Below are 135,125 nucleotides of genomic sequence, written 5' to 3' on the forward strand. Positions count from 1 at the left end.
ATGTCATGAATTGAAAAACTGTGATTATGTCTGAAGATAATGTGCCAATTATATATATATATATATATATAAACATATTCTGATAAATCTTTTAGTTTTTACTTTGAAATAATAAAACAAAGAAACAAAAAGACACAAGACCTATAATCTGTGATCTATTGGTAGTTGCTTTTTAATGCCTATCTGCTAGACTATATCTATGGGGACAAACTATCTATATGTTTCAAATTTATTATAGCTTTAGTTTTACTGTGAAATTAAAAAAATGTTTTCAAAACATGTAAAGCTTCCACTGCAATTTAATTATTGCCTGCTTTTGGTCAATTTATTTGGTCATCTTACCATGTAAGAAGAACATGTATAGTAAAACACCGCTTTATATCAATATACATACTTACACCAGCAGCTACCATCTTTTCATTCTGGAGTCAAGGGCCTTTTGGAATAACATATTTTACAATGATACTAGTGAGTAGATTTACAAAACTTCGTTAATGAGCTCCGTTTTACAAACACCTGTGATACAAGTAGTCAGCCAAAATAAACTATCAATAGACCAATTAAAAGATTACTCGAGTTGTAAATATGTGCTAAATTGGATAGTCTATGAAAAGGTATATACTATGAAATTAAGAGCTCGGGGCAAGCCCCTCGCTCTAAATTTCATAGTATATACCTTTTTATAGACTAACCTAGACTTGCTGTGGTAATGAAAAAGTTAATAAGTGGAAAAATCAAAAAAGTAATGACTATAAGAATAATATAGATAGAGATAAAGTTGATGATATATGTAATAGATTGTCTGCATATGTAAATGATGTAAATAATGTTACTAAATATGATGTGAATAACATTGTTACTGATATTTGTGATACTTTAACCGAGTCTGCTAAGGCAACATTCGGAACTTCAACATTTAATAAAACTATGTTTAAGTGCTCAAAGAACCAGTTTAATAAAGAATGGTATAATAAGGACTGTAAAAAAGCCCAACGAGAATTTAGAAAATCTCAGAGGTTATACAAACATTATGGGTCGAACATTTTTAAAGTAAGACTCAGACAGAGTGAATTACACTATAAAAAAGTTATGGATGTAAATATAAAAAAATATAATACTGAAATGAGTAAAAAGATGAAGGAATTAAAAACAAAGAATCCAAAAGAATTTTGGAAATTGTTCAATAGAGGTAGAACAAGAGAGAAAAGCAATATTTCACTGCAAAATTTATTTGATTTTTTCAAGGACTTAAACAAAAATAAGTTCGAAAATGAGTTTTTGATAGAGAACGATATAAATTCTGACACGGTGAATGAAAATTTGAATTGCCCAATTACACGGGAGGAAATTATGAAAGCCGTGAAAAAGGCTAAAAATAATAAATCACCGGGTGAAGACCAAGTGATTAATGAATATATTTCTTCTTCTCTTGATTGTATGGTTGATATTTATGTACATTTGTTTAATATTGTATTTGATACGGGAATCTTGCCTGAGGCTTGGCTTATTGGAAACGTAATACCTATTTTCAAAAACAAGGGGAGCAAATTGGACGCCAAAAATTATAGGCCTATTACACTTTTGTCTTGTCTAGGGAAAGTTTTCACGTCTATTCTTAACGATAGACTTGGTGATTTTATTGAAAATTATAATATCCTAAATGAAAACCAAGCAGGTTTCCGGCAAGGTTATTCCACAACGGATCATATTTTTTCATTATATGCTTTATTTGAATTACTACGGATGAAAAAGAAAAAACTCTTTTGTGTATTTGTCGATTTTGAAAAAGCTTTTGATTTTATACATCGAAATTCATTATTTTCTAAACTGATATTGAACCATGTAAACGGAAAATTTCTAAGAATTATTAAAAACATGTATGATGATGTCAAATCTAGAATTGTTCATAATTCAGAAGTCTCTGATATCTTTGCCTGTGAAACAGGCGTTAGACAAGGAGAAAATCTTTCTCCTCTGCTTTTTTAACTATATCTAAATGATCTACAAGAATTTTTAGAAAATTCTAATATTGATGGAATTCAGTCTGTTACACTTGATATTGAGAACGAACTTTTTGTATATTTTAAAATTTTTCTATTATTGTATGCAGATGATACAATACTACTTGCGGAATCTAGCCATGACTTACAATGTATGTTGGATAAATTTTCAGAGTATTGTAAAGAGTGGAAACTAAAAATTAACATCAATAAAACGAAACTTATGGTATTTTCAAGAGGTAGAATACCTCGAAACTTGATATTTAATATAGATGGAAATGAAATTGAGATAGTCAGTAGCTATAAATATCTTGGTATCATATTTTCTAGAAGTGGCTCATTTCTTTCCACCAGAAAGTATCTACGTGACCAGGCGATTAAAGCAATGTATGCTGTAATAAAAAAATCCAGACTTAATAATTTGTCGATCGAGTGCCAACTAGATATGTTTGATAAGGCTATTGTTCCTATATTAACATATGGGTGCGAAATATGGGGATTCGAAAATTTAGATATTCTTGAGAGAGTTCATTTGCGTTTTTGCAAGCATATATTACGTCTAAAAAATTCAACCCCAAATTTTATGGTGTATGGTGAGCTGGGAAGATACCCTATTTCAGTTACCGTCAAGTCACGCATGATTAGTTTCTGGTGTCGCTTACAAGAAGGAAAAGAGCGCAAAATATCATGTTTATTATATAATCTGTTATATGTTAATCTCAATAATTATGGTTATGAAAATAAATGGTTATCTTATATAAAGAACATTTTTAATGACTGTGGAATGTCTAATGTATGGCAAAGTCATTATGTATTTCAGAAACGCTGGGTTGTATTAAGTGTTCATCAAAGATTAAGAGACCAGTTCACTCAAGAATGGTCATCAGAAATGAACAATTCGCCAAAGGGTTTATGTTATAGATTGTATAAAAATGTTTTTAAATTTGAACACTATTTGTCAGTGCTACCATTCAATTTATTAATAACCTTATGTAAATTTAGATGTGGAAATCACCGTTTGCCAATTGAGACGGGAAGGTGGCACAACACACCAAGATCTGATAGATTGTGTCACCTTTGCGACTCAGTTGACATCGGTGACGAATACCATTATATTATGTCTTGTAATTTTTTCAAAGACGATAGAAACAAATATTTACCGCAATACTGTAATTCTAATGTAAATGTTATAAAATTTAAACAAGAGTCAAGTATACTCAAATCGAAACTGTGTTGAACTTGAGAAACTCTGTAGATTTATTAAATGTATTTCTGTGAAAGTCTATCCTCCTGGTTAAAACAACTATTGTATATTAATTTATCTTTTGTCCAAATATATATTTATAATATTAATTAACAATATTCTGTATTTCACACATGCTATATTCAATATTTGTTATTATTGTAATATTTCTTCTCTGTAACTATGTATTTGGTTTATGAGAATAAAGATCATTCATTCATTCAATAAAAATGTTAAGAACAGGGGCGGGTCATGAATTTCTAAAAGGCGAAAATGTGAAACTAATTAGTGCTTATCGGAGCGAGTCGAACATTTTTTGGGACGATTTTATTCTAAAGAAAATCATATATTTTCCATTTAAACGGGGTACGCCCCATCTGAATCCGCCATTGAAGAATTCCCCTAAATCTTCTGTATCGTTGATCGACATAATCAGGAAAACGTGAGCGTTCCAACAGATCAATCGGGACACCGAGGTGAGGTACGAAAGTCACGCAAGGTGTTCCGATATATATTTTTATGTTACAAGAGTTCAGGTGACCAAGATATTAATCTGTTGAATTATTCATGTCATGAATATTCATTAGTTATGTGTATATAGTTTCAGTGTATATTTTTGAAATCTCAGTGTGTATTTTTGAAATCTTATTGTGTATTTTTTAAATCTCAGTGTGTAATTTCAATTCTCAGTGTGTGTTTTCAGATTATTTTATCTCAGTTTGTATTTTTTAATTCACACTGTGTATGTTTTAAATCTCAGAGTGTAATTTTCACTTCAAGTGTGTGTTTTTGAGATTTTTAATCTCAGTGTTTTTTTTTTTAATATCAGCGTGTAAATTTTTCGAAAAATGGTTTAAACATAGTTTTGACGCGAAAACGGCTTGCCATAGATAGTGGGGGCTGGCTTTAGTCAGACGGAGAACAAATTAATAATATTATAATATACAGCTTCTGCAAGGTAGGTCGACGGGAGGAAGGGCGAAACATTTGGACTGCCACTGGAAAATGGCAGTATGTTGCCGCATTCCATCTATACGGATTCATTAGAGATTTGTTGTAAGGTAAGAGTGCTAAGAATAATCTATTCGGGTTAGCCATAATCCATAATATTAATCGTTTCCTAAAATGTACCCCAATTCATCTCATCTAACCCTGCGCACAATATTCAGTATGCTTATTTGTCACATACCTGACGGTTACCGGACTATCGAAAACTATAATACATAACCGTAGATGACAAGTCCGACGTGAATCGAAAAAAACTTATTTGAGTAAACTTTGAAAAGTGTTAGATCTTAATCATATAACATTCAAACTTGGAATAACTAGTCAATATATTGCATGTATGTCACAGATTCAAAACCCTCGTATGCGTAATAGAAAATTCTTCGTGATAAATATAGCCACTTTTACGATATCAACCAATCAGAATCTTTGTATGCTATCGCCTATTTCCGTCGAATCCATCCTGTCTATGTTTATATTTGTAAATTGTTAATAGCCAGTGTTAGGGTTCATGTGCATTGCATGTTAAAAATTGATGCCTATATATATGCAGTGCCAATGTTAAAAAATAAACAAACATGATGAATCAGCAAACTCTGATCCGTGAAAGTTTAAAAATGTTTGGCAAGCACTTACAAGTACTTGTCGTGCTAGTGTTCAACTGATTACAAAGCTCTAGTGAGATTTTTCAGAGAAAATCATCCCTGGAATGCTAGAAAGAAGAGACCCGTACCCAAGCTGAGAGAAATACTTCAATGACAAAATTTTACCTGCAAAAACAAGCTATCGTGAATTATATATTTTATTACAATCTAATTTATTAATGAACAATAACCATTCTTTTGCTTTTCCACAAACCTGCAAATATAAAATATATATAGTTGTTAAAACTGTCAAAAGTCCGAGATTTTTTTTATAAATTTGATTTGAACTGGATTTCAGAAAAAAAAGTCTTTAACTGGAATATAAGACGACCCTGTCAACTGTGAAAAAAATACCGACGTATCATGCGAAAATTACGGTAATCACTTACACTGCAAAAAAACCCAAAAATGAATAAATGAATAAGGCATTCCCTCAACATTCTAAGGCTGCTCATGAAATACATTCAGTGGTTGTCTTTGGTTACTGTCTACCATATATATTTTTGTTAATTGTTTTAATATAAATCAGGCAGTTGGTATTCTCGTTTGAATTGCTTCCCATTTTGTCATGCCCTTCCCTTTATAGCTAACTATACGGTTTAGGTTTTGCTCATTGTTGAAGGCAGTAAGGTGATCTATACTTGTAAACATCTTTGACATTTGGTTTCTGGTGGATAGTTATCTCATTAGTAATCATACCCTATCTATGTAGTTCAATTGATAAACAAAAAAAGCGTGCTTGCTTGAACATCACATGCAGTTTAAATCAGAAAACAATCTAAAGAATTTATATGCGGCTCTATGTATTTTTTTTTAAGTGAAGATTTTAGGTAAAAAAAATCGATACTTTATTTCTTTCAAAATTATTTCCCAGATAACACAAACAAACAATGAAAAAAGAGAATAATAAACTACTAGTACTCAAGCACAAACTGATTCATTCAGTCTAGGTGTTAGAGAAGCACAAAACAGGTCTCCGCATTTATAGTTATAGATTATAAGGAATCTTGTCAAATGAATATTTGTCATAAATGTGTGACAGAGTCTTCGTAAATATAGGGTCTTCATAATTTTAAATTGTAGAGCTTATTGGTTATTTCAGGATAAGAATTCGGGTCATTTTAGTACTCTTGCCATTCAGTCTCAGAGAATGTCATTGTCTTTTGTCGATGTTCTGGCAAGGCATGTATAGCTTCAAACTAAAATATAGATGTTCCCAGGCCATAAGCTAACTATTTACGTATTTTTTTTAATTGTTAACGATTTCAGTTTCTTTGACATTTATAATTTCTAACTTATGTTTACCCCGTTTAAAAGAGTTCTATTTAAGAATATTTTCTTAACTTCTCAGAGTGGCACTTGTATTTCAATATCATAAGATACGATAAAGTATCTAACTGCACAGGAAATATATATAAACCCTAAAATTCCATTTCCCCTATCATATCAACTTAAAAACGATAATTCAAACCTGGATAAAGCAAGATACGATTTTTGTCGAGCCTTCGACTTTAGTCGAAAAAGCGAGACATAGCGATCCTACATTCCGTCGGCGTCGGCGTCGTCGTCGTCGTCGTCGTCGTCGGCGGCGTCCACAAATATTCACTCTGTGGTTAAAGTTTTTGAAATTTTAATAACTTTCTTAAACTATCCTGGATTTCTACCAAACTTGGATAGAAGCTTGTTTATAATCATAAGATAGTATCCAGAAGTAAATTTTGTAAAAATAAAATTCCATTTTTTCCGTATTTTACTAATAAATGGACTTAGTTTTTCTGCCAGTAAATATTACATTCACTCTGTGGTTAAAGTTTTTAAAATTTAAATAACTTTCTTAAACTATCCTGGGTTTGTACCAAACTTGGACAGAAGCTTGTTTATGATCAAAAGCTAGTATCTAGAAGGAAATTTTGTAAAAAAATAAATCCATTTTTTCCGTATTTTACTTTTAAATGGACTTAGATTTTCTGCCAGGAAACAACATATTCACTCTGTGGTTAAAGTTTTTAAAATTTTAATAACTTTCTTATACTATTTTGGATTTGTACCAAACTTGGACAGAAGCTTGTTTATGATCAAATGCTAGTATCTAGAAGGAAATTTTGTTTTCTTCCAGTTAACATTACATTCAGTCTGCAGTTAAAAGTTTTTAAACATTTATTAGATTCATAAACTATCCTGGAATTTTACCAAACTTGGACAGAAGCTTCTTACAATCAAAAGATAGTATCAAGAGGAATATTTTTATTGATTTACTTCCTCATTTTTGTTGAGCCTGCGATTAACAGAAAAAGTAGGCGAGACACTGGGTTATGCGGAACCCTTACGAATTTTTATGTTTCAGGAAATATAAATTCGAATGAATATCCAGATTCAGTAGTTGTGTCTATTCTGACGAAAAGTGAGTATAAAAATTAGAAGTGATTCAGAAATTTAAATAAAAATGATTTTAAAAGAAAGGTATCTTAAAAATAAACAGCATGGTAAAATTGCCAATGAATTCATGGTGCCATTTTAGAAGCATGGAATAAGTTAATATTGATTTGCAAATAACTGAGACAGAAGTAATGAACAAAAAGAAAGTTTATAGACTATAGCAAGGTGATCCTGCTTAATATAAATGGACGACCAGACGGCGCGTATAAAAATATACATTTGGTTGTTTTTTCATTGATACATACCCTCATCCCCTTTTATTCATACATACCAATGCATTCTTTTGATATTTTTTTGTGTATTTGATTACCTAAGGTTATTTTTTCAACCAGGAATTCCACTCAATACTACTGCCAAAGACCCCATACCAAATCCCTGTTCCAGATTGAATCTGCAATCAGAACAGTTCTACACTAATGTGACTATTTGGAAAGGGCTCGAAGCAAGCAAGTAAACTAATGATTTAAAATGATTACTAATTGGGCATATACCGGACAGGAAGAAGAACTTTTATACAGAATCTAACGGGTATCTGGATCTAAAGGTCAAATTAGTTTAATCTACTGCATACTAAGCATTAAGTTTTAGAAATAAAATTCACCTTGGACGCCCAATGACAAAAGTTTGAGAGGCCAACACTTGTGAAAATTTCAAAAGCGAGAAACAAACAAACATTCAGAAGCGGACACAAAATATAGACAAAACCTACTTCTATTCACTTTGCTTAAAGAATTTAATCTATGATTTGGTATATAAAAACAACATTAAAAAATCAATTTTCTTTGTTGCATGTAATTTGCTTGCTACACGTGAAAATCGAATTTTACCAGGAGCAAAGCAAATTTATTTACAATACTAGCTCATTTTATATAGAACATATGGGCCGGATAAACATCGCTGTGACCGCAACCCATCGTCACAATTTCAACAAAAGTAACCACACAAACTTAATCGTCATTAGTTTAGATAAGTTATGAATGGTTTCATTAGAGACAAACAGAGATCCGACATCAGCTCTTGTATATGTATAAACTATTTATTTTCATTGTTAGAATATGTTTGTACCTGTGATTGTAAAGATACGTCAGCAACTGTGAACAAAAGCATCAGTAAGTTTACCAAAAATCTAAATGTATTCAGAATCACTGTACAAGAAAAATATTTGTCTACAAAGCTGCGATAATCGGCTGCATTCAAAACATAAAAAATGATGCAGAGCAAATAATATGCATTTAATTCTGACATAACATTGCAAAATCAGGTCTTTAAAAAACCGGCTCTAGAAATCGGCATTCATGACCAAAAAACTAATTTTCAAAATGTTCTTAACTTGCTGTTCGGTGTGAGCCAAGGCTCCGTATTGAAGGCCGTACTTTGACCTATAATTGTTTACTTTTTACATATTGTGACTTGGATGGAGAGTTGTCTCATTGGCACTCATACCACATCTTCTTATTTATAATTATCATCAAAGAAAAGAGATTTGTGAAAGTATAACAATAGAGTCTCTTTTTATCTTACATGTACACCGTACACCGTACAGGAAAACTAAGTACAAAAAAATAATTACAACTTACAAACAACTGTATCAAATGATTGTGTAAATGCATTGTACAGCGAATTCAACCAAATAGCAAGTCTAATTATGCAGTCACTAAAGATCGACAAAAGTGCGTCAAACTGTTAGAATGATGAAAGATAAATTGAGGCCATAGAATAAATCACATGCATGATAAGCCCTTTCCTCAAGAACTATAACTCTTCAATAAATATGAAAATAAACTTTATAAATTTCGTGCGTCCGAAGCGTTTCTTGGTTTGCCATCATCAGGAACTCTAAAACCTAAAAGTTTGATATCCAAAGATGTATAAGTATATGAACACATGAAGAGCTATATGACCAAAAGATGATCTATAAAGAATAGCCAAATCCATCTATGATCAACTTTGCCTGAAGGAGTTGGAACCCTAGTTTATTAATAATTTATAAATTTATTAACGAAGAATTTAGAAGATGTTACAAATGATGTCCGGACAGAAGCACTGAACACTGAGTTGATGATACCCTCGAATAGTCAAATTGTTTCTTTGAGAAAAGCATTGAACCTCGACAAAATCGAAATGGTGGTTACTGAACTTATCTGAAGATTGCAACAACAAACAGTAAACATAATGAAAAAAAGCTACGATATTCCATTAAAAAAATTTTGGGTGTTCATGCGACACGTGCGACATACCAATGCTACGTACGTCGTTGAATGCCAAAACAAATAGTTTGTAACATCTAGTTGCCTGTCGTAAACTTGTCCTGTAATTATATATATGTATATGTATATGTATATGTATAAAAGTCTAAATTGAAAACAACGTTCAAACCTATGATTTCGTTGGATAAAAACCGCAATTTTTATACGTGTGCATGTAAAACAAATTTCTTGGTAGAGGGGTCTAAATACAGCACAACAATTTCCAAAAAGACCAAAAAAGTGAAAAAGTCTATTTTAACAAAACGCATTTGACTAACAGGTCGAACAACTGATGTTCTTAAACCCTGCTGAATCCTAAATTGATCACCAGATCTTACGAAATGGATCTTAATATTAATTAAATACCAAACAGAAAACAATAAATTTGTAGAAAAGATGGTATACCACAAACATGAGGTGCAAAAATTTGTACACCATATCCGGATTTCGACAATTAATGTCTCTTCAGTGATGTTAGGGATCGAAACGGTATTTGGAAGGCCATATAATTTACCTCAATTTAGGATAGACTCTTGAATTTTAAAGAGTCGAAATAGGATGAACGGATCATGTAAACCCGACGGAAAATATAATACAAGCCCAAACGAAAAAATATATAACAGTCTAAATTGAAAACAACGTTCAAACCTATGATTGCGTTGGATAAAAACCGGAATTTTTATACGTGTGCATGTAAAACAAATTTCTTGGTAGAGGGGTCTAAATACAGAACAAACAACAATTTCCAAAAGACCAAAAAAAGTGAAAAAGTCTATTTTAACAATATGACATGTATATTATTAAATTGTATATATATTATTAAATTGAATTACATACCTAGATGTATTTTCATGTGTCATTTAGCACTATTAAACATTTCTAAAGTAGATACTATAGACTGTAACATAAAGTTTTTGCTATATATTCCAGATGAATCTCAGTTAAGGTTACCCTGTGACTGTATGTGCGACGTATATTCCGTTGTATTCCCAGCCATTGGTTCGTCAGACCTGAATAAGATTATTTTTGATTTAAAAAAATCATTATCTATTCCAAAACCTTCTTTAACAGGTAGGTATTAAAATTTACACTTAAAAGAACCACAAAGAACAAAATGACTATACAGAACAGCCAAAAACCGTCTAAGATCAACTTTGTCGAAGATAACTTGCAACCTTAGTTTATCACATTATTTATAAATTGAAATCTGATAGTCAAAATGTAGTAAATTCGTGCAAGTTCAGATCACTGCATAAATGGCCAATTGTTCTAATTCCCTGTATTTGTTTCACGCACATGATCAAAATCTAAAAGTTGTCAAATCCTGATGGAAATTGAATACTAAAGGGTCTAAATTATATACTTAAATAGTGTTTCACATATTTCCATAAAATCAAAAAGCTCTTCGGCGCTACATGTTGCTGTTAAAGGCATTTTGAATTAAAATTGCAAATTTTACATGTATTTGTCAAATTTTGCATCGAAAGACATCGCTATCCACAATAAATTAATTTGTCTCCGAAAGACAATACATAGCTTTACTTCTAACAGTATTTTGGTTCCTTCCTGTAAAAACACTGAAAAATTGCAAAATTTGCGGTTTGGGAATTCTAATGGTATTTATTATTTGATAACATGTTTAGAAATAAGCCAAGGTATTGTTAACACCTTAAAGTACACATATTTGGCTATGAAAATACGAATTAATATATAAAAGAAAGCATACTAGTAATTCTACAATTTTCAAAATAACAAAAAATTGAGTTGTACTAAAAAAAGTAAAATAACAAATGTATGCAAAAATTATAAATACGATTTTCCTTACGCACAACCTTTGCAAAAAATGGAGAAAAAAAATTATCGAATCAATAATTTAAATTTTTTCCGAATTATTTATTTTAATTTTGTTTTATTTAACGATCAGAAAACGACAGAAAATGCAATAATTATAAAACATTACACATTTGTTTCTTGATATTGTATTCTGTCTATTGACTAGCTTACCGTCGAAGTAAGAAGAGCATCTCTGATCAAAGACCAGAAACTGTAGTGATGGGATCGTTTGCTGTCATGATACTGATCCTCTGTGCGTTATTAATATTTCTCCTAGATATTGGCAATTGGAGAAATGTCAAGCGTCGGATGAAAAGAAAGACAAAGAAAGCTTTAAGAAGGGCTTAATAGATGTGATAGAAAATTATAAGTACAGTACATAAACAATAACACCATCGATTCATATGCGCCTGTATCGCGTACCTACCCAAGTGTAAATAAGAGTTATCTAGTTATTCTGACATCTTGATTTCATCTCGATTCCTGCATTAATAAATCAACATTTTCATACTTGTTTCTTAAAATTTAAGTGATTTACAATTCTCTAAACCATTGCTATTCAATAAAATCCTATCTTAATCCAAGGATTTACAAATCCTTGCTTAATCATTGTGAACAGTTTTCTTATATGAGTTCCTGAAATACGCTCGTGTTACATACAATTATTAATGTGGACATTTTGGGAATAGTATATCAAAGTCGGATAGGAATTCGCAATACCAAGCTTGTCTTTGGGCACTCACTATTTGAGAACAAAAATGCAACCAAAACCCCATTAAAAAAAAAGAACAAAGAAAAAGATTCTTTATACCATGAATAATGTTGGCATGTGTAAAAAAAAAGTCGCATTTACTCCAGGGATTTTGAATTACGTCATTTAAAAGGGTCTGGGTGGGGTTTACAGAATAGAGAATAATGGACAAAAAGTGCAGAATAAATGGCTAAAAATTAAAGATGAGAAAAATAGAAGAAATAATACCTAATTAAAGGACTCCCAATCCAGACCATCATTTAAAGACGCACAATGTATGGTATCTTCTATTAGATTGATAAAATTCAAATAAAGACGACCGTATATTACTTTGGAAAAGCAATAATTATAACATTAAATTTTACTGGAATAGTTGAAAGAGCCAATAATTTTCATCGAAATACCAAAATTAGGTTAGTCCAAACAACTTCTTAAACAGACCTTTTATGATGAAGTATTTCCAATTTCACATATTAATTGCTATTCCAAAAATGCATCAATTGTACTTCTAATGCCATATTCATAAGTTGTTTTTAAAAATCCTTTGTATAAAATTTTTTGCATCAATACCAGATTGCTGTTTCATTTTGTTTTTATCAATTTTCTTTCGCACTAAAATGACCTAAAATCAATTTTTTTTAATGAGCATTTTTTTTTTTAAAACTTGACCAAAAGTTTTATAAAAATCATTTTATTCAAAACAGCGAGAAAATCCCGCACACGGAGGCGGGCTTCAGCTGGCCCCTAAACAAAAATGTGTACTAGTTCAGCGGAAATGGACGTCATACTAATCTCCGAAATATATAATGAACCAAAATCAAAAAAACATACAAGACTAACAATGGCAAGAGGCTCCTGACTTGGGACAGGCGCAAAAATGCGGCAGGGGTTAAACATGTTTTGTGAGATCTTAACCCTCCCCATATAACTCTAGCCAATGTAGAATAAACAAACACACACCTATACACACAGTAAAACTCAGTTTAAAAGAAGTCCGAGTCCGATGTTAGAATAGGTAAAAGAAGAAACTAAGCAAAATAATAATGATACATAAATTAACAAAGGACTACTAGCAGTTACTGACATGCCAGCTCCAGACCTCAATTAAACTGATTATGCCTTCATCATATGAAAATCAAGCACAATCCCTCCCGTTAGGGTTTTACTGTTTCTGTCGTCAGTCTGCATACGTTACAAAATCATTAATGAACATTATCAGTCCACTTTATGGAAAAATCTATCCAAACTTCAAACAAGATATCAAATTACCGACTTGCTGTTGATGTGATATATTTAATATTTCACCAGTTATTCATTTGTTAATACTTTAACAGGGTTATCGAAAACCAAAATTGCCAAACTAGAATTCACATTGTGCACTAACTATTTGGTCCATAACTGTATTATGTTATCATTTTTACAGAGGATGACCTTCAGGTCATTCCGATGTATTGCTATCGCCTAAATTTCCATTATGCAAATTAGTTTTGGGATTTCAACCGATCTATAAAAATTATAGATCCGCGGTCATTACAAGGGAAAAAAGTGCATTTTTATACCTGCGATTCCGTTTTCCGTTCGTACGATATTTCATCAAAAAATGGAATCATTTCAGTTGTTGATTTAGTACTGAAAATTTGACTGAATTATCTCCTTTTAAATACGGTTTTATATGTTTAATTGGTGTTTAAGAAAGAGGGCAGGTTCTCATGTTCATTCATAAAATTATCGTTCATTCATTCATGAATTTATCGTAAAATCAAAATCACTACACAGGTCACACAGGTTGTATACGTAATGTCAAATGATTACCTGTAATCTAAAAATAAACAAACTTAACTGACTCCCCTTACTATAGTGTGTGATAACATTTTGTGAGGAAATTCGATGTTTGCTATACCACTGTTCATTTCAACGCACTTTATGACGATACCACTTGATCAATATGAATGAAATTTTTTGCAGTGTTTTAAGAAATAATTTTACTTTAAAATCGCGTATCATTTGTGAACTATTAAATGTTTTACAAGGACGAATTTTCTGTATAAAGTCAATAATTGTGTGAACTTTTGAAGCCCAAACTTTTTATAGCCTTAAATACGCTAATGAAAGATCCGAAAACTATACCCATACAGAACGACATGTTTTTGAAATTGTAGCAAAACTTTTGGTTGACAAATTTTAATTCGTTATTGCATAAATATTAACTTGAAATATCTGTCATTTTCTCCCTACTAAGTTTACCCCTATTACTCATTATGATGTGGACTGGACATTGTTATTGAATCTTATGCAATTTGATTGGATTAAGTTATTACTAGATTCATGCTTTTTTCGTACGAGTATATCGATTAAATCAGAGCGTGCATGAATGTGTAAAGTAAATTAAATGACCTGCAAACTGGACACTGGACCAGTCCATATTACGTTTTATCAATGAATAGATTTTTTTTTTTGTATTTTCCAAATTACAGGGCCCATAAAGGGCATAAAATCAGATACAATTGATTTACATAATTGGTAACAACAACAATAATAGCGGCATATGAATAGGTATGAAAGGTAACAATTGCCACTTTTTATCTTTTCACATAATTTTCCACATACACATTAGATAAATTATTTTTGATAGCCTATTGCGGAGAAAAAAGAGAAAGTTTACTGTATTAACGTTCTATTCCATTAAATACGCCATTTTTCGCAGAAAAACATTTTATGCACGGCTACGCCAGGTAAAATTGTTGTTTATCCTAACAAAAAAATACAATTTTCAGTTTCATTAGAATATTATAATAATAATAAATCCCAAATTTATGTAGTCATTAGATAAAGTCCTTATATGTCCGATCTGCCTATTTTTGGACATCAAAAGACAATACGATCGTTTTAAGGTCAATTTCGTCTACCTCACACAATCTTGTTAGGCACTATAATGAAATGGACCTGAAATTTATTTCACATGTTTCCTGAAAATTGATAAATATCAAAGCAACATAGAGCTATTTGTTCTAGTTCGTATAATGACAATTTAATGTCATGTTTGTTTGTGATGACCCCCCTTTTCGGGATTGCATCAGAATTATAGTTATCTCGTATCGCATGAGGATGACACATATCAACTGAGCAATTATGTTTGGGACTTAGTTTTAAGAAATGATGTCAAAGTAACATTATGAAAATATTTTTAGTAAGCTGAAATATATTTTTATTTTTTACATATTTATGTCTTGTAAGATATTTTATTTCTTGCCCGTTTTTCAACATTTGCGTCTGGAAAGTTGAAATGTTTTAACTGAATGGTTAATTTAAATTAATTATGAAAATTGTTAAAATTAAATCAATAAAGGAAATTATTGCCCAGTTAAAAACACTACCAGGGGACAATCCATATTGATTTTTTTTAGTTATATGTTTCAGCACATGTATAATTAACCCCAACTTTAGCCTGGTAAACTTGTTGTCTCCTTGTGAAATATAAAACATATTTAAAATGATTTCCTGCTAAAGTCTTTTATTGATATAAAGTTAAAACCGTCTTGCTTCTCACTAGTCAACACTCCTGTCCTGTCAGGTTTAATTCTTATATATATGGATGAAAAATAAAAGTCCACAAAGCATTAACATGGCAGCAATTGCTTTTACAGCCTTTAAGGCTTTGATTTTTTTTACAGAAGAGTGTCCACCATGCACTTGCACTGCACTATAATAATAGTAGAATAGAATGATATACAAATAGATGAAAATTATATATATACATGCAACCGTAATATTAATATAATATATAACAACAAACCAGTGTATTCTCTGGAACTATTATTATATTAGTATAATAGTCTAAGGTATACTGATTTGTATCACTACAATATAATAGTTATTACGGTGAGGTTGAATTTCCTGTCATTTATTCATCATCCAAGCAGGAACTTGTATCAGAAAAAAAAATCTCTGTAAATTAACCTCAGTTTCAGGTATAGAGATGTGATCTGTTTCTGTGACATGTGCTTTTGACCATACACAAGAACCTGTGGTCATCCGATGTTCAGTACTTCAGTACTTTGATTTACTATGCCAGAGCACCTGAGATTACCTCTAGTTTTTGGCGGGGTTCTTGATGCCCAGTCTTTTGTTTTTTATGTAGTATTTTGTAGACGATTTGATCTTTCGTTTTTTTTGTCATGGCGTTGTCAGACTTACGAGTTTTAAATGACCCCTTAGTGTCTTAATTCCGCCTCTTTTTAATTGACAGGATAGGAAAGGGCAATTATACTGTCGGAGAAAATGTGTTCATTGACACAATGACGGTTGAATCTTATAGTATTGACTTAGTACATGTACAAGTGGTTGGGTGAATTTGGTTTAAACGGTGTGCCAATCTCTAAGCATGGTAGTCACTTTGATGTCCAATTTTGTATGACCGACGCGTGTTTCATCCAAATAAGACTGATCAGTGACACTCGAATCAAAATATTTGGAAGGCCATTTACAAAGTTGAAGAGCATGACAAACTGAAAATTCTTAAAAGTTCTGTCAAATAAGTTAAGGTAAGAGTAAAAGTGAAAGCTTTTCTTCTTGCCAGGGTGTCTCATTTATAATTGGGAAATGTCAGGTGTGCATATGACAAAAGGTGTCCTCTCGCTTATCCAAACTTTTAAATTTTCCTATTCTGTCTATTCCAACATGGAAAGAACAATTATATATGTGACTATTGCAAATATGTTGTGTACTTGTTTGAAGTAGCGATGCTACAATGTTAGTGTTCAAGGATCTTTGGACACACAACTCTGGATCTTTGAACACACACCACTGGATCTTTAATTTCATATAGATAGGAATATCATAAGTTTAAATAATTAAATGCAGTAACCCGGATTTAAAGACACATAGCGAAATTTCAATTGCTTCCTCTCAAATAATTAGCAATACGACATTAAATACTTAAGTATTAAGTAAAGGAGGCGTCATAAATAAATATAAGCATAGCTAAAACAAACATAATCGAAATATAAAAATATAAGGTTACATTTGTAAACCTAACTAGTATAGCATCGTCGTGAGGTAAAGCGAACGGCTACCGCTCTGTAGTCGATCTACTGACTGGCAGCGATAATATCAACTTTCACACTTCTGAAAGGTAAGAGCCAGAACTGAATTGCTTCAAGAAAAACTATTGTTATGCTGATAACTAGCGCTGGGACTGCTGAGTGGCATTTTTTTTTTTTTTTAAATCTGCTACATCTGCTACATCCTACAATCCAACTTTTACATGCCTTGTCAATTCCCATCCAGTAGAATCTGACATGTAAAAGAGAGTGTTCTGTTCTTTCCAAGTTGTCCCATATATTAGTAATTGGTTTACCGTTATCCACGTGTGCATACTGCAAATTCAGCCTTGGTTTTCAGTCATGTTCGATCATTAAAGCTAGGTATGGTACACAATTCTTAAAATACGAAACTGACCTACTAATTTACCAGTAATACATAGATTAATTACGTTCATTGAAGTCCATAACGTCACTACAGAAACGGGCATAGCGAACGAGTTGTGATATATAAACACTGTAAGATGGAACCAAATGAATATCACCGTCCAAAAAAAAAGAAAAATTAACAATTAGGAACGAAAAATCGTCCCTTTTGTTGTAAATTTTTGTGTAGAGTTTCGCGTGTAAAACTGAAATGTCTAAATCTAGGAAAGGACAGTTATTGCTGTTTATATTGGATTTATTTAAAGGAAGTTCCTTTGGGTATATTTCGGCAGTATATTTAGAAAATTCCTGATTATTCAACAAAAAAAATATCATCAAGATAACGGTAAAAAATGAAAACACGTTACATAATTTCATGCGTCCGAAGCGCTTTTCTGAATTTACCTTCATCAGGAACGCTCAAAGCCGAATATATGAAAGCCGAGAATGTATAAGTACCGAAACAATTTCAAGAGCTATCACAAAAAAATATACCTAAAAAATAGCCAAATCCATCTAAGGTCAACTTTGCCTGAGGGAGTTGAAACCATAGTGTCTTTATAATTTCAAAATTTATAAACGGACAAATTATGAAAGGTTCGTTATAAGTCATGTCAGTACCGAAGTACTGACTACTGAGCTGATGATACCCTCGGGGACTGATAGTCCACCAGCAGAGGTATCGACCCAGTGCTGTAAAATTGTTGAATTTATCCATTAAATGGAATTAAGATGGGTCTTTACTGAGTTTGCCCATAAACTGCGATTCATAACAAAACATTTTTTTCCGTATCAGCGAGTATTATCTAATTAAAGGTTATTTAAATTTGCGGTATCTAGGTAACTTCGTGAAATCCGGATAATCTTCTGCAGAGCTTGAAAATATACAAGTATCAGGAAGTATTGTTCGTTTATTAAAGAATTGATTGAAAAAAAATCGAAATTTCATGTGAAATAAATTAAACGTTCAAGATTTAATCTGAAAACTAATTTTATTTATATACACGATACATAACATGCCTAGTACCGTAAAAATTTGCAATAAGATAATTAATATAATGTATTAAGACCATTGATTTTGATACATGTTCTGCTTTGAAACATAAGAATTATATGTTGCATGACTTCAATTGGCATATAGTCTTCGAAATTTGGTTCAGTAAATATGTGCTGTTTATCTTGATTCAGGTTAAGAAAAATGATTTTGTTTTAAAATAAAAGGATATGTGCTTCAAAGAGTAAGAATATAAAGCAGACATGCAATTTTATCAAGCTGATTTGATTTGCATCGGTTTTTATTGAATTGATACAAATTGGTTTTAATATAAATAAGATGTGGTATGAGTGCCAATGAGACAACTCTCCATCCAAGTCATAATGTATAAAAAGTAAACATTTATAGGTCAAAGTACGGCCTTCAACACGGAGCCTTGGCTCACACCGAACAGCAAGCAATAAAAGGCCCCAAAATGACTAGTGTAAAACAATTTAAAGGGGCACTAGCTACGAGATATAAAAAAATTATAAAATAAGATTTTTTTTGTTCAATCATTAATGAAAGTGGAATAGTGAAATAATAATTCGCTTTTAGAAGCAAGTATTGTCTAATTTTGTCAAAATAAGCAAATAAATATTGATGATGAATTATTCACTTGCAAGTGAATAATTCGACCTCATTGAATCCGTATTCATGTGAACTTCAATTTAACCCCTTAGATAGAGTTGGATAACGCATGAATTGTGTGCATGTTTGATTATTTAAAGGAAAAGAATGTCAACATTGAAAGTAAACAAAGGTAATTCATTTAATTGACTGATTCGATCCTCAAAAAATCATTCTTATACAGGTAACAATGATGATTAACATATATTTTTAATCTATAAATGAAATTAAATAGACCTAGAAGAATCCAATTGCACGAGTTGCGCTATCTATTTATATCTTTATTTATGTTTATATCACTTATATGGGCATCGGCGGTTTTCGTGAGGTCAACTCGACAGTTAATTAGATGGCGTCTAGACTAAAATACACACAAAACGAAGCTACATATTATCGACCCTATGCCCTGTAAATTGTTTATTTTAGATTATTGATAATTTGGATAAATGTTTTACATTGTTATATGACAAATATGAGAATTTGAGTCAAATCGGTGAACATGAATTTGATAGCTAGTGCCCCTTTAAACAGGAAAACCAACGGTCTAATCTATATACAAAAAAGATAAACGAGAAATACTTATGAACCACACCAACAAACGACAACCACAGAACAACAGGCTCCCGACTTAGGACAGGTGCATAAAAATGCAGCGGGTTTAAACGTTTTAACAGGTACCAACCTTCACCCTAACCTGATACAGTAGCTTACATTACAACATAAAAAGACACTGTAAAATATCAATTGAAATGGCTTAACTCTATCAAAAAGACATTTAAAGCCTTTCACACAAAGTGGGAGTTTTAAAATCCATATCAAATTGTAAAATCCGCCTTTCTCGAGTCAATTGCATTTAACATGCTCCTTGGTGTAGCTTTTAAAATGCTCCTTTGTGTACTACTACACAGTGAGCTGAGCTTTCGGGTTTTCATTTTTATCGGTTTTATTATGGTAAATTTGATATCTACATTTATTCAAATCACATAGACTAAATGAACAAATTACACTGTTGAATGAATTTTAGTCTGAAACAGTCACATTGATCTTAACAGGATCTGAAAAGTCTGACAAATATATTATTTAGTCATGTTCAGCTTTTCGGTTTATGTTCAGATTTATCAACTGTGGTAAATTCAGTACTGTTCAGACAGTTTGCTTGCAGTCAATTCAGTACTTTTCAGTAGCATTTCAGATACTTTACTATGATGTTGTTGTGTACAAGTAGATAACAGCTACTGAACAGTCTGACCATAGACTGGACAGATCTTAATTGACTGCAAACAAAATGACTGGACAGTACTGAATTTACCGCAGTAAAAATGAAGTAATAATTCATTGATCGGTCTTTTAAGAGCTGTTCAGATCAAAATGACCGTTTCAGATCAAAATTGGTTTATTAGTGTTAGATTTTAAGTAAAATGTTTACAAAAATACTTGTACAAGCGGTCAGATTTATAAACTACAAGTATTTTATCCACCTATTGGACAATAATAGTTTCATTTGTCTTAACAAGACCCTTATTCGTTGAATGAATATCTATAATACTCAACTCTTATATTTTCAACAATTTCAGTATAACTATTGACAATTTGTAGTTATTTTGATATACATGTATGCATTCGTTTGCGCTTAGTTTTCCAAATGAGGAAGGCAGGAACCTCGTGAGCTCATTTCTTAATCTTCAATCTTCATATTTTTGTATTATAATGTTTTCCCAGGTTCATTATACATCATCAGCAAGTCACTTCAGTTGGGATATATGCCATACACTGCACTTCTATCCACTATTGAAAACTCTATAGATATAGGTAAGTCAATCTGATTTTAATAAGATCGTAAGCACATATTTAAAATTATGCAAAATAAAGCTTAAGGGGAAATTATTTCCAATTAAATTAATTGTTCTTCAATTTTCTCTTTCGAGTGATTGTTTTAAACATCTCTTTAATCGGATACTAGATGATGACATTAGGCAGAAAATTAACTAAATATTGACTGACCTACTCGACTCCTATATTCTTCAATATACTTGTAATTCCGTTTTACCTGGCCCATGTGAGATACTGTATTAATTGCCGGGTATTTGTCGCCATCCGTACACTCTTCACATTTCCATCCTCTTCTCTGTAATACTAGACTTTAAGAATATTTATCGAAGATCTTTTACATTCGACCGACATTTGGTTCCGATGGGATGATAAACAGGTCAATCTTTCGCCGAATTGGTAAATTTTCAAAAACTTTACCCCAAAATTACCGTAGTTGATCGTAGAGATTAAATGTTTTGAACAATATGGGAATTATTGAAAAACAAAGCCATCAAATGCTAAATTGTACAGAAGGTATCAATTAAGATATAAGTTTGCCAGCTAATCGATCCTTTAATTTCTGTAAAAACTCTTGAAACTAATATTTTTAGACGGGTTGGACGAAGTCTAGAACTGGCTTATAGTATGGTGATGTGGGGCCGGCGGAGAAAAGTGGGTACCTAATTTATGTTATAAACTCCCCATACAGATTTCAACAGGAAGGTTGCATGTATTGTTTGAGGAATTTGTTCTTTTTTTTCCAGACTTTGGAACTTAGTAATTTTTCAGCAAAATTTATGAAAGAGGGTACAAGTATTCGACTTCTCCTACAGTTTTCAACCAAGATCCCTTAGACTTCACAGAAAGATTGTGCACATGTTGAAGTTGTGCACCTGCTATTATGGAATTGTTTGAAGATTTTTTTAAAACTTTTTTCCGGACTTGGAACTTAGCGATTTTCAAGCAAAATTTACAAACTTCATGTAATTGTTCCATTGTAGAAATTTTACATTGAAAAGTCACAAATATTGCAACCCGGCCATTTGAGACGTTGGTCCAATTTGACTGTTTAAAGGCATATTTTCTTATTTCAGGCTACAGATTGCATGCAGCTGTCTTACTAACATAAAATTTTACAATACCGTATATGGTGAGTTGTTTAATCGTAATATACTGATACCGTCTTCCGGGCAGAGGAAAATCTTCAACTTCAACATTAGACAAGTGTGTATACAATGAAAGCAAATCACTGGGAGCAGAACATCTCTACACTTCTCTGACATAAGCCCATAAGCAAGCCCCCCCCCCCCCCCTCAAAGATCATCAGGAAGTTTAAATTTATTGATTATTTTAACAAAGTACAAATACTCTGTCAGATATATTTCCGCCGTAACATAAACTTGTATATATACATATACAATTTTGAATTTGAGATATGCGTATACAAGCGGATACCCAGTTGGAATTAAACAGAAGAAATGGAACTCTTTGGTAAAAAAGGTAAAAAAGCTAAATCGGTATATTTGAATTGTTTACATCCGTTTCTATGGGCTTTAAAAGTTGAATAAAGGTGCATAATTTAGGATTTTATGCATCTTATATACGTGTTTTTACTTAAATCATAGTATGGACCTTCGAGATATTTGTAAACTTTTAAATAGACAAATTTCCATAAAACAGTCGATTGTGGTAGGTGCAAATACAAGTGGATCTTTTTTTGTGCAAAGGCATAAATTCCGCCGAAAAAAATTCCACAGAAAGTTAATAGATTGATCTTTATAAGCATTAATGATCAGGCTTTTTAAAGCATTAATTTGCATCTCGCTTCAGATTCTATTATTTTTTATATATTTAGGCTACAGGTTGATTTGATAACATTCAAAATTCACAATACTAAAAAATTAATTATGGGTCAAGTGAAATACGAGTCATAACAACAGAGTAGGTGTGTTCGAATAACAAATTTTTACTAAAAGTACTTGACGACAGACTTTACAAGTGGATCTAAAAATGAATAACTTCAAAAAAACTTCATTTTGTGTGTGTGTTTGTTATCTAGGGTTATTAGTCTCCAACCTCTGAAATTTTTTTAGTCTGCTCCTCCACGAAATATTTATTTAGATTTTTTTTTAAATGTTTTTGAACTTTCGAAAATTCCACCTGACCGATCAGACAATAGTTTTAAATTGACTGAATGCAGAAAAGTACATTAAATGATGCTCAATAGCTAGTATATACATTTGCCTTTTTCAATACAACTGGCATATAAGGATCGTAATGGTGGTATGTGGATAAATTTATCGGTTTTGGTTTTCAAGAGCTAAATTGGCAGCGCGTCATCCCTACAATGGCTTCCATTTTTACGATTGTAAAAATTAGCCGACGTAATTGGAAGATAATTTTGAAGATGTAGAATCTGACTGTATATGAATAGAATTTAAGAAATAGTTACAACTCTAAAAGTAAGACTTTGCAAAAACGGAGGAAGATACTTGTGGGCAATTAAAAACCATAAGTTGAAGGAATTAAGGCGACAGTAGTTTACCGATTTTCGATGAAAGCCATGACGACAAACAATAGCCCACACAACAGTGTACAGAAAATCTGTATTGGGAACACAAACTATACCGAGACCGGTTGTGAATGTTTCATTTTGATCAACTAAACACATATTGATCAATGCTTGTTAGACATGCTTAGCAACTCGTCTTATTATTTTTTTCCAAGTAGCATGATAAGCATATTTTAATAAAAAAAAAAGCCTAAATATGAGGGGTCAAATATTGAATGAGTTGATTTATAGTATATTGGCAGTGTTTTTTTTTTATATAATTACTATGCAGATATGAAGTTCCAGTGTCACTGCAAATGTATTAATATACCAAGACTAAAAATAAATACACCACGGTCTAATGAAAGATTGTTGGAATTAAAGAACAATCTGACTATACCAAAGCTTATGATCGCCACGTCCTTTCCACAGTTGCGGTTTAAAATATACAATTACGTTTATAATATTCTTTTGGTCAAATAATAAAAATACAGCCAAAAACTGAAGTCTCAAAACCAGAGCCTAAAAGATATTGTTTGTCTCTGACAAAACTACAGACCATTCAGCATTAAGAGACGAATGAAGCATTAAACCGTGCATGATAATTAACTCTTACCTGAAAGGATTCTGCAACGAAAACGATAATATGGGAGATTAAATAACTGGAAAAGCCATGATTTCTTTTTAACTACATTTATAGTCGTTGTAGTAATACATAGTTTATAGGTATTTCTGTGAGCACCAAGTGCACCCCTTTACTAACACACTTTTAGTGTATTGCTATGAGTAACAGTTCAAGGTCAAAATTACAACACTTTCCCTTATCTTGATGAAGTTTTTGCTTTAAATAATCATGAATTATCCATATTGCAGAAATTGTTCTTTTCGTCATTTTCAATTTAAGTTATCAGTCCTTTTAATAAACGTACTCATGAAGGATATCAATTTAAAAATTATTTGGATGTTGTTATCTATACCAGAGACCCTCATATTTTTTTAAAATTGATTTGTATGTTCTAAATGGATTTATGAGATTTTAAAATTGGTAAAGTACTGTTGTCTCTGATTTAACTCTGCCACATACCTGATGTGCCTGTCCAAACGTGTATGATCATGCTTATGAAGTTTACAGAAAGTAGTCATGCAGTTGAGTGGATTAGCATCTTGGTAAAAAGGTCATTTTGACCTCATCATGCTCTGGGTTGCACCAAACTATATTTATAATCAGATGTTTGAAAAACTATTTTCAAAAGATAATTTGATCACCGAATTGTAAACAATCATTTGGATATTGCACAATAAAACAACAAATGGCAAAAGGGTCATATGTGGGGCAATACTAATAAATTGTTTACCGTCCCATGAGAACAACAGCCTTGCTTTTTTTTAATTGCATTCTTGTTAGCTTTGGTCGGGTTGTTTTCTCTTTGACACATTCCCAAATTTCCATTCTCAATTTTATCATTTATATTTTAATGGTTATTGTCCTTTCGGGAATTTAGTGTCGATAGCACTGAGATCTTTGATAGTCTTTCTTTACAAAAAAAAACCCATAACAAACATTTATCACTGATTTCCTGTAAGCATGACAACTTGTCCAGACTAGGTTTGTTTTAGAGATAATAATCCGATTTATCATATGACTAAAGATTTTCTGTTTTCTCATTGGCTAAAAGCCACAGGCACTTGTCTCTGAATTTTTGTTACCTATATACAAAGTAATTGTAAGATGGGGGAATAGGAGGTTCACCTGTATAGCACTCCCAATGTTTTTATAGTTTTAATTGTTTTAGAGCACAAAAGGTTTTACAAAAAACTGTACAGTTTCACCACACACACACACACGCTTTGTAGTGCATTTTAGAGTTTTAATTTCCTGCCACAAATGACATTTTATGGTTTTACAATCCGTCATGGTTGAAGAATTCTTACCGGTGCTTGTATATCCCAGCTTGTAGATATTTCTGCGTTTTGCAGTTTTTAGTGTATATATTTAACATTTACCGTTTTAAAAACTTTTATTGACGAGCACTCCATAAATAGAGCACTAGTATATATTGACAACTAACTTTTTAAATATAAACCGGAAGTGACAAATTTTCAAATATGGCGTCTCCGATTACTGTGCGGAAGACAAACAGAACAATTGTACGCAAAGAGATATTCACACCCAGTAGAAATGAAACATCGATGAAATATAAACTTAATGAAAGAACAGCATTACTTAAAAAAATAGATGCTGCCAAAAGAGATTTTGATGTTGAAATTGAACTAAAAAGAGGTACTTTAGTGATGTCTTTTACTCCAGCAGCATATGAAGTATATAAAAAGGCTATAATTAAATATTATGATGAACATCAGAATAAAACATACCTTAAAACCGCCAAATCTAGTAAAACTAGCAATAAGACAATTGGAAAAGCAATAGTTGAGGAATCATTTTCAATTAGACCAAAAGAAAATATGAATATTAAATGTAGACAATGGTATAGAATCAACATGTTCAATACTACTAGTAGAATGGATATCAATGGGCGTCAATACCAGCAATTTATATGTGAAGACCTCCCAACAATCATACAAACTATATATATGGCAAATGTGAAACAAATCAATGAAAAGATAATAGAAATATGTGAACTTGTACTTTCAAATCAGGCGGTGACTGAATATAGTAGTAAGAACCATAATACAGAAGATAATGGATTCAAAAGTGAAAATACAAACAAGTTACAAATAGAAGGTAGAAAAAAGCACATTCATATGCCTGGAAGTGAAACAAATAAAACAGAGAGGCTTAACAATAGTGAACAAGAAAACATTGACCAACAAGTTAATTATATCAAATGTCCAGCATGTTTTTATGAAGTCAACAATGAAGACTCTGTTGAATGTACAAAATGTAGTATGTGGCTACATAAAGAATGTAGCAATCTTACTGATGAAGAATTTGAAAAACAATCTGAAGACAACAACCTGACATATATTTGTCCATTGTGTGAAAACTTAGAAGATATATTTATAAATGACAGTATTATACAGTTTGAACTAGAGAACGATCGAGAGGGAACGAACACACCTCTAAATGTAACATTTAGTATTAAAGAAGAAGAAGAAGAATGTGTACACATAGTTACGAACAATAGCAATCAAGAACAAGAAAATGAATCAAGATCAAAAACAGAAGTACAGGTTTACCATAATGACGACAAAGGTATTTCCAGTGCCATTTCAACAATCACAAATACCCATGCAAGGCCAATATCAATTAAGACCAATACAGACACAGAGATTTCCAGGGCCATATCAACAACCACAAGTAATACGTAATATTCAAGGACAAAATCCTATGCACCAAGTGAATTTTTATAGAATGAACAATCAACATGGTAATATACAACAAGCAAATATGCCTATAGTAAACCAGATTGGAAATATACGACAACATGCTCACCAAAAATATCATCAGCAAAATAGACGAGAAATTCACCAGGTACCAACACTTTTAGATCAAAACAACCTATATCAAAGCAAGGTGCAAGCACCAGAACGTATGACACTGCCAAATCTGGAGAAAGTTAAAACACAACAACCACGAGTTACACAGACAGCCATAAATCCAACAGAATATCATAAAAACAATGTACAAAAGTTGAAATCAAACTGTGATAGACCCAACGAGAAACGTTCAGACTTAAGTGATAGTGAGCAAAACATTAACATACAAAGTATAAAAGAAACTGAAAATAAATCAAACTCAGGAAATCAAGAACAAATAGACTCTTCTTTTTTTAGAACACGGCCGAGCTTCAACCTCGAATCATCCGCAAAAACGGAAATCACTATAGGTACATTAAATATACAAAATGCTAGGTCAAATGAACTTCATTTGAAACAAGTACTAAAGAGATGTGAAATTTTATGTATTCAAGAACATTGGTTATATTCATCTGAGAAACATTACTTGAATACCGTCAGTAATATACATGAAGTAGAGGCAAAATCAGTTGATGACAATATTGACACTTCAGATATCATATGTGGTCGAGGTTATGGGGGGGGGGGGGGGGGGGGGTAGCTACGTTCTGGAGAAAAAGCATTGACAATGCAGTGAAATATATGCCAGATGGAAATGAACGTATAATTGTATTAACAGTGAATACGAAAGAGCAGCCAATATGCTTGATAAATGTTTACATGCCATCAGGAACTGAAAATTGTGATGACAAGTATAAAGATATGCTAGCTCAGCTGGAAGAGATAATCGAAAAATATCAGGAAAAATATCAAATAATGCTTTGTGGAGATTTAAATGCGTCACTACATAGAGATGACAGATCAAGAGATATGTTTTTAAAACAATTTATAACCAACAACGAATTAGAACTAGCAAACAAATATCCAATTAAACCAACATTTTATAACCATAATAAAATATCTAAATCACAGATAGATTATTTCCTCCACAAGAGAGCTGAGAAGAATATAAGGTACACAGTATCTATATCAGACATTGAGCCTCTAAACGTTTCTGACCACACAATTGTCATAGCGGAAGTTCTAGGAACATTGAATAGAAAACAACGGCAGATAACAAAAATGGTTAAACGTCCTGATTGGAGAAAATATGATAAAGATAGATACCAAGAAGCCATCACAACTAAGCTGAAAGAAATAGACCTAACTGCAATTAAAACAACAACAGAGGCAATTGAAAATTTAGAGAATATCCTACATCATGCAGGAAACCTTTCTATCCCAAAATATAGAAAACAATCAATTGTTACAACAAAAGGCAAAAGTATTTGGAACCAAGACATAAACAATGCTTCTCGAAAATCTAAAGAAGCCTTCTATATATGGAAGCAAGACATACAAAGTCAGGAACTTAATCAAAGAGCTGAAAGCTCTGAGGAAAAATGACGCCACTGTCTCTAATATTGAGATATAATTTTTATGCAAGTCTTGATTTTCACATGTCGTAATAAGTTTAACATTGCAACATGTCTCGTAAGCATATAATTGATATTCGTATATGTGTCTGTTTTTTCAGTACAAATGAATAGGTCAAGACTACCTGAATGATCTACAGTATCCAACTACTACTGGCTGTTTTTTTGTATAAATAAATAGGTCAAGACTACCGGAATGATCTACAATATCCAATGACTACTGGCTGTTCTTTTGTACTAATAAAAAGGTCAAGACTATTTGAATGATCTACAATATCCAATGACTACTGGCTGTTCTTTTGTACATATAAATAAAGACTACCTGAATGATCTAAAGTATTCTAAGTAATGTGATTTTTTTCTTGCAATTACATTTTTCTTAATCAAGAATATAGACTACTAGTATCCTTTTTAAACCAAATGATTATGAAGAGCCTGTTGTTAGCAAGCTCTTATACCCCACATACTCATTAAATAAGTTACTAGTGACCTAGTTATTTCTGTTACTTGAAGCAAATTATATTTCTGTACATTTAGACAATAGTATAATATTGTTTTACTAGTTTTATTTCACCTTGAAGATTAGACAAATAGGGATACTCCTTCGATTTTTTTATTTCATGTCAGTCAGGTCGCTTTATATGAAACTTGAAACCACTTCTCTGCCATATTGTTATTTTATAACAACTCTGCCCTTGACTATGATGACCCATGTAATTGATATTCATTCTTTAACCATATATCATAGTCAGTTAGTTTTTGATTTTGCACTCCCACACCACCTTTCATGTCTTTCAGGTCAAATGTCTGTCTCAATTTAAGTTAATGAAATTGAACAATCATGGTATTAAACACAATTTCAATAGTGATAATGCTGTTCTCGTGGGTCACCATAATTCTTTATATTCAACTTGGGTAGCATTCCAGTTATTGACATTTGTGTCAGATTAGAACAATGATCTAGATCTTTAGGAATGGATCTTATAATCTAATATGGAGCCATAGTATGGGACCCCTACACGGTAAAAAAAAACAAGCTTGAAAGGATACAATGTCAAGCGGCAAAATATATCACCAGAGATTACAAGTCAAAAGAGGATGGACGGGATACGTCTCTAAAATGCTTGCTGAACTGGAACTACAGCAAGATCTCCAGACAAGACGAACAAAGCGTTGAAGCCAGAAGTTAATATTTATGTAAAAAGTAGTTGAGGGGCTGATTCCCGCTATTGAACCATATTGTCATTCTATAATATCATTGCGTAAGTATTTCTGTATTGGCCTTGTTATTGGTCCATGTCTTGGGTGTATTGGTCTGAGGCGAAGCGGAAGGTCAATACTGCTGGCCGAGGACCAATAATAAGGCCAATACAGAAATACATGTAATAGTATCTTTATTAATTAACTACAGTGTAACAATATTTTTTTTATTTCATTTCACAAGAGATAAACATTTTTACCTTGAAGTGGAACTATCCAAATCTCAGTTTCCTTTTATAAGATGCAATATCTAATGATTCGGTGCCGTTTGACTGCTGGCTGAGAACCAATAATAAGGCCAATACAGAAATACACGTAATAGTATCTTTATTAATAAACTACAGTGTTACAATATTTTTTTTATTTCATTTCACAAGAGATAAACATTTTTACCTTGAAGTGGAACTATCCAAATCTCAGTTTCTTTTTATAAGATGCAATATCTAATGATTCGGTGCCGTTTGAAGTATATTCAGCCTTTTCTCATCTGATGAATTTTTCTACCCTTTCCAGTCACTATAAAGTGTTACAACTTTAATTTAGACACAACACATAAATAGTAATTGGAAAGGTACTGCCATTGCATGTGTAATGCAAATATATTTTTAAAAAAAATAATGTAAGAGTTGAAATTGATACAACTATCCATAAGCCAATTGACCAAAGAACGAAGATTTGCACAATTACAGAATGCATATGCCTGGTTCGGGTTTAAAAATAAACGACCGTTTAAATACAAAACATGAGAAGCGACAGTAAACAGTAAAAATCGATTTGTACCATCGACATGATGAAATTATGAGGTCGTCAAGAAATGAACTTTGCGATAATTTACTCGTTCCCAATACCTGAAATAATCCCATCGTCTACTTTCAAAATGCTTTTTAAATGAATGGGACCGTCTTTAACCTAAAATATATGCCATATTGAACGTTTCAGCTTGTTTATGGTGAGTAAACCTGCGTCTTACAAACAACTGTTTACTTTCAGTTTGAGTTTATCGTGACTTACGATCTAAAAACTAGAGACGTTCCGAAATCCTGTTTTGTAAACAAAGATTCATACGCACCGCGTGGGTATAACCGTATTACTAATTTCCGATTTTTAAAACCTTCGTAAATCTGGATAAAGACCAGTTTCTATCCAATGGATATCAAAATTATTCCGATTTTCACTTTTTTTAATGATTGTAAAGTTGAAATGGCATGAAAGGCTGACATTATTTAGGAGAACAATTTTGTCTAGCGATTGCTGATCATTGGAGGGTAAAAAGTCCAACACCATAACAAAACGGATCTATTAATCATGTATACATACCGATTGTTTACGATTGTAAGACATGTGCATAAAAGTGAAAGCTCGAATAAATATGAAATATATAACAAAGGGATAGCTCCAAATACCATTTAATAACAAAAAACATATGGACAGGTCAAGATATCTTTTTGGTAAATAAAATAAAGTATGTAAACTGGTTCCCGTCCGACTACAACACTTTGTTCGTGTGTAGCGTAATACAAGCAGATTCCAGTTAGTATGTAAAATAGTAAATATGAAACCGAGTGCGGTAGGCGGAGGCAATAATCGACTTCGTAAGTTCTGGTCAATGGTATCGGAAACATGCCGCTGATAGCGTCATTTTCCAAAAATGAAATGCATACTGCAAAACGGCGATTAAGGAGTGCACAACGTAGGGCACATGCTTCGCAAAGAATAGCACTTACAGAGAAAATTATGAAATCAAGCCAAAGTGACAATAAACTATTTCATAAATTGATACAAAACCAACGAAGATCAGAAACTACAAATCCTGACATAATGGTTTTTAATAAAAACGCCATAGATGACCCAGAGAAAATTTCAGATGGATGGAGGGACTATTTCTCAGAACTATTTAATTATGACATTGAGAATGAGATTGATGCAGAAAAACTAAACCTTGTAAAGATCCAAAACGAAATCATTGAATCTAAAGAGAAAGAAAATCTACAACCAATAGAACGAGCAACTGTAGATGAGGTCCAGTGATCAATTTGTAAGATGAAAACGAGGAAAATCACCAGACGTTAATGGAATTAGCTCAGAACATTTCAAGTATGGACCAGAAGAGATTGTACCATTTATAGTATTTATCATAAATTTAATTTTTGACAATCTAGATGTGCCAGAGAAAATTAAATCTGGAAACCGTTACTCCAGTATTAAAAACCGGCAAAGACAAGATGTACCCAGAAAATTACAGAGGTATAACAGTTACTAATACTTTTTCAACAGTACTAGAAAGCCTCTTGAAAGACAGAATTGAACCAGCTCTGCTACCAAAACAAAGTAAATTACAGCGTGGTTTCACGGAAAAGGAATCATCACTAAATACAGCATTTATTGTTACACAAACAGCAGACTGTTATAAGGAACTTTTAAGAGAACTTTTTCTACTTACCCTTGATGCCCAAAAGGCCTTTGATAAACTCAATCATGAGATACTTTTTAACAACTTATATCATGACGGAATTTGTGGTGGAATTTAGATACTTTTACGTAATTTATATAGAAATATGTCTATACAAGTGAAATGGAATAACAATCTCTCAGGTGAAGTGAAAGTAACACAAGGTGTAAGACAAGGAGCTAAATTGTCAACAGTTCTATATAAGAGATATAATAACAATATACTGGAAGCACTAGAAAGATCTGACATTGGAGCTAAAATAGGAAACATAAAAGTAATGGCCCAACATGTGCTGATGACATAGCTGTATTGGCAGAAAACCAACATGAAGTACAAGCATTATTGGACATTGTTGAAAACTGTACAAAACGAGATCTAGTAACTATAAACCCAAATAAGTAAGATTTGGTACCGATCACTAAGTGTCAAAGTAATTTCTCAGTATACCTTGGAAAACATGAGATAACCCAAAAGAGTGAAACAAAACATCTAGGACTGATACGAAATAGTAAAAACAAACTAAACACTGAAGATCGACTAAAACTAGCAAGAAAAACTCTATATGCTTTACTTGGACCTGGACTGCATGAAAGGAAAGGAATGTCTCCAATAGTAGCCTATAAAATATGGAAAACGTATGTCATACCACGAGCATTATATGGAATAGAGGTAATGAATTTTACTGAGTCAGATATCCTTAAATTAGAGCGACTACAGTTGAAAGTATGTAGACAAATTCAAGGTCTTCCAGACCGGACGGCAAATATTGCCTCTTACTCACTTCTAGGAGTGGAGCCAGTTGAGGTAGTTGTAGACCGATTAATATTAACATTCCTAGGAAATCTCCTCCACAACAAAGAAACTTTAGAATTCAAAATTTTAGAAAGACAACTAAGTATGGCAAAACGCAATGGGCAAAGTTACATTATTAAAGTTATTCAGAGATTAGAGAAATATGGTTTACCAGAAATTGAAACATTATTAGAGAATGAATTAGATACCCTGAAATGGAAAAAAAAACAGTAAAGAAACATATAATACACTACTGGGATGATAAGTGGCAAGAAGGGAAACAACAGAAGTCAACCTTGAAACTACTGCATATTCAGTCACATGCTATTGGAAATGCTCATCAGATTTGGAAATCTGTACCAAACTGTCACATTGAGGTGAAAAAAGCTGAAATAAAAGCCAGACTGTTAACGGGAACTTATACTTTACAAGTTAATAGAGCCAAGTTTAGTAATAACAAAGAAGCAGCAAAATGTAAAATGTGCTTAAATGATACAGAAGATATAGAACATTTTTTATTGATATGCGATAGATTAGAAGACGTAAGGAAAAAACACTTGACCACTCTAAAATGTTATATAGAAAACATCAAAAAAAGGAGCGTACAAAGATCTTGAGATAGAAGGACTTCTAATGCGACTTATTCTTGACTCTAGTTGCGAAAGTGTGAGAACATCTATTCACTTAAAAAAGGACAACTATACTGACATTGAGCAAATAACTAGAACATTTTGTTATGGACTACATGTGATGAGAACCTACCTCCTAAAAGATAAAACATAAGAAGTAATAGACAATGTGTAAAGAAACTTAAAAACATGCCAAATGAACAATGCTTCTAGTATACGCAATAACCAAGGGTGGTGGGATAACTGTTCAGTTTAACGTAAGTTGTAAATATCTTTTTTAGACTATATCTTAAAATTTATGTATCCCTTTGGGAGTGCTCCTGAGAGAGGAGGAAATTACCAGTAACAGTAACAGTAATATACCTTAAAAAATTACGGTAAGTCGATATTCAGAGACAAGTGCCTGTGAAACCATGGTATTATATACTTTACCAGTATAAAAACGAGGAGTAGTTAAATCTTGAGCAAATACTAGAAATTTGGAGATGGATCAAAAAGTCACATAATAAAACAATTGTTGGCTTTTGATATCAGTTTGAACAATTATTTATCAACCCAGAGGTTAATATCACATCTCTGGGGTTTATAAATCATTGTATCCACCTCTTCAAATGTGTGTATAAAAATACCAGAGAGGAACTAATTATCTAAAGAACAATACAATTTTGGAGGTCTTCAAATGCTAGTAAAAGACCTCCTTCATCATGTAGTCCTAGTACTCACTGTGCATATATATTACTACTGTAACATTGTATCGTTTGCGCCAAAGATTCCAGCAAACTATTTGAACATAATTTTTAACTTTTTCAGAGGCAAAAAAAGCAAGATTAGCATTTATGAGGAAAGAACCATAGCTAAAGGAATTGGTTGTTTAGAAAATGTTATTTTGGTGTCTTGACTTACATTCTTATTCATACTAGATATACCTGATTGTATAGTCATTGTAAAAAAATATTATAAACTACTGAAAAAAATCAATGTCTCACAGATTAACAGGGTAAAACATTGAAGACATGTTTCAGAATCCATGCCTGTTTTGAATTTCTGATAACCAAACAATATTATAACATATATTTTTTACCCTTTATCACATATTCTGTGTTGCATACACTTTGGGCTTTTGCCAACAGTTGGGGTCAGTTCTCCATCCGTTAGTCTTTCTTTTGTGATAACACGACAAACAAACATTACCACAATGAGCGTTTCTATTTTCTGCTTCGCTAAAATTAGAAACAGCTGAACTAATAAAACCAAACTTGACAGATATGTTCCTGTGAAGGTTCTTAACAAGTGATTATTTTTGTGGAAATTCAAAGTTTACATGTAAACCCTATGGGAAAATTACCTTTTGCTTTTCTTTTCAAGAAGGGGCCTTGGCTGAGTGGTCCAAGTAGTTCATCTACTGTATCACTAGCCTATCAACACTGAGGTTGTGAGAAACCCCTCACTAACAGGTGCGTTAGACTTCAATCTCAAATGACAAGGATTGTCAGTTTTCCTGCTAAAGGTTGGTGGTTCTCTCTGGGCACTCTGTCCCACACCAATAAAAACTGACTGCCACAATATAGCCAACAGTGCTGAATAAAAGGTGTTAAACACGAACAGTCAACCAACCTTTTTTAAGAATAGATGCAATGAAATAAAAAAAACTTTGTTGTTGTTTTCGTCCTATATTGTCCAGGATCGTGCCAAAGGGCCAAAATAAAAAGGAGAAACTGGCCTGATATTCAAAATACCTTCTTCTGATTCAAATTTATCTTTCAAGATATGTTTCTATGAATGTCCTTCTGTTTAAGGTAAAAAAAAAAGGGGGCAAATAAGTTATACACACTTACTGGAACTGTGATGAGGTGGCTAAAGCTGTCAGTTTACTTCACAAAGCCTATGTACATTTCTGCAATAAAGTGTATCAACAATTTATTGGATTTCAATGGCCACTTTTTGCACTCCATTAATAACAGACTTGTTCCGGTTTTGTTAGGAAGTGCAGTTCAATGGGCAAACTCAGTAAAGATTTGCCTAATTTACATTTAATAGAAACATATACATGTAATAACTTTTACCTTCAACTTGATGATAATTTTGCTTAAAATTAATCAAGAATTCTCAGAAGAAATTTACCAAAGTAAACTACTTTCAGTAAATCAAATACAAACAACAATATTTGTCCTTTACTAGATTTGATTATTTGAGTTTCATATGGGAAAAACAAAACAAAACAAAAATTAACAGGAAATTATTATTTTGTTTCCTATTGGTAATTTTCCTTTTTTGGATGGGGATGTTCCTTCAGTCCCTATTTATGTTGTGCATATTTCCCAACTTATTTGCTATGCCAGTGTCTGCAGTGACGTTTTAGATTTCAACAACAAAATCTATGTATAACTGGTAAATTATTGATTCAGGGTTTTTTGTTATACCAAATGAATTGACTGGGGTGTAGAAATATGGTCATCCCTTAGTCTTCTTCCAAATGCCAGTAAAACTCTTGCCACAGGTACGTACAAATCATCATTTTGGTTCTGATTTTTGTAAATGAACAAATTACAACCAAGTGAGTGATTCTGGCTCTTGGGGGCCTCTAGTTGAAATTATTCTTGAAATATCATGTTTTTTCATATATGATAAATTGAAAATATGGTTGTTAAATCTGTATCACATTCTGTTCCAAACCTTTATTCATATCAACACTAACCTTCAGGCCTCTGCCTGATATTGAACTTTAGTTTTGATACAGATTATGATGCAGATTTTCCTAGGTATTATTTTCTATAGTACATGCTTTTTGTTTGAACCTAAATTTCAATACTGTAAAAGCTATTCGGAACAAACATTACCATTTGTGTGGAGGTTGATGACATATGAAGATTCTTTTCCTTTGTAAAACATTTCCTGGGAAAAATGTTTTGTAAAAGGTCAAAAAGATGCAAATTTAAGTTGAAGTCTGTTCTTGAAATTAATAATTTTACATTAATTTCATATTTGTGATCTAGACCATTTATTACAACTTTTGAGGTTATTTTTAAACCTCAATATTTTCTGCAATTGCAGACTATCAGTCATGTCCTGACAAGAAAAGTTCAACAATATAGTTTATGTATAATAACAAAATGTTTTAACATATCGGTAAGTATAACTTGAAATTATATACTTTTTGAATCACAGAAACTTTTGACACAGAGATGTGTCTGACCTGTTTTACCAAATTATAAACTTAAAACATTTATTGACACTGAGATATGTCTCATCTATGTCACCTTATCATAAACTTTAAGTCCTAAAGGGGGGCTTCAACATTTAAACAACATATTGCATCAAAGGAATGATTATGAATTTCAATGAAATATGGGAGTAGTATACATGTACAGTAATTCCATGAATGCAAAAAACAAGACTACTGTAAATTCAGAAATTTCTTTCCATTGTTGAAAAATGGACAGAAATGCGATTTCAGGAAAGGTTGCATACAAATAATGGCATCAAATTCATAATGCAGGTTTTTTGATTTTGTGAAACCTGTCGTGTCGCAATTTTTGCAATAAGAAAAACATCACAAAAATTTCTGAATTTATTGTATCTGTTTTTGTTCAAATACATATAATCATTGTACATGGTTCATTTGTTAAAGCAATATAACATAATGGTACCTATATTTCATTGTGTAGGCCATATTTGAAATGATAACCACAGTTAAAATTATTTTTTATTTTTTCTGAAATCTTAGCACAAACCACTAGTACAAATATATTATATATATATTGTAAATCATTCACAATAATACATTTTTTGTAAATAGTTTTAATTCCTGATGGCACATATCATATAAATTCAGAACAGATCTAACAATATGGAAATTATCGACACAGTCGATAATACTGTTAAAACTAAAAGAGTCTTTGTTTTTTTCAGGCCTCTAATTCAACACAAATTTCTAGTTTATGCAAAAACAGCATTCAGTTCTTTGAAATTAGGATGTTTTAGGAAATTAGTGTAATTATTGTCAGCTATTTTTGTACATAATTTTTAAAGTCAAAATTATAATACCAGCAGAGTTTTATACTTTATATGATGATGTAATACTTTCCCCTACATCTTTATAAATGAAATGGGTATAACTTTGGTATTGGCCCTGAAATTAAATGCATTTGTGAGCTTATCTGATAAGTAGAATAAAATGTTGAATGTATGTATTTCTATGCAACATTGGTATTTTTGTTCAAACATAACATTGAAAAGTTGTGTATAGATAAGATAAATTTATTTTATTATAGTGTCACATATTGATTGACATAATAAAGTACACAATATATATATATATCATCAGTTAAAACATTCAATCAATATCCAGCCATTAAATTGACTTATTAGACACTTTTAAAATTCTATAAGGGTTTGTTCAACTCAAAATTTATTGGTCATGTAAGGTGCCCAGGGAAAACTCAATCAGGTGCGAGAGATTGCCCCATACAACAAACAAGAAGATGTATATTTTACTTCATCAACCCTATCTTAATGTTTCAAAACAATATTTGTCAATCATAACATACCAAACAGCCATTGACAAACACAAAATGTTCAACTAGCAATGATGATATGTGTAGCAAAAAAGAGCTCTTAGGTATTTGAACACACTAATCCGTCATTTATGTATACACAATTGAATTTCGTCCCACTTTAAGCAATGACAAGTGTAATATAGTCATTTATAAACACTTGTTCATTTCCAATCCCCTGCCATGACATTAAGGCATCTTTCACATGGTGTTTTAGCTGAATCTGAGGTATATCTTCTACAACGTTCACACATATTCTGTGTTGCTGCTGATATAATTAACATATACTGTTCTGGTTGTTTTATATCTTCTACAATAAAGAGGACAAAATGTAATATAATATCAATTTACCATTTTACTACATTATTGTGTTGCTTTGTATTTTTGTTGTTGTATGTTTTATTACTGTATTTCATGTATATTATGGACTTAGCTTTATCATTTTATGTCATTTGATTAAAAAATATGTGTACTTCATTTGAATCAACTACATTCTAGTTTTATCTTAATTCATAAGCTCATATTCCTAGATGTTTTGTCTTGCATTCTTTCTCAATGGAAGATTAACTGCAGAGCTGTTAAATTGTGTCACAAAAGCCACTTTCATAAACTGTAGGTAACCAGGCCATAATATTGCCATGAGGTTTTTTTAATGTTGCAAGCTTTTTTATTGTATATAGTTAACTTGGCAGTTAATTCCAGAATTTTTGCTGCTTAAATAAAAAATATTGTATTTTAGGTCTCTAGAATAAGTATATTCTATTATGTGATATTTCTTCAATGGGAGTAAGTTCATTAAATACCTGTGTCTAAATAAACATTATAACAAGTGCGATAATGTCAATCTATGTATTGCCTGTAAGCTCCCTATTTGCATATCAAATAACATCACTTTGACCAATATAATATTATTGAACACTTTAATGAAAACCTCATGTGGTACCCTAAAATTGACAAATTTGAACATGTTCCAATGTATTTGTTTACATATCAAGTTAAATAACTTACTGCCACTGATAAACCTATGTATATAAATGTATTTATAACCAATTCCTTTGGAGCAATATTTTGGAAAAAAAGTTGCAAAGGTACTTATATTTAATAATGAGGCAAATTGAAAGAGGAAAATAAATCAGTTATTATTGTTCAAGATGTTTCAAAGACAAATGAATTATAATCAAAAAATGTTAGAAATCACAGGTATTCATCAGTGAAACATACAATATATTTGTAATTTTAATAGCATACCTTGTACATAAACATTACATACTCCATCTTCTGCTGAAACATCCTCTGGAATTGTGGGTAATGGCTTTTTAGTTATCACAGTATAAGATGTCTGCATTATTTCAGTCAATGGCGATGAACAGGAAGTCTCTTCCATTTGGAAATTCTATAAAACATATTTCCAAATTCTTGACAATTTAAACAAAATGCTACATCTGTAACTATTCAAATAATGGAAACATTCAAAACCAAGAAAAATGTTATATATTTTTATGAAACCTAAAATGATTTATGGCCAGTGCAATAAAAAGGTTGTTACCAAAGATTTTATAAACCTTAGTGCAACTGCATGGAAAATGGGTCTTTTGCAGTGGTTTTCTGACAACAATATATTTAAAAACTAAGGTTCTTCCGGACTCTAGCAAACAGTTCTGCTTTAATTTTTTCCTCAAAATTATGACATACTCCTTTGGCTTTCTGTAATTTTGACAATTACCATTTCTTATGAAGGTCAAAACACCAAAGCACAAATAAATTAAGTTCACATACTGCCAACTTAAAAAAAAACGCCTTTGGGATTGTGTGTGTGTGACAACATTTTTTAAGGGTAAAAATTTTTGTGGCATTTTTTGTATGTTTTTGTTATCAATGTTGATTAACTATAACTGACAGGACAATAATCTGTAATCTCTAAGAAAATGAGATTTGACAATGCTTATACAACTGCATACAAAATATCAACATTTGCCTTAAACTAATCTAATCACAAACTTTAACATGTAAGCTATGGGATAAAAATGACAACAATATAAGGATCAGTAACACTGAAATGTCAAATGAACATTCCTTAATTTGCTGTAACAACCATGCTCTGCTGTCTTGAGTTGGTTTGGGGGAAAGAAGCTGTATCACCTGTTGGTGTTGTTGTTTTTCATAGTAAGGAGATAAATTAAGGTTGAATTAGTGTCTATCTGTATCTTCTTTTCCATTGGGAATATATGTTCACAATCTTTGTCAGTAGAAGTCACTGACAGGCTTTAAATTGTTCTGAAACTGGAAGGATTCTTAATGAAGAACAGAACTGCTTTGAAATGTCATCCAGTCCTTTCTGATTCTCTATGACAGAAGGAACGTCATATCCTTTGCACTGATTTTGTCAACCAGTCACTGAATTAAACATCTATATCAGTCTCCAATGTTAGATACCAACTTTAAGCAATACATTACTTCATTTTAGACAGCATAATAAACATTTTGCAAGTGATAATCATACCTGCCGACTTTCACGATTTAGGCGTGTTCTACACGATTTTGACCCTTTGTCCTGATTACACGATCGTGATCTTAAAAATAGCCCAAAAACATGATTTTATGAAAATTTACACGAAAAAAATTTTTGTTCCCGATTTTGAACTTTTCCCAAGGGAGACAAATCGTGATCACCTAATTTTATCCAATCAAAAGTCGGTGATCACGCATTCATCAGTTGATTAATGTCGGCATTGTCAACAATCAAAGAATCGAAGTTGTTTTTCTTGGCTTGGGTGTTAGAATCATAAAAATCGTGATCATGAAGGGCAAGTTATCACTTGCAAAATGGTTCTTTCGCCGCTTAAGAAGAAAAAGCGTGTTGCTTCGTGCAAATACTTGGAGAAATGGGAGACCGATGTAAAGTTCAGTGGCTGGTTGTCAAAATCAACGTTTATGGTTGTCACATGCCTTTTGTAAAGTTTGCAACAGAAACTTTAAAGTTGACCACGGTGGCCTCAATGACGTCTCCAAACATGCTAGTACTGCTCTTCACCAGAAGTCATTCCACGCACCTTTTAATAGTACCTTTTGTATATTTGACATTACACCTGTTGATATTGATCTATAATATAGACTATATTATATACTGTTGCCTTTTTGTTATTAAATTATAAAAATGATTTTTTTTTTTCTTTACAATGTATCAGATAAACATAACAAGAAATCTTACTGGTGTTTATCACAATAAAAACAGTACAACATTCATAAAATTAAAAAAGAAGGGTTATAACCTCATCTTCCAAAAATAAAAGTATTCCACTATTTCTTGAGCCAAATCAGCACACACGAAAAAATGCCGCGAACAACTTTGACCCTTAAAAATGGTGTCTCGCACAAAAACCCCCATTTGCATTTTCAAAAGTTGGCAGGTATGGATAATTCATCCACCATGATCATGATTTTCATAATTGTAACATACAAGATCGGGTAAAAACAACTTTGTATTTAACACTAGTTTTCGACATTTGATGGTTTACAATGTTGCCATTAATCAGGAGACAGCATGATCTCATTCAAAACTGCTTTTGATGGTTAATTATCAATGCTAACAATTGTCTCCCTTGGGAAGAGTACAAAACATTAAAAAATAACAAATTTAGGTAATATTTTACAAAATCTTGTTTTGGGGCTTTTTACAAGACTGTGATCTTGCATTTGGGGTAAGAGGTTAAAATAATGTAGTTCACGTCTTAATGGTGTTAGTTGACAGGTATGAGTTCAGTATCTATGTAAGTTCTCCAGCTCAATATCTATGGACATAATAAAAATATGCCTACAAAATTGTGGTATATCAGAATTACAAAATAACAGACAAAGGTACAACAATATTCAATGGCCATTGAACCTATCTAATGACTTGATTTTTCGATATTAACATAGAGATGCCATGACATCAAATTTTTGTAACTTACTGTTAAAACTTCATATAAAAGATGGCTAGCATAAATTATAACATCAAACTCTACAGGGTTTTCAGAAACAATGACACTATTTAAGTGGTCTTTGATATCTAACACAGGCTTGATAAGGTTGGCTGATGATTTGTCATACCAGTTAGGATCTAAGTCACACCAACCACCTTTAAAAATACTGTCATCTGTAATAAACAAAACAAAATGTTACTATATATTTTTACTCTATCAAATACACATTCTGTCATATTGCATGCTATGGTTTGTCCAAGTAACATTATAAACAGTGCTGCTTTATACATGAGGTTTTAGTAACGAAAAAATTATACATTATCCCATTGGTTTCTCTGACCAATAGTAATCACTTTAACAGCAATGTATGTCATGGTGACTTAATTGTTGCAGAGCTATTAAGTAATATGTATAGAATTATTGTGATGAAATATATTTGATTTCTTGAGAAATGGAATTGATTGCTAGTAGTTGCAGTGACTACATATTGAACTAGAGGTCAAATGACCCAAATGTTGCTGAATTTGTTAAATATAAATGCATATACTAAAATTGATTTCTGAGAAAAGGTCTTCGACAATAAACTTAATTAACTGGCAGATGCGCAGACAGAAGTAAATCAACAAAGTGAAACTCTTGTTATTTTGGGACAGGGCATCTAATAGTAATACTCCAACTTCATGCTAACCTTTATGTTGCTCTAAATTTGGATAATATTGATATAACTCTTCAGCAAAATGAGGTAATATTGGTGCTAGGGCTCTCATGACAACATTGATAATGTGATACTGCACAAACTGACTAGACTGACGTCTCAGAGATTCTTTATCAGAACAATATAACCTGAAACAGTATAAATTGTACAATACATGGCTATGGAAGAAAAAGAGCACTAAAAACATTAATAATTTTTTTGAAGTGATAAATATCTGTTTTTTCGTCATGTTAGAATGTCATTCCAAATGTAAAAACAGTTATGAACACATACAATAATAGTCTTTACCAAAGTAGTTAAATATCTAATAAATTCAATATCATGACTCAACTGACAGTTATCAAACCCAATGACAATGTATGTATCACCAGCATATGCGACCTGAAAGTTGTTCCATTTATCATTTATTCAAAATGACTCAACTATGATAGTTATAGTATCATAACAAAGATAGAAATTCTAAATTGCTGAGATACTATTAGAGTTGAGTTTGTGAAGGTGCTAACATTTTGGATTCAATTGACTTAAATTGGGATGTTATTAAAAAAATATAAAATAAATATCTATTATCATATACTAACCTGTCTTTGATAATACTACAATAAAAATTAGAAACTTCAATATTGATAAACTTTTCCACAGTTTGCATAACTTTACCATATCTATACTCATCATAATGTCCAGACACCTAAAAATAAAAATGTACATCATATTCTAGAAACATAATAGTATGGTGATTATATGAAACTAAACTAAATACATTTTGTAATGTTTTGATTGTGGTGAAAGATCAAACATTTACGATTAAAGTCAAATATCTCCAAAACAAAATGTCAGAAAATAATCAAATGGGGGTTACTTTTCTTGGTTCAGGTAGTAATGTGTTTCATACAATTCTATGAAATTATTATGAAGTTTTCATACAAAAGGTGATATTATCACCACCCCCTTTTTAAAGGTAAAGTCATACAACTTTAGAGTGACAATTGAGGCAATTTTTAAACATTTTACATTATTAGGATGTTTAAGTTTCATTGATTATGAAGTACCAATTTCTGCTTCACATTTCACAAAATAGAATAAAAGCTGAGTACATTTCAGGAAAAGGTGCATTCCCAGATCAAATCATAGATTCTTTGATTCATTGATAATTCTGTACTTTAAAAGTTTTTGTAAACAATGTCTATAGAAACAAAATAAGGTTTTGCATATAATTTTACTTCCAAGAAAAGAGTGATAAATTCTCATATATATAAACATCACTTTAAAACATGATAACAACTAATAAACTAAGTACTGTATAAAGACTAGGATCCTATAGCTGCACAGTTGAACAGTGCTGAACTACCTTCAAATTATAATAATCTTTAAATAATTACATTTTCCTTGACTTTTACCTGTTTTCCAAACTGATGAAGCAGATGTAACATGTATCTGTCTTGAGGCCACAGCTGATGCATTGATAAAGACAAGTTGTCAAAATCATTAACATTACCTAGCAAATACCGCAGAACTTTTCTTATCTGTGATAAAAAAAACACAAGAAATTCTTTTGTTACTTGAATTGAGAAGTTTTGGTCTCCATAACATGACTGTTTACAGCTTTTTTTAAAGCTTGTTTATCTAAATGTCTACTTAAAGATATACAAAAAAGGGAAGTTTCTGGGTTAAAAAGTGTATTTGATTGCAGAAAGAAGAACCCTTAATCACCTTGCCAGAGCAATCCACCTACTGGCATTCACATACAATAATACAATGTGCCTTCCATGCAACCTTTCCAAAAGCTTTTCAGTCTGTTAAGGCACCACATTCTGCTATCAATATCAATAAATGAAACCATTTTGTTTTGTGTGCAAGTTTGTCACACTGATATTTTACATGCTATGCCTCAAGTTTATTAACTTCGTTGAAATATTGAGTCATATCAAAATGTTTGGCAAATTTTTTTTTAATGTTAGATTCATGAGAAACAAATCCTGGCAATAAACGGTACTTTTTTTTTGGTAAATTAGTGCATCATTAACAATAAAATGCTCTGCAGGGTGGAACTTATGGTACAATTTCATAGAGATCCATACATTTATACACAAGTTATTGTCCTGACACAAGAAAAATGCTTGTTTTTGGCCCCTAATTCCTAAACATTTAGGACAATAACCCCCAAAATTACTCACAAACTTCCTTTTGTGATACAATTTCATAGAGATTCATACACTTATACTCAAGTTATTGTCTGGAAACCAATGTATTTAGACAATGACGACGACATCACCATACCATTATACCGCAGCAAAAATTTTGCGGTCATATAAAAATGTCATTATTGATATTCCCATACATACAAATCTTATACCTTATACATTTCTTCATTGCACTTTTCCAATATGGTTGGACCAATCATAACATTTGATTGTAAATTACACTCTGCTGACCATAGTCTTAAAACATCTGCCCCATAAGATGGCTCCTTAGATTTATTCTGAAAAACATAATAATACAGAAGTAGATTTTAAAACTTATAAAAATTTACAAAACTACTAAATTATCCTTTAACTTTCTTTTCTTAGTGTTTTGATATTGTCTTCTTCATTTCAATTAAATTTAACCAAAAAAAACCAAAAATTATTCATACTTAATATATACCTTTAGAAAATAAGTAAGACATGTATATGTCATTTCCATTTGGTATCCAAAATGATTTTGGTTTAATTTTGCATATTTAACCTTTATTTACAAAAAAGGAATAGATGTATTCATGCCAAAGAAAATGAACAAATACTGCATCAATGAATACATATGCCTAAATTTGGGTTGGAATTTTGTTTACAAGCATTACCAGACAAGTTTAAAAATTATATAAATATTGATTCATTAATTTACATTATACATACACTAAATTGTAAACTGTATTGTTATAAATTAGGCTGTTATTTTGTTTGAATTGTTTCAACTTTTGTCATATAGAGGCCGTTTATAGACATTTATATGCTATTGGATTTGCTCATTGTTGGAAGCTAATTACATCCACTTCATTTGAACTCTGGTGGGTAGTTGTCTCATTGGCAATTATACCACATCTCCTTGTTTTTTTACTAAAACAGGCGAAACATATTAAAGAAGCCTGAAGATTGAAAGTATATGACTGATTATTCTGCTTATCATACGTACATGTCATAATGGAACCAGGGGTGGACAAGCTAAATTTAATGTTTCACCTGTTTTAATGATCATGATGAATTTTATGTTGATAGCCTTTCAGATAAATTTTTTACTGCAGGTACCACATAAACATAACATTCTCATCAGGTCATGCTATGAAAAATCCTGCCAGACAGACAATGTACACCATGAATACTAAATACACCAATTATTCTTGATCTATTGCTTACCGTATCTGTGAAACTAACCTAAACACAAAAACTTAAGTTCACCATTAAAATCAAGTTTATGTCAGATGAACCCTACTATATGGACATGTACACCTTACAATTATTCCATACACAAATTTGTATATAAGAAACAGCCCTAACCATGAACACTTAACATTGCGCTATGAACCATGAAAATAAAGTCAAGGTCAAATGAACCCTTACAGACAGACATGTTCACCTTATAATATTTCCATACATCAAAAAAGTTGACCTATTGTTATAGTAGCTGAGAACGAACCTAACCAAGAAAACTTAACATTGACCAATGAACATTGTAAATGTGGTCAGGGTAAGATAAACCCAGCGGGACAAACATAAAATACGTAGTTTGCTTAAAGCATTTGAGAGAAACACAAAAGCTAAACATTGACGGGTGAACCATGAAAATGAGGTCAATGTCAAATGAACCCGGCCAGACAGACATGATCACTTTACAGTAAGTCCATACATTTATAGTTGACCTAATGCTTATAGTATCTGAAGAAATTGATTTAACCTCAAAATCTTAAAGTTTATCACTTATCAATGACATTTCAAAGTTCAAAGTCAGGTCAGTCCCATCAGACAAACAAGTAGACCTAGCAATAATTTAATGTTCCAAATATAGTTGATCTATTTTTCTCATGATATGTGAGAAAATCACAGGATAAAAAAACTTTACAGTTTTTTTAAGCAGTTCCTGAACCATGAAAATGAGGCCCAGGACAGTGGACATATGCAAGACAGAAACTTCAGAACATAAGGAATCTGTATACAAGATAAGAAGTATCCAAGTTTTCCAACTTCTGAAAAGCTTTATAAAAATAGTTTATTCCATTGCTGCTTCTGCCAGATCTATATGCCTATGTTTTGCAGGTAAGACAAAAAACTATTAGCTCATTCAATTTCTCATTTGTTATATCAAAATTCAATGAGTCAACATGAATACCTTTTTTCAGATATATTTATTATAAATATGCTTACAGTAGTTACAGGTCTTAGTTATTCAATTATATGTTGTTACAAGGTACAGATTTTTTTTAATACTTTCTTCAAGTGCATAATTTTCTTGTGTTAAGGTGTCCTTTTTAGGGTAATCTGTGCTTTTTGGTAATCTTTGACAACCATATACAAAAGAATTTTCAATCACAACCCCCCTGTTAAGGTTTACCTTTCCTCCATTTATAACTATTTCAGGATCTATTACATTTCCTACTGATTTGGACATTTTCTTTCCTTCCTCATCTACAGCAAAACCATGTACAAGAAGAGACCTAAAATGCAACAACTATCAATATTCAAAAAACAATATTGCATATTTAACAGGAATGTTTTTTTTTTCTTATTTAGCAGGTAAGCTTTCAACTTATGAGCTGCGTCGGATAGAAATCGACCTTATGCAAGTGTATGTATACATGTACATATATAAGACTTTGATTGATTTGGAACAATCAAATACGAAATAAAAGAGGAATTTTGGTCTATTTTGTAGGAGTTCTTATAACAGCGCAATTTTCAAACAGTTAAAAACTTTCCGTAGAGATATCTTCAACCCTAAATAGATTAACAGATGTATTGATATTCATTTGCATAAGGTCAATTTCTATCCGACGCAGCTCTTATTATAAATGAGCTATATCATATTAGCCAAAACTATTCAAATTTCTTTTTCTGCTACAAATTTGTCAAGCTAAAATAATAAATACTGGAGTAAACTCAAAGTATCATGTGATAATTAAAAACAAGATTTTTTTTACCTTTATTTTATACAAAAAAAAACAATACTTGGTTAAATTCACACTGAAACAGTACCAGAAATATGGAATAAACATAATTGGACATCGTATGGAGAATAATCATTGTCATTTTGCTTAGTTTCTTCTGCTACCTATTCTAACATTGAACTAGGACTTCTTTTAAACTGAGTTTTACAGTGCGTATCACTGTGAATATTCCACATTGGCTAGAGGTATAGGGGAAGGATTGAGATCTCACAAAACATTTTAAAAGCCACAGTTCTGCAGCTGTCCCACGTCAGGAACCTCTAGCCTTTGTTAGTCTTGTGCATTTTTTAATCTTGATCCATTTATATGTTTTGGAGTTTAGTGTGGCACACATTTTCCTGAAATAGTATACATTATTGTTTAAGGGCCTGCTGAAGCCTGCCTCTGGGTTTGGGATTTTCTCGCTGCGTTGAAGACCCATTGGTGGACTTGGGCTGTTTTCTGCTCTTTGGTTGGGTGGTTGTCTCTTTGACACATTCCCATTTCTTGGGTTGTTGTCTCTTTGACACATTCCCATTTTTTGGGTTGTTGTCTCTTTGACACATTCCCAGTTTCAATTCTCAATTCTATAATATAAAGTTTACAAACTTGTAAGGAGCAGTGCCAGTTAAGGCTACACTGGTTAGCAATGAAGACTGAAACCATCCACCAAACTGATCTAAGCCTTCTAAATATAAATCTGCCTTCTGTTCTCCTACAATGAAACTTAAATAACAAGTCAAGGGCCTCAGAAAGATTGTTCTGGTCACTTCAAAATAGCAGTCCATAAGTAAAAGGTCAATTCACAATTGATGATTTGTTTATAATAGGTAAAATAATTGCAGAGCAATAATTAATGTTAGTTTTTTACCCAAGTACTCTATTTACAGTAAACTCAACATTGCATTGAGTGAAGGGATCATTTAATGAAATCAGACACACTTAGGATGAATTTAATCAATTTTTCAATGAGTTTGGTATAGAGAAGAGTTTTCAAAGTATTTCCAAGAAGGTACAATGGAAAATATGTCAGCTGACATTGCAGACTTTTGATGGGATCATCAGATGTAAGTGCAAAGGGAAACATCACAGGACAGTATACATATAAAAATAAGGAAATGAGGCATTATTGATAATGAGACAACTATCCACCAAAGCTCAAATGGAATGAATGTACATTTCAAATTGGTTGGACCAATTTTTATCTGAATTTTAAAAATATATTTTTCCAAAAAGAAGGTCTTATTAGTTCATTTTTTTAATAACAAAAAGTGATATTATTTGTCAAATACTCATATGTGAATAGTATTCTTTAGATTTTTACAAAATATTAGTCTGTCAGATATAAGTAATAATATAAATGAATATTGTTTAATTGCATCAGTGGTCATCTTTTTAGGTAGACGATATCCTTAAATTCAAGAGAACCCTAAAAGAGCAATTCAAATTTTTTTGGTTCCAAATACGCAGTTTACTGTCAATACAATCAAGGATGAATATGGGAGTGTTAAAGAAAATTTCTATTTATTGTTATAACTGCCACTATTTTTGTTGACATTGTCATTTGATATGTTGATAGGAGATTGATGCAAAATTTGGTCCACATTGAGCATAGAGTATAAGAGAAAAATATTTTAGAAAAATTTCTAGCAAACAGATGGATGCCAAGTTAAGACAATGGTTAAAATAAATGGAGAGGGAACAGGCTGGCTGCTTACAGGTAAAACTTGAAATTCAAAACAGGACAATTCTTTCTATGCATTGAATTTATTTTTGATGTCAGTTTTCACCATGTGAAAATTACAAATGTGTGGTTTACTATTAAAGCATTAAATTTATGGCTCAAGGTCTGGATCCAAACTTGTTAAAAAGATTATTCAGTACCTGATAAAACAGCAGCCCATGATATTCCACTGTCAAACCATATGTCTAATATATCTTCTCCCTTGACATAATCTGATGCCTTTCCTAATCCCATCTGATAAAGAATGAAATAAACATTCAAAGAAATATGTACAAAAGTAACTGACTTCAATACATTGTTCTATAAATTCAGAAATTATTGCTACATTTATTATAGTGATTTTTGAAGAATGAACAATTATTGATATTTCTGATAATTGTATCAGATATCAGAATATGAGTTCTTATTATTGCGATCCTCACATAGTCGCATTAATAAAAACCTCACAATAATTTCTGAATTTACAGTATTCGGTATAACTCTGCACAAAAACATGATAAGGATGAAAGAATGTGCACAAATCAAATTATATCATATGTTTAATTGATGTAATTGTTTTACCCATTACCAGTAAAACAAATGAAAAAACCCCAAATACAACCCAGATGGATACACAAAAACTCAAATGAATCATTAACTAAATCAGTTAGTTTGATGCACCAGATAAAGGATTTTATTAGATTTTCTTATCCTATGATTTCATGAAAATCTCTAGCCAACAAATGCAAATAAATTACCTTTGTTAACATATCTGTTGGAAGTAATTCCTCTTCAGAAAGCTTCCACCAACAATCACTACCATGTTCTAAGACAAGGGATTTCAAATGATCTATGGTTGCTCTGAAAATATATTTGTAATAAGTTTCATAAGGAACCAGTAACTTTTTTATCCTTTGGCATATACTTAAGATATTTGGTATATGAGTGCAGCATCTCAAGATGCTGTGTTGCATATCATGGAAAATGAACTCTAACCTTTGACCTATAAGGACTTAGGTCAAATAATTGAATTTTCTTTGTCCTACCCAAAACCATATATATTCTTACTTGTCTCAATAAGATCTTTTTAGTTCACCATATCTTTGTCACAGGGGATATGCCACACCCCTGCATGTCATTTATTGTTAAATAGCGTTAAAACGGTTCATATCCCCACCCCTCAACCATATATATTCTAATTGTCACAAGAGCTTTCAAACACCATTGAATTTTTCCTGGGGGACATGCCCCACCTCATATTGTAATTTTTTTTATATCAACAACTGTTCAGATACTTACCCCTTAACCAAATATATTTTAAACTACCATCACAATGCCTTTTAAGTGCACTATAGATTTGTCTATGTGGGGGTTTGGGGGTTATGCTCCATACCTTCATACCATGAATTGTTAAAGTATATTGAAAACAGCTAAGATTCCCAACCGTTTACCATATATATAAATATTCTTATTTGTCATGACAATATCTTTTCAATACTAGACATTGTAGGTTCTTTATCTTTCCTTGGGTGACTTCAAGAGTTGAATGGCATTAGTTTTAGTCAACCAAAACAGTTCCATATAGAAATATGATTTAACATCTATTTAACACAATTTTTGATCTGAATTTCATCCAGATTAACACATTTAATCTGAAAACCAGAGGTTATATGAGCAGACATTTCATTCCAAACAAATAAAGTAATACATGTAGCCATAACAAAATATTAAATAGAAAAAATCTGCAAATTTCAGTAATTTCCAGCATTGGTGAAGGCAAAGGCAAAGATGCATTAGGGGATGTTTAACCCTATCACTTGTCATAATATTGAACCAGTTTGGTTAAATATGACCTGAATGCCCAGATCTGCAGACTTTTATACACATCAGCTCCAAATTTGCAGGCATAACAAAAAAGTCTGGAAAAGTACAATTTTGATGAAATTTTCTCTGACAGTAAAAAGGGCTGTAAATTTGCCAAAAGTTTTTCAATTGGTATGAAAGTAACTTTATATGTAGCCTGAAAAGGTTGATAAGTAATTTGAAATTACCTATTCACAAGAGGTTGTTTGGTCTGTTTATGATAAAAGACTGGTATAGGTAGACCCCAGACTCTCTGTCGAGATATACACCAGTATGGTCTTGATCCTAACATTGATTGCATGGAATGTTCTGATGATTTTGGATAGACATTGATTTCATTCAAACATTCCTACAATATAGACAACAGAAGAACTGAATTAATAAGAGCTATTTGATAAATATTAATAAAAATTACCAAAACTATAAACAGCAACATAAAATGAACATCTAGAGGTCAACAAAATATGGTAACTGACATTGAGGTCGCAGATAGTACCAAAAAATTTAAACAATCCTTAATTTTGAAGTTTTGAAACAGAAAAAACATTAATTCTTTCAGAATTTTTGCCAATCAATAAAACTTTATAAATATTTTCAGTATGACCAGTAGAAATAAAATCTATATAAAATAACTTGATATTTAAGATTGATATCTAGTAGATCAAATAAATCAACCAAAGCTAGACTCCTCTTACAAGTTCATCTGATATTGTTAAAAAAAATTTGAATCAAAAGTTTCAGATCTCTTCATTGAAAACATGCCAAATAAAAAAATTGTCTATTTAAGTATATTTATATGTGTATTTCAACATAGTCATTGTTACTGTACATAATGCTTCGTACTTACTAAAGCTTTAGTTTTAAGTTTGTTTGTACTGACAAACCATTGTTTACTGGCCCTAATTATCACAGGTTTTTTGGTTCTCCAGTCATATGGATATTTATGCACATAATCCTCTACTTTTATTATATGGTTACCAAGAAGTTCTAGTACTGAAACAAAAAAGCCATCATTTGAAACGAAAAGTAAATAAAGCAAATAGCGGTTCTTTTGTACCAACACAATTTACACTGTAAAACCAACTTATAATCAAATGTCAACGTATCTGAATTGAGCACTGATTTACTGCCATCATGTTTTTTTTTGTATTTGTATCTTTGTACATAGTGTATAAATGTACGAATGTCATAATTTATGATCTAATAGTTGAACTGGCAATGAAGAAAATGAAATGTCCTTTCACAGTCAACTGTGGAAATCTTGAAAACAAAAAAAGCTGGGTAATCTCTTTTTTTCTTCAACAAACGGTATGGAGCCTATAGGGTGGTATTAAATTTATCTATTCTTAATGTTAATACATGTATTAACTTATTTGTTGCTTGAAACAAATATTCTATGCAGTATTCTATCAAACACTTAAATAAACTGTTAACACAGAGATATGTCTGGCCTTTTTGCACTTTTGATAATGCAAATGTTGAAATTAAAATAGCAATACTTTAACATGTAAGTTATGCAAATATTCAAAGTCAATGAACCATGACTGAAGGTACATGGCAAAACAATCTCCATGGAAATGAGATGTGCCAATGGTAATACAACTGCATACTAAATACCATAGACTTATCATAAGTCGTTCCCTTTCAACAAACCTAAACACAAACATTGACTTGTAAACTATGTAAAAGTTTCAAAATCAATGAACCATGATGAGGAGGTGGGGTTATATAATCCATGGAAACGAGACTTGCAAATGCCAATACATTTGCATACCAAATATCATTGACTTAACATTAGAGGTTCATCTTAAACTGATCTAATCACAAACTAATACATGTAAACTAAGCAAAAGTTTCAAAGTCAATAGACCATGACTGAGAGGGCGGGGCCAAATATTCTCCATGGAAATGAGATGTGCTAATGCTTATACAACTGCATACCAATTATCATTGACCTACCACTAACGGTTCCCCCTTGAACTGACCTAATCACACACTAATACATGAAAACGAAGCAAAAGTTTCAAAGTCAATAGACCATGAATGAGGGGGCGTGGCCAAATAATCTCCATGGTAATGAGATGTGCCAATGTTAATACAACTGCATACCAAATATCATTGACCTACCACTAGTGGTTCACCATGAACTAGACTTAATCACAAACTAATACATGTAAAAGAAGCAAAGTTTCAAAGTCAATAGACCTTGACTGAGGGGGCAGGGCCAAAAAATCTCCATGGTAATGAGATGTGCAAATGCTAATACAACTGTATACCAAATATCATTGACCTACCACTAGTGGTTCACCATGAACTAGACCTAATCACAAACTAATACATTGTTGACGCCGCCGATGCCGGAAACAGCATACCTATGTCTCGCTTTTTGACTCTATCAAGGCGAGACAAAAATGAACAAAAATTCATTTCATAAGCAACAACAATACTATAGCAAAATAATTCAATTCCTTACCCATCAAGTTCTTCGTTTGTACATATATGTTTAGAATATACCTGGAATTTTATATATTTGCTTTTCCCTAATATTAACTGCATTAGCTACTGATCTACCCATCATCAGCACCAGTATTAATCTGCATATGATTTAACTGTACAACTTACCTTTCTCTTCAGCATCCACACCAATAGTTCTACCTTCTAGTTCTTTACCAGCATGCCAATCATATTGTCCTTTCTCATCTACCATACTTGTCTAATTAAAAAAAAAAGAAGAAATTTTATCATTTTCTACAACATTACTATTAGTGAAAAGATCAGCACCGAATTGTGTCTGTGATGAATACTTAAAAGGAAAACATTTTACTTTTAAGTGGTTTATGTATAATATATATATCAATATTTTGTTAATGTTTTTTCCAGTGTCATTGTAATCAGAACATATAGTAAACCTGCTCTGTAAAACTTAAAATAACATAGAAACAGCCGCTTTTGTGCATTTCTTTCATATGCTATAATTGGCAGAGATTTTTTTTATAATTGAGTGATAATGCTCTTTGCAAAAAAAAAGATGTTTTCTTCGTAAAAATAATAAGCGATTGAAAATGCAACTGAACAGCACTGTATATATCAAATAAAAACCATCCATAATAGATATAAGAAGATGTGGTGTGAGTGCCAATGAGACAACTCTCCATCCAAGTCACAATGTGTAAAAAGTAAACAATTATAGGCCAAAGTACGGCCTTCAACACGGAGCCTTGGCTCACACCAAACAGCAAGCTATAAAGGGCCCCAAAAATGACTAGTGTAAAATCATTCAAACAGGAAAACCAACGGTCTAATCTATATAAAAACAAGAAACTAGAAACACTTATGAACCACATCAACAAACGACAACCACTGAACATCAGGTTCCATAAAACCTTTTGAATTTGTTTTGAATTTTCAAACATTCTTAACTACTGAGGATTCCTTGTTATACGTGAGATACCAATTTTACATGGATTCTGTGAGTATAAGAAAATCATGAATTCAAATCTAAGTTAGTATCTAAATGACCCACTCAAGTTAATATTAACTAATCGATCAGGAAAAAGGAACACTAAAATTTCATTATTTACCACTTTTAATCCATTATTGATAGCAATCACAAAATCATCATGCCCATGACCAGGTGCTGTATGAACCAATCCTGTTCCTTTTTCTATAGTCACATGCTTACCAACCAAGAAAGGTAACTCTTCACCAGTAAGTGGGTGTGAATACTTTGCACCATCAAAGGCACTACCTGAATATTGGGAAATACACAACTTATTTATTCCTGGAAAAGACTTCATTGAACCATATATCATATAACCAGGCATTAAATTAAGTAGACACGGTGTTCCAGGTATGCCTAGATATGTTGTGTCCAGGTATGCCTAAATATGTTGTGTTCCAGGTATGCCTAGATATGTTGTGTTCCAGGTATGCCTAGATATGTTGTGTTCCAAGTATGCCTAGATATGTTGTGTTCCAGATATGCCTAGATATGTTGTGTTCCAAGTATGCCTAGATATGTTGTGTTCCAGGTATGCCTAGATATGTTGTGTTCTAGGTATGCCTAGATATGTTGTGTTCCAGGTATGCCTAGATATGTTATGTTCCAGGTATGCCTATATATGTTATGTTCCAGGTATGCCTAGATATGTTGTGTTCCAGACATGCCTAGATATGTTGTGTTCCAGGTATGCCTAGATATGTTGTGTTCCTTATATCACAATGATATCCTTTTTAATTTTTTTATTCTTTTTTGTTGTTGTAATTTTTGTATTTATTGACATTTATTATATGTTACCATTAACTGTATATACTGCTAGCACTCATATTGTTAGCTATATAATTGTATTTTTTTTCAGGGGACAGATTTATAAAAGTTTTTCTAAACTTGTTTTGGAATCCCATATTTGACTATTTTGTAAAATTGTACTAATATGTTACTGTAATTTTCAATAATAAATACTGTTTAAACTAACCCTTTTCACAAGAAGTTTGGTCAAATTTTGCTCTTTTGTTTTATCAACAAAGGTTTTTTTTTTAAAAGTATACACCCCCATGAGCCAGGTGAGCGAAAACTATCTATAAAAGCTTTCTCAAATAAAAAAATTCGTAAGGGTTCCGCGGAACCCAGTGTCTCGCCTACTTTTGCTGTTAATGGCAGGCTCAACAAAAATGAGGAAAAAAATTAATAAAAATATTCCTCTCTATACTATCTTTTGATTGTAAGTAGCTTCTGTCCAAGTTTGGTAAAAATCCAGGATAGTTTATGAATCTAATAAAAGTTTTAAAAACTTAAACTGCAGACTGTATGTAATGTTAAGATAATAGCTTTTAATCATAAACAAGCTTCTGTCCAAGTTTGGTACAAATCCAGGATAGTTTAAGAAAGTTGTTAAAATTTTAAAAACTTTAACCACAGAGTGAATGTAATGTTAACTGGCAGAAAAACTAAGTCCATTTATAAGTAAAATACGGAAAAAATGGAATTTTTATTTTACAAAATTTACTTCTGGATACTATCTTATGATCATAAACAAGCTTCTTTCCAAGTTTGGTAGAAATCCAGGATAGTTTAAGAAAGTTGTTAAAATTTTAAAAACTTTAACCACAGAGTGAATGAAATGTTAACTGGCAGAAAAACTAAGTTCATTTATATGTAAAATACGGAAAAAATGGAATTTTTTTTTTACAAAATTTACTTATGGATACTATCTTATGATCATAAACAAGCTTCTTTCCAAGTTTGGTAGAAATCCAGGATAGTTTAAGAAAGTTATTAAAATTTCAAAAACTTTAACCACAGAGTGAATGTAATGTTAACTGGCAGAAAAACTAAGTCCATTTATATGTAAAATACGGAAAAAATGGAATTTTTTTTTTACCAAATTTACTTCTGGATACTATCTTATGATCATAAACAAGCTTCTGTCCAAGTTTGGAAGAAATCCGGGATAGTTTAAGAAAGTTATTAAAATTTCAAAAACTTTAACCACAGAGTGAATATTTGTGGACGCCGCCGACGACGACGACGACGACGCCGACGCCGACGGAATGTAGGATCGCTATGTCTCGCTTTTTCGACAAAAGTCGAAGGCTCGACAAAAAGGAATGTAGCAATGTAATCCAAAAAAGTTCAATAGCTATCAGCCACTTCGAAAAAGGTTTAATTCAGGGGCTAAAAAATTTGCCTAATACAATAATGTCAACTTATTTCAATAATATACCAACAATATACATGATATGAAGTACAAATTTTTAGACATTTCAATCTTACCAGGAAAATCATTTAGGACTCTGATGGATTTTCCAAGTAACTCTGACAATTTATCAACAAATGATTTTTCACAAATATAAATATTGCTGTTTTCTGGATCTTCTGCACAAACATATCTGCAAACAAAAAGTGGATTCTTTATGAGTTTTCTTTAAATGATTTCAAATAAAGAATGTTTAGTTTACCAATTATGCCCCTTTAACATATAAATAAAAGAAATACTGGGTATATGTCAGTAAGACAATATACAAATCAGGCAATAAAAACAAAAGAAATCTAAAAGTTGATATATAGTCAGACTATATAAGACTAAGTCTTCAACATTAGACAATAGACTACACAATAAGTTCTTAATCCCCAAAAGGAGAGATAAGTAGTGAAGAAAAGTTAACAGACATTATCAAAAATCTACCATTAACATGAAATTTCCCAAAATATCAAAGAAAATATCAACATATAAGTAAAGATGGTCACTAAAGACTTGGGACAGACACATGCGAATGTTTCTGGGTAACATATAAGTAAAGATGGTCACTAAAGACTTGGGACAGACACATGAGAATGTTTCTGGGTAACATATAAGTAAAGATGGTCACTAAAGACTTGGGACAGACACATGAGAATGTTTCTGGGTTAAATTATTTTTGAGCATTATCTTTTTGTGAACACCATGTGTCCATTCTATAAATTAAATTTGTGAACACCATGTGTCCATTCTATAAATTAAATTTAGCTCATTTTTATGTAGTTGATTGCATATGTGATAAAAAATAAAGTGGCACATGAAAGAAAAAAAAGCTTGGAACTATGAAATAATTTTCTAAGAAAAAGGCATTACCAATTAAACCAAATAGAGAATTATGGTTCCATGTAAAATCAAAATAAATCTATGAATATGAGTTTTGATTGAAAGGAACTGTAGAAAATTGTTCTGCAGGGATTATTTTTCACTTATTTTACGATCACGAAAAATGCCCAAAAATATCCCCATAGGAAATATTTTTTGGAAGAAAAACGGTTATTGATATGAACAAATCCATGTTTACAATACATAAAAGCTACTTATTTGCATGTACTGTATACGTACCTAACAGAAAAAAACACTCTCAAAATATAAAATTAGGTACCTGAGTTCTGGTCCAATACATATTGCTTTGTTTCCTGGTAAAGTCCATGGTGTGGTTGTCCATATTACAGCATACAAATCTCTTCCAGCCCCTAATATGAGCATTAAAAGCTTTTTTTAACAAAATTTTTATTGAAAAATTCAAAATATTTCCTTATATAAATCGGTGCAAATTTTATATAGTTTTGATGCAATTAGTTTTCTACCAAAGAAACTTTAAAGGTTACTGTACTTATCCACACATTGGTTTATAAAGACTGATTTCTGAATTGCTTATTATATTCGATACTGATTTACCAAGTAATTAGATGTCAGAAATTTTCTAGGATCAACACATTATAAGCAAGTCCATATTGAAGATGTGAGATCCCTGTCAGAAGGTTTGAGGACTTATATTTTATTGTTTCTCATGTAGAAAAGATGAGATCTTGTTTCATTCACCTTCATTATACATCAAACACTTTTAAACAATTTACTAAAACAGCAAATCAATTACTTACAGCCAATGAAATTTTCAAGTTGTTCTGATGATTTAGTGACTGGAAAGCTAACATATACAGATTTACTCTTATGATCTGGATTGTATTCCAATTCTGATTCTGCTAAGGCTGTCCTGTCATAAATCGACAAAAAAAATGTGACTTATTATACAATTGTACCTTCCATACAGCAACCAATGATGTAGTACTAGAAAAATTTAAATGTACATTTCATTGTAAATTTCCAGTTCATTTAGCAGAGTTGATCTAAGACTGGTTCGTTAGTTTTGGTCAGGCTATATAGGTGTTACTCTCTGACTATTTAATAATTCTTACTTCCAATAAATATTATGTCCCAAGGTTGCACCTACCGTAATCAGTATTTAAGTGTTTCTATTATCACTTAGTCATTACCACTGGTGGGGACTATATATTTAAGTAAAGTAAAGCGTTTAAATCTATAGAAAGATTGGTTTATTTTCAGTACATTGAACCTATACTTTTCATAAAACATCTTAGTGATGCAGAAACAAAATCTTGTTGCTGGTCAGTCCTATTTCATGTTTATCATAACTGTCAAGTGTCTACATTATAAAAGATAAGTACCAAGTACATACAAGGGCTGGTATAAATTTCACCTGCCTATGAAAAGGGACAATTTGATATTTTACTGTCTTATTGACATCAATCAACTTCAAGATTTTCACTTCCCTGATGTGGCAAATAGATAGCGAATTCCATTCACCCTTAGCATTTTCATTTAACATTTGGAGATGTCATGATCCTTTAAAGCTTACATTGATCACTTCCTAAGGGTATCATTGAACCCCTCTGCTAATGCCTCAGAACTGGCATGAATTCAATTGTAGGGAAACTATGAGAACATCTCCCTATGGCACAGTTAACTTCATACATTTTTTGTTACTGTTTTGTTGTACATATAAACTTTATTTACTATCAAATTCAGATTTTGACTTAAAATCAATTTTTTACAAATCTTCCTGAAAAGTATCTATATTGATGGGTTCCAATTCTGTTGATGTTTTTTAGTTTTTCTCTCTATAGCATTATGGGGTCGCAGAGGTCAACACATTCCTGTAAATTGCCTGAGGACTTCATTATAAGTTCTATTGGTAAATGTATTATGTGACTGATTGTAACTGCAACGCTACTTATTCAAGAATGTTTTATTAGTCTTACCCTGAAGATGGAGACCAGTAAACAGGCATGAAGTCTTGATAAATAAGACCCTGAAAATATAACCACAAAATCTACATTGTGTTTCCAGCATATTACTTTTACTTAATAAAAGTACTATTTTAATAAATTCAATTATGTATTTTAAAGAAGAGGAAACATCTTGTATTGTATACTTGTTGTGTGGAATAGATTAATAGCATCTTGAAACTTTATAAATAAAGAAATAAATGTAGTCCCTAGTGTGGTTGGCATTTCTCTGAAGCATGAATCAATGAAAATTACCTCTAAATTTTTTCATATAATTTGCATTCAATAAGTGTATTTGGTCTTTTATCTATTTAGATCACTTTAATGACCCAAAAAATGAGAGACGTTATGTATTCAATTTAGTAAGATTTGATTTTCATTTGATTTTCTGTGTTTTAACGCCACTTTTAAGCACCGCTTTTGGGCTATTTCGTGGCGGCCAGTTTTTATTAGTGGAGGAAGCCGGAGTGGCCAGAGAAAACCACCGACCTTTCGATAGGAAAACTGACAATCCTAGTCAATTAAGATTGGAGTCAAGTGCACCCGCACGAGCAGGGTTTGAACTCACAATTTCAGTGTTGACTGGCTAGTGATTACAGTAGTAACTACTTAGACCACTCGGCCACTAATTTAGTAAGAAGTAACTGTGATTTATTACCAGTTTATCATTGTGTCTAACAATGAAAACTTATCATACAAAGTTCTGCCTTTTCTCAGTGTGTTTTTATTAACTTTCAGGAAATAAAAATCTTAATTGTATTAACTTTTTGTCATTACAAATGATGGTGTATCACTGATGACTGTATGGATAAAAATAAAACTGTTTAAGTAGGTGTAAATCAATTTTTACTAACAAGTTATACAACTTTTATTTATAGTATAAACAGCAAACATTTGTAACTGACCTTTTCATACATCTGGTAAAACACTTCCATCTGTTTTGCTTCATACTGAGGATCAAATGTATAATAACACTGTTTATCCCAGTCAGCCATTACTCCCCATCTCTTGAATGCTTCCATCTGGACTGTGATGGCTTCACGGGCAAACTTTTTAGCTGTAAAAGTATCAACTGTGATATTAACAGATCAGAACTAAAAGGTCTTTCCACAAACATACAATGTAAAAATAATCATTTCAACTGGAAACAACTTTAACAAATTATGTAAATAAAGCTTTAAACATGACCATTCAATCATGTCAAAATACAATCTTTACATTAATGATTTTTATTTAATTTTGGGACTGCTTTTTGTCGAGTCTGCGACTTTTGTCGCAAAAGCGAGACATAGCGATCCTACATTCTGTCGTTGGCGGCATCCACAAATATTCACTCTGTGGTTAAAGTTTTTCAAATTTTAATAACTAACTTAAACTTTCCTGCATTTCTACCAAATTTAGACAGAAGCTTGTTTATGATCATAAGATAGTATCCAGAAGTAAATTTTGTAAAACAAAAAATCCTGTTTATCCGTATTTTACTCATAAATGGACTTAGTTTTTCTGCCAGTTAACATTACATTCACTCTGTGGTTAAAGTTTTTCAAATTTTAATAACTTTCTTAAAATATCCTTGATTTGTACTATACTTGGACAGAAGCTTGTTTATGATCATAAGATAGTTTTCCAAAGTAAATTTTGTTAAAAAAAAAATCCTGTTATCCGTATTTTACTTATAAATGGACTTAGTTTTTCTGCCAGTTAACATTACATTCACTCTGTGGTTAAAGTTTTTCAAATTTTAATAACTAACCTAAACTTTCCTGGATTTCTACCAAACTTGGACAGAAGCTTGTTTATGATCATAAGATAGTATCCAGAAGTAAATTTTGTAAAATAAAAAATCCTGTTCATCCGTATTTTACTCAAAAATGGACTTAGTTTTTCTGCCAGTTAAAATTACATTCACTCTGTGGTTAAAGTTTTTCAAATTTTAATAACTTTCTTAAAATATCCTTGATTTGTACCATACTTGGACAGAAGCTTGTTTATGATCATAAGATAGTATTCAAAAGTAAATTTTGTAAAAAAAAATTTCCTGTTTTTCCGTATATTACTTATAAATGGACTTAGTTTTTCTTCCAGTTAACATTACATACAGTCTGCAGTTAAATTTTTTAAAACATTTATTAGATTAATAAACCATCCTGGATTCTTACCAAACTTGAACAGAAGCTTCTTACATTCAAAAGATAGTATCTAAAGGAAAATTTTTAATAATTATTTCCCCATTTTTGTTGAGCTTGCGACTAACAGCAAAAGTAGGCGAGACACTGGGCTCCGCGGAACCCTTAGGAATATTTCCTTTATCTCTTACTTGTAGAGGAGTGAATTTGGCTTTAGATGACACAGTTTTCCTTTCTATAGGAATGCTTTTGCCTTTATCTCTAATTTGTAGAGGAGTGAATTTGGCTTTAGATGACACAGTTTTCCTTTCTATAGGAATGCTTTTGCCTTTATCTCTTATTTGTAGAGGAGTGAGTTTGGCTTTAGATGACACAGCTTTCATTTCTATAGGAATGTTTTTACCTTTATTTCTTTAATATTTGTAGAGGAGCGAGTTTGGCTTTAAAATGACACAGCTTTTATTTCTATAGGAATGTTTTTACCTTTATCTCTTATTTGTAGAGGAGTGAGTTTGGCTTTAGAGGAAACAGCTTTCATTTCTATAGGTAAACCATGGCAGTCCCAGCCTGGTTTGTAGTGTATCCTGTATCCTCTCATAAGTCTGTACCGATTTGTTATATCCTTTAATATCTGAAATTATCATTTATCATAATGCTCAAAAACCTTATTCATGTGCTAATTTTTTAAGATGTTTAAATCTTCTTATATAAAAAACATATACTTCTAATATTTTCCACATTATGTAAATGTAAAGTAACTTGACAGGCAATTAGTTTTCTCATTTGAATTGTTTTACTTTAGTCATTTTTAGGGCCTTTTATAGCTTGCTATGTGGTATAGGTTTTGTGCATTGTTGAAGGCTGTACAGGGACCTATACTGAAGGTAGTTGCTAACTTCTATGTCATTTGGTCACTGGTGGGAGTTGTCTCATGGCAATCATGCCACATCTGCTTTTTATTATACAATCCTTCATTTTTACAACTTGTTTAATTTCTAGTCCATTCCATTCATATTTGTATTAGTAAATTCCTTCAAGGAATGGTATAATACAGAACAATGAATTTACAATACATTCTTGAACTTTCAATTAGATGGAAAAAGTAATTTGTTTGGTGAAAATCTGTGAATATAGTACTAAACATACTAAAAATAAGCTAAATTATTACAGGAAAAGTAATGTAATGCTACAAGATTGCCTATATTTGCATGCATCATGAAACAATATTATGACATTTCCATTACCTATTCGATAGTCATTGATGACTTACAAATGTTAAGACGATTAACATTTCATTCATGACAACAGACACATGTTGAAGGTCATACGGTTATCTACAATTTCTTATATCCACTTCATTTGAACTTTGATGGATAGTTGTCTCATTGGCAATCATATCACAACTTCTTAATTTTATATATATGATTTCTTCAATAATATACAAAAACACTCACAATTTTCAACAGAAAATATTCTTTTTGTCAAATTTTATTACATTCTGAAACGTACCAAAAGTTTTAAAATGTCTGATGTTAAAGTTAGATGTGGGAACAAGATACATACATTCATACTGGTACACGCAAAAGACTACATCAACAATTCACAGAATTTTTAATTTAACACAATGAGAGCGTTGACCGTTAGAGAAATAGGTTTAACAACTCGTGAGAATTGGATATCTCTTGATATTGACTAGAGTTATCAAATTTCAACATGATAATAAACAAGCCTTCTTCTCACTTGTTAAAAAACCTATTACAACTTTTACAAAAACAGTCCAGCTTACCTTATTTATAGCATGTCCAACATGAGGTTTTCCATTAGCATAGGGAGGACCATCATGCAAAATAAATTCTTTGTCTCTAGGCTGATTTTGTTGCCATTCATATAGATTCTCAAAACAGGAAGACTAAAAATATCATTTAAAAGTCTATTCAATGTGCTGTTTTAGAATCTGATGCATTCTGGTGTTAATATTATCAAAGGTGTACACCAAAACTTTGTGACTGGCTAAAAATGTCTTAAACAATGGAAATTCAACAACTGACATGGCGATGTTTACATATTGGGGTACGAACAATGAAATTACCCATTGTCCTTTAGATTCTGAAATGGCAAATTGAAATTCATAAATGCTTCTTCTGTGAAACCAGCAGTCAGTGCAATAAACCTTGTACATTTTTTTCTATTTTATACAAAATGACCTGAAAAAACAAGGAACAGAATTGTATTGAAATAAATTTGAAATGAATTGGTCATATAAGGCGTTGTCCCAATTATTGTCCTAATAATAAATCTGTCAGCTGCAAAATGACCATTTGACAAACCAGCAGACCAAGGTCTTAATGTTTTCAGTCACGTTTTAATTAGCAATTTTGTTTATGTTATTCATTATGTAGCACATACATGTACATATTTCTTACAACTACAGATTTGACTAAGATGCAGAACAGAATATGAATTTGACAAATTTTATCATCGTTACTAGTTTCTTTGTTTTTTACATTCTTTTTCTCAATTTAAGCAATTATTATTTAGTAGATCATTGTAAAAGTCAGTTAAAATAGCCAAGTGAACTGAATGTACTAGTCACCATTATCTTGACTCATGGTCTTACATTTAAAAGGTGAAAGTAAAGCTCATATGCGAAGTATTTTCCTGCCAAAAATGAGAAAATTATGTAAGGAATACCAAGCTTTAAATACCCTACCATTATTGGAAAGCAAACGCAGATCCAGACTTTAATTTTGACCAAGGCTACCATGCTTTAAAGCATACGATTTCACTCAAATTTGTATATGTCTGATCAAGAAAATAATATGGACTTAATCCTCTTTCACAGGTAACACCAGTCCTGCCTCATATAATTTACAACAGTGATTTACCTTTAACAGACAAATTAGGTGTCAGACTAAAGGGGTGTCTGACCATGGTGTGTTTAACTACTCAGTTGAATATCTAGAAAAACCTAAGAAAATACAGTTCCAATGGAAAACAAATTTTATATGGGGAGGAAGTGCCCAATAACAATAAGAAAATCAATAAATGAAAAATAGATATAAAAATCAATTGGCAAAAAGGTATTTATTGTCAAGCACGCAGTCATAAAGCAAATGATGAAGGGCTTAGAAGTTACAATGTATTTGCATAATTATGGTAAAGAAACAAGTTAATTATATCATAGTACGATTTATTATCATAACAATTTAAGGATTCAAATCTAACAGCAATTTTTTTTTATAGCAATTAAAGGATTGGTTAATTTTGTCAAGTAGTTAAGTATAACTAAAGGCTAAAGAACAATCACTGATGTATTCTCCTAATTGTCAGAGGCCAGTAGGCAGGTGTGAATTCAGCGAGAATTAACTTCTTTTAATTACCGTAGTCGAGCGAGTTGGCAGGCCTTTATTCATCAGGATTACCCTACGCTTCATAAGTAGGGCGAGTTGGTAGGCCTAAATTCAACAGGATTTAACTTTTTTGGGGTGAATTGGTAGGCCTAAGGTAGAACTCCACAGTTAGGTGTGTAGTTTCGCATTTTGGCCCCTGTGGATTTTTCAGATATGAGAGTTAGTGTGCAATAAAATTCATTTTTGGATAGCTGAAGATTAATATAGCCTTCATAGTGGGTTTATAGGAACATCAAGATTGTGTAATATATGTATTATGGGCTGTTTTCTGTATGACAGTCCATATTTTCATATCCATACCAGACAACAGTCTGGCAATTATTGTGATGTTTTTTTTCCAACTTTTTTGACGCAAGAACTTTGTGATTAAATTTTACGAAAAAAAGAGGCGAAAGACACCCAATTTTTATTTGATCATTTAGTAGATTAATGTCAACAGTTTCAGAAAAGGTATCATTCAAAGGCTTTGAATTCTAGTTTAAACCAAATTTTGGGGGAATATGTGACATTTTTATGCCCCTTTTTGTAATATTTAATGTTAAATAAATGCAGAATGTTGCCATGGATACACAAAAAAGGAATTATTTTTCACCATTTTAACTTTTGAAAATCAAATCTATGGAAGATACTGATTACATACATATGCACATGTATGACACAAACATTTGCATACTTGCCAACCTCTGACAATGAGAAATCATGTCATGACATGACATGACATGTCAAAAAGCGTGTGAAAACGCGCGATGTAGATGCAGACTTTTTCACATTATACAAATTTGTTAATATAAAAACAATGTTCTACTGTAAACTTTTATTGTTTTCAACAGTGGTCTGTTTTGCTGCTTTTAAAGCAACACCACTATGCACATATTCTAAAAAATTGCCAGTTTGGTTACATTTACTTGATAACAAGGCAAACAATATATCATTGTCAAGTTCTGATCAGAATTCAGTGTACATTTCTTTATAATTGAAAATGCTCTCTCACAGTCAGAATTGATATTTGGTTGAACTATATATATATATATAAAAGCTTTATCAAGCTTTGAAAGTGTCTCAAAACGTTTTTTTGCCCTCTAAAATGTCATCTATTATCTCTGCCATTGCTCCCAACAAACTATATATTTTGCTATTGCCTGGTCAAAACTGGGAAGTTCATCAGAAGACAGCTGGTACTAGGAGAACTGATCCAACAGTTCTGTGATATTTCCATCCCCTATGGCCTGTAGAAATCTGTTGGGCCAGATTTGAAACTGAAAAAGAAAAATATTTTATAATTCGATTACCATTCAACATGTTAAATGTTTAATCAAATAGCTACATTGTAGTTCTCCTCTCACATGTATTGTTATGATTGCAACATAGGGTGCACATTATGCGTTACTCGTCCGTAGATCATTTAAACTTGAACTCCAAAATATAATTTATAAATCTTGAAATTATCTTGGTACGTACACATCGTTTTCGCTTAGCAATCGACTCTTTAGACGACAGTACAGGTCCTGAAAGCCATCTCTTTCTGTGGACACTTCCCCTAAGTGAATTTGAAAGAAAGAAAATCTTTCAAAATCTTAAAAACTAATCACAAACTACTTACCTTAAGGGCTTTTGCTGTTCATCCATAAGAAAAATAATCAATGGCATCCAAAACAATTGTTTCAAAATTTTCAGTATCTATCGTCAAGTAATCAAAAAACCCGAGAACAGCGATATCACTAATGACCAAAAAATGAAAACAACGAAAAAAGCGTGTAATTGCGTGTAAAGTGGTGAAAAGCATGTACACGCCATGTGACAAAATCCTCGTGTGTAAACCGTTGAAAAAGCGTGTATTACACGCGAATATCATGTCACTTAGCAACTATGAACATTTGGCTTAATGTATTAGAAAGCCAGGAATAGAAGATGATTAAACATTTTGTGGTTCAATTCTAATGTTATTTTCTAACTGTGGAGTGCTACTTAAAAACACAGCAATTTATACTCTTTTAACATACGTAGGGCGAGTTAGTAGAAATTTGGGCAAAGTTGGTAATGACTAATGGGACGAATTATCATGGATTCTTACAAATAGTAAAATATGCTTTAAGAAACTAGGTAGTTTTTCTAGTGAGGAATTTAATAATCTGATCCCTATTATGCTTGTTTCTTGTGCGGTATTACCTTCTGTATTTTTACTTCACGTCTATTTGCTTCCCCATCACGGAGACTGAGAGGGAAATCTGTTTTTGGTAAGTTTAAAGTGTAACTGTATTTTTTGCTTGATTCTTGTTTTCTAGATTTTGCTCTGACCCATACAAACTGCCTTCTGATGGGTTTCAACTTGGAAAATACATTTGCAATCATTTTTCTATGTTAATAATGTGTTATCAAATTCATTTTTGTATAATTTTAGCAGACGAACGCAAGATAGTTTCGATTTCAATGGGCGCATCCATCTTGTTATTCCGCACTCAAGTTATTCGGAACATTTGTTTCGTTTTAAAAAAGAAATATATAAAAGGGTACAATAAGCTTAGATAAGAGAAAAATATTCGTCATCAAAATCGCTTATTTTTTTTCGAATCTAAAATGGTTGAAAAGGTTTGAAATGTTACTTTCGTGAAATGAAAGTAGACTTCGGAATACGCTGGATTTTATTGAAGGTGAAGGTCAGGAGGAAACTATAAATGGACTTTGTTTTCAAAATGAACATTTGTTGTTATTTTCATGAAAACAAGTAATGACAACACATGGTGATGAAATCTTTGTGTTCCCAGATGCTTTGCACAGACGTTTAGAACGTGATCTTCTTCTTTTTCAAGAATCTTACAGAAAAACAACCACAACAAATTTTGGATTTCATAGCTTTCCAACTCTTGCCCCTGCACTTCCTCCAGGGGCAGAGCTCTGGCTCACAATATGTTACATTTCTCTATATGGTATATTATTCCTTATAATATACCTTCAGTTATGGATGATATGGTACTACAGACATAAACGTCTGAGTCATCAGACAGTGTTTTTGTTTCTTTGTTTGCTTTGGACTGGATTGAGGACCACTTTATTTTCTTTTTATTTTAAAGACTGTTTGTTGGCAAATAAATTACCTATTGGACTATCATGGTTGCTGTACAGCTTTCCTGTTTGTCTGCAGTATGTGACATTATGTCTTCTAGTTTTGTTTTTTGCACAGGTGAGATAAATTGATATATGCAAAAATAAAGAGTCCATATACTAAAATTTTAAATCAACATTGATAATTTTTAATTGATTTTCCTGAATTAGGTTAGCAGAATGTAGTGACTCTTAATGTTTAAGCTCAAAAGTCTTAACTACAACATAGGCCATCAACGGTCCAATTAAAGGCATTATGTTACATTTTTGATTGAATTAAAACACAAGATTCCAATTTTTATTTTCTGAATAAACTGCCCCTTTTGACCTTGGGTCATTTGGGGGAAAAGGCAACATAGGTCATTGTGACTTAAAAAATATTTGCAGTATGATGTAAATTTTTTCTGGGAAAAAGCAGCAATTGGAAGTTCATGTTTTGTTTTTGGAGTTGCTCAGGATTAAACACTTTGAACAAATACATTTTAGGGCCTTTTTTCATAATGTCATTAAAAATTTTGTAATAAATACCAAGTTCCAGTTCCATACATGTGATGGACTGTGAAACTCAGATCAGGAGATTGGGAAATTTTGGTCAGGAGATTAGGACTCAGATCAGGAGGTTTTTTATTGACATAAATTTTGTCGTAAATGCAGCTGTGTGATGTAGAAATTGTCTTTTAAAGTGTTTTTTTCTTCAACTTTCCATCCGAATTTAATATGTTTATAGTACCCTTGTACTTGTAAATTTTCTTTATCTTTAATAAATCAATCAATCTTCTAAATTTTTGGAACATTATTTAATTTAATTTTTTTTTTTTTACCTTTATTCAATAACTCAATCACTGCAAATAGAACTTTCAATCGTGCTAGAAACATATCCACTCCTGTACTAATTATCAAGGTCATACTTATTACATGAATTTTAATTTAAGCCTTAAAAAGAAGTATAGAACCCTCAAATTGTTTTCAAATTATTATTTTTTTATTTGTCCTAAGACATTTCAAATCATTTAATTACCATCCTTTTATGATTATTTGTTCAATTTATATTTCATTTATATTCTTTTCACAATTAACATTATTTAAAGGAAAGTAACTTAAACAGGATGAAACAAGGGAAGTAACCCAAAATTTATTTGAATTATTTTTAAATACACAAAGTTTTTATTACACAACGGCAGTTAGCCTGATATCGTTGATTACCAGTATGTTTGACACCCAAGCTGGCAAGTGAAGCCATATAATTATGCATGTTAATTGATTTACAGGTAAAATTTAACTTCAGGTAATTTCAGTTACACCGGATATGGCGGCTGAAAGTTTTCATTCATGATATATTTCATACACTGGATTTTTTTCTCTTAAACGGGAGGACAGGAGGAGAACCCTGAAAACTGGATTATTGTACTCCCGTCGGGAGGTTCACATGTATACAGTTCTAAGGCAGATCATTCATGTTTCTTTTAATACATCATCTCAGACTTCTCATTTTAGCATACTCACTTTTAGTATTGATTGATCTAAATGCTACAAAATTAATTGATATTTCCCTGCAATTAAGTGTAAGATCAAAATGGGTTGGCAAGATACATGTTTTATCAGACTAGAATGATGTGTTCTAGTTAGGTGACATTTTTTTCTGTTAACTGGTTTAAATGTGTACATTGTGAGCATTTTGTGGGTTGAAAATTAGCCTAACCACGAACATGTAACTTTTGCTCTATAATAAAAGTACTTTCACAGTATTAAGACTTGGATTGAATTGGACAATGACATATATTGTATGGACATCTGTCTCTTGTTTAAGACTGTCTGTTGACCTCTAGATGTATTTTGGTCATTTGTGTCATTAGAGTGCTGTCTCATTGACATATATCCTGCTTCACCTTTAATTCATAATTGGTTGAATATTAGAATTCATGTCTTCCCTGATGACTAAATCACCAAATTCTGCAAATAAAATCACTCACGTAATGGTACAAAACAGTTCTACTATATAAAGGATCATCATGACCTAAGTTTCATATTTTATTAATTTTTTAATTTTATAATTGACATTTAGTTCCATATTATAGATGTAAAAATATTTATATGTATCAGTAATGTAATCAAATGCATCCCCTTTATATTGTAATTGATTAAAATTTCTTGACATATGATCACTTAAAGTAATGTTGTTTTATGCATGTCTAGCATGCTCCCAGGTTTGCCTTCAAGGCCAACTAGTAGCTTTCTGTTTTAGTTTGATACTCATGTGATTTCTTTCAGATTCATTATCATGTTTTCTTTGTGTCATATGAGTTGTGAATTTTTAAGGTAAATAGATTTTTAAGATGCTCCTGTTGACTTGCTGTGTCAAGCAAAATAAAAATAAGGAGATTTGGTATGATTACTAAAAAAGGCACCAACATGAAAAAATGTGAAACAATTCAAACTATAAAACAAGCAAAGCCCTTTTCAATGCTTTTTATAAGTTTTAATTATGACATGATTGAAGCAAAGGTATATTATAAAATTTGGAAATTTTAGTTACTTGACCATTCTACCATAATGGCCCATACCTAACCTTCAGTAGCTTACGGTATATTGTGTTTCTACATTCTTGTTTGTGGTATGCTCTTGTCATTTATTTAAAATAAACCGTTCTTCAATCTTTTTTTTTTACCCCTATCAAAGACAAGACTTATTATGGTAAACCAATATCTGTCTGTCCTCCAACATTTCGTACGATAACTCAAATTTTCATAAACCAACTATCATATAAATTTAACACAACATTGGAATAAAGGAAAGAAAGCTATCCTTTTGATTTTTATGCCCCACCTAGGAAAGTAGAGGGGCATTATGTTTTTTGGTCTGTGTGTCCGTTCGTCTGTCCGTTTGTCCCGCTTCAGGTTAAAGTTTTTGGTCAAGGTAGTTTTTGATGAAGTTGAAGTCCAATCAACTTGAAACTTAGTACACATGTTCTTTATGATATGATCTTTCTAATTTTAATGACAAATTAGAGTTTTGACCCCAATTTCATAGTCCACTGAACATAGAAAATGATAGTGCGAGTGGGGCATCTGTATACTATGGACACATTCTTGTTTTTGATTTTTATATTTGTCTTTCCAGAGTTACGAAACTTTGACCCTTAAATTTAAGGCAATTTTTTACAAATTGCACACTTAACTCCAGTTTTCTGTATTGATTTCCTCCAAACTTTATAATATTGTGGAGATTGATAAACGGAAGTTCCCTCATGATTTTTTTAATTTTTCTGTTTGTTGTTCCAGTTATGAAACGTAAACTGTTACATTAAAGGCCAGTAATTCTGGATTGATTTCATCCAAACTTGACTTTATTTTGGATATTGATGAAAGAAATCTCCTTGTAATTTTTTTTTAGTTTTCCAGTTTGTCGGTCCAGAGTTAAGGGACTTTAATTGTCAAATATTAGTAAATATTTTGCATATTGTACTATAATTTGAGTTTGCTTTGATTGATTTTGTGGAAACTTTACGTAATTGTTGAAATTGGTGAAAGAATGCTTTCGAAATATCCCATTTTATTCTTGAAGCAATTTTATTATGCACAATAAGGGCACTCTTGGTGCAGCTGTTTATTCTCAGTGTCTCACATACATACATCATGTACATGTTTGTATGTTTGTCTTTGAATGTAGATATTATTTTTAAGTTTTAAAGTGGAGCTACAATTTCAACATTGTAAGTTGAAAAATATACAGGACGTTTTTTTCTTATACAGGCTACAGGTTTTAAGATCATTTTCATTAGTTTTATTATCTAAATGGTTGTAATTAATCCAAAAATAATCTGGTGTTACAAAGAATATATTGCTAGATAAATGGCCCTTGCCACTATTTTCTATTGACTCATCATGATGTATAGTACTTTTAAATTTACTTGTTCCAAATAATTTATAGACACGTCATTCAGGTGTGACTTGCAAGTTATCGTGGCAAATATTATTTTCCAACTGATAACAGATTATTATACATGTAGATACTAGAGGTTTACCAGACTAGGTTATTAAAGTAGCTGTTAAGTAAGATAAGAGTTATCTTCCCTGTTTAAGTGTAAACATTGTATGATATGAATGAAAACAACAGATTGGACAACTTACTAAGCCTATGCAAGCCGTCTCCATTATTAACAAGATAAACTACAGTCAAAACATTAGCAAATTACAAAACAATGTTTAATCTAATGATAATGTATTTAAAAGTTACTATTTGTCACCTTTAAAAGATATAAATCTAGAAATCCGAAAAAGACATATTATGAGTAATAAATCAATTAAATATAGTGAATTAAAATGATTATGTAGTACTGAGTTGAGGCATCATACATTTTATCAGTTCATTCCTATTAAATATTATTTATAAATTGTATTAGCATTTAGCCATGTAATATTTTCATGTTTAAAAAATATATGAAAAGATATTAGTGTTTTATGATAAGTTATTCCCTAGATTTGTGATAATTGCCTTATAAAGAGCATCAACAGTTATTATTTTAGCTCTAAATATTAAAAGTTTAGATTTGAATGTAATTTATACATTGTATACAGTACTGCCAAGTTTTTATGAAGCAAATGCGTGAGAATTGGCCAAAATTGTAAAGATCAAGAGAAAAAACAATAGATCAAAAGAAAATGCCCCCAAATTAGCATGAAAATGCGTGAGTCTCATGCTAATTGCGTGAGACTTGGCAGCCCTGTGTATATGTGTGCTGTAAGGGTTTAAACAGCCTTGGCCAATATTGTGAGCTTTTGTGCCATTGGTTGGCTTCCATCATTCCTTTATCTGTTGTAAACAAATCTGCTTAATTGAAACAGCAAGGATAGTTTTGATCAAACTTACCAAAATCATTCATATGGAGTATTTCTTTTTGTATGTATAACCTTTATCATGTCATATTATTATACTTTGTGTACATTTTCTGCAGAAATTTGTTTACAACTTACTGATAAATCATCGATACAAGAATATATTTTCAGGTTGTTTTTAAAGCAAGAGCAAGATATGAACCAAGCAGATACAAGTAAGAAACATAATTCAAAGTTCTTTATTAAAGTAATGACAATATAAGCATAAAAAAAGGCAACAGTAGTATACCGCTGTTCAATAGTCATAAATCGATTAAGTGAAAACAAATCCGGGTCACAAACCAAAACCGAGGAAAACAACAGAACAACAAACACTGAACTGCTACAAAAACAAACGCCAACATACATAGAAACGGACTATTTGATAACAACTGCCATATTTCTGACTTGGTACAGGACATTTTAAGAAAAAATGGTGGGTTGAACCTGGTTTTATGGCTAGCCAAACCTCCCTCTTATATGGTAATGTTATAAATACCGCTAAATGACAACATTACGTGACAGAAATACAGTACAAATAAACTCAAGAACACTCAGGACAGAGAAATACATAAATAAATAATATGATAGTACATAACAACATGTAAACCACAGAACAACAATGGACATCTCCCAAGAATTTACGACAGTACACCAGGACACTACAATAGAATTATAAACTGTACGTCACATGAAAGCATGTCATTCTCTTTTGCTTTTCTTTTTTCTTTAAATGTGAATCTTGAATCAAAACTACACTGAACCACTCTTGACAGATATGAGACTTGATAGTTTAATTATAAGGGTTGTGTGCTAATTAAAACAGTCATAAGAGGTTTAACTGTTTCAGTTATTTACAAATGTTAGATGTCCTGTAAATAGTAACATTTTCTGAGAATAACTGTGTTTATAGTTTTAAAAATAGTATAATTTAAAATTTGAAAGTTTCAACTTTCTATCATTTAATTTTGTAACAAATTAAGAATATTCTTTATGCTTTATAGACTAAGTTTTCATTATTTTTACAGAAAACCATTAAGGATTGGAGTATGTCTGTCTGTTGTTATATTTCTAGCGACAAACATTTCCTCTGCAATACTTGTGAAAAACCAGGCACAAACAAAACATTCCGTGTCCATTGAGTACCTGATAATACGAGTATCTATAAATGACACCCTATTCCTGATAGCTGCTATATTGTTGTCTTTCTGTATTTACAAGATGAGCAAAATGTCTGCTTCGAGTGTTGTTTTAGAAGCCAAGGTAATTATTTATTTTATAATTGGAATTGTTGTAAAAGAGAGTCAAAAATAAACTGACAATGCCATGGCTAAAAAGAAAAAGACAAAAAAACAACATAGAAAACCAAAGACTGAGAAACACGAACCCCTCCAAAAACTGGGGGTGATCTCAGGTGCCCCTGAAGAGTAAGCAGATCCTGCTCCACCTGTGGCACAGATCGTGTTGCTCATGTAAGTACAAACCCAGTGATAAGTCTTGTAATGTTACATTATAAAGTACCATGCCATGCAAAAATTATATATGATATGAGCTGCGTCGGATAGATTTCACCTTATGCAAGTGCATTTATACATGTACATGTTTAAGATTTTGATTGATTTTGGAACATTCAAATACAAATTAAAAGATGAATTTTGGTCTGGTTTGTATGGTTCTTATAACAACTCAGTTTTCAAACAGTTACTGACTTTCTATAGAGATTTTTTCAACCCGAAATAGGTTAACTGATGTATTGATATTCATCTGCATAAGATTTATTTCTATCTGACCCAGCTCTTATGATGTAAATTCAGACCTGTCCCCCTTACCTTGTCCTATGAAATTTCATAATCTCTCAACCTGTAAATGGTACCTCTTTTTTCAATAATTTTACATTTGTTGTTCTATAATTAAGTTACTTCAGTGGTTTAAATAAGGAGATCTGCATATATCAATCACTCATGATGCAGCAAATGTTTTTCATAATGCCTAACCAAGAAAGTTGGAATAGTAATCATGTTTCCATGTGTCTATCTTGTTTGGATGAGTTTTCCTTTATTTTTAGAGCATCATTTATATTTCTCTATTTTTAAGTCCTTTTTTGTTTGATAACACAACATTTTTTTATCACCTACACCCAACATTTCATTCTTATTTTGCTGTCATCTTATCCATATATCGGACATTATTTGAAACCGCAACCAATCTTTGGTGTTACAGTACAGCATAACACCAGAATGATAAATCAATAAAATAAATTTGTTACTTCCCAAAATTGTTTTCTTCATTATCAGTACAGAACTGGCACAGTTTGGTTATTGTGACCTTCATTTCACACCTAGGACACTTTTGCTAAGTTTTGCATTTACACCTACTTGGAATCACATCACTTGTTGATTTTGAAGATGGGACATCTGTGTTAAAAACAGATTACCAGCATGTCAGTATTTACCAGGGAGAGCACCTGTTTGGCTGTATGTAATGTACAAATATTGGTACACAGTTATGTTCAGTATGATAAAGAAGGTGAATTACAATATATGAAGGGGTGGACAGGGGTAAGGAAACATTAGAGTGAGGGATGGGGGTGGGAACCAGGAGAAGAGGGGGAGTAAAAATAGGGATATTCTGTGAAAAAATATTTCAAAGATTTTCGTCTGTAAGGGAGGAGGTTAGTTTAAGTAGGGGGGAGGGAATTGGGACTAGAGGGGGGAAGTGTGAGTTGTGGGGGGGGGGGGGGGGGGTGTACAGGAGTGGGAATCAAGGACTCCCCTGTCCACCCCCTCATACACTGGTAAGAGACTGAAAAAAATTCTGCATGTGAAAGAACCTAATAATTACTTTTGCATCCTCTTTAGTAATGCTGGACTTATAGAAACATAGTCACAACAAATCTGATATAAGATTTAAACCCAAACAAATTTGTTAAGAGAATGCCAAGCTGTTTGTACAAAAAACAACCTTGCCAAATACTTTGTGTAAGATCTCATGGCAGGTTATAATTATTCTAAAATTTGTCCTTAAAAGTGTTATAGTTGATTTTAAATAAGTGTACATGTACATGTTTTTTATAGGTTGAATAAGTTGAAAATTTTAAGTGTATACTTTTGGATTAACTTTGACTAAATAAGTGGGAGATATGGGGCAACAAAAATTAATTTATTTGTAACAGATCAGGTAAAATGAATGTCACTACTCGTCCTCTTAACTCTTGAAAATCAGTATTATATGTCTAAAGAACAGTATTATAGTGATTTATTTATAATGGTTTACTTGTTTTGTAGGGAACAACTTTATGCCAAGCTCTTGCTACTAGCATAATTACAATTTTATTGTTCACATCACGTGTTGTGTACAACTTTCTTGTGATTTGTCCACACGTTCAAGATAAACTACCCTCTTTTGGATATGGTTGGGTTAATGTTTCAGATCAGGTAAATCTCTTATGATTCTTGAAGCCACTTTTATGTTAATTTTAGAAGAAAAAGATGTATTTTTTTATCTATTCAATACATTTTACCATTTTTACTGCTAGTCTTATATTTCATATTGTACTATCTTTTATTATTTGCTTAAGCAGACTTTTTGGTAAACATTGTCTGGTATAAAGGAGATTTTGATATGCATCAATGAGACAGCAACCCAATTACACAAGACAACTATAAGACATATAGTCCAACAACATAACAGGGGAACACAAGACAACTATAAGGCATATAGTCCAACAACATAACAGGAGGACACAAGACAACTATAAGACATATAGTCCAACAACAGAACAGGGGGACACAAGACAACTATAAGGCATATAGTCCAACAACATAACAGGGGGACACAAGACAACTATAAGACATATAGTCCAACAACAGAACAGGGGGACACAAGCCAACTAAAAGGCATATAGTCCAACAGAACAGGGGGACACAAGACAACTATAAGACATATAGTCCAACAACAGAACAGGGGGACACAAGACAACTATAAGGCATATAGTCCAACAACATAACAGGGGACACAAGACAATAATAAGGTATATAGTCCAACAACATAACAGGGGGACACAAGACAACTATAAGACATATAGTCCAACAACAGAACAGGGGGACACAAGCCAACTAAAAGGCATATAGTCCAACAGAACAGGGGGACACAAGACAACTATAAGACATATAGTCCAACAACAGAACAGGGGGACACAAGACAACTATAAGGCATATAGTCCAACAACATAACAGGGGACACAAGACAATAATAAGGTATATAGTCCAACAACATAACAGGGGGACACAAGACAACTATAAGACATATAGTCCAACAATAGAACAGGGGGACACAAGACAACTATAAGACATATAGTCCAACAACAGAACAGGGGGACACAAGCCAACTATAAGACATATAGTACAACAACAGAACAGGGGACACAAGACAACTATAAGACATATAGTCCAACAACAGAACAGTGGGACACAAGACAACTATAAAACATATAGTCCAACAACAGAACACGGGGACACAAGACAACTATAAGACATATAGTCCAACAACATAACAGGGGGACACAAGACAACTATAAGACATATAGTCCAACAGAACAGGGGACACAAGACAACTATAAGACATATAGTCCAATAACATAACAGGGGGACACAAGCCAACTATAAGACATATAGTCCAACAACAGAACAGGGGGGCACAAGCCAACTATAAGACATATAGTCCACCAACATAACAGGGGGGACACAAGACAACTATAAGACGTATAGTCCCACAACAGAACAGGGGGACACAAGACAACTATAAGACATATAGTCCAACAACAGAACAGGGGGACACAAGACAACTATAAGACATATAGACCAACAACAGAACAGGGGTCCAAACAATATGTTAAGCTCTAAATAGTCACAAGTTGGTCAAGTCAAGTGGTGAATGTGCAAGGTGATAAAAAAAAGCATACTTACAATCATGTAAGACTTTAATTCCACTTCAATGATATTATGAAAAATTTGTCTAACAATTTCTATACAAATTTTATTGTGATAGTCATGCAAAAGGTGATAGGTAGTAATTTTTGAATTGCTAAAAAAATGTCAAAAAAAAAATTAACTATCTCAAACTGATATTATTTTACACAACGATCTTATATTTGTTGTGTAATAAGTTAATAACACCCTTGAACTATTCAATGTTAGATGCACTGATTGTAAATTTTAATTTATATTTTCAGGCAGATATTCATGAATTAGATAAAGGATATGCCTATGTTTCTTTTGGAATAGTTTTATTTGTGTGGGAATTTCTGCCAACATTTATTATTGTGATATTCTTTAGAGTAAGAAAACCTCCGACATCTACTATTGTAAGTTTATTATTTTATAGAAATTTTCATATTTCTCATGAAAATGTAGTGCAACAGTGAAAAACAACAGAGTTTATTTGCAAAGAACAGTTCTAGATGATAGTTTGTGTCAATTTACATAGATCAGAATTGTCATGTATATGAGTATTTTTTGCAGAGTAATGACATACTGTCTAACCTCTTTATCTTTTTGTTACCTATTCATTTAAGAAATGTTTAATTTCCTACACTGCAACTTAATGCTCTAAGTTTGTCATTTTTTTATTGTAACTTAATGCTCAAGTTTTTGTATTATCTTTTTAGGCAAAACTGGAGCTATTTATTCCCTTCTGAATTGTTAATAGAACAATATTAGGAACCAATTTGATTTACCAATTTATATAGGGGTTGTTAGCCTATAAATTATTATACTTTGTGGTATATGCCATTTTGATTCTTCCATTTGTAGTTCACCTGAACCATTTCAATCAGTTGGCGTCCATAGGTCTTTCATTAAATATTGTTTTAACATTTTGTCCTCTGAATCAACCAGTGCTAGGTTAATTAACACCATACTTGGTCATAATTATCCTTAGGTGTTTAGTTTCAGATTTGTCCGTTGTGTTGTTGCCAATCAACCAAGATGGTTGTTTCTAATAAAAGTAGAACACTTGTAGACTACAGTTATTCATCTTTTTAAAAAAAAAAAAATGTGGATAGTGTCCACATGTGGACACAGATGATGCCCCCGCTTGCATATCATATAGTTATGAAGGGACATAACTGAAGAACGGTAAAAGTGACGCTACCCAAATTTGAACTTGATCTGAGTTTTGTGGTAATAAGCATTGTGTGTAAGTCTCATAACATTTGGTTAAGGCTAACTTAAGTAGAGAACAGAAACTAAAAATTCAGCAATTTTTCTATTTGTAAACACGCATAACTCTTGAACGGTTGTGTATAAGTTTTATAACATTTGGTTGAGACTTAACTAAAGTTAGAGAACGGAAACAAAATTTTTTTACTTGATTTTAGTTTTGTGGTAATGAATATTGTGTATAGGTTTCATAATGTGTGGTTGGGGCAAACTTAAGTTACAGAATGGAAACTAAAAATTTTGCAATCTTTCGATTTATAAAGGGCATAACTCAATAATGGTTAAAGTGACACTACCCAAATTCAACTTGATCTGTGTTTTATCAGTGGAAGTCAAAATTAAACATTGCATTGTATAAAGCATTGATTGTTATTGATTCAACTATAATCATGGACAAAGGAAGATAACTCCAATTTAAAGAATTACTTGAAATTTAGAAGAAAATACAAATTTTGCAATTTTTCCATTTATAAAGGGCCATAACTCTAGAATAGTTAAAGTGACGCCACCAAAATTCAAACTTGATCTGTGTTTTGTGGTAATAAGCATTGTGTATAAGTTTCATAACATTTGGTTGAGGCAAACTTAAGTTAGAGAATGGAAACTAAAAATTTAGCAATTTTTCCATTTATAAAGGGCATAACTCTATAACGGTTAAAGTGACGCCACCAAAATTCAAACTTGATCTGTGTTTTGTGGTAATAAGCATTATGTATAAGTTTCATAACATCTGGTTGAGGCAAACTTGAGTTAGAGAACAGAAACTAAAAATTTTGCAATTTTTCTATTTATAAAGGGGCATAACTCTAAAACGGTTGAAGTGACGCCACCAAAATTCAAATTTTGGGAAGTATGTACAGACGGACAAGGGTAGAACTTAATGCCCCCACAACTACGGCGGGGGCATAAAAAAGAAAATCAAGCAGGGATTATTTGCTCGGAATGCAAAGATCTGCTTTCAATGAATTAATACCAGAATGATAGAACAGATCCAATTGAAATTACTGCCCTTAACTGACAGTTTTTTGTCTCGCCTTGACGGAGTCAAAAAGCGAGTCATCTGCAGCGGCTTCAACAATGTAGTAGCTTGTGATTAGGTCTAGTTTATGATGAACCACTAGTGGTAGGTCAACAATACTTGGTATGCAGTTGTATTAGCAATGGTACATCTCATTTCCATGGAGATTATTTGGCCCTGCCTCCTCAGTCATGGTCTATTGACTTTGAAACTTTTGCTTAGTTTACATGTATTAGTTTGTGATTAGGTAAGTTTAAGGGGAACCATTAGTGGTAGGCCAATAATAATTGGTATGCAGTTGTATAAGCATTAGCACATCTCATTTCCTTGGAGAATATTTGGTCCTTACTCTCAGTCATGGTCTATTGACTTTGAAACTTTTGTTTTAATGGTTTACATGTATTAGTTTGTGATCAGATCAGTTGAAGATGAAACACTAATGTTACGTCAATGATATTTGGTATGCAAATGTATTGGCATTTACAAGTCTCAGTTCCATGGAGATTATATATATAGCCCCACCCCCTCATTCATTGACTTTGAAACTTTTACATAGTTTTTAAGTTAATGTTTGTGTTTAGGTTTGTTTAAAGGGAACAACTTATGATGAGTCAGTGGTATTTGATATGCAGTTGTATTAGCATTGGCACATTTCTTTTCCATGGAAATTGTTTAGCCATGTACCTTCAGTCATTGTTCAATGACTTTGAATATTTGCATAACTTGCATGTTAAAGTATTGCTATTTTAATTTGCATTATCAAAATAAAAAATGGTGAGACATATCTCTGTGTTAACAGTTTATTTCAATCAAATTTAGTGTTTCTGTCTATTATCTTTAAATTAACAGATTTCAATTGTTAAGAACACGTTCTCATCTAAAATTAGAAATTCTCATATGCCACTTAACTGATTTTTGTGTGAAAAAGCTACATCTTTTGGGGTGATTGATATATTTCGCGTTAAAAAGTCACTGTATAGCATTATTAATATTTGTCTGTCATTTTTTTGCAAGATTTGTGGTCTTTTTTTGTAAATGCGAATCCAAAACTTCATCATTTTATCATAAACCTTTTTCATAGGATGCTAGAATGAACTATTTCAACCCCCAGGAAATAGTTGAAGCAAATAAACCTTAAAAAATTACTCATTCTGCATTTTTGTTATACTTTTATGCCATTTTTGAAATATATACATAACATAACATTTGCCCATCTTTATTTCAGATGTTTCAATGAAAAGTATGCTAAATTCAGTCTTTTTTCTCTTACTTGTATTTGTCAGGTCTGTATGCCTGCATACCGACCTGGTGTATGCTAAACCCTCACTCTATGTGTATACTAGAATTTGTCAGGTCGGTATGCTAGCATACCGACCTGGTGTATGCTAAACTCTCACTCTATTCATATACTAGTATTTGTCAGGTCTGTATGCCTGCATACTGACCTGGTGTATGCCAAACCCTGAATCTATGTGTATACTAGAATTTGTCAGGTCGGTATGCCAGCATACCGACCTGGTGTATGCTAAACTCTCACTCTATTCATATACTAGTTTTTGTCAGGTCTGTATGCCTGCATACTGACCTGGTGTATGCTTAACTCTTACTCTATGTGTACAAATGTATACTAGAATTTGTCAGGTCTGTATGCCAGCATACTGACTTGGTGTGTGCCAAACTCTCACTGTATGCGTATACTAGTATTTGTCAAGTCTGTATGCCTGCATACCGACCTGGCGTATGCTAAACTCTCACTTTCTGCGTATATTAGTATTTGTCAGGTCTGTATGCCTGCATATAGACTCAAATTATTATTTATTTTGGCATTTTTCTGCCCGGTACTTGTATGCCTGCATGGATTCTAAAATTTTATTCTGGATTCATGTTTGTATTGGCAAGTCTGTCTGCCTGAATGCTAAGCATTTACTGTGTAGTAACATTTCTTATTTACTTATGTTTGCATAACCAACCCCCCCATAGAAAATAAGGAGATGTGTATGATTTTGAAAGAGACATACAAATGTATCTCCATCAAACATGTCAAAGGCCGAATTACATCGATGTAAGGAATTACTTATGTATAGCCTTCAACTTCGTTTGAATTTGAAAGAAAGCTCTCAATTCTTAACTGCAACACTCAGGGGTTTATTCCTGTATATCAACCCGCTTTTCAATAAACTCTTGTAAAAAAATGGAATTCATAGGTTTGATTGTCGGCATACCGACCTATAGTCCTATACACATTGGAACATAAAAGTTTGCATATTTGTTTGACATTTTCAGATCACGGTATTCTTGCATACAACACTGGTGTACGGTGAACACTTATTATATTTTTACTTGGATATATACAAGATTTGATTGCCTGTATACCCACCTATGTTCTATTAAATTATAGTTTTACATACATTTTAGTATTGTCAAACCAAGCTGGTGTTCATTGAGCTAGTGTATTTGTGTAGGGTTTGCCTCCAGTCTAAAATTTCTGCATATTTTGTGGCACTTATTGGATATTTAGCAAGCTGAATGGTTTGCATTCTAACCAGCTGTATGTTGTACATGTATTCATATTTTAAATTGTAAAACTATTATTTTTCATCATGCTCTAAGTTAGTAACTTCAAGCATTGTGTCAAGAGGGGCGAAAGATACCAGAGGAACAGTCAAACTCATAAATCGAAAATAAACTGACAACACCATGGCAAGAAAAAGACAAACAGACAAATATTAATAGTACACAAGAAACAACATAGAAAACTAAAGTCTGAGCAACACGAACCCCACCAAAAACTGGGGGTGATCTCAGGTGCTCCGGAAGGGTAAGCAGATCCTACTCCACATGTGGCACCCGTCGTGTTGCTCATGTTATTACAAACCCGGTAAATAGTCTAATTCGGTTAGTCACATTCATGAAAAGGGAAGGGGATTGTAGTTACGACGTAAGAAACATATCCGATATCATCTGTGAAACGGTTATTCCATAACGGTCAACCAACTCGTGATGGCGTCCGTATAATTTACGAAGGGATGATTTCAACTTCACCATTTGGAACTCTTGGTTAGAAATTGATGGAGAGAAAATGAAACTGTCTTAAAATCTGATATAGTTGGCAATATGCATACTAAATAGACAGTGATACAACAAAGTGTTTAAGTCATTGTGTTTGCATCTCTGCCTGTCAACATGGTGTATGCCAAAGTTCTTGTTTTTTTTTTAATGCTTTTAGGGGGATGTCTGTATATAATTTGCTTTACAAAGATGTATGCCAAACATGCATACATTTATTTTAATTATCGGTAATGTAAACAATTTGCAATGATCTGTCTTCACTGCACATCATAAGTCGATATCTAACTGGATTCGCTAATAGATATGGAAATTAGTGAATTTATAGCATTATACTATGGTAAAAATTGTTTATAATGGCATATTATACACTGGAGTTGTAAAAATAAATCCTTCAATCAGGAAAGCCAAAGAATTGATGCTTTTTCTACATGTTCTAGGTGTCGTCCTTTTCTAGTGAAGCCATTTTTACTTTATTAGCAGGAACAGCAAAAGGTCAGGTGTTGTTCATTGATGTCGTAGTTTTCTAGGAAGGCATTGGTTTAACCTATCCAGTCACTAAGAAGTGTTACAATTCAATTCATAAGCAACACATAAATAGTTACATGAAAGGTATAGCCGCTGTTTGAAAAATGCTGAAACGAGAAATGGAAACTACATATTATATACATATATATATATGTGTGAATATTATACACTTCACAACTTTAACATTATCACAATTACTGATTTTAGAATGTATATGAACTAAGGGTTCTTAGTGGTTGAATTGAAGTCGTTCCCTTGAAGTTGAAAGTATTTTTGTCGCCATGCATCTGATTGAAGATCAATGAAATATGTCATTTCCTTATTAACATTCATTTTTCCAATTGAACACTCTTGAAATGTGCTGTTCTGATCCTTTCGCAATAAATGTATGTTTAATTTGTTTGAATTACTTCTTTTTTTGTTTTTTATTGCTCACTATATTTTAAAATTTTCTGTCTGTCTTTCGATTTTGTTGATAGCTTTTCATATTACCCTGTTACAGTAACAGCTTCTTACATACACACATCACAAAATGCTGCAGTGATCATGTGACAAATGTACTGTACAGTTTTCCAAAACAAGGACACATCATACAACCTCCTTGTAAAAAAAAGGAGATGTGGGATGATTGCAAATGAGACAACTGTACACCAAAGTCCAAAATGAAGTGGATGTAAGCAAGTATAGGCAACTGTACGGACTTCAACAATGAGAAAAACCAATACTGTATAGTCAGATGATAAAAGGACCCAACATGAAAAATAAGAAACAATAATTTATAGCAAAACAATTTACGAAAAAGAAATACGACATACATGAACCAATGACAACTTCAACTACAGGCTCCTGACTTGGGACAGGCACATAGACTAGTGTGGCCGGTTTTAACATGTGAGCGCTCACCCCCCCCCCCCCCCCTTTTTACCTTGGACTTTTGTTTCCCTAAAAGTTGTTAGAATAAGAACTGAAGGGCATTGGCCATGCATTTTGAAAATCTGGATAGGGGCTGAATTTCAATTTTTTTTTTAAATCCGGGAGACTTTAACTCAGTGGCAGATCCAGAAGTTTCATAAGGGGGATGGGCTGGGGAGGGCGCTGAATTCCTTAGAAATGGACCGCTCCAGTATTGTTTCCCTCAATAAATCAACTAAATTTTTCCCACAAAGCACCCCTTAAAATCCTTAAAATTGTAACTAATGCAAGGAGACATCACTATGGATGTACACATAATCGTATTTCCCATTCATTTTTTCTCTAAATACTTTCAAGGGGGGCGGGGGGGGGGGGTGGTAGTCCAAATACTTATGACGTCTTGCAAGGCTATTTTTTTTTGGGGGGGGGGGGGGGGGGGTAGCTTGATAGTAAAACAGCAGTAAATTTCGCCACATGATGTCTAGCATGAAATTGATTGAAGTGAACAAACCTCTTGAGAAAACAAACTTAGCGTAATCAATAATCTTGTATTATAGTTTTCAAGCCGGATTAAATCAGTCAGTCACTTCTATTAAGTTCTAAAAAAAGAGGGTGTTCTATGGAATTCGTGGAAAATGTACAAAAACAGCTAGGTTTACTTACCGTAAATGTATCTGACATTCTGTTTTGCTTCTGGTATATTAAAATTTAGATAATAGAGCGTATTTTTCAATGAATTGTCCATTTTCTTCTCCGTGACGGGAACTCCTTCATTGATCATTCACATTGTTTACATTTGTAAATGACGTCATATAGGAGTGCGTGACATAAGGTGTTATTAGGTCATTCAACGCAGATAAATAGCCCATTTGTTCTTTGACTTTTTATCATTTACCAATACAAAGTATAAAAAAAACATTTTGTTTTGTAATCAATTGCTATTATTTTAATTAAGTGTACTGGTAAAAAGTAACTCGCGTAAGTCAAGTGCTATCCGTCTATAATTCCCTCCGCCTTACGTCAGAAGGTCCCTGACGTCATTTAAAATTTTGTCAACAACTTGGAACCTTGTACAAATTATGATCGCCTCATTTTTCCGTAATTTTAATTTGCAAACAAACAGATAACTGTCATGTCAATAGGGATCATTCGTAATATTTCTTCCTGTAGACGTCGCTGGTGTTCCATAAGTGGTTGTCGGAAACGTTTTAATCACTTGGACGCTTGAATCGCATTACGTTGCACATGTTTACATTAGTAACCACAATCGACACTCGCTAATTTCACCAAACTAAGCTTCAAAATTGTTGTGTCCCCGGCTGCAATTATTCTGAAGGGGGACCACAGATTCCCAAAAGACCATGAACTTCTTTTGAAATGGAGAGAAGGCATCAAGAGAGTTGATCCACCCATCAAAAATATCTAGGGAAACCCGGCGGAAAATTCGACCAAGTTTGCCATAACCAGCTGATAACCATGTCATGCCAGGAGATTATATAACAACAGGATTAGGTTATTATATATTTATATTTTTCTTATATTTAGTACATTATTAAACCTCTTTGTTTTATTTTTTCTCGATTAAACAGCCCAATAATTTGACAGGTTATTATTTATTAAAATAGGGGGATCACACTTTGTAAGTTTTTTCCTAGTCATCACATTTTTTCACCCTTTTACCTTTGTTTGCATTGTAAATAAGAAATAATAATTATGTTGTGCACTTAATTATAGCAAGTGAAATATATTTCCCTGACAAAACAATGCATGAAAGGAAGAGAACTATACATGTATTGGGAAATATGACAATCCCTATATTGCATTCTAAAAAAAAACCATGGTACACATGAGCATAATTTTTTTATTTGTTTGTCGCAATAAAGTCTGAATGTTCTAAGGATTTACATTAAACTTATGGCAAAAGCTGTCAGAACAATTTTTTTTAATTCTTCAAAGTTGGAAATCAAGAGTATTTTTGTGAAAACTTCCCCGCATTAAACGCTTGTCCTTTATGAATGATAAGAAAAATTTCTGAACCTGCAGTTTATTAAATAACATGATGCTTTGTGGTTTCCTGTTTTAATATTTCAGAAGCCATCATGGATAACAGACTTTTTACCCAACCATGAAGTGATGGATGGGAACCATCTTTATGTTTGAAATGAATTCATGGTTAAAATCCAAGTGGCTGCAAGTGCGAGGATCAATACTTCTGTCAGAACCAGATGTAAAAAAAAATTTGACAAAGGTGACAACAAATGGCAAATAGTGGAATTATGGAACAGGATTTATTTACTAGCCAAGACAGTTCCTTATATTAACACACAAACTTTTCTGAAAGGGAAATTCCAACTAGATCAGAAGAAAGTAGTTTGTGATAGAAAAGTGTCGTCCAACCGAATTCACATTAAAAGAGTCCTTGTATTGTCTAAAAGTTACACAAGGGTAAAACTTAATGCCCCTCCTCCGCTGTGGCAGGGGAATAAAAAATCTGAAACATGTAATTCAACTTAGTTCCAGAATTATGTATGTTTGCTGTGTTCTTTCTAATTTCATAAAAATACATTGTAAATAAATATGCATAAAAGATGAAATGGATTTACATGCAATTGATTTTATTATTTGTTCTAATGTGGTGCTGTTTCGCCACTGCTTTCCCAGTTAGCACCAAAAAAAATAGAAAAATGTTGAAAAAATATTGTAGAAAAATATCAAAATCATGCAAAAATGTATGGCCTTAAAAATATTTTCAAAACATTTTCATAATACTTTTAAAACATCATTAAAATGTTACTGAATTTTGACGACAATGTTTGTAAAATGTCTTATAAATGATTTGAATGTGTTTGTTAATCAAATATCCCTGAAACATTTTAAAAACATATAAATATTCATTTCTGCAGGATAAAATGTTTTGAAAAAGTTAAAAAATATTTTTTAACAAAATGTTTTAATAATCTTCATATTATCAAAAAATCATTTAAATGTTATATGAAATATAATTATAAAAATGTTTTCTAACATAATCTTTCAAGTCTTTTTATAAAATATTCAGAAACATATAAACAATGTTTAATATCAGAGACAGATTTAGGAGTGGGGTGCCTGGGTCCCCCCTTTATGGCCCTTATGGAGCTACATTTATGGTTAATCCAGATTTTTTTATTACTCTCAAAACTTTGTCTAGTTTGAGGCCTGATGACCCCTTTTTATGCCCCCGCAACTGAAAGTTGCCTTGAGGGGCATATTATTTTACCCCTGTCTGTTCTTCTGTCTGTCTGTCCGTCCGTCCCATTATGGGTATATAGTTATTCAGCACAACTCAACCTACAGTTAGAATCCTAGGAAGTTTTCACTTTGATGTCTGTTTGTACATATATTGAAGATGTGCATGTGGTCAGGGTTTTGATTTTTATTAATATTTGCTCTTTTGTGAGATAGTTGAACTTTGTCATTTTTGGGGTATATTAAGCGGTTAAATGTTATAGTTATTTTAAAATAACACTTTGCATCTGCGTGGGCATCAATTGTGTCTCCCAGACACAATAATATCTCAAAGAAAGTCCTACATTGACTTTGTTTTAATACAGTTACTTCAGAGTGGAGTGGGGGGGATCACTTTATCTAGATTCAAAATCCTGGATCCACATTTGAGAAAACAACTGCCGTCATACTGATCTTTACCCCACATCTCCTTTTACATTTGTCTGCATGCTGTTGATGCCGGCTTAATCTACATATATTTTGGCTATTTTTGTCGGGTTGATGTCTCATTGACAAACCCCAATATTCCCGGTCTTAGATATCAATTTTATTGAATAGTCCATTTTTTTGTATTTTGCACTGAACACATATGAAAAAGAAGATGTGGTATGATTGCCAATGAGACAACTCTCCACAAGAGACCAAATGACACAGAAATAATTACAACTATAGGTCACCGTACAGCCTTCAACAATGAGCAAAGCCCATACCGCATAATTTGTTTCACTTACATAGAGGTATTAATTTTTTCAGATTATAAATATCCTCATGCATTTCATTTGGTCCAGCATTGAACAAATTTTTTCTTAGAAGTGTTTTTTTTTATCTTTTGTTTGATCATGTGTAGTATCTGTCATTTTCTGTCTGAACAGCTTTTCGATGGTTTTCTTAGCTGTCTTGGTCAACAATACACAAGATAACAACAACAATAAGAAATGCAAAAATTTTATTTAATTTTGTCATTTCACTGTTCGTTTTCAATTTTTCTTTTGTTCCATTCTTTTTATTTCTCTTGACTTCTGCTGGCTTCTGTAAAGAAAATGTTAACAAATTAGTCCTGTTGTTTAGTGAGTAAACTAGTAGAGATAATTTAAATTTCATCAAATTACACAAGAAAATTTTATTTTAATCCAGTCTGGTTTCATAAAAATTTATATTGAAGGCGACATCTAATCAGTGTGGCTGGATTTGGAAGGAATATTTATAGCTATTAGATATACACGTACATCTGTGGAGTTTCAGGTGTATTATTATCATACGAGTCTATAACGGTAGAGTTCACCAGTACTAAAATAAAACTGTACAGTACCATTTTCCCAACTGAGATTAGGACCTGTAACCTTTACTTGGTCTTACAAAAAATCAACTCTCTTAATGGTAATTGTTTATTTTAACACAAATACATTTTTGTGATATAGATTGAGGCTATAAAAGGATAAATACCTTCACACAATCTGCTCCTCCAGAATGTTTTGAATCTAAGCTTATAAATTTTGGCTCTTCTAATTGATTCTACAAAAGATAAAAAAAAAGTCAAAATATTAAATAAAATACAGTCAAGAAAAAAATCACATTGTACTAGTCAGCTACAAAGGTCACATTATTCAAAAATGAAAGAAAATTCAAACAAGAAAACTAATGGCTTGATTTTAAATTATAAAATAAGACAATAAAAAAACAAATATATATGTATATATATCAGAAATTAACCAACTATAACTACTAAATTAAAGGCTCCTGACTAGGATTGACACATTAACAATTATCTATACTTACAAAAAATGTATCTGGCCTGGCCTGAAGGGCTAGCGATTAATCACAGGCACTTGTCTCAGAAAAAAATTTCCTATAGACCTTAATATAACACGTGTTATATTAAGGTATATAGGGAATTTTTTTTTGAGACAAGTGCCTGTGCGATTAATCATGAAAACTGTATAATGAATATATTGTCTTTCATGGTTACAAATATCTACCAGTAGAAAATGTCTGCAATATTTCACTATTTTATATTACTTTACTAACTAATACATTGTTGATGACGCTGAAAACAACATACCTAATATATGCTATGTCTTACTTTTGGACTCTGTCAAGGCAAGACAAAAAGGAAAGAAATCAATGATTCAAGTTCAAATATATTGATTGATTTTTGGAATCTTAATGTCCAGTGACAAATATTTAATGCATGTTCCAGCCAAAGTTTAATTAAACAAGCTAAGGAATGGTTTGAATTTTTTTAAAACATGTAGGTAAAGATTTTTTAAAGTACTATTACATAGATTAAAATGTTAGGATTACAAAGGAGGTTTCTGCTTGCCATGAAATATTTGAAAAACATGATATCAAGTGGATTTAATGGTATAACTAATGAAATTTTGAAAAATTCTTGTATGCTGAATGTTGGGCATGATATGTTTATAAAATTATGAAACACTACTTTTTTCTTAAAAATTAATAAAATTTTCTCTCTAGAAAGAAGTTCTTATAGGAGAGAAAATTTATTGAACCCATATTCAAAGGAAGATGTTTTAATAGCCCTTCAAACAACAGAGGTATAACCCTTTTTACTAGATTAGGAACATTTTTTTCTAGAGTATATAATAGTTTAGAAAACTATTTAGAATCTTATAAGATTATCTGCCAAGAACAGATAGGATTCAAAAAAGGACGTAGAACTATAGGGACCACATTTCTAAGTTTAAAAAATATTTAGTTGGGTTAGTTTTCATAATTATTTTCTAATCAATTTTGCTGAATTTGAAATTATTCCATATTTAAATAATTCCTTGTTTGAACTTGAATTGCAAATAAAACTTCATTATAGATGTACATATCTTTTAAAATTTCCAAAAATGGCCCCATCATGTTATATGTAAAAAGTTTGCAGAGAAGGGCCTTTATATTTTTTTTACAGTCTTTTTTTTTTTTAAGTTGATGAAGCTGAGACATATTAAAAGATTTAAAGCTTAAAAATGTAGAATCATGTCTTGTTTAAAAGTGGTATTGGAGGATTTAATACTTTCCTTGTGTAATTGTCCCATTATCAAAAGTAATAAATTGTTTATATATAACTGGGACTATTGTACTATTAGTATTATAGTCCCAGTATATAACAAGTTAAATTTAATTTTCCCTTGCCCAGTCTGCATGGTCTGTATCACATTTCATGGCCAACAGATAATATCTGTATAGAACCCCTATTTTTAATTATTATTATACAAAATCATTTAAATGTATACTAGAAAGTTTAATTATACATTCATGACTATTTATATGTTCAGTGGTTTTTTTTTTGGTTTTTTTTTCTAACTTGGGGTACATGTATTTGTCACTTGGTATTTCACACTAAATATTTCATATAAAATTTCATTTAAATAGATTATTTAGGGGACATTTCTGATTTGATTTTATGCAACTTGGTACCAACAGCAGAATAATTATTTGTTTATTTTTTCATTTTCTTCTGAGATAAAAATAAATATTATTGTCTATTATAAACAATCTTGCTATATATTTATATTTCAACCAAATTAAACTGTAAAAAATAGTATATATGTGTTCACATCAGGAGAAAATAAAAACAACTGATGACAGAGCTATGACAAAACAAACAAATACTGTTTATATACAATTCAGCGTTTTTCAACACATTATTTGTAAAAATACAACCATAAATGCCTCCAATAAACGTGTTTTTATATGAAATATATAGCCCAAAAATGTAGGTGACGAAATCTTTTTGGCCATGTACTGTAGCGGCGTTTCCGCTTATAATAGAAGAAATCTCAATATTTTTTAAATACATCGTTTACCTTTCTATAAGATCTATATTTCTGTCTCTTGTGACAGCTCCACGTAACGTTAGTTCTGGAACAGACCAGGTGATGTCATCATCGGATGCCATTGTTTACGTTGTAAATACAGATGCAAGCGTTTTACGTGATTGAAGCGTTCAAGTAACCACTTATGGAACCGCAGCGCCGCCACGCGTGAAAAGTCGTGAATGATTCCTATAAAGTGATCATAGTCGTGGAACTTGAGAATCGGTTTTCATTTTTAGATTTACAACAGTAAACGCTTTACCGGTTTGCCCTGCAAATTAACGCTTTTCTGTTTACCTATCGGGAGAAAATATAGAGGTCAGTGGTAGGCTTTTAGTTTAAAAAAAAAATCGAAATCAGCGTTAAAACACAACTACTGAAGTAAAGGATTTTTTGGAAACACCCAGGTTCGTATGCTAGCATACAGACCTGCGAAATACAACATTTGATTCAATATTTGCCGTTCTGCATACACCAGGTTCGTATGCAGGCATACAGACCTGAGAAATACAATGTATAAATCAAATGTAGACTTTAGCATACACCAGGTTCGTATGCTGGCATACAGGCCTGAGAAATGCAAGTTAATTTATTACAATTCAGTTCAGCATACACCAGGTGTTCAATATGTCAGATTCACGATTTTCAAGTGCTTGATAAAAAGAAAAACGTGTTTTTCTTTTATTTTTCTCGTTTTTGCACAAGTTTGTCTTATGAGCGATAATTCGACCTATTTGAGTACGAATTATGGCAAATGACCGTTAATGAGAATTTCTAATTTTAGATGAGAACGTGTTTAAGGTAGATTAACTGTATACTGCCATCTTGGATTGTAAAATTGCAGTTCACAATAGGTCTAGGTCTTTTCTTAAATCTGTAAATTTTGAGACAGATTGGCAATTAATAGGTAAAACTGTTTAATGGAGTATAGAAAAAAAGTGATTTATTGCATTATTCAGACTGATTTATCAAAATACCAAATATTTGTGTTTGTTTGAATCAAATTGTCAACTCAGTCATTTAAGGGGAGATAACTCAATTAGTAAAATTTTTATAAGGGATTGATAGAGAAATTATCATTTTTTACTTGTAGCAAGAAAAAAAGGTCTGTGACACCATTTTTCTTCTTTTTTTTTCATCTTAAAGCATATTTCTAAAACTATCTTCTCATATTTTATTTCAAAATTCTATCGCATAGATTTTTTTTTATTCACAAAAAAGTGTTTTTTCATGAACAATATTTGCAAATTTGTGCAATTTTGCATGACTTGTAGCTTGAAAAATAGCAAGGTGACCCATACTTTTTATTATTTTTGAAAAAAGCATGGAAGAATCTACATTCTGGCAATGTATAAGAAAATTCTATCTTAGGAAATGTATTTTTCTGATGTTTCAGTCTCGTTGAAATCACTTTTGGGATTTTTTTCCAAAACATGTGATACAAGTGGAAAATATCAATGAATTTAAGAATTATTATAATCAAACTACACTATGTGAAAAAATTGTGTACTTAAAATAAGTAGTTTTTATACGACCGCCAAAAAATTTTTGTGGTCGTATATTGGTATGACGTTGGCGTCGTCGTCGTCCGGCGTCGTCGTCCGAAGACACATTGGTTTTCGCACTCTAACTTTAGTTTAAGTGAATGGATCTTTATGAAATTTTACCACAAGGTTCAATACCACAAAAGGAAGGTTGGGATTGATTTTGGGGGTTATGGTAATAACAGTAAAGGAATTAGGGGCCAAAAAGGGGCCAAAAATAAGCATTTTTGTAACTTCCAGACATAACTTGTGTGTTAGTGTATGGATCTCTCTGACATTGTACCACAAGGTTCCATATCACTAAAGGAATGCTGGGATTGATTTTGGGGGTAATTGCCTCCAAATTTTAGGAATTAGGGGCCAAAAAAGGGGCAAAAAACAAGCATTTTTCTAGTTTCATGACAATAACTTGTGTGTAAGTGTATGGATCTTTCTGAAATTGTACTACAAGGTTCCATATCACAAAGGGAAAGCTGGGTTTGAGTTTGGGGGTAATTGCCCTAAACGTTTAGGAATTTGGGGCCAAAAAGGGGCCAAAAAACACATTTTTTTCTAGTTTCCAGACAATAACTTGTGTTCAAGTGTATGGATCTCTCTGAAATTGTACTGCAAGGTACCATACCACAAAGGGAAGGCTGGGATTGAGTTTGGGGGTGATGAATCATAATGGGGGTTCAAAAAATTTTGGGGGGGGATTTATTTTTTTTTCCTTTTTTTTCTTTTTTTCCTTTTTTGTTTCTTTTAAAATTTTCCATTTTAAGTTGGTTATTTCTGATTTATATTTAAAATCAAATAATAATGATATGGTAGGAGATACACACCAAACAGGATGTGTAAATTATTATATAATAAGTATTGTGCAATAGCAAGAAATTTTCAATTGCACAGTATTGCACAATAGCAAGAAATCTTCAATTGCACAGTATTGCGCAATAGCAAGAAATCTTCAATTGCACAGTATTGCGCAATAGCAAGAAATATCCAATAGCACAATATTGCGCAATAGCAAGAAATTGTCAATTGTACAGTATTGCGCAATAGCAAGAAATATTTAATTGCACAGTATTGTGCAAAAGAAGATACTTCCTATAAATTGCTTATTTCTTGACCAATTTCAATGGGGTTTTATTCTTGATTTCATGGGGTTCTTTAATATGCTGAATCTAACCGTGTATTTAGTTTTTGGATTTTGGGCCCCGTTTTTAAATTGGTCCACATTGAGGTCCAAAGGGTCCAAAATTAAACTTTGTTTGATTTCATCAAAAATTGAATTATTGGGGTTCTTTGATATGCCGAATCTAACTGTGTATTTAGATTCTTAAATTTTGGTTCCGTTTTCAAATTGGTCTACATTAAGGTCCAAAGGGTCCAAAATTAAACTTAGTTTGATTTTAACAAAAATTGAATTCTTAGGGTTCTTTGATATGCTGAATCTAAACATGTATTTAGATTTTTGATTATGGGCCCAGTTTTCAAGTTGGTCCAAATCGGGGTCCAAAATTAAACTTTGTTTGATTTCAACAAAAATTGAATATATGGGGTTCTTTGATATGCTGAATCTAACCATGTATTTAGATTTTTGATTTTTGGGCCCCGTTATCAACTTTGTCCACATTGAGGTCAAAAGGGTCCAAAATTAAACTTTGTTTGATTTCATCAAAAATTGAATTATTGGGGTTCTTTGATATGCCGAATCTAACCGTGTATTTAGATTCTTAATTTTTGGTTCCGTTTTCAAATTGGTCTACATTAAGGTCCAAAGGGTCCAAAATTAAACTTAGTTTGATTTTAACAAAAATTGAATTCTTAGGGTTCTTTGATATGCTGAATCTAAACATGTATTTAGATTTTTGATTATGGGCCCAGTTTTCAAGTTGGTCCAAATCGGGGTCCAAAATTAAACTTTGTTTGATTTCAACAAAAATTGAATATATGGAGTTCTTTGATATGCTGAATCTAACCATGTATTTAGATTTTTGATTTTTGGGCCCCGTTATCAACTTTGTCCACATTGAGGTCAAAAGGGTCCAAAATTAAACTTTGTTTGATTTCATCAAAAATTGAATTGTTGGGGTTCTTTGATATGCCGAATCTAACCGTTTATTTATATTCTTAATTTTTGGTTCCGTTTTCAAATTGGTCTACATTAAGGTCCAAAGGGTCCAAAATTAAACTCAGTTTGATTTTAACAAAAATTGAATTCTTAGGGTTCTTTGATATGCTGAATCTAAACATGTATTTAGATTTTTGATTATGGGCCCAGTTTTCAAGTTGGTCCAAATCGGGGTCCAAAATTAAACTTTGTTTGATTTCAACAAAAATTGAATATATGGGGTTCTTTGATATGCTGAATCTAACCATGTATTTAGATTTTTGATTTTTGGGCCCCGTTATCAACTTTGTCCACATTGAGGTCAAAAGGGTCCAAAATTAAACTTTGTTTGATTTCATCAAAAATTGAATTCTTGGGGTTCTTTGATATGCCGAATCTAACCGTGTATTTAGATTCTTAATTTTTGGTTCCGTTTTCAAATTGGTCTACATTAAGGTCCAAAGGGTCCAAAATTAAACTTAGTTTGATTTTAACAAAAATTGAATTCTTAGGGTTCTTTGATATGCTGAATCTAAACATGTATTTAGATTTTTGATTATGGGCCCAGTTTTCAAGTTGGTCCAAATCGGGGTCCAAAATTAAACTTTGTTTGATTTCAACAAAAATTGAATATATGGAGTTCTTTGATATGCTGAATCTAACCATGTATTTAGATTTTTGATTTTTGGGCCCCGTTATCAACTTTGTCCACATTGAGGTCAAAAGGGTCCAAAATTAAACTTTGTTTGATTTCATCAAAAATTGAATTCTTGGGGTTCTTTGATATGCCGAATCTAACCGTTTATTTATATTCTTAATTTTTGGTTCCGTTTTCAAATTGGTCTACATTAAGGTCCAAAGGGTCCAAAATTAAACTCAGTTTGATTTTAACAAAAATTGAATTCTTAGGGTTCTTTGATATGCTGAATCTAAACATGTATTTAGATTTTTGATTATGGGCCCAGTTTTCAAGTTGGTCCAAATCGGGGTCCAAAATTAAACTTTGTTTGATTTCAACAAAAATTGAATATATGGGGTTCTTTGATATGCTGAATCTAACCATGTATTTAGATTTTTGATTTTTGGGCCCCGTTATCAACTTTGTCCACATTGAGGTCAAAAGGGTCCAAAATTAAACTTTGTTTGATTTCATCAAAAATTGAATTGTTGGGGTTCTTTGATATGCCGAATCTAACCGTGTATTTAGATTCTTAATTTTTGGTTCCGTTTTCAAATTGGTCTACATTAAGATCCAAAGGGTCCAAAATTAAACTTTGTTTGATTTTAACAAAAATTGAATTCTTAGGGTTCTTTGATATGCTGAATCTAAACATGTATTTAGATTTTTGATTATGGGCCCAGTTTTCAAGTTGGTCCAAATCGGGGTCCAAAATTAAACTTTGTTTGATTTCAACAAAAATTGAATATATGGGGTTCTTTGATATGCTGAATCTAACCATGTATTTAGATTTTTGATTTTTGGGCCCCGTTATCAACTTTGTCCACATTGAGGTCAAAAGGGTCCAAAATTAAACTTTGTTTGATTTCATCAAAAATTGAATTCTTGGGGTTCTTTGATATGCCGAATCTAACCGTGTATTTAGATTCTTAATTTTTGGTTCCGTTTTCAAATTGGTCTACATTAAGGTCCAAAGGGTCCAAAATTAAACTTAGTTTGATTTTAACAAAAATTGAATTCTTAGGGTTCTTTGATATGCTGAATCTAAACATGTATTTAGATTTTTGATTATGGGCCCAGTTTTCAAGTTGGTCCAAATCGGGGTCCAAAATTAAACTTTGTTTGATTTCAACAAAAATTGAATATATGGGGTTCTTTGATATGCTGAATCTAACCATGTATTTAGATTTTTGATTTTTGGGCCCCGTTATCAACTTTGTCCACATTGAGGTCAAAAGGGTCCAAAATTAAACTTTGTTTGATTTCATCAAAAATTGAATTCTTGGGGTTCTTTGATATGCCGAATCTAACCGTGTATTTAGATTCTTAATTTTTGGTTCCGTTTTCAAATTGGTCTACATTAAGGTCCAAAGGGTCCAAAATTAAACTTAGTTTGATTTTAACAAAAATTGAATTCTTAGGGTTCTTTGATATGCTGAATCTAAACATGTATTTAGATTTTTGATTATGGGCCCAGTTTTCAAGTTGGTCCAAATCGGGGTCCAAAATTAAACTTTGTTTGATTTCAACAAAAATTGAATATATGGAGTTCTTTGATATGCTGAATCTAACCATGTATTTAGATTTTTGATTTTTGGGCCCCGTTATCAACTTTGTCCACATTGAGGTCAAAAGGGTCCAAAATTAAACTTTGTTTGATTTCATCAAAAATTGAATTCTTGGGGTTCTTTGATATGCCGAATCTAACCGTTTATTTATATTCTTAATTTTTGGTTCCGTTTTCAAATTGGTCTACATTAAGGTCCAAAGGGTCCAAAATTAAACTCAGTTTGATTTTAACAAAAATTGAATTCTTAGGGTTCTTTGATATGCTGAATCTAAACATGTATTTAGATTTTTGATTATGGGCCCAGTTTTCAAGTTGGTCCAAATCGGGGTCCAAAATTAAACTTTGTTTGATTTCAACAAAAATTGAATATATGGGGTTCTTTGATATGCTGAATCTAACCATGTATTTAGATTTTTGATTTTTGGGCCCCGTTATCAACTTTGTCCACATTGAGGTCAAAAGGGTCCAAAATTAAACTTTGTTTGATTTCATCAAAAATTGAATTGTTGGGGTTCTTTGATATGCCGAATCTAACCGTGTATTTAGATTCTTAATTTTTGGTTCCGTTTTCAAATTGGTCTACATTAAGATCCAAAGGGTCCAAAATTAAACTTTGTTTGATTTTAACAAAAATTGAATTCTTAGGGTTCTTTGATATGCTGAATCTAAACATGTATTTAGATTTTTGATTATGGGCCCAGTTTTCAAGTTGGTCCAAATCGGGGTCCAAAATTAAACTTTGTTTGATTTCAACAAAAATTGAATATATGGGGTTCTTTGATATGCTGAATCTAACCATGTATTTAGATTTTTGATTTTTGGGCCCCGTTATCAACTTTGTCCACATTGAGGTCAAAAGGGTCCAAAATTAAACTTTGTTTGATTTCATCAAAAATTGAATTCTTGGGGTTCTTTGATATGCTGAATCTAACCATGTATTTAGATTTTGGATATTGGACCATAATAGGTGAATGTCCAATTTAAAATTTTTAAGTTCTTAGACCACATTCAATCAGTGTTAGAAACCTATGCTGTGTCAAATATTTAATCACAATCCAAATCCAAAGCTGTATCAAGCTTGAATGTTGTGTCCATACTTCCCCCAACTGTTCAGGGTTCGACCTCTGCGGTCGTATCAAGCTGCGCCCTGCGGAGCATTTTATTGAGTAATAAAATTTTCAATTTTTATAAGCAATCCGGTCAGTGTCATCAGCCAAAATGTTGAGAAAATGGATGAAGTGTTCAAAGAAATGATTTTACCAAAAAATATGTACATCCCATATCAATTTTTTCTTTTCATAATCCTTAACTATGTATTTTTCAATCATTCATTACAAAGAAGTTGATAAATTATGCTTTTTGTTCTAAAAAAAAGAGAAAAATCCCAAATTTACTAAATTTACAGCATGGTCAATTTGACACAAAAAAACAACAAGATTTTATAAAACTTTCTTATATTAACAGCTTCCTATAGTTTTTTAAGTTAAATTTATTCAGATTGGTCCACTTCATCTTTAGTGAAAGTATGAAAAAAAGTTTAATTGTGAAACTGTGATTTTTTTCGTGATAATAGCCAATAAATGGATAAAAATTGATTAAAAATGGGAAAATCATAAAAATGGTGTACTTTCAAATGGCTGTAGCAAAAAAAGAAGTGCACCACCATATGATTTTTGTTGAGCCTGCCACTTTTGTCGCAAAAGCGAGCCAAATCGATCCTACATTCGGTCAGCGGTGTTGGCGGCGGCTTCGTCCACAAATATTCACTCTGTGGTTAAAGTTTTTGAAATTTTAATAACTTTCTTAAACTATCCTGGATTTCTACCAAACTTGGACAGAAGCTTGTTTATGATCATAAGATAGTATCCAGAAGTAAATTTTGTAAAAAAAAAAATCTGTTTATCCGTATTTTACTTATAAATGGACTTAGTTTTTCTGCCAGTTAACATTATATTCACTCTGTGGTTAAAGTTTTAAAAATTTTAATAACTTTCTTAAACTATCCTGGATTTGTACCAAACTTGGACAAAAGCTTGTTTATGATCAAAAGCTAGTATCTAGAAGGAAATTTTGTAAAAATTTATTTCCTGTTTTTCCGTATATTACCTATAAATGGACTTAGTTTTCTTCCAGTTAACATTACATACAGTCTGTAGTTAAAGTTTTTAAAACATTTATTAGATTCATAAACCATCCTGGATTTTTACCAAACTTGGATAGAAGCTTCTTACAATCAAATGATAGTATCTAGAGGAAAATTTTTAATAATTTTTTCCCCATTTTTGTTGAGCCTGCTACTAACAGCAAAAGTAGGCGAGACACTGGGTTACGTGAAACCCTTACAAATTTTTTCTTCATCCATTACTTTCTTACAGTCATATAAACCCAAAAATCAGGTTAAGAAAAAAAGTTTAATTCTAGAAATTTTTGGCTCCTCACAGGTGTACATCCTTAACAGTAAAAAGAGATCAGCCATACAAGGCCTGCACTGTACAGTTTTTAGTCCCCTACTGACGAAGTTGAAGGGGACTTTAGGTTTGCACTCTGTCTGTCTGTCTGTCTGTCTGTCCATCTGTCAGTCTGGCAAATCAGTTTTCCAGACTTTTTTTCTTCGTGCTTGAAGATATTGATTTGATATTTGGTTTATTGATTTGTCATGACAAGTTTCAGGTCAAGTTCAATTTTCACGATTTTAGCTTTACTCTTTGTTCAGTTAAAGCCCTTTCCCTAGAATTAAATTTTTGATGAAATACTTATTAATTAGTAGATTTCTGTTCAAAGGGAAGTAACTCATTTTTTAAAAGACAAAATGACATTTTGGATTTTTTTCCTTTTCTTTGGTAAATTGTTTGAAGATTTAGTGGTAGGTTTGTTTGTCATTCTTGAAGATATTGATTTGATAATTAGTATATAGTTTTATCATGACAAGTTACAGATCAAGTTGGAATATTGTTCCAGTCTTATAATTTTGTGCAGAGTTATGGTCTTTGGACATAGAAAATTCACTTAAATAATCAGTTTTCAACAGTTTTTTTCGTCATGCTTGAAGATTTTGACTTGATATTTTTATGTAGTTTACACCATGACAAGTTATAGATCAAGTTAGAATTTCGTTCCATTACATTGAATTTGTAACCGGTAGGGGACTATGTATTGCCATGCAATACTCACAGAATGCTTGTTTATTGTGTGTTTTTGTGAATTAGATTTATGACATATGGTCTAGATAGGCAATGGAGGAGGTTTGTTTGTACTTAAAACTGGTTACATGACCACACTTTGTGTCCATACCAAGTCAGACAATCTGTACAATAAGTTAGATGTTGTTGTTTGTCTTTGTTTGTAGATCAAGTTTTTTTCAGAGGAGTAGGGTGTTAGTGATTGACGTAGTCTGTTGTACTGTCCATTAGCAACTTGAATATACCAAAATTCTAAAAATGGAGCCATATTGCAATCAACTTGTCCACCCATCTGTCCATCCAAAAGGTATTTTCATCACACTTTTCTCAGGAACTGGAAAACAGAATAACTGCATAATTGACAGTGATGAGTTGTAAAGTGTGAGCACTTTTTAGGTCTGTCAGACATCTACTTCCTGTTTGCTGATACTTTGAATATTTCAGTATGTTGAATGAAGTTAAAAATTTTCGTCACACATTTCTCCAGTACTACAAAACAGAATGACTTCAATTTTGGTCATCAGGTAGACAATGATGAGTTGTAAGTTGTGAGAGCTTTTGTGATCTGTGGGACACCTACTTCCTCTCTTTGGGATCCAATACTTTGAATAAAAGCAATTATTTTAGTCACACTCTTCTTGAAAACAAGTGAACAGAGTTAATGTTATTTTTTGTCAACAGCTTGACAGTGATGAGTTGTAATGTATGACTGCTTTCCGGTTCTATCAAAAGCCTACTTCCATTATTCTGATGCTTTAAATTATGAATTTTTAAAAATATGCTGAGCACATATAGGCACACATTCTTTTTTGCACAGATAATGGCTTGTCACTTTCACATTATTTCATTAATACTTATAAATACCAGGGGCGTAGCTAGGTATCCAATAAACTGTAGGCACAAATTGCGGCAGAGGGTCTGGGGGAAGGAAAACAGTTTTCAGCATTTTTAGTTGCGAAATTTTGTGTACAAAAAAACATAAAATTTACTAGTCATTTTATCATGATAATATACATGAAGAAAAGTTCAAAGAATTATACATAATTTTACAATAACATCTGACTGATGAATTAACTGGCAGTACAATCGGAAATATGAAGAAAAAAAAATTGATTACAATATGCATTGCCCAGCATAGATCAGCGTAGCCCTTTAATTAAGCAGTATATTCTGTTAAGTATTTTCATATCTATTCCTTTCTGATTGAGGATAATTGATATATACATCAATTGATAGTACATATTGACGATCCTTCATTAAAAAAATAGGCACTTAAACACTGAGATTACTATATAATAATACTATCCTTTGGACTAGGCATCGATGCCTCATGCAGAAGTTCTGTTCTGTTCTGTTCATACTATCTAACAAAATTCAAGAAATTCATATTTTCTGATATCCTGTACTGTAAAATCCCTACCTACTTAGGAATTTGAATAATTAAGGTCATTACATTTAGATCTGAGAGTACTTGAAGTTACTGAAAGCTAGTTGATTGATTGATTGCTAAACGTCCAGTGGCAAATAGTTCATGCATGTTCAGGACAAAAACAAATTTACAATAAATACAACAGGTAGCTAGGTCCTGTAATAAGGGTCGTCCAGGATGAAGGTCTGGAAATTTGGAAATGCCATGCATTGGAAAATGAGGGTTTATTGGATAGGAACAGAAATTTTGCCTTTCAGCAGACCACCTAAGAAAACCTCAAAGAGTTGTTGCAAGTGTTCTTAAAGTGCAGAGAGTGTAGCATTCTCCCTACACTAGGCATGGGATTTAACGTCCCCATTCTGAGCAGACGTGACTGCATATTTATACATCCCGCACAGCAAAACGGACGCCCAACTTTGGCAAGGGTTTTATTGTAGGTCAGTTGAAGACCAAGTGGAATGCTAGTTGAAAGCCAACAACAACTAAATAAAAAATCATGTATCTAAGAAATGTCAGGGTTTTGAGCATGTTGAGGTTTATTCAAGTATTTGTTGATAGAAGTGAAATGATCTGAACCAAAGTTCTAGTTCTTAGTTTCTTTATAAGGTGGAATATAATGACATACAATTCTATCCAATACTCCATTCACTAAGGATGATAGACTAGTGTACAAATGACATTTGATAATTAAAGAGTTTTGACGACTTCACGTGCATCTACAGATAACGTTGTTTATTAAAAAAATAATATTTGTGAAAAAAATATGTGTAGGCACGTACCTTAAGTGCCTAAAGGCAGCTACACCCCTGAATATTAAATTTTGAGGGACACCTTAGTGCTTTTTGAGGTGATAAAAGGAATGGAAAATTAGTTATGGTATCAAATTAAATTTGTTTTAATTCTTGAAATCAAGTTTAAGAGACAATTTATGAGAGCTTCGATAGATACCAATTAACATCCAGTAAAAACAGGCACAGAAAATAAATTTAGTAAGTGGGCCTGAAACGACAAAGGGGATTTCAGCATCAGTTGAGAATTATATAAAAATTAATTCATTAAAGTTAAATGTGGAAATCGACTGGAATTGTTTTCTAATTGTGATGGTTACCAGTACATGCTATTGAACCAAGTATTGGAAAACCATAAAGATAAAATGTTTTACCTTCATAATTCACAGCAATAGCTATAAATAATTAATGGGAAGCATCTTTATGTGGCAGATATGCTTTTTAGGAGATTTCTTAATTTAACATTACATTTACTATTCATGTACATGTTATATAAAATAAAACAGATAGCATCAACAGACAGTACAATGCATGCTGCTTGTGAGAAAACTGTCTACTACTAGTTTTTGTTTCGCCTGCACCTTTCGAAAGTGATGCTTTTCCTGCAGCATAGGATGCATCAACAAATTAATAAGTTTTCTGCCTAAGCCACAGAAATATAGCTTCATTGAGGCAATGAGGCAACAGACCAAAAATTTTTTATCAATAAAAATAGAGAAAATAACGATAGATAAAATATGTAACATGTATTCCAAAGTATATAAGAGTTGATATTTAAGCTGGTTCAAAACATTTGACTTCTCTATCCTTTAAGTGAGCATTCACCAATCAACTTGAAATCTAATAATTATTTATATATCCTGAAATGACCAAGGTAGATACAGATTTCTTGTTTTAGAAACAGAAAATGTAGACCTTTTTAATTTGTGAAATGATCTGAAACTGACATGATGCTTGATTTTTGTTTACGTATAAAAGATGTGGTTTTCACCAGACACTCCACATTCCCATGGGAACCTATTGTTGTACCCTTCCACCAACATCTTCCTTGATTCATATGAGGCTTCTGTTCATAGTTTAACCAGTTGTATTATATCCACCCATGCATCTCGCAAACTTATACAGTTACAAGACATAGTTGATCTTAAACTTAAATATCACTGAATCTGTACAAAAGCAATTTATGGGTGGTAAAGATTGTGTCAGTTGTGTTTGTTTTGATCAGTCACTGTTTTGCTCTGAATACCAAGAATAAAATTTTAATCAAGTTTCGTTCAAATGTATTAAATGATCTAAAATTGCACATTAGAAAATACTAATTTATTTCATAATAAAAATCCCCAAATCTGGATTTTAAAAATGAAAATTTTGTTTATGAATATCTAGTTTTCTTATTTGAACCTCCATAATGATATGATTAGGATTTAGAAACATTGCAATCTAAGTTTCTCACAGAAAAGCCCTTGTTGACTGTTGAAGGGAATGGCGTTATACCAGACCCTATACAACAGTATAGAGAAGAATCCATGAAACAAATATATCAAGGGTCCACAGGGAGCCTCTTTGAACACAAAATATCTGTACATCGTCTTTAGAACATGCTCTCTTTTACCAGTTGCAGTCAAAACTCGTGCTCATATACTGATGGACACACTATGCAGAACATATACTATTGAATATGGTTAATTGTTTCTTGTCTTGAATATGCATGAAAAATTTGTCCCTTAAAAATCAAACCTATATAAAAATCAAATTTTTGCATTTTTTGCAACATGACTTTGTCGATTTGCCGTAACTGTCCATTTCCCATCCATATTGCGGTCTTTGAACTGAGTCAGGCTTTTACTCTCAAGTTTCAAGTCTTTTGCCTCACTAGAAATAAGGACCAAGCTATGCCACTGAATCAGTTTGATAGGAACTGCTTGCGATAGATCAATGATATTCATAAAGTTGCATTACTAGCAGTAGATATCAGTTTGACAACTATTTTGAGGGCCTCCCCCCAGGTCATAGTCCAGCAACTTTCAACTACCGGTAATAAGCAATTTTTCAATGTTAAGTTTTCTGCTTCAGTTAGTTTGATATGAGCTACCTGTGATAGATCAATGATATTTTCTATTAAGTTGCATTTCTATGAGTAAATATCAGTTTGACAACTATTTCAAGGCCCTACCCCCTAGTTCATAGTCCAGTGACTGAATTAATTAGCAATTTTCAATGTCTAGTTTTCTGCTCAAGTCAGTTTGATAGGAACTACTTGTGATAGATCAGTATTTTTTTTCTTTAAAGTTGCCTTACTATCAGTACATATTAGTTTGACAACTATTTTGAGGCTCTGTCCCTAGGTCATGGTCCAACGACTATGAATTCATTAGCAATGTTGCTGTCCATCAGATTGTCTTTTTCCGAACTTTCTGCCGACAGACGAGACATATCTCTGTGTCAACAATTTATTGTTTTATTTCTTTACTCTGGTGGATAGTATCATTGGCACATCTCTTATTTTTATAATGTAACCAGTGGTACGGACTTGTCAATAATTTTTTCGGGGAAGGGGGGGATGAGTTCCAACCCAGAATAGGGCAGGTGTGTTCGACTCCAACCTTAATTGACAATCCTAGGCAATTAAGATTGGAGTCAGTTTTCCTTTAGAAGGTTGGTTGTTCTCTCCAGGCCCTCCAGTTTCCTCCACTTATAAAACTGACTGCAACTGATATAGCCAAGAAAGTGACATTAAACACCAATAACCAATCAATCAATCATTTACAACATAAAATTTTATCAGAATCAGCTGGGACTAATATATGAATTATCTATCAGTCTCGGACTCACAGATATCAGTTAGGCATTTCAATGTATATTTAATAAATCATAAATATAACTTTATAACATTGTTTGAAGTGTAACATTGGTATTCTTGTACTAGATATCCTTTCAAATCAGTGATGTCAGGAGAAATTGTATCAATCATGGGACAAATAGACAGAAAAAACTCTATTATTCATTTCCTAAGTTTACTACGTCATGAATAATTAATATACCAGACTTTACTCAGAATGGTGGGACAAAGTGGTTTTATAAGTAGATGAAACATCTACTCTTTAAATTTTTTAATATTTTATAAATTTGCTTTTAAAAACATTGTTTTGTGTGTAACACTACTTTTCTTTACTAGCTACTTAACCATTTTATTCAGTGCTGTCAGGAGATATGGTATCAGACACATTGACAAATAGATTAAATTACACTTTGATAAGAATGCATGACATACATACTAGTATTTATTTGCCTAGTTTACTACACTGTTTCTTATGAACATGTCAGACCTTAATACAAAGAAATATAGTACAGTGCGATTTTATCATATTTGTGAAAAAAGGTTGTACATCGATGATGAAACTTTTCTACTGTTGTTGACCTTGTCAATACCTTAAATGCTTAATTTTCTGATTATGTTCATTTCAGAATAATGACTTATTATAGACCTTTTTGGGGGATTAACAGTTATTTAAGTATCTGCGTAACTCAAATTGACTTTGTAATGGTCCACATGTTAGTTTTTTAAAATAGTTGTGATTATAAAAAAGTTCCTTCATTAGTCCACTGATGTTTAGGATGCTGCTAGTCATTAGCATATAAATTCAAATAGGACATGTGACTCTCTCCTTATTTACTGGTATGCTTAAGTTTCTATGAAATTATGGCATTGTCAACCATGATATTAAAGCATTGATCCAATGTTACGTTTTTCTGATTAGGTATGCTTATGAAGAATATCTAAAAATTGGAACTTGTTATTTGGAATTATATTGTATAAGCATTAAAATACTCAGTATTAACCGGAAATTTTTTTGGGCTGAACTTTTTAGTACTGCTTCACTGAGTTTGAATAAATAACATTTTACAATGTTGCAGCTATGCATAGGACCTACTTTTTAATATATGTATTATTTCTTATATGTTCTTTCTATTATCGGTTTTATGCCATAAACATATAATACATTGATTGTTTTATGATGGCTGTCCATCAAATTGCTTCAGTGGTATCTGAATGCAACTTCTTAAAGGTCAAAATTATAGTTCAATGATCACCTTGAAGTGGAGAAGACGTTACTAAGTTATGAAATTTGTGTCTATAGATATAAGAAGATGTGGTATGAGTGCCAATGAGACAACTCTCCATCCAAGTCAAAATTTATAAACGTAAACCATTATAATCCATTTGTCCTTTTGAACAATAAAGTATGTTAAAACTATACCTTTAAGAGAAAAAGTTGCCTCAATGGTCTTGTGATAACATGCTCACCTCAAATGCCCCATAGGATGTAGGTCAGGTCAAACCAAAGGCTTTCGGTTAGTGTATACTGCTTTTCCCTACTGCAAGCAGCATGTTGGAGTAAGAACAATGAATTGACTTTCAGAATAATAGAAGAGTGAATTGCAGTTCTGTAGAGTAAGAAAAAAGACTTGGCTTTCAGAATTATAGATGAGCGACTTTTAGTTCTGTAGAGTAAGAACAAAGACTTGACTTTCAGAAAAATAGATGAGTGACTTGTAGTTCTGTAGAGTAAGAAAAAAGACTTGGATTTCAGAGCAAAGACTTTAACTTTCAGAATTATAGATGAGCGACTTGTAGTTCTGTAGAGTAAGAACAAAGACTTGACTTTCAGAAAAATAGAAGAGTGAATTGCAGTTCTGTATAGTAAGAACAAAGACTTGACTTTCAGAATAATATGAGTGAGTTGAAGTTCTGCAGAGTAAGACAAAAAACTTGACTTTCAGAGCAAAGACTTCAACTTTCAGAATAATAGAAGAGTGAATTGCAGTTCTGTACAGTAAGAACAAAGACTTGACTTTCAGAATAATAGAAGAGTGAATTGCAGTTCTGTACAGTAAGAACAAAGACTTGACTTTCAGAATAATAGATGAGCGACTTGTAGTTCTGTAGAATAAGAACAAAGACTTGGCTTTCAGAATAATAGATGAGTGAGTTGAAGTTCTGGAGAGTTAGAAAAAAGACTTGGCTTTCAGAGCAAAGACTTTAACTTTCAGAATAATAGATGAGTAACTTGTAGTTCTGTAGAGTTAGAACAAAGACTTGACTTTCAGAATAATAGATGAGTGACTTGTAGTTCTGTATAGTAAGAACAAAGACTTGACTTTAAGAATAATAGATGAGTGACTTGTAGTTCTGTATAGTAAGAACAAAGACTTGACTTTCAGAATAATAGATGAGTGACATGTAGTTCTGTATAGTAAGAACAAAGACTTGACTTTCAGAATAATAAACGAGAGACGTGTAGTTCTGTAGAGTTAGAAAAAAGACTTGGCTTTCAGAGCAAAGACTTTAACTTTCAGAATAATAGATGAGTGACTTGTAGTTCTGTAGAGTAAGAACAAAGACTTGACTCTCAGAATAATAGATGAGTGACTTGTAGTTCTGTAGAGTAAGAACAAAGACTTGACTTTCAGAATAATAGATGAGTGCCTTATAGTTCTGTATAGTAAGAACAAAGACTTGACTTTCAGAATAATAGATGAGTGACTTGTTGTTCTGTAGAGTAAGAAAAAAGACTTGGCTTTCAGAGCAAACACTTTAACTTTCAGAATAATAGATGAGTGACTTGTAGTTCTGTATCTGAATGCAACTTCTTAAAGGTCAAAATTATAGTTCAATGATCACCTTAAAGTGGAGAAGACTTTACTAAGTTATGAAATTTGTGTCTATAGATATAAGAAGATGTGGTATGAGTGCCAATGAGACAACTCTCCATCCAAGTCAAAATTTATAAAAGTAAACCATTATAATCCATTTGTCCTTTTGAACAATAAAGTATGTTAAAACTATACCTTTAAGAGAAAAAGTTGCCTCAATGGTCTTGTGATAACATGCTCACCTCAAATGCCCCATAGGATGTAGGTCAGGTCAAAGAGGGTGGTAAAGGGTTATTTTTGTGCAACGTCATCGCCGTTTTTTATTTCACGTTCAACGTGTTTTTACTTTTTTATTTGACGTTCAGTCGTGCGAGACAGGTGCCTCATTCAACGTTTCTGCTTATTTAATTTTACGTGCATCGTGATTTTCAAATGCTTATTTTGCGTGCTCGGTATTTTTCAAATAAAATTCAAACACTTGGCAGGGATCGTCAAGAAAAAAATGAATTCAATTTTGTTTTTTGATAAAGCTGAAAGGCCTTTGATGTTGTTCCTTATCGATTTTGAAGCTTCCAAGATATATGTACTGGTTTGGCCTAACACATTGCTCATTAAGTATTAAGTAACTACATCACACTGACATTTTATTGTCTAAACAAATTTGTAACGGGCCATACATATTTATTTTTGTCGTATTCTTTCGATTTGATTCAGTTTGCGAAACGTTCAAAATCGTTGTACCATATACTATAGTCCTCTGGTATGAATATGTTGATGGATTGCTGTATTGCCATATATGTCTCTAGTTCATGATTGTAATGTTAGAAAACATAAAAAAATAAAAGGACTAATGAGACCTGCATGGTATGAATTACTAGGGAAAGCTGTAGGATTAGGGATATATAACAATCAACTTGTGCTTCTGTTCGTCAATCCAACAAATATTTCCCTTAGATTTTTCTAAGAAACAACTTTACATAATGACTCATACTAAGTTCTGATATGTTTTTAACATGTGAACACTTTTCTGATCTCCTAGATGATACATGCTTCCTCATTGGCGATTCTTTGAATTTTTTGGTAAAATGAAAAGAAAGACTTTAAATAGGATCGACATCTTAACAGTGATGAGCTTTAACGTGTTTGCACTTTCCATCATCTGTCAGTTCAAACTTCCTATTTCTGATACTTTTAACCACGAGTCGTGGTAGCTGGTGGCATGGATAACATGACAACGTGTTAATTCTTGTTAATAAAGACAATGAAACAGATCAAGAATACACTTTCGTGTCTGCCGGATATTTGCATTTTAAAAGTTAAGAAGATCGTTCTATACTTTTTTTAAAGCCGTAAACCATTTATATTATAAATGTGTATACCAAATCGGGAATATCAAGTAAAACAGAGAGTTTATATATACAAGAAGACAATGACTCAGTCACAAAAGGTTCAAATAAAAGTCTTTATTTTTCGTGCAACGTTCATGACAGAAATTATTTCACGTTCAACGTGAAATTATGTCTTATTTCACGTTTTTTCCGTGCAAGCACCACCCTGGTCAAACCAAAGGCTTTCGGTTAGTGTATACTGCTTTTCCCTACTGCAAGCAGCATGTTGGAGTAAGAACAATGAATTGACTTTCAGAATAATAGAAGAGTGAATTGCAGTTCTGTAGAGTAAGAAAAAAGACTTGGCTTTCAGAATTATAGATGAGCAACTTTTAGTTCTGTAGAGTTAGAACAAAGACTTGACTTTCAGAAAAATAGATGAGTGACTTGTAGTTCTGTAGAGTAAGAAAAAAGACTTGGATTTCAGAGCAAAGACTTTAACTTTCAGAATTATAGATGAGCGACTTGTAGTTCTGTAGAGTAAGAACAAAGACTTGACTTTCAGAAAAATAGAAGAGTGAATTGCAGTTCTGTATAGTAAGAACAAAGACTTGACTTTCAGAATAATATGAGTGAGTTGAAGTTCTGCAGAGTAAGACAAAAAACTTGACTTTCAGAGCAAAGACTTCAACTTTCAGAATAATATAAGAGTGAATTGCAGTTCTGTACAGTAAGAACAAAGACTTGACTTTCAGAATAATAGAAGAGTAAATTGCAGTTCTGTACAGTAAGAACAAAGACTTGACTTTCAGAATAAAAGATGAGCAACTTGTAGTTCTGTAGAATAAGAACAAAGACTTGGCTTTCAGAATAATAGATGAGTGAGTTGAAGTTCTGTACAGTTAGAAAAAAGACTTGGCTTTCAGAGCAAAGACTTTAACTTTCAGAATAATAGATGAGTAACTTGTAGTTCTGTAGAGTAAGAACAAAGGCTTGACTTTCAGAATAATAGATGAGTGACTTGTAGTTCTGTTTAGTAAGAACAAAGACTTGACTTTCAGAATAATAGAAGAGTAAATTGCAGTTCTGTACAGTAAGAACAAAGACTTGACTTTCAGAATAAAAGATGAGCAACTTGTAGTTCTGTAGAATAAGAACAAAGACTTGGCTTTCAGAATAATAGATGAGTGAGTTGAAGTTCTGTAGAGTTAGAAAAAAGACTTGGCTTTCAGAGCAAAGACTTTAACTTTCAGAATAATAGATGAGTAACTTGTAGTTCTGTAGAGTAAGAACAAAGGCTTGACTTTCAGAATAATAGATGAGTGACTTGTAGTTCTGTTTAGTAAGAACAAAGACTTGACTTTCAGAATAATAGATGAGTGACTTGTAGTTCTGTATAGTAAGAACAAAGACTTGACTTTCAGAATAATAAATGAGTGACATGTAGTTCTGTATAGTAAGAACAAAGACTTGACTTTCAGAATAATAAACGAGAGACGTGTAGTTCTGTAGAGTTAGAAAAAAGACTTGGCTTTCAGAGCAAAGACTTTAACTTTCAGAATAATAGATGAGTGACTTGTAGTTCTGTAGAGTAAGAACAAAGACTTGACTTTCAGAATAATTAAGATGAGTGACTTGTAGTTCTGTAGAGTAAGAACAAAGACTTGACTTTCAGAATAATAGATGAGTGCCTTGTAGTTCTGTATAGTAAGAACAAAGACTTGACTTTCAGAATAATAGATGAGTGACTTGTAGTTCTGTAGAGTAAGAAAAAAGACTTGGCTTTCAGAGCAAACACTTTAACTTTCAGAATAATAGATGAGTGACTTGTAGTTCTGTATCTGAATGCAACTTCTTAAAGGTCAAAATTATAGTTCAATGATCACCTTAAAGTGGAGAAGACGTTACTAAGTTATGAAATTTGTGTCTATAGATATAAGAAGTTGTGGTATGAGTGCCAATGAGACAACTCTCCATCCAAGTCAAAATTTATAAAAGTAAACCATTATAATCCATTTGTCCTTTTGAACAATAAAGTATGTTAAAACTATACCTTTAAGAGAAAAAGTTGCCTCAATGGTCTTGTGATAACATGCTCACCTCAAATGCCCCATAGGATATAGGTCAGGTCAAACCAAAGGCTTTCGGTTAGTGTATACTGCTTTTCCCTACTGCAAGCAGCATGTTGGAGTAAGAACAATGAATTGACTTTCAGAATAATAGAAGAGTGAATTGCAGTTCTGTAGAGTAAGAAAAAAGACTTGGCTTTCAGAATTATAGATGAGCGACTTTTAGTTCTGTAGAGTAAGAACAAAGACTTGACTTTCAGAATAATAGATGAGTGACTTGTAGTTCTGTAGAGTAAGAAAAAAGACTTGGCTTTCAGAGCAAAGACTTGACTTTCAGAATAATAGATGAGTGACTTGTAGTTCTGTAGAGTAAGAAAAAAGACTTGGCTTTCAGAGCAAAGACTTGACTTTCAGAGTAATAGATGAGTGACTTGTAGTTCTGTAGAGTAAGAGCAAAGACTTGACTATCAGAATAATAGATGAGTGACTTGTAGTTCTGTATAGTAAGAACAAAGACTTGACTTTCAGAATAATAGATGAGTGACTTGTAGTTCTGTATAGTAAGAACAAAGACTTGACTTTCAGAATAATAGATGAGTGACTTGTAGTTCTGTAGAGTAAGAACAAAGACTTGACTTTCAGAATAATAGATGAGAGACTTGTAGTTCTGTAGACTTATGTTAATGTCACCTAGCCTGTAAAGAATTCAGTTCAGTATATTGGTATAGTATACAACAGGGTTCAGAGTCATTTTACATTAATACTATGTCATCCTGAAAAAAAGATAACTGACTGTACATTAAAAAGCTATCCATTCTTTCTTTAGACTGTTATCAAATTTCTTTATGATTATCTAGACAAAATTGTATGGCAGAGCATTGATTTCATTTGATGGATATTTATATATACTAAGAATCTAAAAATATATCATAGGATATTTTCAAATAAAAGTAGTTAAAAATTTTCTGTTAAATTTTTGAAGCAGTTCTGTGGTCTTTGAACTAATTTTATATTGCAAGTACAGGATAAATGATAATTTATAAATAGATATATTTGGTCTTATTATTTTTCAGCAATCTATAAGCGATGCTTCCACATTTAGCCAAGGTAGTAGGGCTTATTTCTTTGACAACCCAAGGCGATATGACAGTGATGATGATCTTCTCAGAGGAAGGTAATAGTTTGTTTTTAAAAAAGCTTTCCACAAAATCTGTCTTCACAGGCTATGCTACTATACAAATGATGAGAATTAAGATTTGAAAAGAACAAACTGTGATAAAAGGAAGAAACCTGAGTCATTTTCTTTAGTACTTATATATGTGATTGATATAAAAAAAAAAACTATAATAAAAATGACATATATGACCAAAAGAAATCGAAAGGTCATCTTACAATCAAAAAATATTTGTACAATATAAAAGTTGTAAATAAATTTACTAAAAACTATCACATATCTACTATAGAAACTGCTATAAAATCCAGTGCAGCATGTAATGTCTGTAATATTTTCATTAATCCAGTGTCACAAAATTTTTTTTTCATCATGAAGGGTAAAACAAATAGCGATATGATGATGTTTCAAATAGAAGTATAGCACTGAGATCAGCAGTATTTTTAAATTTGTGATTTTTAATTCCAGCTATGAATATAGTTATGCACAGTCAATAAACAGCGAAACTAGGCACACTCCCAGACAGACACCTAGAGCAACACCTAAAGGTACCCCATATGGAACTCCAAGGATGTATGGTGGGATTAATGCTAGCAGTGGAAATACACCAAATACACATTATGGAAGTTACCAAAACTATAATTAGAACATAATAATGGGTTTTAAAGGCATTTGAACTGCCTACATCACAACTTTTGATAGCTTCCAAATAATATGGAGTAAGACTAAGCTTTGAAATACATAAAAAAAAATATGGTCAATATCCCATATATTTGAATTGGTACTTTTTTACATTAAAAATTTTATCAATGGTATATAACATTAAACAAATATGATTTTGAATATGATCTATCTATATTAGTAGTGATGAAGTCCTTGTTTTGCAAATTTGGTCTGTTGGATCAAATGTCCAGTTAAATGCCAATTCCTCTCTTAAGCTATAAAATAAAGACAAATGTTAAAGATTATTTGAAAACAAGTTGTACACAAATTTTAAAGATCAAGCAACCTAGAATTATCATAGTATATTATTTGTATACTGTTATGTCATCCAGATAACTTTACAGGAAATGGCTTTTTACTTTAATAAAATTGAGAATGGAAATGGGGAATATGTCAAAGAGACAACCTGGCCAAACAGCCGAAGGCCACCAATGAGTCTTCAACACAGCGAGAAAATCCCGCACACGGAGGTGATCCTCAGCTGGCCCCTAAATAAAAATGTGTACTAGTTTAGTGAAAATGGACGTCATACTAAACTCCAAAACATATAAATGAACTAAAATTAAAAAAACATACAAGACTAACAAAGGCCTAAATATAGTTGACATTAATGAAATAATTTTATTCTGAGATACTTGTTAATTCATGATGTAGTATAATTCTATTTATTCTATTTAAAAAAATGATAGACTACCGGTATGTCCCTTCAAAAATAATTTGTACAGCATATATACTTGAGTGCATACAAAGTACAACAAAGTGAAGTTTGCTTGTTTGTTAGATGGGCCATAAATCAATATATTGATTTGTTTCTATATATACAATACTGGGAATTCATTATTATTCATGGGATACCAACTTTCAGAGATAATGGTGAACCATGAAATTAAATGTTCAACAAAGTCAAAATTTCTGTAGGCTTGTATGCAGACTTTGATAAAAAAAAATTATTTTCAAACAGAAAGCAAAAGTCACCAAAATATTACACAGAAAACTAAGAATTGAGCAACATCATACATGAGCCCTGCTAAAAAATCAGGAGTTAAGTTTTGTACTTCAATAGGGTAAGTAGTTCCTGCTCATCTGTTGCACCTGTTGTGTTGCTAATTATACAAATCAGCAGGTACTATCAATTTTTAAACATATTTAGGTCAAATAAAAAAAGATGTTGCGATGGTTTCCCAACAGAACCTAATTTGGAGCTGAGATCCCAATATAATTTTATGAGGATTTCTCGAACTAACTTTTCACCTGATTTATGGAACAAACTTCTCACCAACATAACAGTTAATGTAACTTAAAAAAATTAAAGACCACCCTATACTTAATGACATCTAAATATGAAGAGAAATTTTAATTTATTTAAGTGACAAAATAAATACTTTTGTTGAACACAATTTTTTTACATGAGTGACAACTGAATTATAGTTTATTAAAACTGATTGAAGCAATAAACATAAATGGCATATTGTAGATGATTTCCTGGTAGTAATGAAAGTTTTGCTTTAAAAATGCATCTTATTATCATCAGATACTGTGGTGAAGTAACTGAATAATTTGAATGGTGAAGATTAAACATTGAGAATTCATCATGAAATAGATTATCTATTTTATCAAAATGACTTTACTTAGCCTTGTAACAATGTGTTACTATGGTTTTGGAATCAAAAGTTTTTATATATATATATCAGTTAGCATTGTAACATTCCATTTTCAATTCATAGAAATATTATATTATTGCATGTAGACAAATGTTTTATCATTTTTTCAAATCTTTTACCAGTGATTTTTATGATTTTGTAGCAAAACTATAGGATATTTTTTCTCTTTGTTTATTAAGAATAAATGATATACAAAAAGTATATATAAATTATCAGGTACTATAATTGTTGTGCAAAAAAAAAACGTAATTAAATGGTAAAATAGTTTTTGAACAGATTAAGGGAGTTTATTTTATATTTATTTGTTTATTTATTTGTAGCTTTGTAGAAAGTTTTTGAAGTACATTTGTAAAATGATATACCAGTGAAAATAGATTGGTTGTGAGAATTTGATGTTTGCTGTGAGAATTTTATTTTTTTATCTTAAAATCTGATTTTTTAGGAGTAAACATTTTACAATACCCTTCCCCTTTCATTGGCTACTGTTTATCTGAATGCCTAGACATCTTTTCTTTTTAGATCTTTGCTTCAAACTTAGTGGGAAAGGGTGGATAGACAATGTCACAATAATTTTCTTACTTTATTTGCTTCTCATGTTGATATTCTTGCATAAATCCAGATAAAATAGTTTGTTATTTGGAGAGAAATATGACACTTAGTTCTGCCATTATGCTGCACCATATCTGTTTTGTTGTTGTAAATTTTGAAGAAAATTAGAAACAGAAAAGATATTGGGAAAAAATAACATAAAATGAGGAAAATGAACTAATATTTATTTTGATGAGATTTTCATATACAAAAATGTGCAGACTGTTTTGGGTTATATCTTAAAAAATAAGCAGGATGAATTCTACTTTTAAACAAAATAATAATGATGGACTCAAGTAGGCTAATATTTTCATTTGTGCTTGGCTGAAAATGGCAAACCCTTTTTCTTAGATAAGTTTATTTTTAGAGCTGGTCATAGAAATTTCAGTTTTTGTGAACTTGATGTTATTACAAAACATACTATTGCTTATAAAATGATCATGATCAAATTAATGGAACAATAATGAAATTAAATATGTGATGTATGAACATGATTTGTCTAAATATCTAGTCGTGTATATATATTTTAAGTTGTAATTATGAACAATGTATGTGAAGAAAAGTTTTATTAAATATGGTGAAAGAATTATATTAAATAATTTTATTTAAATATATGAGAGTTCTTAATTTGATATTGCAATACAGTAACCAGTTTAATTGATTGTTAAACTTATGACATGGAGTGTCAGTTTGTTAGACCTATCATAGGTTTTCCAATCTAAACTTTGGAATACTCTCAGGGTCCATATGCACATGTTTGTGAACTTCCATGTCCATTTGGTAAAGATTTAAGTCTGCATCCAGGTAAAAGAGGCTACTGTGATCCACATTTCATACTTCATTGATTTCCTTTAAGTTTTATGTTAGAGTTCATATCTCTATAACAATAAGTAATAAGATCATCTAAATGTGTGTAAATATACAGTCGATTCTTGTTATGTGGAAGTCAGCCGGACAGGAAAAATATTTCGAGATATCGGTAGTTTGACTCAAATGAATACTGGATGTTTGATAGACCAAGGGACATAACTCTTGCTTAGTTTGGGAAGGCTAATGACTCAAATGAATACTGGATGTTTGATAGATTAAGGGACATAACTCTTGCTTAGTTTGGGAAGGCTAAAATAAATCCAGATGAATATGGGTAGGGGATCAATAGTCTAGTCTTAAGTTCTGTGTATCTGTACACACATGTAATGGTCTTTTATTATTATAATAAGATTATATGTTTTTTTTTCTCTAAGTTGTTTTTTTACACAGTCACAATTTTTTCTGTCATTTATTTTGGTGATTAGATCAGCATTTAGGGTAAACGAGTTAACTGTGACTTACATTTGATGCTTCATTGACTTTGGTTTAGCTTACATCCAAGTTCATATCTCACTGCATTTTAAGGAGTAGGCAAAAATAGGTCACTGTGATATAAATTTCATGCTTCATTGACTTTAGTGAAGATTTTAGTCTGAGTATCATTCAATTTGTATCTGTAAGTCATAGGATCATATAAACATTTGTAAATAAACATTTTAAGGAATAAGTAAGAAGCCAGACAGAGATCACTATGACCTACCGGTACATTTCATACTTAGTTGAATTTGAATTAGTAATAAGATCATCTAAACTTGTATTAATATTCATTTTTGGGAGTAGGTCAGCATTCAGGCAAAAGTGAGTCATTGTGACCTTAATTATAGGCTTCATTGACTTTAGTTAAGTTTTATGTTTCAGTTCATATCTAGGTAACTGTAAGTAATAGGATGATCTAAACTTGTGTAAATATATATTTTTGGAAGTAGGTCAATATTCAGACAAAAGTAGGTCACTCACCATATGTGTGATCTATATGTTTCATGTTTCATTAACTTTGTTAGTCTGACTTAATATATGGGTTAATAGAATTGTTTAAACTTAAAAAAAAATATCTTGTGGAAATAGGTCTGCATCTGTGCAGAAGTAGATCACTGTGACTTATATATCAATACTTCAAAGTCAATATTTCAAGAACTATAAGTAAGATGCAAACTTGTGGAGAGATGCTTCTAGGGGAGTTGGTCAGCATCTGGGCATAAGTAGTTCACTCTACCAATATTCCATGCTTTCTAGAATAAAATATTTGACATGTTGAGCAGAACAAGTTAAACTGTGTAATCATAGATTATCTATGTTTTTTGCAGTTTTATAATTATTGTTTTCTATGTTTACAGTTGGAATAAGAATACAAGAGTTGGATTATGTCCATAGAATGAGCAATATTTATTGCTATGAGATTTTATGCAACCCAACAAATTTGAGGAGAGTATGCAGCTGTTTTTGTCCATTTGTCTGTTTAACTCAAAAGAATTCTGGATGATAACTTTCTTTGACTTTATCAAATATCCTACTTTAGCATGAGTAGTATTGATGGTTAAGTTAAGAGTAATGCTTCTTAAAATTCCAAAATTGCAGTATTGATGTTATGAATAAAAGAGACATTGGCTAAACATGAGTAAGACAGAAACACAACAACATTATAAAGCTAAATAAAACATCAAGAGGTCAACATGCTGTTTTCAATGTAAAAGTTACTTTTCTTTACTTAAAATAAAAAAAAACATTAGTTTTAGGAAATACAATATTCAAACAGACTAAATTAGTTTTACAAATTGCAGCTTTAATGGTTAAAATCGTAAAAAAATATTTATTTCAGATCATAAGTTTGCTTTGATACTTTGGGACATTATGAACAATCATCAAATTCAGTTTGAGTTAAATTTTCAGCAATTTTAATTATTCAGGAGTTACACACTAACCTTGAAATTTCAAAGAATTGTTGGTATAATTTGATATTACTGTTTGGACAGAAAAATTAAACATTGGAGTAAAATGCAAGTATCAATCATCTAATATCTTGAGAACTGTTAAAGATAGAGACAGATCTGACACAGCAAAAATTTTCAGTATGTAAAGATCTATCTTCTGTACATTTTGACCAAACTTGTCCGATCAGACTTTTATTAACTGTAATATATAGCGAGAACCTTAAATTGTACAACAGTGGCCAGAAAGACAAGATCTAAAACTTAGTTAAATGGCTGAAATCGACTTTTGATCGATTTAGGAGTTATTGGAGTTATTGCCCTCCAATGACAATGTTTACCATATTTATGCGTGTTGCCTTTTATCTTGAAACTATAGTAGAAACTTTACACTGCAAGATAAGATCTACAAATAAGTTATCAAAGTTGAAATCGTCAATTGATTCTTTATAGGAGTATTTACCCTTTAAAGACAACTTCATATCCATTTTTAGGCTTTTGGCGGAAACCAGATAAGATATATATAGAAACTGTAAACAGTAAAAATAATCAGCAAAAAAAAAATCTACTAAAAAGTCAGAATGACCGAATTCTACAGAAGACTACTTATGGGAGTTATTACAATTAAATTATGCACATATTCATTTTTTTTTAAGACAACTATAGAAGATAGATCAGAAACAATAAAAAGCAAAATTATCAACAAAATACATCTTCAACTAAATCAAATGACTAAAATCGTCAGTTGACTACTTACTATCTACCTAAGTCTACCCTGGGACTATCATACTAATGATGTCACAGGTCTACCACGTAAGTGTTTCCAAACACAGGAGGCCAGCTTGCTCCTGTTTTATTTTCACTAATTACACTTGTACTACTTCCGTTGTTGTGTGTGTGTATTCAGTGGTACAGTCATACATCCTTGGGCGGTCTTTCCAGTGCTTGTCTAAACTATGTTCAAAAGTCTTTACAAATGCAGTCACATCAGTATCTGGTAGGTTATTCCACACTTCCACTACTCGGTTCGTGAAGTAGTATTTCCTATTGTCTAGTCTGCGTCTGTTCAATTTAACCAATTTCATTGAGTTTCCTGTTGTTTTCGAGCTTGGGTTACGCACACACATAAGGCTTCTGTTACTCTTGGGTCATATACTCCTGTTGTTATCTTGTAGGCCAGTCTGTATAATGTCGCCTCTTAACCTTCGACATTTTAATGTAGAAATTTTCAGAGTTTTTAACGTTCTTCATATGAGAGATCTTTGAGGTTGAGTAGACTAGATTTACAGGAGTTATTGTCCATCAATGATGAATTTTACCGATTTTTTTTTTCTATATCTTGAAAACTATAATAGATAGAGAGAAACTTAAACAGCAAAAATTACAACCAAGACAAGATCTACAAATAACTCAGATTGGCCGAAATCGTCAGTCGACACCTTGTAGGATTGCCCTTAAAAGATGATTTTCACATAATGTAAGCAATCATACTTCATTCATTTGGTTTACGGACGTCACCACGAGTTAGTTGAATGCGATGAAATATTTGTTTCACAGATGACGACAGATGTGTTCCGATTGTGAAGTAACCACAACCTCGTCCTCTTTTCCTCGACTGTGACATCACCGAAAAAAATGTATAACAAAAATACCGAACTCCAAGTCAAATTCAAAAGGGAAGTCCACAAAAACTGACAAAATCAAACGTTATCAATCAACGGAACGAGTGAAAAACACCTGCCACTAAGTTTTATCGACGAATCTGTTCTTACATGAATCGAGCAACACGACGGGTGCCACATGTTAGTTTGATTGGCTAACAACAATCGCGCGTCATTCAAAAATGATTGAACCTTCATATCAAAATGAAATGTTACATTCGTAATGAAACGTGCTTCCACGAAAAAGTGCACAGGTAAATTAAAGAAACACTAGTCTTGATAAAACTTTTTTTTTCATGGTTTTAACATAAAAATGTAATTATAAGAAATGAATGCTTCTTTTAGAAATTTGATAGGGTTGTAAAAGTGTTGATCGTGCACACATTTTTAGAATGAAGCGCTTCATACATTGGAATCTTACAATTTCCATCTGAATAATCCTGAATTGGTAACATTGATAAGACAACTTGCAAAAAGATTAGTAAATAATGTAACTGTGTTATTCAAGAATGAAATTAAATCGCTACCGAATTTCGAGATAATTGGAAGTGCATTTTGATAAACACATGGAGAATTGTATAATCTAGTTTAGATACAAGGGCCATTTTTCTAATCAAAAATTATGTCAAAGTATTGTTAATGTTATGCAATTATCTTACTTGAATCAATTTACAATCGGAGGGTCGTAAAAGGGGTATGTGCACGGAAGAACGGGAAATAAAATGGCCATTTTACGATGAACGAAAAATAAAACAATTATTATAGCTTGCACGTTACTTTGCCACAAATTACCCGAGTGTATTACTTTTCTTGTATATGTGGTTGCTTAGTTTTACATGTGGTCGATCTAAACACAAATAACAATAGTTTGTGAATAGTAGTAAACGCACGACTATCCTAATTCCATAACGTATGTTATGTTTAAACTTACATTTTCTTTCCCAGCTGAGTAAGATCGGTAAATGTAATACTTGCGTGTACGCTGTTAAAGCAGTTCACAGTTCATTTAGTATTATATGAGAATCGAATTATCGACAGCATAACACTTATGCATTACATATCTTCTTAAAGTGTGAGCTGATATAAACAAAAACGCTTTCATCTTTTTCAAATTAAATGATGTACTGGGAGTTATTTCGTGTATTAGCTTTTAATTATTCAGCTTAATCCCATTATGTAAGTTTTCAGTGAATTTCATATCAACTAAGACTTGCCATGCGTGGATTTTTTTAGAATAAGAAGGTTGTTGAAAGCTGTCTTAATTTTGACAGAGTAATAATATAAAAAAAAGGATAAGATGGGGTCTTCTGTCGGTACGGAAAAAACAAAACCAGAAGATGATCAGAGCGATTTATTAAATAAGACTGACAACGGAAATATCATGGATAACGACAGTGAAACAAATAAATCTAGTGTTTCTCTTGGAAAATTCGTCGGTGGTAGTAATGATGAAAACATTGAAAATAATAGTGAAATAGAAAGGCATGATGATTATGGTACATCACTGGAAAACACTGGAGGCCTAAATGATCAGCGCGATGAAATTCTATCAGATCAACAGACTAAAGTCGAAGATGACAAAAACAACGGAGAAGAAGATGACAATGCCGACAATAAAGAGATTACAGATATTTCATCCAAGGAGGAGGAATCATACGACGCGAATATACCGGAAACATTGTCAAAAGAGGAACAAACAATAAAGAGTGCGCCATTAGAAGACGATATTGAACCTTCTAATCAAAAGCACTGTACAGAAAAAAGAAGTCAAATCAGTGATGATATTACCAGTCATGAAGGAGAAGAAAGCGATAAAAATGTAAACTGTGGAACAACACAAACGAGGGACACAAGTAAATCAAACACCAAAATTCATCAGATTAACGACCCAATAGTAATGGATTTTGTTTACAAAAGGATGACACGAAATGAAAACAAATCTGACGTGATGGTTTGCTTTTTATGTAAAAAGGATTACGCAGATCCTAGGTTGTTGCCATGCTATCATTCATTTTGTTCTTGGTGTTTGAGTCAGTATATAATGTCCAATTATAATAATGACAAAATAAAATGTCCTCTGTGTGACAAATTTGTAGATATTCCAGTGGTAGGAGCTAAAGGTTTCAAAAAGAATAATTTCATTGAGAATCTTGATCGGAATGCTAAACCTCCTTGTGATGCATGCAAAACAAAAGATTCTGGCGCCGTTACCTGCCAGAAATGCGAGCGGACTTTCTGCAAAGCATGTGATACCCTTCATTCAAAGTCTAAAATACTAAAAGACCACACCACATATCCACTAGAAGACGTAAATCTCATGCAACAACGTACCTGTAAGATACACCCAGAAATGTCCCTATTTCTGTTCTGTTTAAAATGTCAAACTGCAGTATGCGAAATATGCAACATGACAGCACATAAATTGCATGACACTCGAGACTTTACTTCTCTAGCTAAGGAAATTAGATTGAACCTTAAACAAACATTGGAACACCCAGAACGCTCGGCAAATACCAATGAGGCAACGAGACACATGGAAAATGAAACAAACAGACTTCAGGCATTTGAAAACAAAGCTATGCTTTTGATCAATGACCGTGCGGAATTGTTGAATGATTTTGTTAAGAAAATTGAAGACGAACTATGTGCAGAAGTTATGGCTTTGGTAAATGAAAGTAATTTACAACTAGAAGAAGAGGCTACACAACTAGTAAAGTTTAAGACATCTGTAGAGAGTAGATTTCAGTTTGCACAGAGATTTCTTAAAGATGCGGATGAAATAGATATTAGTTGTCATGGCACAGAACTGAATGCATACCTTTCAGAATCCTTACAAAAGAAAATGTCGCACAAAAACATAACAGACATTGACTTTGTGTCTAACAAAGTTTGTATATCGGATATTGAACGACTTTTTGGAAAAGTGAACCCTACAATTCCGAAGTTATCGATCAGTGGTAAACGATATAATGTAGCAAATTCGTTTGTTTGTTCAACAAAAGGGAGCATTGTCACAGGGCTATTTCCCATGTCAAATGATACAGTTTGGGTCTGTATGGGAAATGATAAGACTTTAGAGCATTTAAAACAGAATGGAGAAATTATATTATCAACTAATATTGACTATCCAATGGATGATATTGTTGGAAAACAGGATGGCACGCTATTTATTTCATGCAACTCACAAAAAAAGATAATTACTATCAACAGTCTAGGTAAAGGTAAGACATTTTTACGAACTAAAAACTGTCCGAGAGGTCTGGCCCTGGACGAGGAAGGGAACTGTTTGGTATGTTTCGTACAAAAGGAAACCTTTTTCGACATCAATGACAACACGGACGGATATGTTTCGAGTGTTTCATCTGGTAGAGAACTAAGGACTACGTTAAGAAGCAGAAACGTACAATACCCAGCAAGGATAGCCATCAACAAAGATCAGTCTGTTGTTATATCGGACTGGATACAGCTTGCTGTATTCGTTTTCAAAGATAACGAAGAAGTGGGATGTTATGAAGGCAATCCACAATTGTCAGATGATTTCATACCGCGTGGTGTCTGCTGCACTTCGGATGGAGATATAATAGTTGTGGATATTGAAACAAACAGTTTGCACCTTTTGTCATATGATGCCGTCTTCAAGCGCGTTTTATCTGAATTAGAAATGATTAAAGAACCAAGGAGTATCGCTGTAGATGAAAAAGATGATTTGTGGATTGGAACCCAGAATGGAAACATACATTTTGCAAATATAATTGGACGTTGATTACGTAGTTTTTGTTCAAGCAATGACAAGCTTCAGTTAAACAAGAGGCTCTCAAGAGCCTGAATCACTCACCTGTAATTTTTTGCTTAAATCTTTCATCAATGATTATTTTTGCTTTTTAATATATATTAATGAGTGGCTTAAAAATTCCATTGAGATGTTCTTTATATCTGTCATATTTTCTTCAAAAGCAAAGAAATATATTTTACCCCTTTGTTCCATTTTAGCCATAGTGGCTATGTTTCTTGACGTACAAGAGAATAAAATACAAAATTTGTACTAGATACTCCGAAACTCATTCAGCCCAAGTTTGGCTGAAATTGATTCAGCAGTTTCAAAGGAGAAGATTTTTTAAAGTAAGCAAACTAGATGAAGTAATTGTGAAAATTTGTCTTCAAATGGCAATAACTCCTTAAGGACACATTTGACAATTTTGGTCATATTAACTTATTTGTAGATCTTATTTTGCTGAACATTTTTGCTGTTCACAATTTATCTTTATCATTAATAATATTCAAGATAATAACCAAAAACTGCAAAATTCCTTAAAATTACCAATTTAGTGACAGCAACCCAACAATGGACTGTTAGATTCGTCTGAAAATTTCATGGCTGATAGAACTTGGCCTAATAAACATTTTAACCTCTCATCATATTTGCTCTAATTGCTTAAGTGTTTGAGATATATTAGCCAAAAACTGCATTTTACCCCTATGTTCTTATTTTAGCCATGGCGGCCATGCTTTTTGACGAAACAAAAAATAAAACACAGTCTTTATTTTAAATACCCTAAGGATCATTCAGCTTAAGTTTGGTTGGAATTGGTTCAGTAGTTTCAGAGGAGAAGATTTTTTAAAGTTAGAAAACATGATAAACAAATTGTGTAAAATTTTCCTCAAAGGGCAATACTCCTTAAGGGGTCAATTGACAATTTTTGTCATATTAATCTTATTTGTAGATCTTACTTTGCTGAACATATTTGCTGTTTACAGTTTATCTTTATCATTAATACTATTCAAGATAATAACCAAAAACTGCAAAATTTCCTTAAAACTACCAATTTAGTGGCAGCAACCCAACAATGGGTTATTAGATTCATCTGAAAATTTCTGGGCTGATAGAACTTCACATAATGAACAATTTTATCCCAGTCAGATTTGTTCTAACTCCTTTGGTTTTTTAGATATAAGCCAAAAACTGCATTTTACCTCTATGTTCTAATTTTAGCCATGGTGGCTATGTTTTTTGACGAAACACAAAATAAAACACAAACTTTATTCTAGATACCATAAGGATCATTCAGCTTAAGTTTGGTTGGAATTGGTTTAGTGGTTTCAGAGGAAAAGATTTTTTAAAGTTAGAAAACATGATAAACAAATCGTGTAAAATTGTCTTTAAAGGGCAATAACTCTTTAAGGGGTCAACTGACAATTTTGGTCATATAAACTTATTTGTAGATCTTACTTTGCTGAACATATTTGCTGTTACAGTTTATCTTTATCATTAATACTATTCAAGATAATAACCAAAAACTGCAAAATTTCTTTAAAATTACTAATTTAGTGGCAACAACCCAACAATGGAATACTAGATTCATCTGAAAATTTCAGGGCTGATAGAACTTTACCTTATGAACACGTTAACCCATGTCAGATTTGCTCTAACTGCTTTGGTTTTTGAGATATAAGCCAAAAACTGCATTTTACCCCTATGTTCTATTTTAGCCATGGCGGCCATGTCTTTTTGACAGAAAATAAAACACAAACTTTATTCTAGATACACTAAGGATCATTCAGCTTAAGTTTGGTTGGAAATGATTCAGTAGTTTCAGAGGAGAAGATGTTTGAAATAGTTTACACCAGACGGACGACGACGGACGCCAAGTGATGGGTAAAGCTCACAGTTCCTTTGGAACGGTGAGCTAAAAAGGAAACTAAATCATATGATAAGAAATTATGTGTGATATAAAATATAACGATAGCGTATATACGTCATATACTTGTTCCATTGGAAAATTTATTTGTTTGATACACGTTAAGTTCACGCCGGAATATAGACATAAGAAAATAACATATGCTTCAAATACACGGCTATCGTACAGAAACACGCAAGAACAAAATTCAACAACAATAGACTACACAAACCTTCCTTTTTCAATCTCGATCTGCAAAATCAAAAAAAGTACTTAGAAAAAGTACAATAAAAATCAGATCAGAAAAAAAACACTAGACTCTTTGATACTGAATACTAGACAACAAAAAAAAACATTTACAAGAAAAAATAATACTTATGATATCGTTTCACGATGAAAGGTTTGAGTTGAAGACACAATTAAGTGAGTTACAAGGATCCTAGGTTATTCAACTATTTTTTTTACAAAAAACAAGATTGTGGGAATAGTTTTATATAAACCGTAATGATGATCAGTGGTGGATTCAGAGATCCCCTTTAATTGGAAAGTATATCATTTTATTTGCATAAAATCGTCAAAAAACTGTTTTGCCTCGATCGGCTCGGCGGCATGTCTTCACTTTCATGGAATTAGGGCCCCTCAAAAATTATGGTCCGCGCTTGATGAGTCACATACCAACATCTCAATTCACGAAACAACATTTTTTGTTTTTTAATTTTACATGGATGGCATTTTGATACAATTTAAAGACTAGATCAATCTTTTTATGTTGTGATTCAGACTTTAAGAGGTGTGTTTTTATTCTTTTTGGGCATTCACCAAGTTTTACTGCTAAAACAAACATTTTATTTGAATAACCAGATATTTGTGTGGTACTGGAAGATGTTTCACATACACAATTTGTCGTGTTCATTCCTTCATTTATTACTATTGTAGACCTAAACTAAATGTTTAAAAAATAAATGTGGATAGTGTTCACATGTGGACACAGATGATGCCCCCGCTTGCATATCATATAGTTATAAAGGGACATAACTGAAGAACGGTAAAAGTGACACCACCCAAAAATTTTGTGGTAATAAGCATTGTGTGTAAGTCTCATAACATTTGGTTGAGGCTAACTTAAGTAGAGAACAGAAACTAAAAATTCAGCAATTTTTCTATTTGTAAACACGCATAACTCTAGAAAGGTTGTGTATAAGTTTTATAACATTTGGTTGAGACAAACTAAAGTTAGAGAACGGAAACGAAAAATTCAGAAATTTTTATGTTTATAAAGGAACATAACTCAAGAATGGTAAAAGTGTCGCCACCAAATTTCGTACTTAATTTGTATTGTGTAGTAATAAGCATTGTGTATAAGTTTCATAACATTTGGTTGAGGCATACTAAAGTTAGAAAACGGAAACAAAAAAATTTGTACTTGATCTTAGTTTTGTGGTGATGAATATTGTGTATAGGTTTCATAATGTTTGGTTGGGGCAAACTTAAGTTACAGAATGGAAACTAAAAATTTTGCAATCTTTCGATTAAAAAGGGGCATAACTCAATAATGGTTAAAGTGACACTACCCAAATTCAACTTGATCTGTGTTTTATCAGTGGAAGCAGGGGCGGATCCAGGATTTTGGAAAGGGGGGCGTAGTATTAAAGTTCGCCGTGCGGAGCGAGGCGAAAAATGTTTTTGACATTTTTTTGGCTAAAAACATAAAATAAGTGTAAAATGCATTTTATAGTTAAAGTGTAGGGGTTGGACATTTTTGGTGCCGTATTCTCTCCATTAATTGTCTATTATAAAATGATTGGATGGATCCAAAGCTATGTACTAATAAATATATTTGATGTGGGATTTGTCAGTAAAAAATGGACATGGAAAATTCTCGTTTGTTGTATCATGGTTAGCATAACCTCACAGATTTCTTTTTGTAAACAAGATATACGGCTATTCAATGAAATTTACAATACGACCGACACGAAGTAAGACAAACAAGCAATTTTTATCCAAATGTTTGGTTGAAATGTTTCAACCAACAAGGGAAGTGAGGGGTTCCAAATCAACCAAAGGCTACGAATGAGTCGGAAATGACAATGAAGTTGTGAATGACGGTCGACACATGGAGACATATAGGCCACACCCAGCAGGCAGGTTGCAGTCGGGCCTTGAAAAAAGTATTCAGTATATCAGTTCGGCGAAACAGTCATTCCGGTCAGATATGGGATTCACATGCAACCCCCCCCCCCCCAAAAAAAAAATTACGCCCGTTTTTATTCATCATATTCATTTAATGCTAAATAATTTTGTTGAAAATATTTTTTTCTAACAGCAAAAAAGTGGACAAGATTATTTTTTTCAATCCAGATACGGCCAGAATTTTTGTTTAAGGCAAAAATCAGGGTCAGAATTTTTTCTCTAAAATATCTCAGACTGCCCCCTCAAATCAAATGGTCCGTACCTTAGACTTTAAATCTATATCTAGAGCTTACTGACTGGGGATCACTATTCAGCAATGTTATAAATGCGTTGGGCGTGTGGGGTTAAACATGTTTTCGTAGGTAAATAATATTGCTGTGGAACTTTTTTTTTCATGAGAGTGTAATAGAATATTACTTTCTGTTAGGTGGAATTGTGAAATAGAAGTCAATACGCTCTTGCTCAATACTTTGTAGCTTTGAAGGCGTCATGCTTGTTATCCTCAGCCTAAGCAATGTGTTACTGTAATTTGAATTTCAAAATGACTGAGTGACGTTTTTTTCGACGTACTGGTCAACTCCACCGTAGCGAATCACATGACTTTGACATAATCAATAATATATTACAGTAAATACGAGCGAAAAATATCTTTATAAGTAAAGAATTGTCGCATAAAAATTAAATACACGGGAAATGGCAAAGTTCGCGAAGTCTAGTCTGATAAATCATTTTTTACAAAAAAAAAAAAAAAAAGTACAAGCAAAGGGAGGGGGGCGTAAGCCATCTATGCCCCCCTCTGGATCCGCCACTGGGAGGTCAAAATTAAACATTTGCATTGCATAAAGCATTGATTGTAGTTAATTCAACTATAATCATGGAAAAGGAAGATAACTCCAATTTTAAAAATTACTTGATATTTAGAAGAAAATAAAAATTTTGCAATTTTTCCATTTATAAAGGGGCATTACTCTAGAACGGTAAACGTTACGCCACCAAAATTCATACTTGATCTGTGTTTTGTAGTAATAAGCTTTGTGTATAAGTTTCATAACATTTTGTTGAGGCAAACTTAAGTTAGAGAACGGAAACTAAAATTTTTGCCATTTTTCCATTCATAAAGGGGCATAACTCTAGAACGGTTAAAGTGACGCCACCAAAATTCAAACTTGATCTGTGTTTTGTGGTAATAAGCATTGTGTGTAAGTTTCATAACATTTTGTCGAGGCAAACTTAAGTTAGAGAATGGAAACTAAAAATTTTGCAATTATTCCATTTATAAAGGGGCTTAACTCTAGAACGGTTTGAGTGACGCCACCAAAATTCCACCTTGATTTGTGTTTTGTGGTAATAAGCATTGTGTATAAGTTTCATAACATTTGGTTGAGGCAAACTTAAGTGAGAGAACGGAAACTAAATATCTTGCAATTTTTCAATTTATAAAGGGGCATAACTCTAGAATGGTTAAAGTGACGCCACCAAAATTCAAACTTGATCTTTGCTTTGTGGTAATAAGCATTGTGTATAAGTTTCATAACATTTGGTTGAGGCAAACTTAAGTTAGAGAACGGAAACTAGAAATTTTGCAATTTTTCCATTTATAAAGGGGCATAACTCTAGAACGGTTAAAGTGACGCCACCAAAATTCAAACTTGATCTGTTTTTGTTGTAATAAGCATTGTGTATAAGTTTCATATAATTTGGTTAAGAGAACTCAAGTAAGAGAACGGAAACCAATTATGGGACGTACGGACGGACGTACGTACAGACGGACAAGGGTAAAACCTAATGCCCCCGCCGCTACGGCGGGGGCATAAAAACTTGTTCAATTAAAATATATTTTACATATTTCATATAAACTTTTTTCTTTTCATGAGAGTGTAATAGAGTATTTCTTTCTGTTAGGTGGAATTGTGAAATAGAAGTCAATACGTTCTTGCTCAATACTTTGTAGCTTTGAAGGCGTCATGCTTGTCATCCTCAGCCTAAGCAATGTGTTACTGTAATTTGAATTTCAAAATGACTGAGTGACGTTTTTTTCGACGTACTGGTCAACTCCACCGTAGCGAATCACATGACTTTGACATAATCAATAATATATTACAGTAAATACGAGCGAAAAATATCTTTATAAGTAAAGAATTGTCGCATAAAAATTAAATACACGGGAAATGGCAAAGTTCGCGAAGTCTAGTCTGATAAATCATTTTACAAAAAAAAAAAAAAAAAAAGTGCAAGCAAAGGGGGGGGGGGGGGGGGGGCGTACGCCCTCTACGCCCCCCTCTGGATCCGCCACTGGGAGGTCAAAATTAAACATTGCATTGTATAAAGCATTGATTGTAGTTAATTCAACTATAATCATGGAAAAGGAAGATAACTCCAATTTTAAAAATTACTTGATATTTAGAAGAAAATAAAAATTTTGCAATTTTTCCATTTATAAAGGGGCATTACTCTAGAACGGTAAAAGTGACGCCACCAAAATTCATACTTGATCTGTGTTTTGTAGTAATAAGCATTGTGTATAAGTTTCATAACATTTTGTTGAGGCAAACTTAAGTAAGAGAACGGAAACTAAAATTTTTGCAATTTTTCCATTCATAAAGGGGCATAACTCTAGAACGGTTAAAGTGACGCCACCAAAATTCAAACTTGATCTGTGTTTTGTGGTAATAAGCATTGTGTGTAAGTTTCATAACATTTTGTCAAGGCAAACTTAAGTTAGAGAATGGAAACTAAAAAATTTGCAATTATTCCATTTATAAAGGGGCTTAACTCTAGAACGGTTTGAGTGACGCCACCAAAATTCTACCTTGATCTGTGTTTTGTGGTAATAAGCATTGTGTATAAGTTTTATAACATTTGGTTGAGGCAAACTTAAGTGAGAGAACGGAAACTAAATATTTTGCAATTTTTCAATTTATAAAGGGGCATAACTCTAGAATGGTTAAAGTGACACCACCAAAATTCAAACTTGATCTTTGTTTTGTGGTAATAAGCATTGTGTATAAGTTTCATATAATTTGGTTAAGAGAACTCAAGTTTGAGAACGGAAACCAATTATGGGACGTACGGACGGACGTACGTACAGACGGACAAGGGTAAAACTTAATGCCCCCGCCGCTACGGCGGGGGCATAAAAACTTGTTCAATTAAAATATATTTTACATATTTCATATAAATTTTTTTCTTTTTTTCCTTCAACTGACAATTCTGCCAATTTTCATTTCTTTTTATGGGGCGGGGGCATAAAAACCCGGAATCTTGTTCACTTTGATGGATTATATATTTCTCTGGTCAGGATCGTGAGTAAATGGAACGATTGACTTCAATCAACAAAAGTCTTGTTAAATATACACGATAGATGTGATGGCATTAGTGCTGTTTGGGTTTGGATTTCACACTTGTTAACCAAAGTCAAGATACCTGCTGGACATCAAGGAATAACCAGCAATCAAGCTATTCTTTGCTGTATCTCAAACTACTTCAAACTCCACAAGTTACGTTTTAATGAATCTACTAGTCTACACTGAACAGAAATACTTGGTAAGTTAAATAATGCATGTACAAATATGGTGTGCAGACAATATTTAGCAAGTTGGCAAACAAGCTTTTCTGAATAAAAAAAAGATAAACTAAGCATGCAATGTAAATTATGTCTAAGATATAAGAGAAGCAAAGAAGACAGAACCATTTATATGCATGTGAAATAATAAATAATCTTTGTTATACTGGACTGGAAACTACTGTTTGTTCTTATAGTACACATTTTATAGAAGCAGACTGCTGAGAAAAATCAACTCACTATCTTGGATATTTACCAGACAGATATCAGAAAGCCACAGAATGTCTGGAATACAGTTTCAAATTATGTCTAAGATAAAAGAGAAGCAAAGAAGACAGAATCATTTATATGCATGTACGCAACACAACTATCTATGGTATGAAAACTCAATGGTGTTCTTAATTGATGGCCAACGTACCAAGATAAAAGATACTTAGTAAGTAACAGACATCCGACTGTCAGATGATGAGTTTCTAATGAAGTAGTAATCCATATAGAGAATAAGTGGAGGATTTAAGGGGAATTGTAGAGGGCGTATGCCCCTCCGTTTTAATTGGAAAATATTAAATTTTTTAGCATGACATCGTCTATATCTTTAAAACATTTTGTTGTTCTAATGTGAATTTTAAATATGTTACTACAGAAAAAAATCAAGCCTTAAAACATCACAAAATGTTAACACTAAGATTTTTTTACCTATGTTACCCAATCACAAACTGTTAACCATTGTGGAATCCGCCAAAACAGCATGCATATTTCTTCCATCTGCCAGAATTTGATGTAATTATTGTCGCTGATGGGATTGATTGTTGCCTGCTTCAAATCTAGTGGCAATATATCAAGCATATTCAGATTGATTGATTGATTTTTTGTGTTTTCGCTCCATTCCCAGCACTATAAGCTATTTCGTGGCGGCCAGGTTTTATTGGTAGAGGAAGATGGAGTGCCCGGAGAGAACCACCGACTTTCGGAGGAAAAACTGGCAATCCTAGTTAATTAAGATGCGAGTCGAAAGCACCTGCCACGTGCGGGGCTCGAACTCACAACCTCAGCGTGAACAGGCTAGTGATACAGGAGTAGAACTTCCTAATTACTCGGCCACCGAGGCCACTCAAGCATATTCAGGATGAGCAATAAGAATAATTAAAACTTGAATGTCATTTGCCATTTTTTGTGTGTTGATTATTAAAGGTTGTAAGGACAAATGGGTAGAGTCATGCACACCTGAATTAAAACTACTACTTGTTATGCAAGTTTTCCACTTCTATAACAGAGATCTCCATTTCTATTGTTTCGTTAAAACTGGATATACATGATATCTGTCTGTATTACACATTAAAATTGTAAAGTGAGTTTTTGGGTTATGAATCGAAAGTTTTTAAAAGTATGGATAAACACTTACCATCTAAAGAATTTCGCTCCAAGAACAACCTATCCTGAATAAGCCATAAAAAAAGGAAGCTGTTCAAAAAGAAACAAAGACTATATATCGACAAGCTAAACGACCCATCAAGTGGAAAATTATAGACAGTTCCAAAAAGAAATAAACAGGCAAGTTTGGAAAGTAGAATACCCATGCATCAATGATACCATCATCAAAGGCCTTGAAACAAACATCACCAAGCCATTCTGGAAATACATCAAATCCAGAAAAACAGATAATATTGGAGTATCACCTCTAAAAAACAAACGGAAGCTGATCGGTGACATCATAGAGAAGTCTGAAATATACATTCAACAATTTAGATCCGTATTCACAATTGACCTATCAACATCAAACAGAATTCAAAAAGAATGTGCACATGAATCGCACCAAGCCTATCTGCTATCTTCCAAAAATCAATAGACACTGGAATACTTCCTGAAGACTGGCTCAATGCAAACATTTCGTTTTCAATTGAAATGGGAGACAAAAACGCTATTGAAAATTACAGACCACTCTCATTAATATTGGGACCTTGCTAACTACTAAAAAATATTATATGCAAGCACATCCTTAAACATCTTGAAAAGCACAGAGTATTAACATCACTCAACCATGGATTCAGATCTGGCGATTCGTGCGAAACACAATTGAAAGTCACCTTACATGACTTTATGAACATATT

The 135,125-nt window shown here is 32.2% G+C and overlaps 2 protein-coding genes and 3 long non-coding RNA genes across 5 annotated transcripts; 3 read left to right on the forward strand and 2 right to left on the reverse strand.

Annotated features, from left to right (window-relative positions):
- The first annotated feature begins 8,024 nt into the window (after positions 1-8,024).
- LOC127698431 (uncharacterized) lies at positions 8,025-11,671 on the forward strand. Its single transcript, XR_007980831.1, has 3 exons — positions 8,025-8,437; positions 10,505-10,645; positions 11,574-11,671. It is a non-coding gene; the product is annotated as an uncharacterized LOC127698431 (long non-coding RNA).
- Positions 11,672-37,418: 25,747 nt separating this feature from the next.
- On the reverse strand, positions 37,419-68,304 carry LOC127698386 (isoleucine--tRNA ligase, mitochondrial-like). The gene is made up of 23 exons (XM_052201821.1): positions 68,025-68,304; positions 64,235-64,357; positions 62,932-63,079; positions 61,228-61,379; positions 60,296-60,345; positions 59,117-59,229; positions 58,618-58,708; positions 57,491-57,606; positions 55,299-55,465; positions 54,340-54,430; positions 52,565-52,710; positions 51,906-52,066; positions 50,613-50,715; positions 50,016-50,109; positions 48,741-48,846; positions 47,540-47,642; positions 45,312-45,437; positions 44,356-44,481; positions 43,540-43,646; positions 42,932-43,086; positions 42,232-42,416; positions 39,530-39,674; positions 37,419-38,591 (listed from the first exon to the last, which is right to left on the reverse strand). Exons 1-23 carry the CDS (start codon positions 68,205-68,207, stop codon positions 38,446-38,448), a joined length of 2,937 nt encoding a protein of 978 aa, XP_052057781.1. The 5' UTR covers positions 68,208-68,304; the 3' UTR covers positions 37,419-38,445.
- Positions 68,305-68,507: 203 nt separating this feature from the next.
- LOC127736958 (G protein-coupled receptor 137Ba-like) lies at positions 68,508-114,145 on the forward strand (the record flags this gene model as incomplete). The annotated part of the gene is made up of 6 exons (XM_052247521.1): positions 68,508-69,036; positions 73,961-74,004; positions 74,857-75,091; positions 77,113-77,262; positions 79,059-79,190; positions 114,065-114,145. Coding segments are annotated over exons 1-6 (1,095 nt in total), but the record flags the coding sequence as incomplete, so codon positions are not given.
- On the forward strand, positions 86,709-88,172 carry LOC127698430 (uncharacterized). Its single transcript, XR_007980829.1, has 2 exons — positions 86,709-87,082; positions 87,662-88,172. It is a non-coding gene; the product is annotated as an uncharacterized LOC127698430 (long non-coding RNA).
- On the reverse strand, positions 88,857-92,846 carry LOC127698424 (uncharacterized). The gene is made up of 3 exons (XR_007980824.1): positions 92,650-92,846; positions 90,278-90,346; positions 88,857-89,863 (listed from the first exon to the last, which is right to left on the reverse strand). It is a non-coding gene; the product is annotated as an uncharacterized LOC127698424 (long non-coding RNA).
- Positions 114,146-135,125: the final 20,980 nt, after the last annotated feature.

The sequence above is a fragment of the Mytilus californianus genome, unplaced genomic scaffold (assembly GCF_021869535.1).
Source record: "Mytilus californianus isolate M0D057914Y unplaced genomic scaffold, xbMytCali1.0.p SCAF_4, whole genome shotgun sequence".
NCBI classification, from domain to species: domain Eukaryota; kingdom Metazoa; phylum Mollusca; class Bivalvia; order Mytilida; family Mytilidae; genus Mytilus; species Mytilus californianus.

Excerpts from the sequence above, each read along its gene's own strand:
- LOC127698386 (XM_052201821.1), bottom strand. The coding sequence starts at position 68,207 with ATGATTGCAAATGTATTTTCCAAGTTGAAACCCATCAGAAGGCAGTTT. Across the intron at positions 59,230-60,295 it reads TACTGGTCTCCATCTTCAGG|GACAGCCTTAGCAGAATCAG; the intron begins GTAAGACTAATA and ends GATTTATGACAG. Across the intron at positions 48,847-50,015 it reads ATGGGCTGCTGTTTTATCAG|GAGAACAGAAGGCAGATTTA; the intron begins GTACTGAATAAT and ends GTTTCATTGTAG.